General features: G+C 38.4%; 1 protein-coding gene across 3 annotated transcripts; it reads left to right on the top strand.

The window, feature by feature from the left end:
• Positions 1–30,110: 30,110 nt before the first annotated feature.
• Positions 30,111–92,590, top strand: SH2D4B (SH2 domain containing 4B; the record flags this gene model as incomplete). Of its 3 annotated transcripts, none has more annotated exons than XM_079311896.1 (8): positions 30,111–30,294; positions 41,921–42,080; positions 43,134–43,281; positions 51,146–51,290; positions 58,964–59,153; positions 60,132–60,292; positions 83,298–83,518; positions 86,675–92,590. In XM_079311896.1, the coding sequence occupies 8 exons, from the start codon at positions 30,111–30,113 to the stop codon at positions 86,765–86,767; spliced, it is 1,302 nt and encodes a 433-aa protein (XP_079168022.1). In that variant the 3' UTR covers positions 86,768–92,590. The 3 variants fall into 3 exon arrangements, with proteins under 3 accessions (XP_079168022.1, XP_079168024.1, XP_079168023.1); XM_079311898.1 differs by having other exon boundaries at positions 58,964–59,168; positions 60,165–60,292; XM_079311897.1 differs by having other exon boundaries at positions 58,964–59,174; positions 60,165–60,292.
• Between the last annotated feature and the right edge of the window lie 13,043 nt (positions 92,591–105,633).

Raw genomic sequence — 105,633 nt, 5'->3', positions numbered from 1 at the left:
CCATCTGCCTGGAGACTCAAATAATGCAGGTTTATGTCATTTTAGGAGAATGTGCAAAGGCTTTAGATACTTTTGTATAAATAGACTAGAAACTACTTTTAGAGTGCCTGACCTAGAGGATCACCCTAAATTAATCCTCAGAGTATGTAGTAAATAGAATATTAAACCTGAATTTTTTGTGGAGCTTTTGGTATTTTAGTGACCAGTAATTTTATCTAGTCACAGGTAATTTTGTGAGTTTTATACAGAGAGAAGAGAATGAAACAAAGCCTGAGGAAAGCTATAGTTCTAGCAGGAATCACTTCTTGTGATTATCACAATGAACTAAACCTAAAATGAATTCTTTTGAATTGTGCAAATGGTTTATTGGTGAGCCAGAGTGATACTTAACTATCTTCAGTAATAGCCAGGAGAATCCCATTCAAACTTTCAAGGATCTGATCTTCAGCTTCTGTGTCATCTCCACAAAGCCCAAGGTACTCCAGATGCTTACTCAGGGTTTCTAAACAGAATGGGATAGAAAACTTTGGTGAGCCAGCATGGAAAAGACTGAGTTTCTTGTGGTAGTTCTATTCAGTGTTAATATCTTATTATAAAATAATTTCCTGAAGAGTCAAGATCTAAACATGCTCATTTATTCCAAGAGCATCAGGAGGTCAGAGGCTTGGTCACTTCTCAGAGAGCACAGAGCTTTTGTTCTGGCATAAACACACAGGGATAGATTCTGACTAGAAACAGAAATTAACACACAATAACTGAGGCAGAGTTTGAGGTGGGGAGGAGAGAGGAATAATTACAGGACTCAAATCAAGCCTGTCGTTTCTAAATACCTGTTTATCATAAATAAAGACAGTACTTGCAGCTCAGCTAACTGAGTGTCCACTGTGGCAGTGGCCAGTGGCAGGCCCTGAAAGAGTGCAAGAACCAGATGAGGTAAAATGCTTCTCCCTTTGTTTCTGGCAACTTTGGCTTTTAGGAACATACTTAGTATTTAAAACAGTATCTATCTAATACATGTTGATCAACTTTTATAAGGAATTTTTTTCCTGTATAAGTTAATTCATAATTTTTATCTCCACATCACACAGTGACATTAAGTTCCACAGTTTCACAGTTGTAAGAGGAAGGTATTTCCCTTTGTTTTAAAATATTTACCAAAAAGGTCAAAGTTGATGGCTTTTGAGTTGCTGTACTAAGAAAAAGGAATTAACCTTCACTATTTGCTCTTCCATGTCTGTCATAACCAGATGGATTTTTATTATAGTCCTCCTTTGCATTCCTCTGCCAGTTTGCTTAGTATTTACAGAAACTTTGATGGCTTGCCTGATTATTTTTCCAGCTCACTTTTATTCTTTGTGAGGATCTAGAATTTGAAAGTGTTCTCAAGACTCAGCTGGACTGGGATTCAGACAGAGATTGTCATGTTTGGTTTTCTTTGTTAATTTTTTGTTTGTTTAAGAAAGTTTTTTGTGCAGTTCATCAAAATGATCTCTCATTTCTGGGCATTGGGAGTTAGCTTAAACCCCATCATCATTTATAATTTGGCCATCTTTTCCCCATGTAGGTGGTTTTGCATTTGCAGACACTGAGCTTGATGTGCCTCTTTATCCCAAGTCATCTTGTGTGACACAATTTTCCTGCAATTCTCTACAGTCAATTTTGAGTACTCCAAATAGTGAAAAAACTCCTTACCCTTCTGCTATTTCTAGGTCATTTATGAATATGTTGAATTACAAAGGTTCCAGCAAAGGTAATCTCTAATAATTTTGGCTTTCTATTGTAAAAGCAGCCTTTATCCAGCTTTTCAGACTTCATCAGATAATCATCTCTCATATCCCAAGATAACTGAGCTAAAGGTTATTGAAAGGTTTGTAGAAACTGAAATGCATTAAAAGTATCTCCTTTATTGACCTTCTTACCAGCTCCTAAAAATATGTTTAGAGACAGGTTGAGCATGACTTACTTCCACAAAAGTGGAGACAAGTGGAGACTATCCTTTTTCATGATGTCTGTTTAGTAACTGTGCTTTACTGTAATCCTACAATTTAACTATGCAGACATCAGACTTCTGCACTTTAATTTCCCACATTCCTTGCACCTGTTTTTGTAAACTCATCCCATTCCAACATTATTAATGCTGTTGCTGATCTCACTGATTTTCTGCATGTCACAGTGATTTATGAATCATCTTTTCACCTCTCTGTAGTACAGCATGCAGTCCTGACACTTGGCAGTCACTTATTTTATTGATTTGTTCAAAATATTCTGTCCTTTCAATATGAAGATTCCTCCATCTACTTTCTGAAAACAAAAAGACCTAATGTGGATGCAATTAATGTAAGAAATATTGCTGGAAAACTGATGTCTCAAGGAGTTATTGTTTATAGGATATAATGTAGGATTTACCAAAACTGTAATAAAATAACATTTCTTCTTTACAAATAGTTTCCTTGAAAATGCTGACTCATGAGTTGTGCCTCAGAAATTTTTTTTATGAGGATTAATAATTGATCACTTACTTTTCTTTGGTGAACTCACTTTATTCTCTTTCTCTAACTATCCATTAATTAATGTGAGTTTTTTTTTTTTTTTTTTTTTTTAATGAAAACACATGAATTTAGTACATACAGGAATTTACCTCTGAGGAACAAAAGTGTCTTGAACTGTTTTGAAAAGAGGATGAAGTAAAGGAAGTTGAACACAATTAAAAGCTGTTACTGCCTATTGAGAAGAAAAACTATTTGACTTAAAAAAATAAAAGCAGTTATTTAAAAGCAGTTTTGCTTTTGTGCTTTAAAGAAGCTATCTCTAGAGAAATGGCTGGATTCATCAGGTCCAGTTCTCCTGCCAACATTTGCTGAATAAATAATTTTGTGTAAATAAAGTACTGTAGAATGCAGCTTTTTTATATTAAAAAACCAGAAAATAAACCACCTGAGTAACCTGACAGTTGAATCAGGTTTGATCTTAAACAGAGATGTAGTGGGAGTGAGCAGAAGGCTACAACTGCTGATTGAGCAACATGAAATAAATTAGGAGCCTGTGAGATTAAATTGTCTGCTGCACTCTGCTTTCATCTTATCAAAACCCAAAATGTGTTGGCATTTGACTTCTAGTACTGTGCTCTCTAATCAGAGCAGCAGTGATGTTTGCAAATACACTTCTAGTATGTTTCTGGTTTAGGATCTATGAAGCTATGGAAAAACAGCTGGTTTCTTAAGATGGAGGAGGTTGTTTTACAAACAGCAGGGACAGTCTGCACTGGTCACTCATTTAATCTAGGGCTTTGCCATTTCTCCAGGGAACAGATCAGTAGAATAATACCACATGCATGATGACAGACAAAATCCTTGTAAAACACCCCTCTGGTTTCAGTCTGTAGTGTTTTGAAATTAGTATGAGCAGTAGCTGATGGAAGAGTTACTTACAAAAGCCTCACAGAAAGCAGCATTTAGCTATAATAGTGTTAAAATACTGAACCCCTTTCTCAGGGGCTCAGAATTTTATTATTCTTGTTATTCATAAAACCTTGATTAACTTAACCAGCTTGGGATTGGTTCCTCAATACTCCTTGTGTTTGAATCCATGCTTCTGCAGGGCCAGTGAAGCAGACACTGTTAAGACAGTTATTTATGTGAAAAAGCAGTAGAAGATACACAGATTGTGACTAAAAGTGACCAGAAAAATGTATTCATTTCTCTTCTGTGAAAAATTCTGGGGTGTTGGCATGTTGTTTCATCCTGTTCTGGATGGTTGTTGGCAGGGTGGAACTAGAGGCAGACCAGGAGGGTTTGTTTCAGGTGTTTTGCAGTGGTTATTTGCCAGGTTGGAGGGGTGCCAGCCCTCCTGCCTCTGAGGAGGCTTTTAGCAGAATAAACACCTTCCAAGGAATACTGCTGGTCCCCTTGAATCAGCATTTCTGTGGAATACTGCTCACCAGCTTTAGGAATTCACTGTAGAAGAGGGGGGAATGGGCACTCATTGCCTGCAGGGCCTGAGTTTAGTAATCCCTTGAGACTGAGGTACAAAAGGCTGATGGCATAGATTATTAATTCACACATCAATCTGTACATAAGACACTGAGTAAGAGGCATAGGAACCAGACTTTTGCTGTGGGGGTTGGTTTTTGATCATCCTAATTAGAGCAGAGACAGCAGTGCAGAAAATGGGCTGAAGCACAGAAATTTCATCTGGCTCCTGCAGGGGAAAGAGCCATGAGGAGGGAGCTCTTTGGATCCCTTGAGCCACTGCTGTGTCCATTCTCTGGGCTAGTTTTGACCTATAAAGTCCTCAGGGAGTCAGAGAATCCCACACATCTCCCTCTTTCAGCAGCTGATTGTGCCCCTTCCAAAACAGCAATGCTTCTGATTTTTTTCCTTTTTGTAGCCACTCACATGTCTTGAAGTTTTCTCTTTTTTTCTAGAGGAAGTATAGACTCTATCATTCAACACAAACACTGCTCTTGGTATTATTTATTGTTGTTTGGGTCCTGAGCAGTGTGAGTTCTGTATGAGCCAATTTGAGGGCTTGAAACAACTTAATCCACTTAAATGCTTTGCTGCCTCTTCCTTCAGTAATTTCACATACTGAACTTATTCTTCTGCCACTTACCTTTAGTATACTTTAGAAGGTTCTTCCATGGACTATTATCAACAGCATCATTTAAAGCAGACAAACAAGGTACTGTGTTTTTCCAGAGTGTAAAGATGTAGTTATTCACAATAGAGGTCTATTGAGCTTTGTCTAGTGTATCTGGTAATAAGTGATTAAAGAGCAGTAAAAGAACACTAAGTATCCTTTTCTAGGTATGCTATCTTAACTTCTAGTAATCAGCTTCTTATTGAAACTTTCTTTGCTGGAAGATTCATCCTGTTTAATTGTTTAAAATTCACTGAAGTATTTATGTTGGATTTGTTTGTAATTTAGCTAGCAGAACATGGACTAGAGAAAAGTGCCACCAAGTAACTTTGGACTGAGAGAGAGAATAACTCATTCTTATTTTTTTCTTATTGAAATTGTCATCTGGACTGCTCTTGACTGTAGTTTTCTGTAAATGTATTGTATCACCAGGGCAGGAAACACAAGTCTCTAATTTGACATATCCTGTAACAGCTGAGGGATGAGGGCTAGGGTTGAGCAGCTCCTAGAGTTCTGCAGGACAAGAGTAGCTGAAAAGCACAAGATATAGCCTGAAGAAACTAAAATTTCAACTCATAATACTGCAAAATAGCCATAGGGTCTGTTTAGCAGTGTAATTAAAAACAAAGCAAAAAGAAAAATTGACCTGCATTCATGTAAGTGTGTCAGCTTGCAAAATCATATAGCTGTCTCTTACTTTCTCACAGTATATTTTTTAATGCTCTTCCTTAAAATAGATAAAATAATTCCTGGTTTGTTGTGGCATGTCCTAAATAAACCCATGGTAATAAATGTACCTGTATGCTGAGTAGAAATATTATTGTATAGTAGCTGAAATAAAGCTCCAGGTCCCCTTGTCTGGGAATGTGATATTAAATTTGTTTCATATGAAACATAAAGGCATCACTTGGAGATGGAGAAGTCCAGGAGGGCTGGCAAGTGTATTTGTGTTAAGAGCAAATAAAGCCTGTAAGGTCAAATACATCCCTGCTGGCTGTGAGTGCTGCAGATACATGATGAGAGCACTTGGCTGTAACCAAGGGTAGCAGAAGCTGCTGCTTTTGATTTTGTTACCAGGGAAGGGAGGAGAAAGGTGCAATTCAATTCAAGGATATTTTTTTTTTTTTTTTTTTTTTTAATTTCTCAAGTGGTGAACTATTGTATTTCATCTCCAGAAAGTCATGCAACTGTTTTGGGACTGGGCTGACTTATATTCTCTCCAGTAGAACTATCTTATCTCAGTGCATGAAGTAAAGTATTGGAGGAACAGATTCTCCATCTCTTCAGACTTTCAAACCCGTGGCAAGAAAATTGTGCTGTAAATCAGATAAGCTATTATCTGTGTCTCCACGGAAAGCCACTTACAGCCATGTTAAAAGATACATTTTGTGTCTTTGTCACTGCACTCAGGGGCGATGAGAGGTAGGAGAAAAATCATGAGATTATAAAGGACCTGGGGAGAGAATTTAAAACTCATATCCTGAGGATGAAAGGGATATAATTATGAACAACTCCTGACCTGGCTGGTTTTTAACTCTTGTTCTTCTGCATCCTTCAGCAACTCTCTTTGAGGAGGAAAGGAGCAAGGATGTATAAGTATAGTTTTTCCTAGAAGACTGGAGCCCTGTCACTATCTGGGAATTGAAATATCTCCTTCCACCCACTTTCAGAATCTGAAAAGGCCCATATTTTATTTCCCCAATATTTTTTTCTCCTGGTCTAGACTATGTTTAATTATTCTCAGTGTTAATGGTCAAATACATAAGTGTGCACTAAAAATACCTCTTGCCTAGAACTGGAAAACAGAGGGAAGCCCACTGTGTTGTCCCCAAAATCAAGCCTTTGTTCATTGCTTTTGTAACCCTTCTGGACTGCATGGACCCATCCTGAGCTCCTTAAAGCACTCTCAATGCCTGTGATCCCATGGGATTGACCTTTGAATGTTTTACTATTCAAGGAACGTGAGAAAGCAGCAGGTTTTAAAGGAGATTTTTCACAATTTAGCCTGAGCCACAGGTGGAAGGGTTGATGAAGGCAGGAATTTAAGCCTGACTGGCTAGTACTTACATTAATGTTCTCTATAAATCACAAGGATTTAAAAAAAAAAAACAACTTTCTATAATCAATGTCTGAAATTCTCTCAATTGTCACAAATCAGGTAGGACAGCCAAAAATGCTCTTTGGTGGGGTGTCATGATGGGCAATTTATTTATTTATTTATTTATTTATTTATTTATTTATTTATTTTTAATGAGGTAAAGAAATCTCTTAGCAGTAAGGTAGAAAAAGAAACTGAGATGGACAGGAGAAGTTTTGAGAAAACTAGTAAAGAAATAGAGGCTCAGAAAAGGCCCTGGTAGAAAGAGATACTGATATTCTTGTGGTAGCCCAAACTGATATATTGTTATGGTGAGGAAAAATGGCAGTGGATTGTGAAATAGAGATTGTTTGGGAGGGGGAATATTTTTTTATAATTTTTGGCTTTGTTCTTGGGTAATTGAATTCCACCAAGAAGGGAGTAGAGGAAAAAATTGTGTGTGAGGAAAACTGTGGGTAGAAAGTAGATCCTATTGGCTTGTGGCTGATGTTATAATACCCTGTGGAGTCAACAAGAAAAATGGCTGCACAACCCTGACTGAAAACTGATAAGAGGAAAAATAGGAAAACCTAAATCAGGTCAGTGAGATAAGTCAAAATAAAGCCAGCCAAGTGCAGTAAGGGAGAACAAATGTGCCAAAGAGATGACCTATAGCATGAAAAGCTGCTTAATTGTATTCTGTTAAACTTACTCCTTTTTTTGAGGGATGCAGAATAGGGATAAAATTCACTTTAGTGTAAAGGTACCAAAATATTGTAAATTCATGCTTTACAACATGAGTACAAAACAATGCTGTAAATGTTGTGTACCAGGATGTGCTTTTTTCCATGCCTGCTAATTTCACTGACTTAGTGCTTAGGGAATAGGTCTGTTGGGCACACACCTACATTTCTAGGCTAATGCTGAGCCTGAGCCCCCAGGTGCTCCAATTCATTATGCAAGGTAAGGAAATTCTAGATCCAAAAGCTGGAAGTCATGCTTGCAGGAACAGCCACAAATGTCCTGTGCTCAAAAGAAATGAGTAAAGCACCATCAACACAATTTGTGTTTGGGTAATATTTTCAGAATATAGATAAAATTTGATTATATAAACCTATAAATAGGTTTTTTTTTTAGTAAACAAGGGGTCAGGAAACTTGATGGTTTAAATCAAAGTTAACGTCTTTCACAGTTGTTTGGTTCCAGGAGGTGTTGATTTCATCATGTATTGTGGAAGAGGAGTAAATTGTCAGTGCAGCAAAGCTCCTTGTGAGCAGATAAGCAATCAGACAAATTGTGACAGCTGGGGATAAATTGGTTTCATTTATGGAAATGAATGAAATTTCTGTCTTGCTTACTGGACATCTAGTTTTCTGCACTTCTTGAGTGATGTTGGTCTCTAAAGATACCTTTGATCATGCAGTTGATACACCTCTTAAGCTTTGCAGCATAAAGTGGATTAAAGGAGCCCTTCCCTATAGTTATCACGTGTGAATGGGAGTAAGCCATAGTCTCAGCCAAAGAGCATTCTGCCTAATTTTCCTGGCTCCCTACATTTAGCTTGAAGAGCTGTCAGTGGACACAAAACCAATTAGACTCCATGGCAGAGAAAACAGTGATTTCCTTTGGCTGACATCTCCTACAAGGGGAGTTTTAGCCAAGCAAGAGAGCAGCTGTGAAAGAAGGAGCCTTTGGCTGATCTGGAACAGCAGCCCAGCCCTGAGCCCAGTGGAGGGATGACAAATAACAAAGCAAATGCAATTATTGGCCTTTTGTGCCTTGACTCCACCTAAACAGGCACAGCACAAAGGTACCACTGACCAGATTAAAATTCCTGAACTTCTAGTGTTTAATTAACGATTGCTTCTATGCAGGTAAACCCATAGGCCTGAGCACTTATCTGTTCTGTTTGTGTGTGACAAATGTTGTTTGAAGAGCTCTAGTACAAAGATTTATTGTAGGACTGTATTCATTTCTCTTCTACAATCCCAAATTTCTCTGCTACAATGCCAAAAAAATAAGTAAATTTTGTCTGCAATTTGTCCTTCACCTGCACCTGTTTTGTTTTTGCTAATTGCTCATGTGACTCCACTCAAGATCTGGAAAAAGCCATTGAGAGAGGAGGATTTTGTTCCTGCACTGTTGAACAGAAGGGTATTGCATGACCTATGGAGTGAGGTACCTTATTAATCTTAGAGATCTCCAGAACAAAGTGGACAGTAGTGGGAATTTGCCTAAATTTTGTTAAATGCAAAATTTTTTTGTGTCACTGTCTGAAATTTTGTAGCAGTGAATATTATGATTTTGATACTGTTGTGTGTGTTTGACCCATTTTATAATGAGAGAGATGTGCAGAAGATCCTTGTAAGACAGTATTGAAGTTGCTTGCATAATGGAGGTGCCAGGAATATTTTTTCTTGCCTAGTATGTGTGTGTGTGTTTGGCTATTTTTATGCAGTACAAGAGACTTTGTACTGTAAAAAGAGATCATTCTCAATTCTGGCACACATTTTAAAAGCTGTGGCCTTATAAGATCTGTCAGTGCTTAATGCAAAGCAGCACACTGCTGTAAGATATGACCTACAATTCAGAGCTCTGCTCCAAACCCCAGTTGCTCAGCAGAATCTGCTTACTGGTGCATCACTTTATCAATACCTATAAGGTGTTACTTTTATGCTCAATCCCAGCAGAGCAAGAAAAATCAGATTTTAAATGTATGCAGATGGACACAGGTGCCTTAAGAATTTTGAAAATCCAATATATTTTTTGCTGGGTAATTTGTTGATTGTTTTAATTTGATTATGTTGACTTGGTTACCTGTGCTGTGTGAGTAGGTTTGAGCTCTACTGCACACGTGGGTTGGTGTTGCCTGGGCATTGAAGGCTGAAATAAGATTTTCCTGGACAAATTAATGTTTTCATAATGCTGTGCAAGCATTTTTACCATTACCTAGAGCTTTCAGGTTCAAGAATATTGGCAGGCTTCTCTCACTTTTATTTGTCCTATTATTCTACTTTTTGCAAAAATAAATTAAGGAATTATAGAATTTTTTGGATAAAATAGTTTTGGGGTGCTAGGTACTTCAACATCTGCATTGAACAACACTGATTCCAAATACTTCTGGTATTTCTTATAGTCCTAAAATATTCTCTAATTTTTAACATGAGCTAATTTCCTTTTAAATGGATATTTGTTTTTCCTGTCTGGAATTGGTGTTTTTGAAGGAGTTTCTGCAGATCTTTCAGTAAAGTTGAGCTGCTTTTACTCCCAAATGTTTTTAGACTGGACATGACATAGTTTCATACTCTTAACTACAAACAACCACAAAAATGTCCCCATTCCAGTTTATAAATAACAATATACTGTCACTGTCCTTCCCTGGCCTGGGCCCTGAATGAAGTACTTTTTCTGTATAGATTTAATTTCAATTGTATCTCCTTTAGAAAACAGCTCCCTCTGAAAACTGGATTTTGATATTAGAATAGTGAAAAGATAATTTAGCTTTTTCCAAGCAGCTGTATTTTATTTACTTAAATTAGTTTTTTTTAGTGCATGTGGAGGGATGCCAAAGCACAAGAGTGGTAGGTTTAGGTGAATGATTATTAAATTACTTGAATTTTCAGACCAATCTCATCCTTCCTCAAGTGCCAGAGCTCTGTTTGACAAAGCATGTCAGAAATGAGGCTGAGAGCCCTTGAGGAGCTGGTTCAAAACTGCTTTGGGGACCCTGTCTCCTCTCCTGCAGCCTGTACAGGTCAGGAAGGTTTTACTGGCTTGGGTGCAGTCTATTTCTAGCTCTGCAAAAAGAGTGGCTGAGTTTTCATTGGGTTCTAGACAGCAATAAGCTTTCTTGACTCTGATTTATTTGCGTGCATCTGATACAATGCTTTAAAAGCTAGGAGGAAAAACAACTTGAATTAAAAGCAGCAGCTGTGGGATTTCCCCTTGGTATTGGTGCATTATGGGTTTGTAATGCTGTTGAAGCAAATGGCAAGGTGCTGGGGAATGCTAAAACTGCACACACAGGGAATTGTTTTCCAGGCTGGCTTTAGTATTTCTTGTTGTAAGGAAGGTAACACAGCCTACATCAAAAATTGCCTGAATTGTTACATGATTTTATATGAATGAATTTTTTTTTTAAAGATGAGTTTGACAAACCTGTACTTAGAAATGTGTGGGTTTCTGTTTGTCATTTCTCATTATCTGGCCCAGAGTTTTGTACTTGGGCAGCAGAAACAGTGCTGTGGGAGCAAAAGCAGGCTGGAAAGAGCAGGAACAAAAGTGGCATAAAAACTTTGAGCCATGACCAGCAAATATATCAAAAGGATAAAGCCTTCTGAGCATTCAGAAAGTGGGTCAGGTACACATAAATGATGTGGGAGTAGAAGAAACAATCCACCAGGTTCAGCTGTCTCCACCTGAATTGCCATAGCAGGTCAGTCCTACAGAAATGACCAGCACAAATAGAGGTAGTTTGGCCAGAAGTAATACCTGTCCAATACTAGTTTAATCCACTTATGTTTTGTGCTCTTCTCTGTGACTGTTTAAAGTGCTTTTAAGTTAAATTGGACTTGCTTTTTTATCAGCACCCCAAAACTAGTGAGATGTTTACCTTTACTTGGACAATAATTTAATTGGCTAGTGAGGTAATTAGTCTAAATGGCAGCTCAGTTGTCATACTGCTCTTAAAGAGAGATTATTTCACCCTTAAACATATTGAGTATTGCTAAGATTAGTTCTGCTGATGTCACAAGGTCCAGCTGTGATGTGAGTTGCCATCATGTGAATGAAGATGGAAGGCTGAGCCCTTTGATCCAGTTAGCCAACACCTTGGAATGATCTGGAGACTAATGGAAATTCAAGTCTCAAAGGTGTATTTTAAATCCAGTATGAAAGGCATTCCTTTCACGTGGGAAGGTCATAGCTAAGAGCTTGTACTCAGTACCTGTGCTGAGGGCTGATCACAAAGCAGCATTTTCAAAGGCTGGACCACCCAAATGCAGCTCAGTCCTCCCAGTGGAGGCAGAGTGCAGTTTGCATGCAGAGGCACACGTGAGCAGATTGGCTTTGGTGGATGTTGTACTGTCACTAGAGAGGAATCAATTTCAGTTCCCTTTCAAATACTTAAATTTCATAAGAACTCATCATTTTCCAGTGCTTTAAGTTCCCTTTTCATTGCCATTCTCATAATTGGCTAGTTTTCTTTAAACCAGCTTTGATTTTCATGTGACTGTAAATGTTAAGTATTGTTTGAAATAGAAGACACAAGAATTTTAGGTCACCTATGGTATTGCATTTATCACAGAACTACACTTGTATATTTAAATGTTCCTAAATTAATTTTCTATTTCTGTCACATACATCTGCAATTTCTAGATGAGAGAAATTTAATCACACACTAGAGATTGTATCTATCTATAGTTGACAAGAGCTTTACTCACCCATAAAAGCTGTGGCTCTCCAGAATGGGACAATAAAGAACAGCTGATTTGTCCTGTGAGTCTGTGTCCTTTACAGCTACCACGCTGTGAATGAGGGGGAATATTTTACAGCTTCCAAGCTGATGAGCAGCCCACAGCATGCTCACTCTTTCCTCCTCCTGCCTTTTTCTGTGACCCTGCTCTTCAAATGCATCTAATACTCTGTAATTACTTAATCCTCCACCACTACTTTTGTTTCCAGTTCTTACATGTCATTAACAGAAATGGAAACATAGTAATTATCATGCTGGGAGAGATCCTTTCAGATCTTCAAAACAGTTTTTAGTGAATTTCCTTCTGCTGTCATTCAGAAGAGTGATTATTGAATCTAATAAGGGACAGATTTCCAAGAGAAATTAGATTAAGATTGGCATCTGTTTACAGCCAGATTTAAGAGTGCTCCTAGTGCTGCCAAATTTTATCCATACCTGGACCTCACCTGGCCAGGTGCAAAATGTTTGAGAAATACTCCAAGCCCTTCACACTCATCTTTCAAGTCTGTGGCTAAAATATAAAACAGTTGGGGGTTTTTTGGTTTTTTTGTTTTGTTTTTTTTTTTTTTTTTCTGTAAAGGAAACTTTAGAGCCTAAAGGTGCCATCTCTGACTTACTGTTTTTAATCAAGTAGAATGCTTTCTGAAATATTCTAAATTATTGATTTGTAAAGGTTAGACAAGAAAATGTGGATTTCAAATAAAATGGTTATCAGAAAAATTGCTGGTTTTGAAGCAATAGTTTGAAAATCATGTACAGGTTGTTTTATTTTTCTTTTTCCTGTTGCCTTTCTAAGCCCACTTTATGGGAGAGTTGAATCTCTAATAAATCAGAGCCAGTTTTAGGACAGCTTAGGAAGCATGTGCTGTGTTCTATTCAGGATGCATTACAACCCCCTAGTGTTGCTGCAGCCTGAGCTGGAGGAAATGCTGTCTGCCAGTTAATACTATTTAAAGATTGTTCCAGTAAGCAGATTGAGCCTCCCAGTGTGGTGCTGCTTGGTGGGGGCTGTGTGTTGCAGTCTGTGGTTTTAACAGTGGCTCCAAGTCTGTAGCATCCTAAAACTTCACAGCACCATGGAATTATAATCACTGTGGTGATTATAATGCTGGAGGGAGTTTAATTTGCTGACTCTTAAAAAGCAATCTGATAATGAGTTTGGAGCCTGAGGATCCTGTAAAGGAGGTGGAGATGTTTTACTGACTCTCTTGCTTGATAATTAAAAAGCCAATCCCTTTGGCTGGGCTTATGGAGAGGGAGGATGAGCTGAATCCTTTCTGGCATTATTTGTTTTTTCCAATTGAAATTACACATCCTGCAATGTTGCACACAAATTGGAAAATAAAAGTCCTAAGGTAAAGATTGCTACCTTACATACTGTCATGGGGAAAATTCTTGTGTGTTCTGCATTGTGTTTGCACTGTCACCTCCAGAAAGAAGTGCTTTTTACAGATGATGAAGTAGAACACATGTTTGACTGCTTGAAAGGGACCAAGATCAGTCATAGATTAAGCTGCATGTCACAAAATGATGAGACCTTCCTGCTGGTTCAGAGATTGACAAGATGAGCTGGCTTTTGGGTATCAAAGGTATTGCTGTTTTTTGAGGTCAGAGTGCAGACTGAGGCTTAGGCAGGATTGTCAGCATGGCCAGAGGTTGGGATATTTCTGAAATGCAAGCAAGGGGGGTAAATGTTAGCATTTTATTGGCAGAACTGGTAAAGTGTGAAGCCCCAAAAGAGACCAGAGAGGATGAGTAGGTGGTGGTAGTGCAGCATTAGGCATGCCAGACACTTTCACATTCCATAGGGACCAGTTCCAGTGTACTCTGAAGTCAGTAGGAATTCTCTCAAAGGAGCTGGATCAGGCTCATGGATATGTAGAAAATGGTAGTCATGGAAAAAAATAATTAACAGTTTTCCTAGGTAAAAGGCTGAAGACAATAAAGGAAACAAAATGGGATATATAGTAAATGGGTGAAAACAAGTAAGAAATCACATCAGATAAACACATCTTCAGTCATTCATCATTTTGCTGCAGTGAATACTAATGGGGGAACAGAGGTTCATAACACTGCACAAAGCACTGACAGCAGCCAGGTACAGAAATCCTGTGCCAAAAGGACTGTGATTTTATATGCAAACTAATCAATTTCAAAGACTATGACAAAATAAGATGATTTGGGAATCCAAATTTATAGAACAGCAATGTCAGGATAAAATGATTTTCTGTTTGCACATAATCCTGCCAGTCTGTTGTAAGAGACACTGCCCAAGGGTCTTACCAGCATCAGGTGCTGATTGTGCTGGGTGCTGTACAAATGCACAGGGAGCAAATTTTTCACTGGAAAAGTTTACAGCAAACTGAAAAAATCAAAAGAGATCTGATCATTAACCTGGTAGAGGGTCAGTGGCAGAGCAGTGAGAGGAGCCAGCAGTGTCCCTGCTCCTCAGGTGAGAGAGGACAATGTGCAGGGTCTTTGGCAAGCCCTGTCCCTCCACAGCTCCTGGGGTAAAGCTGGGCCTCCACCTGGGGAACCTCAGCTGCATTTCTGCCTCCTCCTCTAGGCACATCCCAGGACTGAGAGACAGGGAGAAACTATTTTCTCTGCAGATAGCAATGGAAAAACTTCCTTTCAGCAAAAGAAATTATCTAGAATAAATGGATGCATCTTTCCTCCTTTTTGAGTTGATGGATTGCTCCAAGTTAAGTTAATCCAATATTCTGCAGTGTGATGTATCTCTCATCTGAGGGTTAATTTGCTGCTTTAATTTTTTACAAGGTGGAAATGTGATTCATTTGATTGTGGCTTCAAGTAAACTGTCCTCTTCCCAGGAGGCAAAAGAAAAAAAAAAAAAAGTGGGCAGTATGTAACTGTGTTGATCTGAGCAGTAAAATATCAGAAAAAGATTGATTGGAAAGGACTTTCTGCAGTGGGAGACATATTCTTATTTCATCCACAGTACTGTTTATCTTCTCTGCCTTTGAATACTAGTAAAAAGTATTTTGGTCTGGTTCACAGGTCTGGTAGATGCAGTTATTTTGGGAAACATCAAAAGACTTTTAGAAAAGGAACTATCATTTTACTTGCTCAGCACGAAACTTCTGTAACTGTGATGAAAAGAAACCTAACAGAACAGAAGGGAGAGTGGAGGAGTCAGAGCAGAGGGTGAGCATATCTGAGAGGAGAAGCAAGCTGGAGCCTGTGGTCGTGCTTTGGGGGAAGAACTGGGAATAGGCTGATCTGCAGCAGCAAATTAAGATGCACAGAGTGCCATCCCTTTGATGGGGACACATCACACACAGGGAGCAGTGCCCAGCATCACAGAGCTCTGAGAGATGTGGCTGCACCCCCCCAGTGCTGCTCCAGCTGTGTGCAGGACATCCAAGATTCATTGTTCTCTGCAATTCAGATTACCCTGAAGTGCTTTGATGGGGAATCCATTACAGCAAATACCATTATTGAGTTTAGAGGAACACTTCTGATTTATTATAAACATCTTTATATTTTTTATAGGTTAAACTGTGTAATTACCACTACCAAAGTTCTGTCCAAGATTTCCTGAAAAGACCACAAGCATTTATTGTGCCCTGGATTTGCTCTACATGTTCCTGTGTGTGTTGAAGGTGCTCTGAGCATGCTGCTTGTACTGTATTTCTTGGTGTTTTATATTTCTCTTGTAAGTCCAGGCCTGAGTGGGCTACAGATATCACCAAATACAGGACAAATTGTCACTATGAATGTGTAGCACTCTGGTTCCTTTCTAGAGACAGAATTTATGCATATCCAGGGACCACATTTGGAGTTTTGGCAGTTTGGTCATTATTTTTTTTTTAATGGGGTATACCTAATGGTCATGTTCCCAAATTGAACATTCCCTGATGGTGAAAGAAGACTTTTGCAATAAGTGTATGAATTGCTACTGTCACTGTCCTTTCACTTTCAGACTGGCTTAGCTTGGTATTCCTAATTAATTTAAAGCAGCAACACATGTAGTGACAGTCAGTAGTACTTCAGGTGTCCTTTTCTATACATCCATATATCTAGATCCTGCAAATGTATTTATTTTTCAATAGTTTCAATAGATTTGTCTTTGCTCTCCCCTACTGCAATTTTTATGCACCACTTCTTGCTTTCTCTTTTGTGTGGTGCTGGTGCAGTAAAAATACATCCACAGATTTTTATGCTTTTTAGTACAGAATAAAAATACTAAATGCATCAGATGTCTTTCAGCCTGACTATATTCAACTGAGGAAAAAACTACCACCATATCCTGCCTTTCCCTTGATTCACATTTTGAAGAAGCTTGTCTGGAGATCCCTGTGATGGACAGAGACTTAATGGAATTGAAATCTGTGGCATTATAAACCAGAAAGAAACTACCCTTTCTAAGAAAAGGGGAAGGTGGAAGACATCAGTCATTTCAGTCCTAATTGCTAAGAGATGCTTCTGGAAAGCAAAGAAATGACTGACAGGGATAGATGTAATAGTTTGTGATCCTGGCAGAATTCAGCTTTAGTCTGGGAGTTTGTGTGTGAAGATTCAAGTTGTTGGTAGCACTGCAATGCTCTGGTTTCTACTTTGTGTGAGTCACTTTTATGACTCCCACATGCTAATGTTTCTCAGAGTTTTCAAAACACTATTCTTAATCTTGTTTGGTGCTGGAACAGTGTCAGAAAGAAGTTCAGGTTAGCTCCAAAGCATAAGCACCATTAGACTCAGGAGGATGACCAACTCACTTCGTGCTGAGGACTGAGAGTTGTGTGTGCAATGGATTTGGATTGCTGTCCTTCACTTCTGCAGCATTTTAAGGGGTGCTGTTGGGACAAATGGTTTCTGTGAGCTCAGTCCAGAAGGTCCCTCACTCTCTTGAGTTTCAGCTCTACTTTGCCAGCCTGGCTCTTCAGTCCTGGGACCAGCACAGCCTTTGCTGTGTGCTGATGTGGTGGGTTTGTGGCAGGCTGGGGCTTTGTGCAGATGCTGCTGGAAAGGCACAGACTTGCACAGCTGTGTCTGATTTATTTCTTTGCAGGTTTTTGTTAAAGGGGTTAAAGCAGGATTAATACTCCCCTTTCTCCCAGGAGTATGAGGCCCTTAGCAATTAGGTAGTGAGTCCTTGTAATGAATTAGAAATCTGTGAATTGCATTAAGGCAGTAAAGCCTAAGCAATCTCAGAGTTTGTTCCTGAGCTGTGCTCTGTGGGGCAGGAGCTGGAGATCTGTGTGACCAAAGGACAGAATAGTGACAAACCATTGCCACCCTCTTTTACCTGGGAATCCTTTGTTATCCTCAGTACAGGCCAGATTTCCATTCCTTGTTTCTCTGGGTGTAATCTTTAGAAATCCTAGACTGCCAGAGGTTTCAAACTCTAAAGGTTTGTTCATGTGAAAAAAAGAGAGAGAGAAGGGATAGTAACGTTTCTACAGCTTCCCTAGTTTTGTTGAGGCTTGGAGATGTCATGTCCTTTCATGTAAGTTACTTTTAAATACTTTTTTTTAATTTTATTTTTCCTCAGGACATTGGTAAGAAACTTTCTGAGAGAAAATTAATGGACTTTTTTAGAGACTAGCAATGGTTAAGGGAGTATCAATGATGATCTGGAGGACAACTGAGCAAATCCCTTGTTTAGGAGAATTGTTCTGCCATTATGCATTTGGAAAACATTTTAGGTATTGTGTGTAGCAGGCAGACTTTAAATTAGCTATAGATTTTTCATTCTTCCCATCTGGTTCAGTAAAAAGATAATTTGCTTCATAACATGTGCCACAATAGAGGCTGGCTACAAAACAGAAGCTTAGTTTCAGAAAAGTTTTTTGAGGTTTTGATGTTTCATTTTCTTCTACATTGGAGGATTTCAGCTTCATTTTAATGCTTCCACAATCAGATCCATACTGGGATAATTTCTGGGATTGAAACCTTGGTATTTCAATTAGAAGGCTGCAGAGATACCCAGCTAGGCTCATAAAGGTACATCCAAGATTTTTAGCATTAGGGTCAGAGCAATGAGAATGTCTCACTGGCATAGACAGTGGCATAGCCTCAACCAGCTTTTCTTAATGAAATGTTTATTGATGTATTTCCTAAATACTTGGGCTTTCACTGCACTTTTTGGAGCCAAAACATTTCTGATAAATGCTAATTATTTCCATCCATGTGTGGCAACATGTAGAGCACAAAAGGAAAGCTAGATCCTGCTTTCTGCAATTAGAACATTTATTGCTCAGGGAAAAGGCTTAGGAGCAGGTATTAGATTCAGTTATTTGTGCTTTGTCTCTGTCAGGCTCAGAGAACCCTTGTATTTGCAGAATTCAAGCAACACTGTAAGAACTGACATTAGTGAAATATTCAATATCTTCTATGCCACTTTTTAAGTGCCTATTGTTATATAAATCCTGCTGTTCTTTTTCAGTTTATAACAGAGATCAGAGGAACTTCACTGCTGAGATTAATTTTTGGTGTCAATTCTTTCTAAGGCCCTCTGAGCATTTGAGGGTTTGCTTCCAATGATTTTCATTAATAGCTGGAGGTTTTTTTAGGCTGGTTCTCCTTTAGTTGCACACACTGAGGCTCCTGAGACAGCTTCAAAGCCCAGTGAACTAATTCTGACTTGAGGTGCTCTATTTCCAGCTCTCTGTCTCCTGAGGCAGTGAAAATTGTAATATCAAGAGAAAGAAGCAGGTAGGTCCTGCAGCTCAGCTGTATGGAGAAGGGCTGGAGTCTTAGTTTGGGGACACTGGGACATCATTCCAGCTGATCTCTGGGGGGATTCTAGAAGATACAGAGAGCCCAGCCATGCTTGATCCTTGTGACAAACTCCTGAAAGGAAATACTCTTCATCATTTGAGTGGAGAATTGCTTACTCTGAAGAGCAGCAAAGCAATTCAGCACCTTCTTTGTTCAGAGAGAAGGGCTTGTGCATTTTGTTTATGGTGTTATAAAATTGCTTGGAAGATAAACAAAATTGCTTATTTAAATTTTTTTTTCCTTAAGTGAACCAGAAATGGTTGAAACTATCCAAACTTCTGACTTTGTAGGGTATAGAAAAGCCTGTAAAATCCACAAAAAAGACTTGTTCCTGATACACAAGAACTAAAAAAGAGAAATGGCAAGGGAAGGATATGTGCAGGTATTTATGATGCTCAGAACTGAGTGTGTTCTTCTGAGATTGTTGTGGATTTTCTCCACCTCATTCCACGTTTGTGATGACAATATATATAATTAGACATAAAAAGTTATTAAATCAGGGGGTTTGTTTGAGTGGAGTTTCATATATGATTTTTTACAATCCTTGTGTGATAGTGTATAAATACAGAAACATATCCTTAAACATGATTTTGCTTATTGACTATTTAGAAAAAAAAATCACAAAATATCTTTGCTCACTAGGAGATCACATATCATTTATGGTACAAACTGTTTTGTTGCTATATAAGAGCTGCAAGATGCAGGGATATACCAGTAGCAGAGAGCCACCTTTGTGTTCAACCTACTACTGAGTTTAAAAAAAAAGGGAATTTGTTCACAATGAAAAATAGATCATAGTAAGTCCAGAAGCTAATGAATTTCTGGGAGGCAAACATCATGGAAATCTAGACTTGGTTGCAATTTCATAATTTTCACCTGTCCAGAATTGCTTCTGATTGAAGATCTAGATTAAAAAGAAATATTAGTGGTTAAACTGTGGGCTCTTGCTTTACTGAAACAGTGTAGACTGTATATTTTATTTTTAGTTCATAACAGTTTTCCTTTCTCCTTCTTTTTTAAATTCAGCTCTGACCTTAAATTCAGCTGTGACCTTAAACTGACTTCCTGTATCAACCATCTGCATCCTCCTGCAGCTTGATTTTTTTTTCCTAGGCATTTAGTCCCTGTTCTGCATGCTGAATGTCTGCAGTACCCCTCCTGTAGCATGCAAATATTGACCATCTTGCTCTACAATGGATTTTATTCCCAGAAAGTTCCAATACAGCATTTTTGTAATGGAGTAACAACATCTGAAGAAATATGGTCTCTGAGTATTTCTGTAGAGTTACAGGAAGAGAGGCTAAGCAGAAAGGGAGAAAATGCAGTAAAATGCAATCTCCAGGGCCAGTTTTCTGTTTAGCTGAGCCAAACTCTGTGCATAGCTTTGGGGTCTGTGGGAAGAGCCTGGAGTGGAGCTGGGGCAGTTCAAACTCCTGTGCAGCCCAGAGAAGCCTCAAGGTTGTTGCAGTGCTCTCCCTTTATTTTATTTTTTTTTTAACCCAAAGGGTCCTGCTTGGCTTTTTCCCCCTGTGGCTTCCAAAGGGTTATTTCTGGGATAAGCATTTGGCCTGTATTACCCTATTCCCACACTTACCACAGTCCCTGGTAGTTACTGTGCTTTTTCAGGGAAAATGCAACATCTGATCCCAATGCTGCAGTGACCTACAAAGCTCTTTAATATTGCACAGCCTAGCTAATCACATTACTTTTACTGAAGTTGACTATACAGCATAGTTAAATGCTTGCTTCAGTCTATATTTCCTCTAACAGCTGGGCCAACAAAGTAGGTGTCTGCTGGTGACAAATCTACAGGCAATTCCAATAAAATTTAGAGAGGGATAGAAAACTCTCTTATTTTCCATGATAATTATGCTTACAAGGATTATTACTTTAAATAAATAAATTAAAGACTAAAAATAGAATTTTCACTAACTTAGTTCTCACTAACCTGTTTCATGTCAGTGTATGTCAGTGTATGACTCATCTCACTGAGAGACTGGTGATTATCAGTATAATTTAATCAAAGAAACTGCTTGTATCCATAAGATGCAACCTACTGGATGAGTGAGCTGAAACTCCTGACAGAATTAATGTAAAACTCCCACTTCTAATAAATAATCACATTTTACCATTCAAATCAGAGGGATTCCTCCCTTGTTCACACTTGGAGCCGCAGTGCAGTTTATGGTGACTGTGAGATGAGCTCCCTGATCCTCACCTTTACTCTCACAAGCTGCTCTCATGAGGAACAAATGACCTTTTCTGACAGAAGGCTGAGAGTTTAACCCTAAAGAAATCCTTTTAATGGTTTTGCTGTGTTATATAAATTGCTTTGCATTACATAGCTTTATTACAGTGGTTTTTTATTTATTTACAAAACAGCATTATTAGTTTTTTTAACAAGGCTATATTAGTAAACTTCACTTTTGGCTTGTTTTGAACTACAGGAGATTTTAAGTTTTGAAAGGTTTGATTGATTTCAAGGACATAAGTTAAATTTAATAGTAAGTGTAATTTTTTGATTCATTAAGTCTTTCTGAGAGTCTTGTACCTTTCCTATTTCCCCAGCTGAGGATAAAGACCAAAGTGTGTTTTGGAGCAGAGCAGAACTCCATGCTCCTGCAGAGTGGGGTGTGTGAGTGGAGCCCACCACAGGCATGGCTGTGGCTGGAGCACACTTTGCTGAATCTGGACCCTGCTCCAGATTTCAGCAGTTTGTCTCCAGTGCTTTGCAGGGAATGGAAGGGATCCCACTGCTGATGGTCCATATGGGTAGCAGTGAGAGAACAGAAAAATACAAAACAGTGGTAGTGGTAAACACCTGGTACATCACCTGCCCCCTGGGCAGCTCACTCAGTGCACCCTGGTAAAATAAGGAGGTACTCAGAGTTCTAAGATGAACACATGAAAATGATGCTTGTTTGGCAATTAGAAATACTAATTTTTTTTAACTGAGGACATGGAGTTGGCTTAAGATGACTTACTGATAAGATAGAAGGACCTGGAGCAATAGCCATAACCTGCTTGAGTCCACTGTCACTCAGAAGTGGCTGGAATATTTGCCCAATCCATGTAAAGTCTCTTTGCATGAACTAGATTGTATGGTACAGTGTCAGTTACACTAAAGCAAGAGTTTCTGTAGGAAGAAATTCCTCAATCAGCTTTGAGTATTTAATCATTTTGTGGTCAATGTATCATATATTTAATATAATGGAATTTATTGCCTCTGTGTATTTGGGTCATGGGGAATGTAGAGGGGCTCATCTTCCATTGGGAGAAGGGAAATTTGGGATGCCACAAAAACTCTGCAGTCCTCAGTTGCAATGAGAGGAGCTGGGAGGAAATTGCTAGAGCTGGTCATTCTTCTCAGGCAGGAGCTGCTGACAGTGGGCAGACAGTAGAAATACAAAAAGAAGAAACTTAGGAGAAAATAAAAGCCTGGAGCAGTGCAGTGCATGGCACTGCTGAAAGAGGAGGTGACCCTCATGACTGAGGATATGACAAGGGCAGAGAATGAAATAGAGCTGCTCTTACTTCATAGTCTGCCATAAGGGATTGATAGGGACACATTCCTATTGTGAAACTTTGATCTGTCATAATTTTGCAAATAGCTTTGAAGAGGGTATTTTCTGTCAGGTGAATGGAGCACAGACTTGAATGACAAAGATTCACAGGCTTGTATTGTGAAAATGAGCCAGTGGGTTTAATCCATGTTTTGTGATTTGAAACTCTGAAGATGATTAGAGTTAAAAAAAAAAAAAAAAAAAAAAAAAATCAAGTAAGTTTCAGGAATGTCCTGAGCTGCTCTTTGTTTCATGGTACGTGACAGCAGTGGAGAAGGTCTTATTAAGACTTCAAGTAAAAGGGAGGGATTTCCAAAATCCTTAAGGTACTGCTTTTTTAAACTTTTGAACAGCACCTCAGTGTCAAGGCAAGGAAAGTGCTGAATGTGCTTTGCAGCAGCAAGTTAGGCACTTGTTTGCAGCAGAGGTTTTGCTACCTTAGGAAGCAGCACAGTGAAACTGAAGCAAGTGAATCTGAAAATAAAAGAACAATATGATACCAAAAGTGTTTGTGGGTTTTTCCATCTGACCCTTGAAAATAAAGAAAAGGCTGGCTTCTTATGGTGAGTGAAATATTAAAATTAAAAAAAAAACCAAAACAAAAAAGAACAGCAGAACAAAAACCGACTCACAGAAACTACTTTTTTCTCACTGGATTCTGATTAGGTCTTGCAAACAGGAGTTTGATAGTCAAGAGAAATCCTTTATAGACAACGTTCAGTTTATGCTCTGCCTTTTGTAAATCTGTAGGATTATACTGCCAACAAAGATGACAAGAATATGAAGTGGCTTAAGTGAGCAAAAATGCTATAGCTTTGCTAAGTCACTTTGCATGGTGCCACTAAAGCAAGACATTCTGTATATAAAGCTGATGAGTCACTTAAATGATTAAAAATTTTCCTTTTGGTGCCCTTCAATTACACAAGTAATCAATTCAGCTGCCATAATGCAGTGTCTGATATGATGTGAAGTTGATATGCTATGACTGCTGCATTATGTATAATGCAGCTGAATGGTACCAGGGAGTATATTAAAGAAAATTAGCTCTTGTATGATATGTTCTGATGCACTTATGGTGAAATGGAAAAAAGTGAACATACTGAGGATTTTCATAAGTTAATATGTATCTGAGAGAAGAAACTTGCATAATGTAGAGTGTGATATCTCTTGGGTCACTTATTGTAATGAACTTCACTGAAAACATACCAAATGCTGGAATAATTTCATGTAGCAATTAGGTCATGGAATTCAAAGGTCTCTTTGGGCTTTGCTGATACACAAAGCAGGTCATTCATATGAAGGAGAATACTGAATTCCTGCTTGAAGATGAGTGTCCTGTTGCTATGCAGACAGCTGGATGTGGAAAGGTGTGTGCTGAGGGGCAGGGAAAAAGAGCAGAGCATAACAATATTCTTTAGGCAGCTGTCTGCACTTGGAGTTTCCTCCTTGGTTAACAGATCATTATAAAGATCAGACAGAGGTAAATCAATATAAAGAAAAGGTGTATAGACCCTTAAGAAAAGCCTATCACTGCAGAGTTGAAAGGCAGTAATTTCTGCTTTGAAGGGCCATGCATGGCCTCCTTCAGTCTCCAGTGGAGAATTCTGCTGAGAAACAGATGGGCTGAAGTGTTTTGTGCTCACCCAGCACAAAGCTCCCTGCAGTGTGCAGTGCAAGCTCAGGCTGTGCTTTGCACAGTGCAGTGTGACATCCTGATGTAAGCAAGGCAGTGTGAACAGGAGGGCAGGAGACAGAGCCTTCTGCATCTTTTTGAGCAAAGGAAGTCCTTGGAGGCAATAACCAGTGTGCCTTTTAGTCTGGTAAGGTTAGATCCCTACAGGCATTTAGTGAGCTGTAATTGTTTCCTAAGTAGAGCCTGCTGCCTGCCAACCAAGCACACCCCACTTGTAGCCGAGGGCCCAACCTGCAGAGCTTGATTCCTGTTTTGTGAATGAGATATATAGCCATTGAACTAGACATGCTACAAATGAGAAACAATGAGTCTTGATATTCAGCAAAATTTAGATTGATTTATTTTATACAGATGGAGCAAGCAGCACTGGAGAATGTGAGGGGTCACTGCCCACTCCACGCTCCATTGAACTTCCGTTTGCAGCTTTTTCTTATAGTATGATCTTTCACTGTAATTGATAATTTTTTAGTTTTTTGCTGTTATAATTTTGCCAAGTAAGCAGGGGTGGTTGAATACACATCCATAAAGTCTCTGGGCAGTAGTCAGCCTCACAGATAACCATCTGGCCTTGGCAGATAAAAAGCTGCAAAAATTGGGAAGTCTGGGCTTTGTAGATAGGCAGCATTGATCGTACAAAGACAGGAAGTCTGATTTTGCAAAATCTATCAGACTATTGGAAAGTCTGATTTTGCAAACTAGTAGTAGATACAACTTATTTAGAAAACATAATATTCATAACAGGAGGATTTAAAACCTTTTAATCATATATTGTCCTATCTAGTGTTCATACTTCACTTCCACTTCACACCTTAGCATTTTGGTTTATACAAACCCCAATACTTTTATGATTAACATGAATCTTTTATCACTTATCACAAACAGCACAATCCCAGGGAGAGGCTGGTGAACTACCAACCTCTGTTCTAGTTAACTGCAGTGTATGGGAGTGTTCTGTCATCATCTTTTTCCCTTCCTCTCCAAAGTGTCTCTCTTCAATGCCTACAACACTAGTTGTAGCCTTTTTACCATGTTTCCTCAGATGAACTCTGTCAAGGAACCTTGGCATTTTTTTCATTTTGGTTTATTTACTTTCACTCTGAATTGTTTTGATAGTGAATGCTTTATTCTCCATTTGAAAAATTATGATGGGACTTGACAGATCCTTCTTGTGCCTTGCTATTGTTAGTATATTAGTTAACAATAAAAATCAAGTATATGTTGTTCTACATACTCTCAGACCTTTGTAATGCAGGTCACAATGTGGAATATCTATTATCAACTTGAAGAAAAATCCAAGGGCTGCCCTTTCCACTCAGCTCCCCAAATCTCTAATAAGTTGTGCTGAACCTTGAAGGCACCACAGGCTCAGTGTAATTGTGTGTATGACAGCTGTGGCATGGAGTACAAAGGGATAGCCCTAAAGTAATCTTGCTGGGTAGGATTGCCACAGTGCCAGGCAAAAATAATCACTGATGGGACTACTTCTGAAGGGCAGGTAGAGTTGCAGAGTGCAGAACTAACCTTGGGAGACTGGAGTAATGACAGATGGCTCTGCTCTCTGCAGCCCTGGACTGCAGATGCTGCTTTCCCTGGGCCAGTTCCCATCCCTCTGCTTTCCCTACAGTCACTGCTCTCTAGATTTGTGATTGTCTGATTTCTGTGTGGGACTGAGGAATGACAGATTTAAATTAAAATAAAACCAAGCAAAACCCATCTATCTGATGAGACTCCTGCCACTGTAAATCTTCATTGCATCATTAAAATCCCAGTTAGCATCGTTTCACTTGCAGCTGTAGGACTGGCAGAATAAGACATATTTTCTCATGGATTGGTTTGTAGCTCTCTGGCTGCATTTCATTTCATTAAGATGTAGTTTTAATTTATCTATTTAATTCTTATTTTGCTATTCACGTCTCAATTGTTTTTACTTTTCTTTTCTTTGTAGCTAACACAGTGCCTCATAGAAATAGCAATCTTGAGCAAGTACAGAGAAGATGAGAAGCATGCAAAGCCTGCCCATGTTCCAAAACATGCTGCAGTCTGATTTACTGATGCTAGAGCTCTATGGAAAAGGAAGGTCTGGAAAAACACACCCTCATTTTGCTTTATGTGGTGCTTTGTAATGGAATAGCAGCTTCGGGGAAACAATCATTCTGAGGCAGCTGCAGGTTGTGCTGCTGAGAAAATCATTTCAGCCCTTAGAGGGAGCCACAGACCTGAGTATGGAAATGGAGTAAAACCAGGCAGGTCTTGTTGCACCCATCTGTGATAGAGGAGGTGGGGCAGGGATGGCTCTCAATCGGTTTTGGTTTTTTCTAGCTTTTAATTAACAGCAACTTGCGAATCAGACATAAGGCTAGTTCATGGCGAGTGCCAAAGCACATTTGCTTTGTAGTGACAGATTTGTAGGGCTTTGGAGACCTCAACCAAATGTTAATTTTACCTTTCCCCTTTTACATGGTCAGCTCCCTCCTGCACCATTCAGTTCCAGGCTCTACTGTTCTCCTTTTGGTGCTGACACAGCAGGACTTGAAAAATTAAGGTACTGCATACTGCTTCCTCTTAAAAAAAAAAAAAAAAAAAAAAGAAAAAAAGAAAAATATAAAGACACAAACCACAAGAAACTGATTAAGACCATGGAGTTCACAGTCTGGAAAACATGATTGCTGCATTTTTTCTTTACTGGGTTTTTTTCTTAATCATATCCTTTTCTTTAAGGAGAACGATGCATTACAGCCCTCTCTTCCCCTGCAATGTGTAGGTTATAGCACAATATTTTTATGTAAATTGCATGGCTAAAGTAGATTATATGGCTGTGTCATAAAATGCAAATGCTGTTCTCCTGGCTCAGCAATAATCAGCATTGCCAGTGAGCTGCTCAGTTCAGGGAATTGAAGATGCACATGCTCAGAAGAAAATGGATGAAGAGGTTTGCAGCCCTTAGCCAATAAAATACTTCCCCTTTCTTAAAAATTTAAATGAAAATGTTTTTCTGTACCTTTTCCTCTCCCTCCCCTTCCCCAGCAGATGGATTCTAGTGTTGAGGAGTGCTTAGCCAGAAAGATGCTCCACCAGGGGTGGGACAGTGTGTCTAGTCCCAGAAGTTGCCATTTAAGATTAAAGGAAACTCCAAGGTTAAATTTTAAAGAGCTCTGGGCTCCTTGCAGAGACTGCTACTAATTAGAGCATCAAGTTGTGTGGCAATTATTGTAAGGTAATGACTGCCAACAAAGTACTCCATTAATAGTCACTTTTATTTTGTATCTAGGCTGTTGAGTTGTAAAGTTTCTGTTGGAGCTGCAAAGCTCATCACTTTACAAAATATGAGCTAATCCTAGAAATAGCAAGAGTTATTATAGTAGGTTTGGTTTTTCTTCAAGGTTGTTTTGGACCTCATAGATTTGCTTAATTTTCTGAGCAGTCAGATCATGATAATTTCTTTGTGATAATTCCATCTATGTATTTGGAATATTTGTGGAAACATGAAATGCAATGAGCATCACTGTCTAATAGGTTAAAAATTTAATGGCAGAACTTCTGATGTTTGTTTCTACTTCTATTGGATGTTGGCTTACAGCAGTTGGGATGTTTCTTTATGTTCCTTACTTCTCCTTTGTATTTCCAGTTTTTTATTTTGGGATTGCTGTAACCCAAAGAGAATCTACGACAAAGAAATTGATCAGATTTGCTGCTGTGATTAAAAGATAGCACTTCCACATGTGACTTTTATTTTGTTAAAGAAAAGAAAAAATAATTCCCACACAGATTAATTCCACTCCATCATTTGGTTACTATCCTCAAGTATTTTTGGTGAACAGTCTTCAGGCAATGGGTTGTTTGTGAAGTGTCATTTCATCTCTTTGCTCCTGCTGTTTTTCTTGTGTGGCTGCTCAATGAACATTGCAAGTAGCTGCCTGAATATTTGTTTGAATTCTGTCTTGTATCTCCATCCTGAGCTGCTTCTGCAGCTGAATGCTGTTCAGAAATGGTGCTACTTACCATGCTCAAACACACATAATCCATGATGAAGAGTTTGTTCTTTGCACTGTGATAGCTTCTGATCAGGATTTAATTTCTGGTCTGTGAAGTGAAGCAAAATAAAATAAGAATGATGACAAATGAGTAAAACAGTGGAACTGTTTGCCCTGAAGCCTTTGCAGAGGCGAGTCTTTTTCAATTAGTGCCAAAATGTGGAGCCACAGCTCTGATATAATCAAATAGAGGTGGAGAAACAAAAGCCAACCCCCTCAGGGTCTCCCCTTTCTATACCTGTCTAAGTAAAATAGAGAAGCAAAATAAAATCTTTCTTACTCTAATTTTTTTTTTCCTTTCTAAGCTGTATTTCTTAAAAAATAGTAGTAATAATAATAAAGGCATTTGTTTTAGGAGTCAAAATCTGTACATAAGACTGATCCTGAGTTGCAGAGCAGCATGTGGACTACACTCATTACAGCCCATACATGATGGGTTCTGAAATCCTGTTTCAGCTGAAGGCATCATTCCAGCATCTTTGGCATTTTTGTGTTCCCAGGTGATAGAATGTCTTCACCAGAACTTTGGTTTGTGTCAGTTGGATTTTCCACCTAAATTGGGGCAAAAGAAGGACATATGAACAGGTACATTAGCAGGATGGTTTTGAATATGAGGTCATGGAGGATATAAGACATTGATAGCTCCTTATTAATAAAGAAGGTTCCTCATGAGGAAGCCTGCTCTGTCTCTTCCTCCTTGTGTAAAAGTCAAGCAGTGGGATGTGGTTCAGCCTGCAGATGTGATCTGTGTTTTGTTAAGCCTCTGAGTGGCTACACTTGGGTTTTTCTCACAAAATGGGCCCCTCTCCAGAGGAGCTGGCCCTGCTCAGTGAAAACAGGCTCCCAAATCCAGAGGGGTTGCTTTTTAGTGTGTTGGGCTTTGGTTTGGGGTTTTTACATAATTTAATTTACATAATTACATAATGTTGGCCCTAGTGTTGAAATACTATTTTTGCTGATTTTGATAAAACTGTTAGATTGTAAAGAGCCATAATCTCCTGAAGAGCAGCATTCTAACTTTCTCCAGTCATCAAGTGGAAAATGAATTAACGTCAGGGCTTGCATAGCCTGCGTGAATTGCTGAGAACTTAGCCTTGTTTAATTCATATTAATTTATTTATAAAGTGATAACAAGATTCTTGTGGCTATTGTAACATCTGCTTTTAATTTTAGAAGCATTTTAGTCAATTTACTGCATGACAGTATTTGTCAACACTGGGTAACTGTGACCTCTAACATGCCTTACTCTGCTGAGACTGGTGAGCAGGCTAGACTGAGAAATAATATGCAAACTCCTCTCTTATCAGGAGAGATCAGTTCCCAAAGTGACATGGATATTGTTGGTGTAGGTGATACCTTTAACCATGACATCACTTTAAACCCCTGGGCAACGCTCACGCCCTTGGGAGTGTTTTGCTGCTGAAGAGAACTGCTTGACCTGGAACTCAGACTCTCTATGTTGAATTTCCTTCTGCTCAAGGGAGCAAAGTTGCTGGGATCAATCAAGAATCCCTTATTTTTACTGGATTGCATTCAGGAGCACTTCTGCCAGCCTTTCCCATTTTATGGTTTTTTTTTTCCCTAGCTTTTTCTCTTCATTTTACTTACATTCACTGGACACCCTTCTCCACCTTTGGAGGATGAGATAAGCAAAGAACTCTGTCCCTGTCAAGACAAGGAGCAGAATATGCCTGCACAACAAGGGCCAGAGCAGGAATCAAACCTCTCCTGGGCAGGCAGGTGTGGGAGAGCTCCTTTGGTGCAATTTGCTTTCAGGAGTGCCATCAGTGGGCTTTTGTCTCTGTAGTGGTTACAACCTGAAGCAGGTTTCTTTCTCCCTTTTGTTTTTTCTTGTCTATTTAATTTTTATTTTTATTTTTTCGGAGCCATCATGCTGCAGCAAATTTTACGTGACATGTATATTGACCCTGAGCTCCTGGCAGAGCTGAACGAGGAGCAAAAGCAGATTTTGTTCTACAAGATGAGAGAAGAGCAGCTGAGGCGCTGGAGGGAAAGGGAAGAAAAAGCCCGGATGGAGGAGGCTGTGCTGAGAAAGGCAGCGAGGAGCAGCCACAGTAAGAGTGTGACCTCCTGTGCTTCAGAGCTGGGGTGGTGGGCTGGCAGCCACAGTAAGAGTGTGACCTCCCTCTGTGCTTTACAGCTGGGGTGGTGGGCTGGCAGCCAGCTGTGGTGCAGCAGGCATCTGGAAGAGATTGCAAGGAGGAGTGCCAGCTGTGCCCATGGCAAAATGAGTCTGAGACAGCAAAAGCACCACGTTCCTGCTCCTTGCATCTCCAGGCTGGTCCTTTCTTTTGGGAGTGTCTTAGTGATGGAGAAAGGGGAATTGTTTTGAAGTGCCTGTTCCAGTCAGGAGTCACTGCTGGTCTTCTCCTAAGGCTTTTTGTCCTTTCACCTGCCATCCTCACCCCCCACTCCAGATCAGGCTGTGCTGTTGTAGTTTCTTGACTTGACATTAAATATTTCCATCTGGCTGGAGTAGGAAATAATGTTATGAATTTGAGCTTGTTTTGAAGGGCTCTTCATGCATAAATGTAATACCAAAACAGCCATACCATATGGGACTGATTTTCCAACTGTATTAGTAGTCTCCAAGAGATTATATTTTGGGAATAGGATAATAGTGTGGCAAGTCAATGACCAAAACCAAAGAGAAGAAACCAGAAATGTGTTTGCATGCAATATGTAGTTAAAATATGGAGCTCCTCCCAGAGGCTGCTATGGATGCTGGGTGTGTGTGTTGACATGAAAAGCAAATAGGAGAATGATGGAAGAAACATCAGAAAACTTCTCCAAATGTGTTTTCCAACTGACTGGCCTTGGGTCCAAGTGGTTTCAAGTAAACAGAAATACTTAATTCCTTGCTCCTTTCTCTACGTGGCTTTCCCCCATTCATAGGATGAAGCTGTTAGGCTGATGTAAGACAGAAAACATTTTCATCTTGGAAATGTAACTGCAGTGATTCCTCACTCAACAAGGAGATGTCACAGAGATACGTTAAACACTCATTTCCTTGCCAAAGGTCTTATCCTATCTTCAAATCTATTAAAGCTTGAGTATTCAAAATTCCTGATAACTTTTGGTAGCTGATTTTGAGAAAGCTCTTTAATGGTTATGGGACTGCAATCAGCATTTCAAGTGCTGCTTATTTGAGCACACCCATGGTAGAAACACCCCAATGCAGAGACATTGTTGGATTCAGTTGTCAGACTTGAAATATCTGGAGCTTCTGAGCCTTACAAAGTGCCCCTTAGATAGTTATCAACTCAAGATTGTTATTAGAAATGTGCTTCAAAGCAAAACTTTGAATTTTCCAAGACTCACTTGAAGCACAGACCTGCATGAAATGACAGGGTTAACTTACAATGGAAGCCTTAAAATGAGGGGGGAATTTCCAGCATACCCTATCAGCCATAGGAGTTTAAAATGCCCCCTCACAGATGGCAAGGTGGATGTTGGAAAACCTCATTCTGTTCAATTTTTATTTTTTTCATGCTGGTGCTCTCACTGTGAGTGGCCCTCTGAGAGGGATGGCACAAGAAGAGCTCCTCTCATACAGTACTAAAGCCTTGTTCTTCTTGATTGATTTGTAGCTGAGAAAAAATTAAAAATGCAGTTCAGCTGCACATACCAAAGCAACATCATATCATTGAGATAATCTGTATCATGCTCATTCTTTGAGGGAGACAGATACAGACAACTCTAACTACAAAAATATTTATCTGATGAATTGTCACACTGTTGACACCTACATTTCCATGTATAAATTATACCTTAAACCTGTTCAGCTTCCTGCTACAGGAGACCATTTTATGGCTAATTAATTTTCTGATTTATAAGGAATTGGAGAAAGGACAGCAGCACAGTACCCTATAGATTATATTTGCTCTGACAAAGGTAGTTACAGATACACATTGAGTTAAATTTCACAAAAACCCATTTCCATTTTACCTTCTTAAATTGCCAATTAAAGGTATTGCTTAGGTTTGACTTTTGCCCACTGTTAGGGAATCTCTACTTTCTTCAGAACTGTAGTGAAGAACTATTGGAATCAGATTTGCAAGTCAGGTGGCTGGTTCTGCTGGAAATATTTTTTTACTTTCATGAACATCATGATGTGCACCAGTTTTGGAAAATATAACTTCTTTCAGGTGAGCTGGTCATTAACTGTACAGGTCCTTGTAATTGATTTCCATTGCACAGTTCCACAATGTGATGTTAAATGGTCTCTCAGTGAAGATGGTTTCATGTTTAAAACAGAAAAGATAAAAAAAGCCAGCTGCAAATTGTGGATATAAAATAGTAATTACTGTGCAATAGTCTTGCCTATAGACTCAAGGGGTCAGACTAGATGCCAATAATATTTTTTTATCTTAAAATATTTTTTTCCTAGAAGACAATTGACATCATCATTTTTTGGACCTCAAAGCTGTTTAATTTTCAGTTGCCCTTAATATATAAGTGAATTTCCAGACCTTCTGCCCCTGCAACACAGTGTAGAACATAGAGTGGTTTTATTCCTGTTTTAAATTAGTGGGTACTAAGAATTGCAATGCTACCACAATTACTTGTTCTTGAAACTGAAGGATTTGAGTTTTTTCATCTGTGGGTTTTGTTTTTGACTCTGCAACATGACATGTTTTATGTTTGTGCTGCTTTCTTTAGGCCAGGAGTTACTCTGAGGTTATAGACATCTTAGATATCTCTATAGATAGATATATAGACATAGATATAGATATAGATACAGATATATATCTTCTTAGCCTGAAAGAGTAGAGTAGATGTGAGACTTCAGTATCTCTAATGTTGTGCTGAGTTTCTGAAAGTTTATAGTTGACAGGAAAACATAGATGTTGTTTGTGCATACAACATGGCATTTGTATAAAATAATTTTATACTAATTTAACTGGAATTATCTTTATAGCATTGCTTTTCAAATCCTTCTGTTTTCCTCAATGTTTGAATAGCCATATATGAAAACTTTTCTCCACACCTCTTTGGGGTAGGATATGGTGAGATTGAACAAAAACTGATAATGATGATGGATACTTGTCTAAATAAAAGTGCTCTGGGAAGTGCCTTCTGCTTGATCTGGAGTTTTACACCCCAGCTGCTGCAATTCCCCATGGATTCAAGAGCTTAGCTACAGTGGGATGTGTGCACCCAGCAGAACAACAAAAGGCTTGGATGTTTCAAAGCAAAGCAGTGATGGTGAGATCAATTTGGTTTTCCTATGGTGACTTGAGGATGAAGTATTCTTGTGTTTTAAATGTGCTGTTCTATGGAAATTACAAATGTAGACCTGGGGACAAAAAGATTGGCACATGCAGGTCAGAAAGGCCTTGTGCTAGAATTAAAATCATCAACAGACTTAGGGAATGTGTTTTAGTTGTTTGGAAACTAACTGGCAGAGGCCCCAAATCTGCACTGAGTTTTAAAGCAGCCCCACAGAGTGCAGGCTTTTCATAAGTGTTCTATTCAGTACTATGAAATTTGCTGTTTAGAAAACAAACAAGTCTAACCATGAAATAAGATGTAAGTTGTGGAGAGTGTTTAGCAAGCCAAATAGTGGGCCCATCTGTGTAGTCTTATTCTTAATTTCTAAAGAAAATAATATTAGTCACCTGCAGTAAATGCTAAATGGTGCCTGCTTCTGTATTTGGATTGTTTGGCTCCATGTGTCTTCAGAAAAGGTTGAAATGAAATTAGTATCAGAATGAGTCGATGTTGAAGAAACTATTTCACTTTGGGGGTGAATGAAATGTGTTCAGATTATTCAACAGTTTTAATTTTTCTGCTATTTAAAACACCCAGATTGAAGTCTAAAGGGAAGGAATGTATAAAATTCACTTCAGAATGAAGTATTTCCTTTAGAAGAGATTGAATAAATTGTTCCCAATTTTTTGCTATTTGTACCTTGCCTAAAATTATCAGTAGAATTTGGGCATTGTGTGGGTTCTCCCAAAATGACAGCATTTAGTGAGCTTATTCAACATAAAGGAAATCTTTTGTAGCTTTAATTAATTTAAATAATGAGTGCTGGCTGGTGCTGGAATAGCATCATAGGTGAGCTGAGTTCTTTGAGGTCCATCTTCAGTTCCCTTACAAATTGCTCCTGGGCAGATGTTTCAGGAATGTTTCATTATCTTCATTGTAATAAAGCAGTTTTCTTGTTCCTTCTGTGCTAAAATCACTGAGAGAAGTATCCTCAAAATTTCAAGATGGCTTTGGGATTTTCTGAGAGCTGACTGACAGGCAGCATTGCAATTTGCAAAGGAACATATTTATGTGATTGGGCAGGAGCCCTTTAGCCACTACAGCTGAGCTGGGAGGAAGCAGAGGACCCTGCCAATTTGGGTTTTGACACTGATGCAGTACCCAGAACTGTCAGCATTCCCAAAATGAGATCTCAGAAACGATTGAGCATTATGTAGCTGAAGGACAGTCATGTGGGAGGGGAGACAATGCTGGTCTGCTGCTGCTGTTTCTGACATTTAGTCGTTGTGAACTGCATAGATGGGAGCAATTTGTAAATGCTCTTATTTACCTGTTCTTAACAGGAACAGGGGGAAAATAGGGTAGGCTTATCACAGCATGGCCAGAAAATGATTTATCTGTCTAAGTGACATTTGTGTTACAAAATCATTAGAGAATAGATGATGCTGTTTGGAAGCAAGTATTTCAAATATCCCAAGTGGATGGCTGAAGGATGCATCAGTGTCAGAGGAAGGCCAGTGAGTGGGCTTGTGTTTCAGTGGGTGGACCTGCAGTGACATTTTTTCAGACTTTGAACTTGGAAATCTATTCCTTATTTATGCTCAGACCTCTACAGACCCTGCTAATACTCAGCTAAGATTTTATCTCCTGTGGAGAAAATCTTCTGTCAGTGTTCAGTGACTCTTTCTCTGTATCACTGGATATGAATCTAAACAGAGACATCAGACCTCAGTATTTCTGAAATTTCTGGTATTATGTGGTCTTGAATTCTGTGGAGTCCTGTCCTTTGTTTCCAATTCAGATACAGATGGAAAAGCAACAAGAGAACATGAGCAAGAACATTAAAACAGTTTTTGTTGGGGGACTGAGATGTCTTATTGGAAGCCATTGGATAAGTTTTAATGCAGCACTCACAATGTAGAGCAGCTGGAGACATGCTGCTGCTTTGTCAGTGCTCTGTACTGGGCCAGATCTGAGCTGCTCAGGTGTGGTGTGGCTGAGTGCTGAGGGAGGGTTAGACAGCAGCTTCCAAACTCAGTCTCTGAGCCTGGGGCCATCAAGGGACCTCCAGCTGCTGGGTGACCTGGGTGAGCACCACGTGGAACAAACCCAGAGGGACTTCTCCCACCTCCTATGATCAGCCACAAGTCTGTGCTTTTTGGTTTGGTATCTTGTGCTGCAGCTGATTTCTCTGTTTGCAGAACAGTGACAGCAGAACACTGCTGCCCACCTGGGACCTTCTTCTGCCCACTGCACTCCTCAGTGCTCCTGCTCCCTGAGACCTCTGGCATCAGCCAGCTCTGGGACAGCCTGCTAATTTGGGAATTGCCCAAGATAATTCAATATCTTCTTGCTGATTTTGCCATTTTTTAACATAAATGGCTAAAACATTAAAGTACACAGGAAGCAGGCTTTGGGAGCAGGATTTGGGAGCTACAGGAAAACTCAATGTGTTTCAGTCAGCAGTGGATTTAGCCTGACACTGATGGTAGTTCAACAACCTTTGAGTCTACTTGTGTTCTGTGGTGCTAAAAAGCTTCACTGTGGGCTAAAGTTCTCCCTGCTTCCCTGGTCCTGAGTGCCTGGCCAAGGGAGTCAGTGCAGACCTGCCATGCTGCATTAGTCAGGAGAGCCTGGTGCAGAAAATGATCCCCAGCTCCCTGTTCATTCTGTGACACAGAGCCCTTATCCTCCTGCTCTGAGTTTCCAGCAGACCCTGGAGCAGCCATGCAGGCTTGGTTTCATTTTATTCTCAAAGGGAAAACCTGGGAGCTTTGTGATAGTCTGTGTGAGAAACCAAACCCTGTTTACAATATACAGTTTGGATGAAGAATCAGAAAATATGGTGCTATGTTCTTGATTTTTTTTTTTTTAATGAAGGAAAAAAATCTCAAATGAGTGATACTGATGGGAATGATTTTAAACCCTTCAATTTTCCTCTGATGTTTACCTATATTTTTATGCTTTTTACAGTGAAAGGACAGACATTTTTACATTAAAATGGACAGAGAAGAGGCTGTCTCTAGATTGTACAAGGAGTTGGAACAAAGCCTTTAAGAAAGAGTTTTAAATGTTATCTCCTGGTCGAAATTGGCCAATTACAAACTTGGTACATGTAAGGGTGTGCCTTGGCCAGGGAGCTACACAATAATTTGGAACATGGATAGATGCCACTTAAATGGTATTTAATTCTGTGTTTCTTTTTTCTTCCTCTTTGTGGTTTCTAGCATGCAAACTTCTGTGTATATGTTGCTTATATACACCATGTCCTAATGCAAACCCGTTTACCTTTGAGTGTTGTGTGCAGTTATCTCTGCTACATTTGTTAATTACCAGAGTCTTATCTGAGTAAGTGTTTCCTCCCTTAATATTTGCATTCTTCAGTCACTCTTCCTTTATTTGATCCTGCAGGGGTTTATTGCAGCATAATTATTTCCATGGTAACAGGCTGTAATTCCATAAACAGAAGATTGAGTTTTTTTATATGATCAGGAAGCAGCTGGAGAGCCATAAAAGGCTGATTTTTCAGCAATGCTGAAATCCTGCAACCCTTATTGATATATTAATGTAATCAGCTGAACTTCTTTCTCCCTTTGCAAATCTTCCCCTAAATAGAAAGGCACATAACACAGTGTTGAAATTCAAAGGTGCGTAAATTGAAATGTTAGAGGGCAGAATTTTCCCCCATTCTTCTTAAGAATTGAAATGAAAGGGTTTTTTGAATGTATTTGGGGAAGAGAGGGATTGTATTCTCCCATGACTATTAGCAGGGGCAGAGCCCAAATTAATTGTAGATCTTCAGTTTATTGTGGGATGTTATTTTCATTACTTTCCTCATTACCATCTAGTTATTCTCTGTATATTTTAATGGATTTACAGCAGTTAATGTTTTGAGAAGTACATTCTGTCATTTGAATAGTCTCCCAAAAACATTCACAGTAATTTCCTAGGTTTTCTCCTTAGAAAGAAGTGAAATTCTGTTTGTGTGTTTGTAACAAAAACAAAAAAAAAAGATAATTCAATACTTATGTTGGATAAGCTCAAGGAATTGAGAACAGCCTAAAGCTCTCATCCTCATTTTCATCCTAATCAATGCACTTCTAAGACGTCCTCTAGCTAATGAAACTCTGAATGGAACATCATCTACCCTGCAGACTAACAAAATTCAAGCCTCTGCTTTAAAGAAACCACAAAAATAATTTGCTTGGAAAACCAAGAAATCTCAAGTAAAGGACACTGTGCTTAGACCAGAGTATAGCAGATATTTGAATTGCAGAAGAACAAAACACAGCAAACTCCATGAGCTATGGTTTAGCTCTCCATGGCAAAAGAAGATCAGTTTTTAATGCACATGCAGCCTATTTCAAATGCATAATAAATTTCAGGAGTTTTTTTTCTAGCCCAGAGAGAGAAAAGAATAGAGTTGTTTTCTGCAGAAATCAAAAGACACTTGTGAGACTGCAAAGCTTCCCAGTGGGTGAGGAAGGATGGTCAATGGCTATTGCAGAGATCTGTAGCTTCCAAGCAGGAGAATTATGGTGGGGAGCCCAGAGAAACAAGGCTGCTCATGGAAATAGCAGAGCCTTTAGTACAACCTTCAGCAGGATTTGAATGCTGTCCCGTGGTTCTGAGATTATAAATCAGTGACCACATTATTTTTGATTCTGTGTTTTTATATGTACAAACTTGACTTGCTACTGGTCCTGGCTTTAGGTGTCCAAGAAAGTTTTTGCTGTGATCCCTTTGTGCTGCAAATTTGAGAGACTGATTTTGCATTTTCTGACCTGTTATTTGCCTGGAGCAAGGAGCCAGTTCACTGCTCTCAAAGCAGAGTGGGTGGAGGTTTAGAGAAGTTCCATGTGAGACGCTAATTCATGAATGAGCTTCAGGAAAAAGAACTACAAAAGTTCGTGTTGTCTTCTTCTGGTGCTACAAAGTTGTTTTAGGCGAAAAATGGTGGAATATTAAAGCTGATAAATCACTGATCTGAAGAGCAGGGATGGGGAAGACCTGGTAAATTATTCAGTAACTTTTCCTGATAAAGCAGAGCTTGTTTCTAAAATACTTCCATTTCTGTTCTCCAATCCAGACTAACTTTGACATCCACTGCTTCCTAAGGGTTATTATTTGCAGTCTGTCACAGTCTCTACAAGAAGAAAAAAGTCCTTTGTGGTTAAGGCACAAGACTGGGGCTCAAGAAGTTTAATTTTTGTTTCCTGACTCTGCATTAGGCTTTGTGACTGGGCTCAGCAGCCTGAAACATGAAGTTCTCTTGCCTCCTCATCTACATTTCAAATCTGTTTAGTCTGAACCTGTCTCTTCCTTTTGTATTTAGTTGAATTTTTCTTTTTTTGTTTTTTTTTTGTTTCTATTTAATTTGGAGATAAAATGTATTAACAAAACATCTTATTTTTCAGAAAAAAATTAATACTTGAGAGGCATTTTAAAGCAGGAATTATTTTTTTATAATCAGCCCTCAACAGTGGTAATTCTCTGCTTGCCAACACTAGTTTCCTACAAATATTAGGGAAAATAATTTTCTATACTTTCTTGATTTTGCCATAGGTTCTGTAGTTTAAAATATCATTAGCCTAGAAGAGCTGCCCCTCTCACTGTGAAAGTGATTCTGCAAGCTGCAGAGGCTTTTTGTATGGCAGAAATTCTGTTTTCACATTGCCAGATTTTCTCCCTGAGGTGCTATTATTTTTTTTCTGCACACTCATTTTTGATGTTATTTTGTGCTAAGAAACTACTGAGTTTTATGATCAGATTGTACAGTAAAGCCCAGCTGCAACTTTATGGGGCAGAGGTTTAAGGGAAGGTTTGCATGGGAGTAATTTCTTTAAGTAAATTCAGTGGTTGGATGTGAAAAGACCTTATTTTCTTCTAGAGAAAAATCTAAATTAAGTCATATGTGCTCAAGCTGAATTATTTTAAAATTATATATGGGGATTTATCTGTTTAATGCTGGAGGTTAAAACTGCCAGATAATTTAAACACAAATCTTTCAGCTTGAACTATATTTGGACATGTACTTTATGCATATACAGTAGAGTTCTGTGCTGTCTGTAGTGCTGAACCAACAATATGTTATACTGATGGTTTCAAAGGTGTTTATGCATCTATTGGCTAGAATTTATAAAAAAGATCCATTGTTTTAAAAGAAGAAAGAGAACAGCTTTTTGTTTTACCTGGCTGGGTTACAATGGGTAAGTTGTGCCTCTGAGAAACACATTTATAAACCTTTGGCACAGAAAACCTTGAGAGAAGTAAAGATAAAATTTGTCTGCTTACCTGGAAAGTTTTTTTTATTTTTTATTTTTCTGGTTCCCTCTGATAAGCTCATAAATGAACAGAAATAGTGAAATAGTCTCAGAACTGGAGTAGTATTTTGTATCCACCAGTTATGGTACTGTTCAGTCAATAGAAGGTGTGTTGTTTGCAATGTTTTCTTTGAAGTACTGAATAAAGGAGAGCAACTAGGATATTCAAATTCCTCAGAAGAAAGAAGACATGCTGTGCTTTTAAAACAAGATCTACCTTTGGTTATATGGAATCAGTACTCCTGGGAAATCATTCCATACTTCTCAAGACACTTTACCATGAAATGCAGTGGGTGAAAACCTTGCAGGCAAGTAGTGATGTGGCCAGTCAGGTCTCAGCAGATGGTATTCTAAAGCTGAGTCCAAAAAATACAATAGAAATGTTGTGTTGACAGGAACACAGAGATGTACAGAATGAGAACCACAAGGAAATACATTCACATTTATAGCCTGAGACATAATCTGGTAGACTGTAACAGAGCAAATGCTTTTGAGGGTTATTGAAGGAAAGCACTATTAGCTTAAATTTCCACCCCTCTTTGAAGCTAGCAGCGTTAGGCCAGCGCTGGGGTTGGTATGAATGACATTTTCCAATTTGATATAGAATATTGGCTTTCACAGTGACACCCGATCCCTGCCTTCAGTCTGGATTGTCAGCACCTGTGAGTGTGGGCAGGTGCTGACACTGCTGCTGTCAACAGCCCCACCCCACTGCCTCCTGCAGTCCCCTGCTCCACCTGGCACCTCAGGAGCACCTTATAGACTGGGCACTGGGAAACTCAATCCAGCTAAATGGGTACAAGCTCACTCAGAACAAGCCACAGCTGAAGGTGAGAGTGGCTCAGCTGATGATGAGAGATGGAGAAGTGGAAGCAAAACCTGCCTGATCAAATAGGACAGGTCTCTTTGAACTTTTATGGGAACACTGGAGAAAAACTACTCAGGAAAATGGTGCCCTGTCCATTTCTTTATGTTTTCAAATGAGACAAGATTCCTTTTGGAAGATATATTGTGATGCACAATTTTCTCATATCAATGTTTGGGCAAGAGGATGAAATCTAGGCTCCCCTAAATTATTCCCTGTAATATAGAGGGAATGATGCAAACTGCTGACCCTTTATGGCCTTGTAGCCTGAATTCTTTAAAATAAATCCAATGTCCATCTTGGCAATGGTCTTTGTGGCAGAATCTCCTTTTGTGGAGGATAGTTTGAAAAAATTTGCAAGAAATAAAACATAAAAAGATATGCATAAGTGGTATTTCTACAAATCCCTTATTATGAACACCTAAAATGCTTACAATATTTGACAGTTGTATGTATAAAAGCAGAAGGAAAAGATCAAACCACACTAAGGTAGTATAAGTAACTATTAAAATATATTTAAGTAGGCTCTAATCTAGTGCCCTTTGTAGTCCTGTAGTTGGTTCTTGTCCATGGTTCACCAAAGGCAGCCTGTTTTGTAAAGAGCTCTCAGGCTTTTCTTGGTGTTCTTAAAATCATTCTGTCAACACAGTAACCATAGGTTTTTGTGTAGTTTGAGTCATGAAAACTGAACCAGAAATTTAATCCCTTTCAATTGCCTGTGTGAGCAGAATAGGCTCTGCAGCACTGAGTGGTGTGCTCTGAGTATGCAGATTCCCTGAAACTCCTGCTTCTCACAGTGGGACCAGGAAGTTCCTGTATTCTTTGAAGATGTTCCCATGAAGTCTCTCTACCAGTTCCACACTCCACATTCTCTGTGCACAATTTTAGTCACATAATATCACTTGTTATTGGTTTTGCCCCATCTCTTTTTCCATGCTCTTCATTCATCCCTTGTTGAGTGGAGCAAGAAAATACAGCAGTTAAAAAGGGATTATAATACTTGAATTCTGTGAAATGCATGCCTGAATTACTAATTTTTATTTCTGTGGGAGGGTGAATCTTTAAAGATTGGGTAATCCACAGCATAAGAACCAGCATAAGAACGCTGTTTTGCTCCAGCGTTTGACCAGACTTGGTCCAATCTGATTTCGTTGGATCTCCGAGCAATTCTCATGAGATGTAACCTGCCAGGTTCATGTTTTCTGGGCAGATTGCCCAATCTTCTCCTGTGCCTGTGCAGGATCTGAGGCGCGTTTCTGTCCGGCTTTGCTGTTGCAGGTGGCGGCAAGCGCGTGCAGTGGCTGCGGGGCAAGGACGGCGAGGTGTGGGTGTGGGTGATGGGAGAGGCCCCGGGGGACAAACCCTACGAGCAGATCTCAGAGGAGCTGATGGCAGAGCGGGCCCGGCAGCAGGCACAGAGGGAGGCAGAGGAGCTGTGGTGAGCACGAACTGCACACTCCCAGCTCGGGGTGCGCTGCGCCCAACGGGAGGCGTCACCCTGCGCCAGGGGGATGCTGGCTGAAACTGTCTTGGCAATGTTTGCTGTCACTTGGTTCGTCAGGTTTTCAGCATGGGAAAAAAAGTCATTTTGCTTATGTTGAATATTGAAACCAAAAAACTCTCATTTGCAAAAAATGCTGTGCCAAATTTTTTCCTCTCTTGAGAATTTAGCTAAGCCGTTGACCAGCCTGTAAATAAAGAAAAATGAAGCGGTCTGGTTTTGAGGTGATTAAAGTTTGTTATATCACAGTTCTGAGCCCACAATGAGGGTTTGGTACATAAAATCCTTTTTGAATATGGTTTTATTTGCATTTGGCTCGTATTAATTCTTACTGCAGCAGTTCAGAAACTCATTATACCAAGTGCCATGCAGATGTCTCTAGTAGGGCCTTTTCCAGGTTTGGGGGAGATTCAAAAGTGTTTTGATGCTTGATATTGTCAGGAATTTGGCCACCTGCCTCACACACTTCCCTTTGTAGTGCAGCACTGAAAAGTAACTGTTTAAATATAGGTTATTCTATGTTATCCTTTTTCATATGAGATTATTCTTTCCTCAAGTGCTTGCATATTTAAGCAGGGATTGAAACCTTTAACCTGTGCTCTGAATTCCTTTTACATTGTCAGTAATAATAAACAATCTAGCTCAAGAATTTGGGAGACATCTGTACTGATATTTGAAAGGCAATAAATTCCCAACCATGCTGTGTCAGACTAATAGAAAAATATAAGATATGACTTCAAGACATCCAAGAAGTAAAGAAGTGCTATTTTAATTAGTAATTTGTCAAAAATTGTAAATTGTCTGCTTTCTGGGTGGTTTCTTCAAATATGACTTCTGGTAGGTCTCTTGTTAAGCACATTTTAATTCTTTCCTAACATCTTTCCATGAAATCTTATGGTAATTTTTTATTGCAACCATTGAGTAAGTAATTGATCCTTGATTTAAGAAAATCAGTGCATTAAATTTTTATTTTCACATCCTTTTCTGAAGGAGACAAAAGGAAGCTGAAATAACAAAGAAATTTCGTGATGCAATGGCTCAAGAAAAAGCCAGAATAGTGGCAGAAAAATGGAAAATAGAAATGGAAGATCGGAAAGCGGCCAAACTGGAGGAAGAAAAAATTCAGGAGGAACTGAAGGTTTGCATAGAGCAATTTAAGTTTTTTTTTAATAGTGTTTTCATGTAGATTCACAGTTCTTGTCACCTTCAGTGCATGCTTATTAATAAGCTTTAAAATCCAGAGTTGTAATTTCCATTCTGGAATATACAGATAGCTACATGGTGTGCAGCAGAACAGCTGGGTAAAGCTGAGAAAAAATTGCAGGTCTCATTCAGAAGTGCCAGAACAATCAAAGTGGTTATTCAGCTCTCACATTAGCAGAATTGTTCAGTCAGCTGTGCTGGGTGAATCATCCTGGGGAAAAAAAAAATGTACAATTGGGAAAGATGTCATTTTAAGTTAGTTTGCTTGAATGTACTCTGTGTATTTTGGATGAGTTTGTTCACATAATGAACTTCAAAATTGTGTCACTACTTCCTTCAAAATAATAAGGGGTGGATCCTTCCTCTACTCAACATATGGGAAAAGTCCATTTGGCTTTGCTGGGAGTTCATTTGCCTGATTTTTGTTGACTTCACAATGAACTTTTGATGAGTTCAATTACAGTACTTTAATATTTGTTGGAAAGAATTTTTTCTCACATTTTCTAGTCAAAAATAGCAATCTCAATGCTAAATAGGAAATGGCTTTGCCCACCCTTTTCATATTACTTAATAAAAACCTGTTTAAAAGCGAGAAAGTAAAATATGATGGGTTCAGTGTGCAGAGAAGTCATGACAGTCCTCTGAGGCTGGGATGTGCTTGCAGGGACTGCACACAGCTGGTGAGGCTGAGTTTCCATGGAGAAGGGCTGTAGAAAATCTGACTCTGAGGATCCAGTGCCTTCCATCCACACTCCTCTCCCCTGCTGACAGCTCTCTGTGTCTCTCCTTCCTTCCCTGGTGCAGTGATTTAAGGTGTGGAAAGCAGGGATAGACTTTTCCCATTGTCCCTTCCTTGTGACAAGGGGATTGCTTCAAACTCAGTGTTGGGTTTATGTGGTTGGATTGCAAACAGCAAATTTCTTGTCCCTCTGCAGACTGTGGGTCTGGGATCTGAGGTGGCTGTGGGGCACAAAGCCAGGGTGACTCCTGCACAGGAGGCTGCACAGAGCTGCTGATTTACCTTTGCACAATTAATTTGAATTCACAGGAGAGAATGGGGCCTTTGAAATTTGATGTCAGTGAGTAATGAAAGTATACCTTTCAAGTGCTTTATTAATGAATGAATAATGAGCAGAGCAACTAATTAAACACTCTTTCCTCTGCTCTCTGGAAAGCAAAGCCCTCTTGAACAAAGGCTGACAGTGTTCACTTATATTTCTGTGGCTGATTTACAGGACTGTAAAATTTCCCCTTTTTGATGGGGAAAATGTCCACCAGCTCACTGTTGCTGTTCTGTTTCAAACAGACTTTTTCAAAGGGCAGAGTGAGCAATTTGGACTTTCAGTGGCCAGTATTCATAGCTTTCTATTAAGGAAAACTAATTGTTCAGTTGTTGATATAATTGAAAGGAATGGCACCAAATTCTGCTCACTTTCATATTTGATGGAAAGGCAATGTCACAGTGATTTGTGTTTCCACTGTTTCCCTGGACATGAGCAGGTCCTGTCCAGCTGTGTGCCTGGTAGGAGCAAGGAGCACTGCTGGAAGTGGGATGAGATTATGGTTCAGTTTCTACTTTGAATTTCAAATACTTAACTTTGGCCAGGATTCTTTTATCTTTCTTCCCAAAGTTGCCAACATATTTATTCTGTTGAAGTGGAACCCCTTTCTTTCCCAATGGTTTCTCTTAAATCAAGCATTTGAAGACAGAATTTGCAAAAATTTAAAGAAGTGGACCAAAGTTTTCAAAACAAGACCCAGCAGAAAGGAATTCTTTGGCTTAAAAAATTAGTTTAGAAACAAGATATAATGCAGTGATTGTTTTTTTAAAATGCCCTTTATCAAGTGTTCTCCCAGCATTTCCTGTATTAATCCTACAACAGAGTCTATTTCCACATTCAGCATTGGCTCTTCAATTAGATCTATAATTTGAGATCTGTCAGGAGGGACTTGGGCTGACAGGGTTCTCAGCAGCAGAGATCCAAATGCAGGATTGGTTCCTGGTACTTTGACACCATTCTTCTGCTACTCAGAAAAGCAGCTTATCTGTTACCTGCTCTTGAAAGATCAGAGCTTTGTGCATGGTTTCTAGGCAGGAAAAGAAAGTTGTGTTTTTGGCATCCACATCCAACTACAAGAAGGGAATAGAACTAAAGTACAGGGAAAAAGGATGAATGAATGAATCTGCTGATGTATGACAGAAGTAATTGATAGAATGAATAAAAGGGTGTGGAATTTGATGCAGATCTGTAGGCAAGCAAGCTTCAACAGATTTAAAATATTTAATGCACTGGTAATCAGTAATCATCCTTCTGTGATGATGTCCAGACTGAGGTATGGGAAGTTCAGTCTCTGCTAATGCTTCATCCTCTTGAAGCAGTTTGACTTGGGAAATTGAAACTGTCTCCTTTCTGCTGGCATGTTTAATTTCTAACCATATGTGCCTCAAACACTCCTTTTAAAGATGCTTTTTTTCCTCTTGACCTATCACAGGACATTAAGGCTGTCTGCACTAGATAAATGATATCTTACATATCAAAGTGAATGATGATCCCTATTTCCTTTCCTAACACTATTTGAAAAGTATTGCTTTCCTTGGTGTTTCTTAAGCAGAATTGCCTTTAATTTATGATGCTAGAATATAAACGTTGACTACTCTGTTTTTGCTGTTTAAGGACAGTTATTTTTTATGCACTTATTGCAAAGGACAAATAAGAGACCCAATTACTATCATTAATCTTTTTGCTAACTCACAAAGGCTATGAGATCATAGGCATAATTTTCTATGGTTATCAGTAGCTGCCATTAAGAATCTGAACAATGTGCAGAGCTAAGGCAAATTAAAGATGTGAGTGTCATCCAGCCAGGGGTGGGTATCCTTCAGCTACACTTGGAAATAAAAGAGATCCTCTCTCAGTTCAATCTTCTTGTGGTCTACATAAAGCAAGAGAATATTAATAGGAAAATACTGTCCTTATGACAACATCAGATACCTGCCAAATTTAATAATATAAGCACAGTTGACAGCAGAGTTAGATTGCTTCTTAAAAATTCCCTGGGAAATGAAATGTGTCTCATCAAAGAAGAAAGGTTGAAAATCAACCTTCAGAGAACAGAACAATTAGTGCTTCTGTTCAGGAAATATCTAATTAACCTTATGCTCAGTAGAAAGAATACACTTTCTATTGAGCTTGGATGAGCACATGTCTGAAAGCTTTGCTGTGCCCCCAAGTGCTGTGGACCTGATTCCTCAGAAAATTGCTGCCAGATGTAGAGTTTAGGAATACAGTGAACTGCCACCATTGCCATTTGCAGTACTGTGGGCTTCCTACAACAGAGCAGTGAGCATCCTGTCTTGATCTGAAAAAAACTCTTGTCTCCAAGTCAACGTCAAGCACTTGAGTGGGACTGTTATCTCCAAGTGCAAATAAGCTGTAAGTTCAGCTCTGTGCTTTGCTGTGCCAAGAAAACACTGAACTCTTTCCCAAAGACAGCATATTTAGAATCTAGGAATATGGCAACAGCTTCTTGCTGGTGTTCAGCACCCAATTCATTCTAGAAGTGCCTTAGTTGGGTTATTTCGATGGCAATTACAACAATTCAGTAATACTTTATTTTGTTTCTTTTTGGGTGTCCACAGTTCAGTAATATTTTTTTTCCTATGCTGTCATTTCTTGAAAAATGTTGTAAATGAGGCAGATGTTAGTTTCGGTTGGGAACGGGGTCTTCAGGTTTTCTCTATCCTACTTGTAACTGATAGTGATTTTAAAGAAAAATCTCTTGCTCAGTGACATCAATGATCATTGCACTTGTGAAGCCACTGTCTTCAATCTGGATTGCTGGTAAAAACTAGCAAAGCTCAGGTGTTTTCCATGGGTAAATGGGAAAATCTGGGCCACTAATGAGAGTAGCTCATATGGTCAGAGTTCAAGGTGTGCAGAATCTCTAAGGTCCAGAGACAAATTTTAGGTAGATGGTCACTGGATCTGTGGCAAATTCCTCAAGCAGAGCCTCGTGCAGTAAATGTGAGATTTCTCCCAACCAGGAATGATCCTGAGCTTTGCTTTCCAGCTCATGGAACACAGGGTCTTTGTGAATCACAGTAAGATGGTACCTCCTTGTATGAGATATGAGAATAGCATGTCCTGGGACACATCCATGGCAGAAATCTCTTAGCTTCTGCATCAGGCATGAGTGTATTTCATACATTTGTCTCTGTGCAAGTACATGCACAGTGAAGCAATGCAAAGCTCATGTTCCTTTTGAGATGGTGGTAGTTGAGAAGAAAATAATGTCTCTGCAAACACTTTATTTTCTGGTGCAAGTGAATTTTCTCAGAAAAAAGCTGGGAAGAGTTGGACATATTTGTGCTGTTACTCAGAGATCTGTTGGCAGCTGTCAGGTGTGTCTGGAGAGCAGCTGATCTCTGAACTCAGGCTGTGCCTGCCTTGCTGAGAGCATCCTGTGCTGCAGCAGGGGCCCTGGGGTTATCAGATTTCCTTCCTCAGAGCAGGGAGTCCCTAAGGGCTCTCAGCTGTGTTTTGGGTGGCCTGAATGTGTTCCCTGGCCCAGGTGGCTGCTGAGAGGGCTCAGGGGGTTCTCTGCAGCTGCAGTGCAGCTGGCTGCAGCTTTCAGGGCTGACAGACACTTCCAGCCTGCAGCACTGAGAGGATCCCAGGCAGTATTTGCTTCAGAGAGGGCTGTTGTAATAAGCACACTTTATGGATTTTGCCCTGGGCATGATGATGGTCATTCAGCTGTCCTGCATCCCCTAAGACTCCCCAGAAAGACTCTAAGAACTGTGGCAGACAGAAGCCCAGTTTTCCTCTGTAAAAAACCCCATTGCTCTATTTTTCCCTTTTCCCCAGTGTATTTTTTAAATCTTTCTGCAGCAAAAACTAAATGATGACTTAATCTCCTTTCATCTGCCTTGGACTGCAACATTTACCATGGCTAATATTAAATATTATTTATATCTGCCCACAGTAAAGCTTTGAAACACAGGGAGACACACACAGACAGAAACAAGTTTGTGGTAAATTCTCAACTGCCAGAGGATAGATTAGATAATTTAGCATGTTCAAATTCTCCAGTGGAGAAAAGGATGGAGAGGATTACTGCTGCCTGTTGAATTGCCAGTGTGATTTATTTTGGCAACTTGGTGCTTCTCAACAATTTGCAACTCTGCACTGAATTATCACCTTCCTAATTATTTTGGCAGAGCTGAAAGGGTCAGGCAGATAGAACAATCTCTCTCAAGTGTCAGGCAGAAGATGGTGTTTGTAGGGATGACAGCTCTTCACTCCCAGCTCTGATGTGCAGGATTGGATTCCTGAGGAGAAGCAGAAAAACTGCTTGCTGTATTCTTCCAGTGGAGTAAATGTGAAAATTGTTCATTTTAAATGCAAACACACACTGTTGTACTTGGCAAAAGGGTGGCTGTTCTTTCCTGTGTCATACCAGCAAGGATTGTTTCTTCTCACACACACCTTGAAGGAGTTTGGCAATATATCTGCACATCTATGCACTAATTTAATCTAGAAGTTAAATCTCCTCTTTCTGTAAAAAAGGAAAAGTTTTGGTGAATTCACAATCAAGTGCTTGTGTTAAGTTTTTGTTGTCTCTGGTTTAAATCTCCCTCTCAGGTAAAAGGGTAGGATTTTCTTAGTTGGCAGTGTTGCCTTCCATTAAGTACTCAAATTCTGCCTGAATTCTAGTTTTTATGTGTGTGGGGGCTTTTTGTTAGTTTTTTTTAGACCCTTTCATCTTTTTTACTAGAAATGTTTCAACAACAACTACTTTAAAAAACAAGCCCAAACTTACAACAAAAGTCTGGTGTGATTCAGGGAAACTGCAATGAGATTGATTTTTCTCCCCTCCTCTATTTTAAGTTTACCTTGTGGTTTAAGATGTTGAATAGAAAATATTCTGATAACCCAGGATTGCTTCTGTGTCTGTCCATCTTCCTGAAGGACAGACTGGATATATTGAATTTTTTTAGGTAGTGAAACTAAGTGAATAAATATTCTTTTCATAAGAATAAAGAACAGTTGATCTCATATTTTTTTCCAGTAAGAGAATAAGTAAGATTGCAGCTAAAATGTGCAATCTCTAATTCTACAGAGATATTAAATATATATATTTATTTTTCCTGAACTGCTTGGCTTTGAAATTAACATTGTCTAAAAGCATTGACTTTTCAAAAATAAAGAACTGTCCACTCAGCTCATGTTTTTAGGAGCCAGGAAATAACAATGGAAGGATGATGTTAGAAATAATCCAAGATAGTAGCATTAGAATTGGCTGAAGAACAATACTAGGCTTTTCTTTCTCAGAAATAATAGGAACAGCCTAATGTATTGTTCATAGAATCATATAACATTAAGGGTTGGACCCTTAACCTTCACCCTGCAAATTTCATAGGACTAATATTTTGAAGCAAATCTGGGTTTCCTTTATAGATTTCCCTTACTTATAGTTTAGGTCAGGTAACTAGGCTAGTAATTTGAGGTGATTTTACTCAGGGATTTATAAAAAAGTTCTTACCTACAAGTCTGTTACTCATAAGGGTATAGTGTTGGTTCCATTCTAAAATTAAATAAAAACTGGTTATATTTGTAATTCAAGTTATTTCAATAATATGAATAAGAATTAATGAAGTTCAGTTTTGAGTTTATTTTGTGGGCTTCAATTAAACTATATGATTTAAACCTGTTTCTTCACCACCTAGGGGATTTGGGAAAATTCGTTGGAAAACAGATACAGATTCCTAGTTCAGCATTAATTGACATCAATAATAACATTAATAACATTAACAATAACATTAATAATAACATTAATTATTATAACATAATATCATAATTAATATTAACATTAAATTAACATAATATTAACATTGATATTAACATTAATATGTTAACATTGATAGCATTAATAGTAACATTAAATTAACATAATTAATTATAACATTAATAATAACATTAATTATTATAACATAATATCATAATTAATATTAACATTAAATTAACATAATAGTAACATTGATATTAACATTAATATGTTAACATTAATAACATTAATATTAACATTAGATTGACATAATTAATTATAACATTAATGATAACATTAATAACATTAATATGTTATCAATAATATGAGGGAGGCCAACTGCAGAAGAATCTTTCTCAGATTTCAACCTCTTTTAAGGCTTTCTTGGAAGTGAACTTTTTTGGCACATTTGGCTTGGCTACATTTTGCAGAGTGACTGTTGTGTGCTGAAGGACCTGCCTTTTCCTCCAGAATGCAGTGATCATAATTTTAGGAAAATACTATTCCCTGTGCTGGTTATGATGACAGACTGGGACACAGCCACTAAACCAAGAACAGCAATGGCTCAGTCCCTAACTCTGAGGCTCTGTGGATGGTGATGTGGTGCTTAGAGGCAGCAGCACATTCAGTAGGGGTGCACATGGGCTTAAGCCAAGCTTTGCTTACAGGCTGGAGGATAGCACAGGCTTTGGTGCCACGAGATGTTTTCTGTAGAGCTTTCAGATCTTAGATGCTTACATGTCCCTCATTCCTGTGATACCTGTGGTCTCAAAATGTACACCCCTCAGGAATTCCTAAGAGGTGGGAAAATTCAGGGATGAATTGTGAGAGGTGAGAAGCCCAAAATTAGAAGAGAGTGGTTTGTCCAAGGTAACACAACTTCTCTGTGACAGGAAGCAGCTGGAGCAGTGTCTCAACTTTTGGCACATTCTTCCTCTTTAGTCACTTGTGGCTTACTTGATTTTCTCTAGAAAAGAGAAGAAGAGGAGAGGCAGAAAGGTGAGGAGCTGATCAGGCAGCAGGAGGAGATCCGGGCCAAGGAGCTGTACCTGAGCCTGAAGCAAGCTCAGCAGCACAGCCAGCACAGCGACGACGACCAGGAGTGGGAAGAGCAGTGTGAGTAAACCCCCTCCCCAGCACAGGGCATCCCTGAGAGCAGGTAAAAGGAGCTGGCAGAGGGGAGAAGCAAAAAAAATCTCTTCTACCTGCAGCAATACGAAGTGCTGTATTATTTTGGTGGAAATTGCCAGCTTAAAATTACAAACAGAAGTTTTGGATTTCTTTCGGGGTCTGTGTCGGTGCCTTATAGAAAATCTTTTGTGTACAGTGACTGAGATCATTAAATTCTGTCTAATGTACTTAATTAACAGTTTTGGCTTAGTAGTAATAACTCAGGGCACAGTTATTTTGACAGCTTGTCCTCGGCTCTCTCTGAAGAGATAAAATCTGTCTTCATCAGTATTTTAATTGTTCCATATGGTAGTGGGGTGAAGCTATGGTGTCAATGCTGAAATTCACTTCATTCCAAAAGTTTACAGTAGATTATACCTAGATTGTTGCTCTAAAAAAGACACCTGATGATGATGATCTCACTCTATGGAAGTTCCTTTTTTGATAGCCTGAAATTCTTTATGAATATCATAATTGTGACTAATTTCAATTTTTGAGTGATTTTTAAAAGCCTACAAGGAACACAACAACTCTATTATTATAGAGATGTATACATTAATACTGTAGACAAGTAAAAGTCCACATTATGAATAAATTTAAAAATATACAATTAGTTTATGACTTTTGTCATCACTTCATTAATTCCTGAGGATTAATTAATGGAGTGCTATTACCTGGAATTGATCTGACAATGAATCATTCTCTACAAGATGAATTAAATCTATGAGATATACTGGTGCCATTTTCCAAGCTCATAAGAGGGTGTGTTAATTTTGATCAATAAAACCTCTGAATATTACACTGCCAATAAAGATAATTATTTTCTGGAGAATTATCTAAATCGAGGTGTACATGCTTGTATGGAAAGAAAAGCTAACTTTGTATATTTTCAGTATGTGAGTTGGGGAAAAAGTAGCCCCTTAGTTTTACAGAAAATCAGCATCAGCTGGCAACCCAGCATAAAGGATGGTATTATGTACTTTAGGATTTCTTTGGTGCTATATAAGGAAAGAAAATACATTTCAACCATGTTATTGAAAGAAAAAAATGAATCCAGGTTACCTTTACACTGAAATAAAACACTATAAACACTACTAAAACCAGGTATCATTTCCTTACTATTGCATTAATGAGGTAACTGATGTTTTAAGTTGTTGCCTCTGTGTTCCTGAGGAATGCTGTTTGTGCAGGGATAGGCACCAAAAAATGCAACAGAATGATTATGGGAGAAGGGAGGGAGAAAAAGGCATGGGCTAAGAAAGGTTTTGCCTGTGAGCTCTGTAATGGCATTTTTGGTCTGTTGAACTCTTGAGGCTGCATCACATGCTGGTGAGGATAGTCTGCCAGCAGTACTTTTCCTCGTGGGAGCTGTGGGGTGTTGTGTGTGCTCTGGAGGTTCTGTCCCCTGCAGTCCTGCAGCTCACCAGGCAGAGCAGCTCAGCACCTTCCCTCTGCTGCTGGGTTTGCAGCCCGCTGCAAATTCTGTGCTGCCACAGTTATGCTGTTAGCAGTAATTGATTTAGCATTAAACTAACTGCAAACTAATGACTGGAGTGTACCATATCCTTGTTTATCCTCCTGTGCTTATCTCAGTGTCTCAATTTATCCCTGTTCGTTTGAGGGCTCAGAGAACCGTGCTCCATTAGCAAATGGGTGTGACAACTGAAGATAGGAAGATGTTTAGTGCCTTATCTGAGACCAGGTGCTGGCTGGTTTAGACTGTGCTATCAAACTTTGCACTGAGTTTCCTCAGGCTTTTTAACATCTTCCATTTCCTTAACTTTACTGCAGGAGCCAAAATGTGCAACAGATAGTAACAAATATTTGGAAGTGGGAACATCTGAACTTGCTATGAAATTAATTAGTACCTCAGGTTCACCAGATTTTTCATTTGTTATTTCAGTTCCAGATATTTTTTTCTTTTTATGGTAATCCTTCCATTTTGTCTGCAAGTATTCCTGTGGGGCACTGAGAGGAAATTTAGTGAAGTTAGGGCAAAGCTTCCACGAGTCAGCTTTTCTAAGTAATAAATAAATGCATGAACGCATAAGAGAATTACAAGCAGATGTAATATTTACATTTTTTGCCACTACAAACCTGCAGTGGAGTGGCTATTAGGAACAAGATCAGGCTCCTTTGGGTTTTACCTCCTTGAGGTGAGCCCTGCACAGGGCTCAGTGCTGCAGGGGAGCAGTAGTGCTAGGGCAGGGACTGGGGAGACAAATGAAATGTAGAAATGATATTGATGACACTACTGATTTGTTTAGAAGATGGAATGCAGAATGTGATGGGGATTCATCTCATCACATAATCCCTCAGCTGTTTATTGCCAAGGCATTAAGCAGAGTGGTGCTAATATTAGTTTCTGTTGTTGGGTTCAGTTCTCTTCTGCTGTTTGCCAAAGAACAATAATGGCCCATAGAACTACTGTGTTAATTGAAATACATGATTTTAGAGCTTTTTAGTATACTAAATAACAAATGTAGAATAACTTGGGAAATCGGTGCTAAAAGGGGAAAATGATGCTGTGAGAGTAATTACACACTTTGATTTCATATAAAAGATATATATTGGGGTTATCTAGAGGGCAGCTGAAAGCTTGTAAGTTGAGCAGGGATATTCATTGGCAAGTGAAAATATGAATAGTGGAAGGCTTATTCAGAGAGTCTACTGTTCAAAACTCTTATTTTTGAAACTGAGAAGCAAAACTAAACTTGGATAGCAGAAGGCACATATTCTCATTAGTTTTGGACATTTCTGTGTGCTATCCCATTTTTAGGTTTTTAGCTTATTTAAGTGTGACCTCTCTTTGTGAAAGCAAAAAAAGGATCTGTGAAACATGATAGGAAAAGCTGTAGCCTCAATATTCATCTGACTGAATATTATAACAGGCATTCTGTTAATACACTTACAAATCCCTGCAAACTGAATCAGGCAGGGAAGTGCATAGATTCCATCTGACCAGCTCTATTCATCTCCAGAAAAAAATTATTTCAGCAAAAATGTAGACAGAGATGAGTGAGTTGATCTATTCTTTTGCCTTTCCCTGAGAAACTACTTTTGGTCTCTCTTGGAAGGAGGATACCAAGCTGACTCATTATAGCTTTTTTTTTAAATTGTTATATTTTTATGTTCTTCTACAAATGTGTCTATTAATTTATTTTTGCCTAATTTTAAAGGAATTCATTGGGTATTTATGTTCCCTAAAAATTCAAGTGAATTTACTGGCTGGAGCATTGATAAAATGCTGAATTTTAAAGTGAGTGCTCCCAGTTTAGCTATACATTAACTAATCTCAACCTTACATAAATGTGCCCTCTGAACTCCAGTAGGTCTCACAGTGCATTGTTCATTAGGAATGGGATTATTCAGATAAGAATGCTGAACTGAAGCCGTGTTGCAGAGTATTTGTGGGAAGTTATATTTTCCACTTAGGAAAGGGAAAAAACCACTGTGTGATTTGTATGTGCACTCAGAAAATCTGAAGATTGAATTTTATCTATTAGTTAGTCATTTTGAAGGGCTCATAAACAAGTTTCTAATGATTTTTAACAAGGAGAAAGGTAAAACAAAATAATGTGAAAATTACAATGCATATTCATAGCATATGTTTGGGGTTTTTTCAGCTTTCACATAAAGGACCTGGCTGTGGATCTTCCATGGGCTTGAGAAATTCCTAATTTTTCCATCTTGCCAGTCCTTACATTATTCCATGAAATAAAAGAAAGATGTAAGAGTATGTAAGTTATAATTTGTAGTAATTCTTTATGCTAGACATATGGATCTGTTATTGTGATTCAGAGCTTTTAGGGCTTTTTTTCCAGGTATACAATCTCCCCACTGAGAATACTGACTAACTACACTACTAGTGTTTTTCACAGGGGTCATGGCAGAAGTAAATTTACTGTAAAAGGACAACCAGCTAAGAAAAAGAATCTGTTTCTACTTTAGTCAGAACTAGAAGTCCCAACTACTTTTGCTTTCTTGTTACTGAAAAGGTTACAATGTGTCTTGAAATACAAGTAACATAGAATTTTGGCTTCTTCTATCTTAAAATATTTATGCTAGACTTGATCCAGAAATAAAGTTCTCCCTCCTAGTGAGATGGTTCAAAGCCATAGAGAGAAATATGAATAGTCATGAAATTCTTTTGAAAGAAAAACCTTCTACAAAATACATCCAGATTTGCCTTCAGACTTTGAGTGACTTTCTCAAGATAGATAAAGTTGTGGGAAGTGTCAGTATGGGAGGATGGTTCATGTGCTGTATATCATTTTGTCTGGAGTGTAGTGAAAAACCTTTCTGTAGATTCCTGACTGTGATGGCTTTATCCCCAATACTATTTCCACTCACCAAACATGGTTATTGATGCCAGTGGCTTTGATTATTTGCTCAAAAAGCCCCTTGACCACTCAGAGATTAAAAGAAACTTAATATAACCTAGGAACACAGGTCCACAGTTGAAGCTGTACTAGACAACTTCTAAAGGTAGAGGAAGGAGAAGGATTGTTTTTTTTTTTTAGTAACTTCAAGGAAGGGGATAGGGAGAATATCAGGAGACCAGTAATGAGAAAAAAAAAATGGATTAGGAGATCCAATGCATCCCTATGGTCAATGATATAATTCAGATACCTCCACTGGGAAATTTCAATAAAAATTCTCCATAATGGGAAAGAGATGATTCCGTAAATAAAATCTCAATATTTATATGCAGACACATACACACACCTATGGGTAACTACATTAATGTAAACACACAGACATATATGTGTGTATATGCATAGGGAGGGTTGCATGTCATAGTTTCAAAAGGTTTTGTGAATATTGGTATTTAACAGTGGCAAACTGTACCACTTCACCTCATGCTTTTGTGATAAGAAGCACTAAAGTTTGATAGTTTGGGAAAATGTAGTTCTGGGTCACTGACTTCTGATGGTACAGATTTGTTGGCTAGCAAAAATACAGTGGGAATGTCTATTGAAAAGTCTGCCTGCTATTGAGGAAAGTGGGACATGAAGGTAGCTTGCCTTTCTCATTGCCAGGCAGCCTGTACATCAGTAGAAAAGAGTCCCAAAAAGCTCCAGGCAAGGTGCCCTCAATCTGAATATTGTGGTGGTGACAAACAATTGAGGGTTTCTAGGTGTCTTGCAGAGTTGCATCACATTTATCTTCCTTGGAGTCTCTTCTCGTGCTGTAAAGCACAAAGTTCATTTTTAAAGTGACCATTACTGAGTGGCTTTATAAGGGATAAATCACAGAAATACTGGAGCCATTGAAGCAGTACATGTAAATGACATTATCTACCCTTAAAAATAATGACATATAAGATAAATTAAGTCTGTTATTTGTGTTTCCTGTGCTGTACATTTGTTTGTTACATTTGTGTTTAGCCAAAACTGCAGGGTGTGTAGTTAAGTGAAACTGAAATTCTGCCAGTTGTATACATATGAAGCATCTATGACTTGTTTATTATGCTGTCTTGATGAGCTTTTAGTCCTGCATATCTTTCTGCTTATGATAATATTATATAATTCTAAGCTTAAAGGTCTTTTCCCTTTCTCTCATTTGCCCACAAGGTTTTATTTAATTTCATTTGGCTTTGAGTGCTTTTATTTCTTGATTCCAGTAAACCTTCTTAGAATTTGGAAGTTAAATCCAGTTATACTTCTGCTTGCTTTAAATTGGGAGCATAAACCAGAGGGATGGAAGCAGACTAATGAAATGCAGCTGTCATGCATTCCTAGTCCCAGGTACAGTCCCAGGGGAGTAGGAAATGGAATGTTCACTTTATGAACTGGATATGATCTTAGCCAGGATAGTCATGGCAGGATTGATAATTGCTACTGGAGGCCATAGCTAGCTTCTTTCCTATTTGCTTCACTGCATGCTGAAAGTGGTTTTTTTTTTTTGCACTGGAATAATTTGCTTGCCTGCAGTTATTTGTGACTCAAAAACATCATCCAAATAGGGCTTGAGGCACCAGAAAACAGCCAATAGATGATGAATATTTGCAGTAGAATTCTTGGTGCATTTAAGTCATACCATGTCAAAGACAGGATTGTTGGGACATTAATTTTAAAATGAAGAAGCTTTAGTAAAAGATGTCTGAGCTGCAGTAGCCAGAGAAGCAGTCTCATTTCAAGTTACAGAAATGGGTATCTCCCTGGTCAGTGCCATTGTTAGGTGTGTATTAAATCTTCCAGTACAAATTCTGGTTCTCCATATACAATGTCAGAGACTGGAGTGTGAGGCAACCCCATCCATAGAATCAACATGCCCTTTTCAATGGCTATTAATTGATCCATTGTTACTGAAACCATTTTTAGACTGCAAATTTCAAATTGGAGATGGCTGTGGCTAAGTACCATGACAAAGACATCATATGCCTTTCAGAAAGCAAACAGCACTGACAAAGTGCAACCTGCATGTCAGTTTTTATAATGGTAGATTTTGGGAGTTTACCCTTCAATTCTAGTTATCTTCATAGTGGCAAAGAAAACTGTTAGATGCAGACTTAATTTTGAGCAGTAATTTACATCCTTTCTTGAAACATAGAACTTGGTGCACTTCCAGGGGAAAAGATGCCCTCAAACAGAATTTCTCTTATTACAGCCAAAAGAAGTGTCAGATTTAATCACAACATGTAGAGTCTCAGTTATTGCCAGTAGTGGTCAGATCATTGATAATTTGAGGCTTCTTCTAGAGGTGGGCCTGTGTTTGAAGCACCAGGGAAGTCATCCAGTTATCTGCCCTCAGTAATCTGTTGCTGTCCTGGTTTGAAGGACAGGTGTCTGCCAATAAAGGCAGGACCTTCTCTTTGAAATGGAGAGTGTAAACCCTCTCTCTCTAAATGTTTATGATTTTGAAATTAAGGGGCTCTCAGGCAAAGATATGGGAATTAGGAATAACAGTTCTTTGCTAGGAAAATTAAAATAGAAATACGGTATTACAAAGAACAATCCCAAAACACTGACACAGTCAGAATACAATGTGATATTCATCAGTCAGGGTGTTGGGAGCAGTCCCATTCAATGGTGGCTGCATCCTCCTGATGTGGTTCAGCTGGAGCAGTGCTCCTGTAGAAGGTGCAGTTTTCCTCTGAAGGTCCAGAAATGATGTGGAAAAATCCAGTTTTCCTCTGGAATCCAGTGGAAAGAAGGTACCTTGGTGTCCAAAATCTCAGTTTTTATCTGGGTAGGAAAGGCTTGGCTCCTCCCCTGGCTGGAGCATCTCCCAGTGGGATGATGTAATTTTATCAGTCACACAGTGGGACTGAATGGCCCAGCAGCAGATGATATCCTCCTGGAGGAGGATGGGGTGTGGAAAAGATAAAGAAGATTGCCCCAGCTGGTTTAAAGATGGCCCATTAGCAGATAATATGTGCCACAGAGATAAGGGTCACTGCCCCACCTGGCTTTAACAATGGTGACAGAATACACATTTCTGGACACATCCTGTACTGCAACCCAAGACGGTCGCGATTTATACATTCCCAAAATCAGCTCATATAAATAAATAATTATGTAAATCCTAAGGAATGAAGGCACCGGGCTGCTCTGTGAGCAGAGGGGCAGGCGGCTGTTGGTGTTTCTGAGTCTCTGCTCCTTTCCCCCGCGCAGTGCGCCGCTCCAAGGCTGCAGACGAGGAGAGGAGCCACCAGGCGCGCAGGGCGCGGGACGAGTACCGCCGGCAGTCCCTGCGAGCCATCCAGAAGGGGAGAGTGGCTGGCCTCAGCCACCTGTTCCAGGGGACAAACCTCAGCAACGACCAGGACATCAAGCTCAACAACAACACCGCGAGTGCTCTGCTGTCTGCCGCAGCAAAGTCCAGGTTGGTTTGGGTTGCAGCGGTTTTGAAATAGTTTTATCTTGCATTGCTCCCTCCTCCAATCCCCGCAGTTTCAACAAGCTGTTATTCAGGCTTTGGGAGTCCTCAGTCTTGCAATTTCCTGGTGATCAGAACAAAGGAATGTTTAAAGGAAAAGAAAAAGAGATTTAATGCAAACTAAATGCCATTTATCTTCAGGTGGATTTCTTAGAATTCACACAGAGATGACTCCTTGAAAAGAGAGTATGAGATCAGTATGTGAGACTGTGGTATAGGGGAGTCAAATGGACAAATTTGTAGGCAAGTCTCAAGCCCAAAACTGCCTGCTGCTTAACAGCTTTTTCTTTTCTCTCTCTCTTTTTTTTTTTTTTTTTTTTTTTTTTCCCTAGAATGCAATCCTAAGTTTTAGGGGCTTTTTGTTTTTTCTGCCTTTTTTTTCAGGCAAAACCAAATGTTGTGGGTATTTATTAGTCTTTCATTTGACTATGTAGAGAACACAATTAATTGCAGGAGAGGAGGAGAATCCAAACTGGAGTATGATTCCTACTAGCTAAAACACATAGAAAGTAGTAGAAAGAGTAAGGCAGGCTGTCAAGTAGAGAATGCTAAGGAAACATAAAAGTTTAAACAAAACATTTCCTCTACCGTGCTTGGTGGTTTCTGTTTGGAGACACAGTGCATTATAGCTGATACTGATTTAGAGTTTTTTGCCAGTAAAAAGGAATATACCCAAGAAAAAAAGATTTGCTTGTCAATATTTATATGGGAATAAAAATGATGTGGAAAAGGAAAGCTCACTGAAGCTTCCATTGTGGTAAATGTTTTTTTCAATGTAAGTTCTGTAGGAAAATGTTTAAAAAAAAAACCAAAACCACAAAGTAATTTCAACAGATGGTGAAAAGCTAAAGCGAGTTGCACCGGGCAGAGGCTCCGCTGACCATGTTGCAGGTGTGTGTTTAGTGAATGTGCTGGGCGTGTCCCTGTTTCCCTTAGCAGCGCCTGGGAGCGCCCTGCGCGGCCCGTGTCCCGCGATGTCATCGTGCGCTGGTTCAAGGAGGAGCAGCTGCCCCGGCGCGCCGGCTTCGAGAGGAACGCCAACAGGATCGCTCCCTGGTTCCACGGTAATTCCCTGCTCCATCCCCCCTGCACAGCACAGCCAGCCCCTGCGCCTCACAGCCTCCATCCCACAGCAAACCTGCTGGCGTGTTAAACCTCTGAAAACAACACTTCTGCATCTTCCATTAGCATGCCATTTTCCTGTTTTCTTTTTACTAACTAAGTAGATTAATTTTGGACTCATATCACCAAATTTTTTTCAGGAATATTTTGGCCAAAATATACTTGCAGCAAAATAGCAAGCCAAGCAAGAGTACTGGGACCAAGAGAGAGGGGGAAGTACCCCAAAATTAAGCGCAAAAATAGTGCAGTGATATGGTATGTGGATGACTGACATTCAGGTTTTTGATTTACCTGATTTGCTAGAATGACTTGAACTCATATCTTTTTAATCAGTGTTATACTTTATAAACTGGAGGAGCACTTTTATTTCCTGCTTTCTTTTGCAAACAACAATTATTAGCTTTTTTTTTTCTTTTTTTTTTCTTTTTTTTTTTTTTTTTTTTTCTCCAAAAAATTGAGGGTGTATAATATTAAGCAGTTTTCCTGAAATGGGAAATGTTCAGATCCAAAATTTGCTGTCTTATCTGCTGGAATTGCTAGCATCTCTGAGACTTTTGCTTTGTATAGCATTTGCAATGTAGCTGAACCATTGATATCAATTCTACAGGTAAGACATTTTATAAGTATTAGCAATGATCTTTATGTTCAATATACTGAGACATTAAAAAAAAAACAACAAAAAAAGAGCTCTGGCTTAATAGCTGACATAATTGAGGGGCCAGCAAGACTTTAAAGTTAAATCTCTTTTTTTTTCCATTGCTGCTTTTGATGAGTCTATTTTTTTGTTCAAAGCACTAAGCTGACCCTCACCTGATTCATCATTCTCTCAGCCTAAAATGAAGATGTGTGGGCGTTCTGAAGTGAACCAGGCAAGATTTCTGAATAAGTTTAATGTTTCAAATATTTCAGATTTGTTTTTATGATACACAAATCCTGATGTGTTAAAAGACATCAACAAGCAGCTATTTTCATTGGCTTAATTAGACAGAGACACTGAAGTCAGTCATGTATAGCTTGTAAATGCTAAATGCTTTCATTTCTTATGAACAATGATGCAGACAGTGTTGTTTGCTTTCTTAGAGAAGACATTTGGTGTGGTTCCTTTCTGAGAGACAAACTGATTAAAATTTCATTTGTGGACATTTGCCAAAAGTGCTCCCAACCAGGATCTTTCTGTATAATAAATGTTTTCCCTGTGTGTGGGAAGGTCACATCCATATCAATTGCTGTGAGGAGTTATGAACATAATTTATGCTTAAAGTTAAGGAGGTATCTGGGTTTGAGCCAATGCCTGTGTAGTTTTCTACTAATATTGGTGGCTTTTGGATTAGTCTGCTAATCACTGAAAAAACGGAGGCATTCATGATAATTCTTTAATTTCCCAGGTCATGCTCTTAATATCCTGAGAAACTGAATGCAATTGTTTATGAAAGTGAGAAAAGTACCTAATTTTTCCTTCTCTCACCCAAAGAGCCTGACAAAGATAATCAAGATACAAGTCCTAGCTTAAAGTTCAGTGGTTTTCTTTGCAGGGACCCCTGTGAATGCTGTTTTGGTATCTATTTGCTGCAAGAGTTGTTTTGGCTTCTGGAGCTCTGGTCAGATTGTTACAATTGTAAATTGTGAACAACTCAGCTGCCTTGCAACTCTTCTGCAGTGGTGGAATCTAAAGAGGTTGTTATTGTTGTGCAATAATTAGTGTTTGGTCGTGTTATCTGGTGTCTATGTTACAGTTTGTAATGGACACAAACTCAGAGGAAAACGAAACAATCAATCAGATTATGCCGAGTTGAGAGGGATCCACAAGGATTATTGAGTCCAACTCCTGGCCCTCCTGTTATTTTGTATTTTATTCAGGGAACCAGCATATTATGTATGATTTTTAATTTATTTTTGTCTATGAGCAAAACTACAGCAGAATATATTCGACTTGTAAAAGAAATTGTTAGTACAAATGAAAGCTGTTGTGCAAAGCCCAGAATTACAGCTGACAACTGAAGCCACTGGGGCACCTCAAGCATCTCTCACAGCAGGAATAATCAGGTCCTGCACATCTTTGAGCAACTTCTGTGTTTTCTTATACCTTAGTTTGGGGAGTTCAATATTCTGCTTCACATTAAGGGTTTTTTGAATGCAATGCACCAAGAGAGCTATTGCAACAGTACTGGAAAAGTAGATACCATAATTACAGAATTACATGTTTTTGGCAGGGCCAATAGAGCTTGGGTTGCCTGCTTGGACTGTCAGGCTGTTCAGCTTTTTAGCTGAAGTTAAGCATTAACTGATTCACTGTCTTCAAATTGTATGTGGATATATAACTTATTCTAGTTATGCAGAGATGAAGCCTTGAGACAGATGTGTGCAGCTAAAGTAGCAAATAATAATGCAAATGTCTTTATCCTCATATATTTGGCTTATTTCCCAGTTTAAGTCATCAAACCAATCTGGATTCCATTTAAAAATACACATTGTCTGGGGCATTTTCATGGTACATGAAACTGGGTAACATATGGCATGCTTAATGTTACCTGAAATTTTCCTTTTGTCTTCATTTGAAGAATCACTACAAAATGTTTCATTTGAACCAGGGTAGTAAAATCTGTAGTAACAAAAAGTCTTTCAAATCAGAACATTTCTTTCTTTATTCACAAAAAATTGCTTAAATGAACATCAGCTTTAGCTTAATCCATCTCTATTTGTCTCTTGAAATTATCATCAGTTATCTAAGTTCCAGCAGATGTTTTTAGCTCATTTGAAATAGACTTTATTATTTTCTTCATTAAAAAACTTGACATGTTAAAGACACAAACTCTAACATACAGCTGAATTCTGGATGTAAATTCAATTATTTTTTGCTCTGTTTGAATAGTAGGTCCCTGGAAAGACCCAGTTCATTTGCCCTTCCAATCTAGAATGACTTTTTAAATTTGCAAAGAAAAAAATTATGTATGTATTTTCAAATGTGTTTTATAAATTAAACCAAACTTTAATCCTGTCCTAAATCATAAAATTATGATATGATCTTCCTCCCCAAAGTATTTAACAAAATGTTGCTGGTGGCTGAAATGTGTATTATTTCCTTGTTTGCTCTTTTTTTTTGTCCTTTAACCTTTCTCTTGTGCTTGCAATCTGTTTCAGCACTTTTTCTCCCATTTCAACTAGTTTGTCAGCTGTTACTTCTGATGGCTGAGATATTTTTAACTTCAGATGTTAGACTGTTCACCCTCACATACTTTGTTCTGCATTTGGTTATTTTCCATTCAGAATATGGGACTGCTGGTCTTTGCAGAGGAAATATTTTCCCAGCTTAAGTTGAGAGCAATGTTTTATGATTGCTGCTGTTTATACAGAATCTAACAGGGATCTCTCAGGTGTGTGGTCAGCACAGTGCAGAATTTATTCATTGCCTGTCTCTGGTGGCTGTGTGCTTGTTTGCCAAGCATCTGCTGCAGCACTATCAGATCTCCACTTGCCTTCAGGTTGAAAGGAAAGTTCAGAGGCTGATATCACAGATCTGGAAACATGAGGTAGTTGCCCTAAAGGTTGTACCTCTAAAATGTAATTGCAGCAGTATGGGTGCTATGGTGGAGAGTCAGAGGGGGTGCAGTGCAGGGAGTGGGGAGCTGTGCAGGAGCTGATCAGAGCAGGCTGAAAGATGGACTGGAATAATTCTGAGAGATGCAGGAGCTCAATAATCTCTGAGGTCAGGGAAGCCAGGGAAGAAAATTTTCAGTTTAACAGGAAAGTGTTGCAAATGTTTACAGGTTAAGGTTTAACCTCAGATGGCTAATGCTTTTTTTAGAAAGAAATTTGTTTCCAAGGGGAAAATCTAGCACACTGAGAGTGATAGTGGTTCTGCAGATCAGGTGTTCTCAGTAAAGGAGATATTTCTTATTAATATTAATTATGAATCCTTGAACAGCAGTGAGGGCACTGGGCATATTCATATAGTTGAACTGTGGGAAATATAATATTACAATACTGTAATATTTTTTTAAAGGATACAGAAATGGCAGTGGCCTGTTTGAAAAACATCTAACAGGGAATGAAGTTTGCTGCTTTGAATACAAAAGCATGCTTTTTCTTCTGCACTTAAAGAGGAATCTTCCAGTTTTTCAATAAGTACTTGTTAGGAAGATATAAATCAAGTGTTGTAAATCCAGCAGAAGTACAGCCTTCTTGATATTAATGATCTATTTTCTTATTCACTGTTTTGTCATTATCTAGGTTTTACATCTCTTTGAGAAAGTGTATATAGATTATCTGCTGAAGTAAACTGAGCCCTAGAGGTCTGGGATATTTTTCTCTTCTAGAATTGTAGCTTATGATAAAAAGATATAAAGTTTGTTAAAAATCTCATGAATTCACTGAGAGCTTTTCACTGTCTTCCACTGGACTTAAAAGATGTGAAAAAAAAAAAGCAAGAAAAAGAAAAAGCTAGATGCAAGGTTTGGTATCTAAAGTGTTCTGTGGCTGGGAGACAGCTGGAATGGAATCAGAGAATTCCTGACTCCAATGAAAATTGTGAATATCAGTGTATCTGATGCACACATTTGCAGGACAGGTCCAGTTCTCTAATTTATGCAAGTAATGAAGAAGGGGAAGTGACATTAAAAAAAAAAAAAAAAGAGTTACAGAATGTCAGAATTTATTTTGAACTGTTGTCTAGGAAAGATTAAAAAGAAGGATACTTTCAAGATCATAGATTTAGAAGAGATTATGTCGTACTTCCTTTATTAAAAAGGTAGAGTTCTCTACTGTCTGCCAGTCAGTTCTCAGAGAGGATGGACAGAGTTGTGATCAGCAGTTCAAATATCTGAATATCTGCAGGCTCTGTGGCTTGTGGCTGCTGCAGGGTCACACAGGCTGCCAGACATTGCCACCTGGCTGATTTTGTGCAAAACAAGTAATGCCACACTGTAACCCATCCTGTGGTTACACAGAGCTCCCAAGGCTGCTGGGTGCTGTGCTTTGCCCCAGTGCTGAGCTGAGGCACAGAATGATGATATTCCTGCCTCTGGTGTGTTATCAGAGGGGCTGCTAAACCCTCCATGAGGCTGGAGATCTGTCTTGCTGAGGGATAGGCTCACACCGGGCTTGTACCATTGTAAATAACAATGCTATTGTAATTCTACTTTAAAATTGTTCTAAAGCACTAATTGTTATAACTTACACATAGAGGTTTTAATGCAGCACAAACATGAACCAGCTTGTCCTTGCAGTTTTGTAGATATTCTTTATAAGGGTGGATATAAGCATGAGAGCTGTTATTAGAGTCATGGGAATCTGTTTGCTTCCTGTGAGATGGAACATTATTTTACTCTATTTCCTGAACATATTCTTATCAAACCTTTACTGCAAGCTCTGATAGCATTTTTTCAAAGATCACACAGTATTTGAAGTTAAGTAATGAGGTCCTGTGGTGGATTCTGGTACTTGATTATTTTTGTCCTAAGCCAGACCCATAACATGAAAAAACCCAAATGCTTCCTCAGCTTCAATTCAACTGTCAGCTTCTTTTTCAAGAAGTGAGAGGTGTTTTCTGAGAAATAAGATGATCCTTCACACACTAATTCATTCCACTTAGGTCATAATGATGGTTTCAGTCTGTCAGTTCTTTTGAAGGCTTTGGAATTGTTTTTCTTACGCCATTAGAGTTCCAAAGTGTCTATGCAGACAGGTTATTAGCAAACAAAATAAATGTTTTAGACCCATGGCTCCTCTTGGAAGGGAGCAAAGTATCAAAGTGAGGTAATGTGAGCTGTAACACGCTGCTAGGAGAAAGGAAGCACAAAAGAACAGCAGGGAAATTGTAGAATGAGGCAGTTGAATAATTAATGTAAATAGGCTAATTGCTACTGTGAAATGAGCTTTCTTATTCTTTTACAATACATTGTCCTTCTTGACTGCCTTTTAACTGGAAGCTATACTCTAAAGATAAGGCATGTTCTGAAGATAGAAGGCAGCAATTTTTCTTTGCAGGTATGGTAATCATTTAAAATGAGAGATGATAAAGAAGAGGTGAGCACAGAGGGGAAACAGGTGTGGGGTGTTAGCAGTTCCATGGACACAAACAGGTCAGCTACAGAGCCCAGGCAGTGCAGGGTTAGTTAAAAATAATAATAATTAAAAAAAAATTTAAAATAATTTTCAAGTTTGTGTCAGGCAGTTCTTTGCATAAGTGAAGAATATTCAGCAACTTTTTCAGAGAGTTTGCTCCCAGGTGAATTTACTGAAAAAATATTGAAAATCAAATTCCTTTACCTTTGGAAGACATCTTCCCCTTTCCCTTTGAACACTTTTAAGGTTTTCTTCTCCATCTGCTATTATTAGAGCATACCATTATGAGCAATTATGATTTTGCTTAGAGAGCCAGCATGGTAGCTTTTAGTATTTACTGTAATTTTTCAGTACAGTTCTGTCTCCATTTTAAGCTGGTCTGTGTGTGTAGTACATTTCTCTATTACTGCAGCTCAGCTCCTTCAAGCTTTATTACATTGCATAAAACAAAAAGGAGAGGTGTGTCTGGACAGAAAGCTCTGCTGTTAGTGCTTAGATATGGAGAATCATTTATAAAAAACATGTGATATAAGAGCAAGAGTTATTTGAAAGAAATCATATATAAAGACATAAAAGTCACATTTTACACAAAATAAGGAGTGTTACACTCAAGCAAAAACCCCAGACATCTGCAAAGGTTGCTTACAGTAAGACTGGAAGGAATTATGATGATTTGATGATGACCAAAGCAAATGCAGAAGGCCTTATTCATCTGTCCAGCAGCCTGAATCTGAGCAGTGGTGCCCTTTTACATGTGCTGTAGTCTGGTCCTTACCTGCTGGACCATGCTTTCCCCTTCCAGTGGCACTGTGGATGTGTCAGCTGCAGTTTATCCATGCACAAGGCACTTTTAGATACCAGTTACTGCCAGCACAAGACATTCAGCTCATACTGTGCACTTTAAATGCTGTCTGTGTGCTTCCTGATCACCCCCTCTAGCACACCACAGGTATCCTGTGCAGAGCCTTGTTAGTCCTGGATGAATTGCTCATATCCTGCTTATTTTTAGTCTATATCTAAATGTTTATCAGCCATGCCTGCAGCTCTTCTTCCTTTGCCTGCACACTTATAAGAATGTGCTTTCTCTTTCACAGGCTTCTGTATATATTTTCATCAGCTTACAACAGACTGAGTTATATTTATTGTTTTTATCTATTTAAAGCCCAGCAAACACCTGCAGACCCGAGGTCAGTAAATTTCCCTGATTTCCCAGCAGCTGGACACCTTATTGGTCCTTCTTCTTGCTCTGCTAAGCATTGAACCTGCAGTCCTATTGATCCAGCCTCAGGGGAAAAGATCACAAGTTATTAGTTTGACAGCTCTGAAGTAATACCATTTTCCTGCTAAGCAAAGACAGCTCTCTCAAACAGGGTACCAGCAGCTATTGTGTGTAGTCGTGCAGGGGGGGAAAGTGTGGGACTGGGTGAAAATATGTTGCTGGTTTAGCTTAATTCCAGTTCACCCAGTTAGAAGCAGATCATGACACTTGAACTGCTTTCTCCACAGGAGGTAAACAGCAGGAGGTGGTGGAGAAATAAAGAGAAGAGATTTCTGTGACTGCAGGCAGCTAACCTGTGTGTGTCACTGCACCCTGTGCTGCTGGCATGCAGGTACAATGGGCTGGAGTGAGTGAGACAGAAATTTGCCTTTCCCTTGCAAACATTAAGGGAATGACAGCTTCCTTGCCTTTTCAATTTCAGAAAGGTCAGTTCTTCCTTCTTCCCCTGGCCTTTCAGTAAATGGGATTGTCAAATCACAAACTCACAACTCTTTTGGAGAGGTAAAGCTCCAAGAGCTTCACGTTGGCACACTGATTGGCATTGGCTCTGGCTGCTTCAAACCCTGGCTCTCTATCCAAGATGAACATTCAGAATAAAATACACAAGAGCTTTTAAAGCTTTTAATCCACAGTGGAGAGGACTGAGATCTAAATTACATGTATTTCCATGGACCATTCCGCCACTGTTGTTACCACTGCTTCTCACAATCAAACACAGCATGGACCTTCCATGAGTGCATGTGGCTATTATAAATGCATTTCAATATGCTTGACAAAAGCATCTTTTCAACTTGAAGTGTGCTATAAACATTTATAGATATTTAATCCAAAGTACAAGAAAGTAGTAGTTCATTAGTCATGAGATAGAAGTCCCTCTCCTATTTTTTTTTCTTTACCACACTACTATTTACAGGGTGGGGACAGAAGCTTTAACAATTAAGATGGTGGTAGGAACAAATTATTCTGCACAGTTGCTTCATGTGTTCAGCTCCTTTCATCATGTTTCTTTCATAAAATTTAGCATAAATGAAAGTCTCTTAATTCCAGACTTTGCATTCAAAAATGAAACAGAAATTTGTGCCTGCTTCTGTTTATAACTTTTTCGGAATTTGAGATGAAATTGGTTCCTCCATTGCAGCAATTTCTGTTTGTGAGTAGTGGCTTCAAACCCCTCATTCAGATTATCCTGCTGTGAGTTGGAGCCTAGCTGCTAACTCACTCACCTCAGTTCCACTGCTGCAGGAAATGAGTCAATTTAGAGCAGGTTTTTGGTGGCTCAGCTGAGAACTGTGTCAGACCCCAGGGGAAGTCCAGAACTGGGTCAATGTCAGAGCTGCACATGGTTATGCACTGCCACTCGTTAGGTGTGAAGTTTTTACTATCCCAGTGTTGCTCTCATTTGACTTTCAACAGTGCTTCAGTGTCTGCCTCACTCTATTGAGTGATTAAAGGTAACTCTTCCCCCTGAGGAACAGTACACGAAATCAATGTGCAAGAATGCTGCAAGCAGCTAGAAAGCACTGTAATTAACAAAGCTACCCTGAAGTTCCCAAATCCAGCCAAGTGTGTGAGAAGAAAAATTAGTTATCAATAGTATCCCTAAATTTACTTTTCTTTGAGCTAGATAAAGAAGTAAAGTTTCTTAAGTAGATACAGAAATTGCTTTGTAGAAATCTATCTGGAACTGCTGTTTTAATTTGAATATGGGAACTTACTCCAGATATACAATGATTTAAATTTGTATCCCTTTTAGCAATAAAAGTTCTGATAATTACTTGATAAAAAAACATGTAGAAAGATTCCTTATGAGCTCAGTGATGTCATCTGGAATCTTCTTACAGATAAAAATAGATTTCAGATTGCTAATATACCTAAAAAAAAAATGCATTCTTAAACTTTACACAAAGGGAATAATATTTAAGGAAATAACCATTTTCTTTCACCTGACAGAAAAGCACGAAGAGCGAAGAACAGTATATTTTCTGCCTAGTTATCTGTTGGAACACTCAGCTGTAAAATCTGAATTTTCCAGGGCTCCATGTCAACTGTGGCTTTTGTTTTTCTCCTCCTTTTGAGTGAGCTCTGCTGCCACTGTGATTTACTAGTACACTTGTCATTTAGGTTTATAGAAAATGTGTCTTGACAGCTTCTTCAACACCCATGAGATTATAGTGTTCTTGGTGAGCTGTAAGATATATGTGCTTTTAAAGACCATTGTGAGCATGTGTATGTGTTTATACAGTCAGAGTTTTGTACTTTTTTGATCTATTAATTTAATTATTGAAAGAAGAAAGGTTCATCACAATTTTTTATTGTGGGCTGTATTTTTTATTAAAAACTAAGGGCTTTCTTATTAGGTAAAAGCAAACTGAGAATGCATTCCACTGCTTTCCTTCTGCCTAATTCATGGCTAAGAATGCCATCAGTATAGGTCCTGGAAATTTTCTTGCTTTGTACTCACACACTGCAGTGGTGATTGCAGAGCCAGCTGCACTGTGTGACTGCCTTTATCAGCTGGTATCCACTCAGGGTTCTCATGAGAGGCTGTAAACTGTGAACCAGATCTGTGGCACCTGTCTAGGTTCTTCCTGAAATTAGGAGTTTCATTTGGGAGCATGCATCAACTCTCAGCTGGGTCACAAGGGAAACACAACACGTGGAGAAAGGGCTTGGGATGGAAAAGCCAACCCTGTCAAGCTGGAGGTCTAAAGAATCTTGCTGGATGCAATGAAGAATCAAAACCTAACCTCCATGCAGTCAGATAAAAAGCATAGATACATCAATACAAACCAGTTTCAATGTGTAAAGGCCAGTGGAAAACATTAGCTAATCAGCAACTTGTAGTGTAATATTCTGTTTACTACCATGTAACTCCATTATCTTCTAATTTCAGTGTCTGTTCATTGGGCAAATGCTTTTACTGTGACACCACTGAATTAATGAAGTTTTATTCATAATTCATTCCCAGTGTACTGAAAAACAAATCAATATGAGCATAAATAAAGCCATTTAAACTAGCAGTGTAGCAGGAAGGCTTCCAAAGAAGGCTCTAAACATTCAGAATGCTCAAAACATGACCAGTTTAGGCATCACCTCTCTGTTGGCAACCACTAGAATTACAAAGCCTTTCCTACCCAAGTGTGTATTTTGTGTTACACTATTCAAGACATTTGAATAAACCTTACTAAGTATGGGTGTTTGTGGAGAGCTTTGGGTTTCACTTTACATACAAGCAGATTTTGAATATCTAAGAGTCATTACTCATGTCAATACTTTAATTCACTCTTTCATTGAAGTTATTGTGAGGCTTGTTTGTTTTAGGTAGAACTGCAGATTATTTGTCTGTACGGAAAGTAATTTAAGTATTCATTCAGAGATGCATCATACAGAATATTATTGAATCCATCTGCTAGTCTAAAGCCAATGCAGTCATTCTCTTTTCTATAAACACTAACATGATAATTGTTCTTCAATTATGTTCTTCTAAAATGTGCTTTCTTTCAGTACATCTCATTTATTTTTAAAATATTTTTTCCTAAATAGGAGCAGGATATCTTTCCTGTTTGCCTGAAGCTATAGTCTGTATTTTGGTTGTGTTGGTACTTCCAAGTAAAACATGTGAAACCTCTAATAAAGAGACTGAGTTCAGTTTCTTAGTCCAAATTTGAAGTGCTGGGATTTATCTTAATTCAGCAAAATCACGAAAAACTGGAGTATGTATTGAAAATATTCTTAAACATTTTTTGTTTTTATAATGAAAACATTCTAGTGCTTTTATACAAGACATATTGAAAAGATTTACAACAATGTGAAGAAGGAAAGAATACCTGAGAATTACCTTTCCCTAAAATTCTTGTCCTATTTTTCTAGATGAGCTTGAAAAAGTGGCGTTGTTTTTCTCTTGAGTTTTAACCACTAAGAATTGCAGGCTTTTTATAATTGGCTCATAAATGAATGCACACTGTTTTTTCCCTCCAGGTTTTGATTGTTGGTTTTTTGTTATTACTTTTTGTGTGTGCTTGTGTGGGTGGGTTTTTGTTTTGTTTTGGTGGGGTTTTTTTTAATGGTATGTGGAGATGATCTGATAAAGGCAGGGACACCAATAAATGCAGTGTTATAGACACATCTGATTTGATTTTGTTTGCCTTTTTATGGTTTGTGTCATGCAGCCACCATGATTTCAAATATTCTTGTCCATTTTGCTGCTTTTCACTTGGCTTGATGAAATTTGCCAGTAGCTTCCTATTACCTAAGCAATTAATTCATTTTCTGCATTTGGTAAACACAGTTACTCTCTTTCCTATCCATTTACAGCTATGGCAATAGTGGCCCAGGGATTTACACTAGGATTTAATGTTGCTGTCTTATTAATTCTGATAGAAAATCAGAGCATGTTACAATCCTAAGCAATTTATTGCTATTATTACTAGAAACCTTTTTGGCAGCTGATTGTCTCAGTCCAGTCTGAGTGGACATGGGCCTGATTTTTTAATTCCTCTCTCTTTTCTGTACTTAATTACCTGATGGAAAATGGGTATAATGGGTCAAAACTGCCTCAGAATAAATGGCTGCACAATATACAAGGCTAAATTTAATCAGGCCCTAACTGTTTTGCCAGAGTTGATGCTGATTTATTATGTAATTTATTCAGTATAATATCAATCACAGTGTAGATATTATAAACCCATGGGCGCTGAATTAAATCTTGTTTTCCTCTACAAGTGGTATATCCATGATACAGCATGCAAATGGTGGGGTAATGTCCTGCTTTTGGCTGGGATGGACTTCATTTTTTCTTAGCCCACAGCAGCCTTTTGAAATGACTTTTCATTATTTACTATCTCTTCCATACATCTGTAAATGTGGCCATGTTTTTAAAACAGGTTACACAAAGGAGCCAGTCTGCATTGCAAACTTAAGTGTCTGTGTGCCTAAGCAGACACAATTCACAATTCAGAAGCATCAAAACTAATTTATGTATCAATACTGAAAAACTGTGAGTCAAAATATATATATTTGGTTTTGGTATATAATATTTTTCTTATGTCAAAATTATTTGAAGAGAAAAAGAAGCATCTTACTTATGAAGAAACATCAAAATATTAAATGTGCAGTGGAGAAGTAGAACCTGGTGCTAAAACAAGTAAATATATATGTATGTATATTAGCATTTCATTTTTAAAATAGTGATTGTGGATTTACATGTCCTGTAATGGTCATTTCACAGATAGTAAAATATGTAGCTGTTTTAAGAGACTGCACATTTCAAGTTTAGTACTTTACTTGTTTTTCTTGAGATTAACCAACTATAGATTTGCAAGTACAAGTATTTTTTCTGACACTGTTTTTAAAGGAAAATCCTGGTGGTTAAATGTGCATGTAGACTTGAGAGAAGGAAGATGCTGCAAGTAAATAAAAAATGTAAGGAGATTTTCTTTTTCCAAAACAACCCCTGAGACTGACAGCAGTTTTGACACTTGCAGTTTTTCACCCTTGTCTTCCAGTGGCAGGGAGTGGGAAATGGTAACATTTCCATCACTGGCTGAGCAGTGGGTCGAGTTCCAAATGCAGCTTGCACAGCAAGTCAGGGAACTGGCACCCAGTTCTGATTTGATGCCTTCAGGGGTGAAGTGTTCAGCAACAGCTGATTTTGGATTGCAAATAATTTCTGCTTTTATATATTTCTTTAAATTACTTTGTAAAGGGACCTTTGATTCCAGAAATAATTGCTCCCAGCTTCACAAACTTTCCTCAGCCTCTGTGTGTTCAGAGCTGTACCTCCTGCATCCCCTCAGCAGCTGCCCACCAGGCAGTGATGGGCTCTTGGAGATCTCTGCAGGAAGATCAGCCCAGCCCAGGCTGCTCATCAGCAGTGCTGGTCCATGCCCTGTTCTTGCCTCTGGTCCCTTGTTCCCCCTGCAGTGTCACCTGGCAGCATTGCCTTGGAATGAGCTGTACAAAGCCAGGAAGAGACTGCTTTCATTCTTCTTCTTTGCCTTTTTGCAGAAACCCAAGGGAAACAAGAATCTCGCTGTGGGCTTTGTTTTGTTTTGTGCAATTGGTTTGGTAAAAGCTCAGTCTTCCATGTTTGTTCATGCCTGTGTTTCCCTCAGAAGTATTTAGGAGAAACAAGAGCCTAATGATGGCTGGAGTTATGAAAACATAAAAAGATCTCAGGAGGGCTTTTCCTCTCTCCTCATTGCACATATCAGCTTTCTCATCTTTTTCCTTGATTTAGATCTAATTTGCATACTAGAAGGTTTTTCTCTCTCATTTTCAAATTCAGTAAAGTTTGAGAATTTAGATGAGCAGTAACAAGGTGAGTCATGTAAAAAAGTGAAACACCTGCAAAAGATGCCCACAAAATAGAATTTCCCATTTCTTGATTGCAAGACCAAGACTGAATTAATCCAAACATTTTGTCTGCCTGGAGAAAGGATGATGAACACTGCCCACTAACCTTCTAAAAAAGCTGTCACAGTTTTCAATTTGCATGCAAAACACAGTATCAGTGGCTATTGTACCAGGACAGAAGTGTTTTGGTTTGCTGAACCAGGATCAGAGCATAAATCTGTTTCTTTGCTCTGTGTTTATTACTCCACTGTGCAATTTCTAGCCCTGTCAGGCTTTAGTGAGATATTTCTGTGTGCTTTACTGATTAAGCAAATTTTCATGTTCCAGTAGATACAGCAAGGTCTTAATATCTACTACATGTGTCACATCATGCAGCCATCACAGAAGTTTATTGATGGTCTGTATAGCTTGCTATCTTTTTGGTACATAATAGAAATAAAAATTCAATCTCAGCTGTATTGTAAGGAGGTGAATGTATCCTACAGGACTAATATTTGCAACAAAATTCCCTACTTGGATTAGTTTATGGATATTTTCTCAAGTTTGAAGACATCCTCATGCATATATTTATTTGCCTGCTACTTGCAGGAAAAGTCAGGTATCTACAAAAGAATGTTGTTTTAGGCCTGGAAGTATTTACCGATTTAAAAACCCAACCAAACAAAAGCAAAACCAAAATCACAACCTTCCTGTTGTTCATCTTCCATTGAGTTACTAGAACATTGAGGCTTCTGACTTTGAAACACAACAGTGTTCCAATAATGAAAACAGTACAAAATGAAATATTCTTGACCCATAATTTCTGACAGTTTACTGATCATACATAGTAAGCCAAACACAGGAGTTTAGTTTGAGAAGCCACTGATAATTGAATGATTAACTTTTCCATCTTTTAACATAAGCTTCTTTTCAGCAGCTATTTAGACAAGAAGAGAAAACTCACAAAAAATAAAGGATAATAGCAGAGATTTAATGCAAGGATTTTACATCAGAAGAGCCTCTATCTAAAATATATATACATACACATGTATATATACATGTATAAATATACATATATATGAGATAAAAGTATTTTGTGCTATATTTTTTTCTTCTGATACATTACAGTAATATACAAAGAGGAGAGAGGTTAAATTGTTTTCCTTCCAGTTAATGGATTCTATAGGCTGTTCTGAAAAGAAGGAAGAAAAGAAACCAACACTAGGCTTTGAGGAGACATTAACAGAAAAATTTACAGCTCTATTGCACAGTGGTATATTCAGACAAGGAATGCCAACACCTATCTTTTATGTGCTGCACTGCTTGCTAGTGAATAAGGTGTAAATGTTTTGACAGTGGGTATAAAGGGTTTTTACAGTATTTGATAGCTGGATGTAGAATGAACGCTGAAGGAGGCAGTTAAGAGGTATATTTTCTGCAGAGTGCATAGGGAATTAGCTGTGAGCCACATGGGCAACAGTGGATGTAACACACCTGATTTTCTGTGAACCTGAAGTAAAATACCTGTTATTACTGCATTATTCATTTAGATGGGATTTTTGAGATTCCCAGGGGAGTAAGGCACCCATTCCTTTCAGAATTTCAGTAGGTTTTTAATTGCTTTGGAGAATCTTATTCTTAGGGAATTAATAAATCTTCTGAGGACTGAGTTTGCTTTACTCTAAGAACTGTTAAACGCTGACAAAAGAGAGAGCTGAATCCACATTAGAAAAAAGAAACCCCACCCAAACAAACCAGTCAAAAGTCCTATAAAGAAATCCTTCAAAACCTCCATCCAAACAAAATGAGGCCTATATATTTTTACCTGAGATATTTTCCTTGAATTTTTCTGTGTGTAGAGACTCAAAATACTCCTGTGCACCAAGTTATGTCTTCAAGGAGAGCACATTTAGGACATGATAGATTATCAACATGCCTCCTCCTTGCCTAAAGGGATCTCTTGCTATCAGAATACATTATTCCTCTGGGCCTTGGTTTCCTGTGCATCTCTGTGTGTAGCCCAGGGCACAGTTCCTACACTGAGCAAGGCACAGGGGAGATGGCTGAGTCTCACTGAGGTGCTGCTTCCCAATTCTGCATATGCTGAAATGTGCCAGGATGGTTACAGAGGAGAGGAATGGTGAAGAATGGCTAATGGGCTCCTGCTCACCATTCCCCAGCACAGATTTATCTCCATCTGAGGTAAGTTACTGCAGCTTGACTCCTGAAATTGTGCAGGAGAAGATGTGGTGAGAATGGAGCAAAGAAAACTTTCCCCAGAGCTCCCTGAGCTGTCTCACTTTGCTTTGCCTATGGAGCTCAGAGAAGGCTGGCCCCTTATCTTGGCCTCTGAGTACTGACATAACTCAGCTGTGAGTATATTTCAAATGTGTGTTTTACCTGTTGATTTCTAAATATAACCCATCATTTTTTCCCAGTGCAGTTCTATGGAGACAGGAAGGTTTTATTTACACATATTTTAGGTTTTGCTTTATGTGACCTACTACATATATTTTCTTTATTATCAATATCCATAAATATTGCTAGTTACTAGGACTTAGATTACCAACCTGCAGCACAGCATGAAATATCTGCATTCTTATTTGCTGTAAATAGCAAAAGCATTACATGGGAATTCAGGATCCCTTGGCTCTTGGGCTCTTGCCATGACACTTCTGGCCAGAGTTTGGAAAACAAACAAACAAACAAAACAACAAAAAACCACAATTCCCTCCAAACCCCCAATAAACCTACCAGTCACTGTGCTGGTTTTGTGTTTGGGTTTTTACTGAATTTCTGTTGTTTTGTTATTTGCTGGGTTTTTCTAAGCGTGGCCATTTATTTCAATGTCTAAATGGAAACAGAATTCTTTTGAAGATCTAGTCCCATGTGAGTTTGTTCTGCTTTAACAGCAGATGGTGAATAGCTTCAACAGCTTTGTTTCTATTACCAGATGTCTTTGATTTACTCCCTTGCTTTGCTTTTTAGCCTTTATTGCTTCTATTCTGAGAGAGCAGAGGCAGAGCTATTGTTACCTTTCAGCTACAGCTTTTCTCACACAGTAATATTGATCTCTTCTTTGTTTTGTGGCATTATTCAAAAAGGATTGTGACTAAAAGGAAGGAGAAGGTGCAACCTCTTTAATAGCAGTACACCGTTTGTATTGCTGCAAATATCTGTGCATGTATTTAATTGTGCATGCCACTTCTGCTGGAAACACCAAAAAAATGACAATGTAGGACTTTTATTTGTATATATTTATCATTAGAGGCTGAATTATCTTTTTATACAGACATGGCTATTATGTGTGGTACTTTAGACCTTTTGTTACTTTTTGACTATTTCGGTCGCAGCACAGTCCATAAACCACCATACTCATAACAGCATTCTTTAAATTCTGTGTGACAATGGCAGCCTCAAGGATGACATAAAGTATTCAGTCTAGAAATACCCTGCTGTAGATCAGTTGTGTCCTTCACAATGAACAACCAGAATTATGTTCAGTCAGTTTAAGAGTCCATGCATAGACTTGCAACCTGGAAAAGTTGACCTGAGGAAATTTGCTTTCTTTGAGTAATGCTTTTCCTTGACAGTATAAACCATAGCTGCTCTAGTTCTTCCACAGCAAGGAAGCCATTAATTAATTTCCCTGCTTTTATGTTCTTGGTCTTTCTGAGTGGCTGAAGGAGCTGCGTTTTTCACCTTCTCCCAGACCAGAGATTGTTTCTAGTGCCATGTTTGTCTCAAGCCTTTACCATCCCACCTTATTGTGGGATCTCAAAAAGGTCAGGTCTATTCTAAATTTTAGCTCCTCAGCTTCAGTTTTCCTCTTAGCTTGTATTGGCTCCTCCTGAGCATCTTCATCCTCTGTGGGCTCTGGAAGTTCTGTCCCTCCATGAGGTTCACAGAGTGCTCTCAGAAGCTGTTCTTGCTCCTTCCTCTGGCAGTGGCTTACATTAACACTGCCATGTGGCACAGCCTGTCAGCTCCTCTGCAACCAGGCTGGCCACACTTGGATCAAGCCCTTCTGAATTTCTGTTTACTTCTCTGATTATTTCTGTCAAAACTGCATTCAGATTTTCTCCCCTGTTAGGTTTGATCTTTACTTCCAACTGCATGATTTATTAAAATCATAATGAAGTAGGGAGAAAAACCTATGATGAATTTTCTTCTCACCAAACCAGAACTTTAGATTCAAAATGCCCAAAAACCTAAAATCTGTTCTACACATAGTTATTTTCAAACTTCAAGTGTTTTTCCCCCTGAAATTTGCTTCAATTTCAATTTTATTTTATTTTTTCCTTTCAATCCAACTTTTGGCTTTCAAATTACGTCTTGAAGAGAAGAAATTGATTTGAAAATTTTTGGAAATTTTTTTGGAAAATCTGCTCATTTGCCATTGAGAATTTTTTTTATTCTAAGTGCTGTATTTACAATAATATGTCTGCCCAGATCAGTTTTTCAGTTCAAAAAAATAGAAGGAATAGGCTGATGCTTGGCAAACTGCTCTTATGGTCATTTTACCACAATCTTTCAAAGTTCTGATTAGATCTGCCTCTATAATTGAAAAAATATAGTCCTTTACATTATTCAAGAGTTATCTGCTAATTCTTCATAATTCCTTGTGTTTACTTATTTATTTACTGTTTACACTTGCTCTCAGTGTAATGTGTTTTTATGACCTTTAGCATGTGAATCATGCAATGATTGCCAGGCATATTTGTATTCATTTGGGCTTTGATCTAATCCTGTTGAAAACAAAGGAGATGCTGGTCTTGGCTTCTCTCTGCTTTGGATCCTGATTAGAGATCTACATCACCCTGGTATTAAGCTGTATGAACAAGATGATCTCTTTCTTCTGCACTTAATACATATGAATATTCATAACTGTTCATCAAATCAATTTTGCACAAGATAGGAGGCTTTTCATAATGGCTGTGGAATCACTTCTGCCATGAATTGTTTCATTACATTGTTCTTATTTATTCATGCCAGTATTTGTAACACTTTTTCTGAATAAGACCTCCTGAACTGAAGTGTCTGAGGTCAAGCTAATGGAAAAATATGAAAAGAGAAAATATCAGCTGAGCAAATAACTTCTATTGCAGAATACTAAATGAAAGCTGTTTGTACCTCTAATCTTAGCTGGCCTCTTGGCATATCCAAATATAATAGACTTGTGTTAAGAAATATATACAATATTTATTTTATATAGGTGTGTGAGCATATATTAAAAATATATTGCCTTTTAAAGGCTGAATTATGTTTTTATATAGACATGACTATTATGTGTGGTACTTTAGACCCTTACAACAAAGGACAGGATGTAACTTTATCTGTATAATGATGAAAAAATAATTCTAGACTTCTAATACATAGTCTGCCTTGTTGGCAAAATTTATCAGCCTTGGATTCGTGCTTGGTGTGGCATTCTTGTGACAAATATATATGTATTTCATCTTGAGTTCCATTCAAGGATGTATGTAGGATAACCCTGGAAGTAGAGTGGGAAGCTGAGGTGTCATTGCAGAATATTGCAGAATAGCACTTCCTGCTGTTGAGGCTCCTGTAAACTTGGAAGGCAGCATTAGGAATTCTTAGCTGGGCTCACTAAATTAATAATGAACTCACCACTTTGCACATGAGCTTAATATATCCTAAATGCTAGGATGTTCTTTTTCCTGCTTGAAAGATGGGTGGCAGTAAAAAGAACATAATTACAACAAAAATGTTAAGACTTGCCTATCATCATCTACAAATTGTCATTACAGACCCTGTATTTTAAAAATGAAGTTGTTAGTTAGGAACATGTCAGTTGATGATGAATGTTCTATAATTTGAAATAACTATCTTAGAAAATGTCTTGCTAAGAATCCAAGCTGTTAATATCTATAAGCATTTCAAAACTGGACTGGTTTTCTCCCTTTTTTAACCTTTTTAAGAGATTAGCAAGAATGAGAGTGAGGAGAAATTAGTTTAAAATGCATCAGTGGTTTCTATTCAATATAATATTTATAATTAATATCCTAACTAGCACAAATAAGAGCATCTGTAATTCCATACCTCTTACTGGAGCCTCGGGAAACCAAAGTTTCTTGATTTTAGTTAAAACCAGTTTTCTATGTAGGGGTTTCACAGATGTTGTCTATCTCTCTACAGTCATCTCAGGAGAGAACTCTTTTTCCAATTGTCTTGAGAAGAGGATAATCTTTTTTAAAGGGTAGAGGGAGACTTTCGTTGCTGCAATAACCACCCTCTGAAGAATTGAACCAAAGAAAAATAAAATAACTGGGAGGCAAAGAGAGGGAGGAGATGGTGGGGAGAGATGGTTTCTTGTGAGCTATTAACAGAATCAGGAGAGTAAAAGGGAAGATAGTGGCTGGCTGATAATTTATTACACCATCTTTAGCAAGAAAGAGAATTAAAACAAGAAAAGATTTTGGCTGTGAATGATGTAGTGTTTCTCACCTACTCGATGATATAAAGTACCCAGAACAAAAATAAGGTCTGACAAAGAAGATGGCATCATGTGGGAGCTTCCAGTGATTCAGTTCCACTGATAGGAGTTGGGAGCAGGTGAACAGATTGTTTGCCATTAAACTAATTAATGCTAAAGGAATTTCATATTATATACCTGATAGTGATTCAAACCCTAGAAACATCCTAATAATGTTCACTGTATAATACAAGCACTCTTTTTTTACAGCTCTCTTTTACAAATCCTCTATATTCATTGATGCTGAATTATCCAGTCTAGCTCATTCCTTGTCAGGGCTGCATAACAGTTCTGGCACTGTTTGGAGAAGAACACCCAGTTGTTATCTCAAAAGCTATCAGCATGCCTTCAATCTAGAACTACAGTATAAATACTGATTGTTTTGTAATTAATGTAGTATTTGCTGCTAATGGCACCGTTTATCCTTTCCTGTCATTAAGTGCTCTGAGATTGGTAGTGTGGCTCATCTGTATTTATTTCCAGCAGAGATTTTTCAAGGAAGTAGCCATCATAATCACTAATAAAACCTTTCATGTATATTTTAGCTAGGTCAGTTGGAGAGAAGACTGGGTTACCAGATTTCAGAATAAGTTTTTGTGTAATTCTTCAGTAGCTGGTATTGGTATATGGTGGTACAGCTTCCCATAATAAACTGTATCATATGGGTTCATATTGGTACAATTTTTTTATTTGAATGGAGTTAAAAAAAAATTAATAATTCATCTTTGAATGCCTGCAAAAAAAGTATTTCTAATTTTGAAAAGTGCACAATTGACACTGTTGCTGAGCAGCTACTTGCTGTTTCTAAACAAAAGCTTATGTTTGCACTGCCTGTTTTCCATGTCTGGTGCGAAGATGTTGCAATGTCCTTCATAAAAGAGAAATGTGTGTCATGCAGAGACTGTATATGTGTATGCTTCTTCTTGGTACTCAGGGTATTCCCATGGGGCCCTCTGAGCCCCACTGAGATTGAGCCCTTCATCACTGCGCCAAGTAAAACTGTAAAAGAAATTCATATTCTCAAAGTAGACAAAAAATGAAAGAAGGAGATGATTTTCTACCTTTCCTAATATCACACAGTGCTTGCTTTTACTACCCAAACCTTCTCAGTCCCTTCCTTTGTCTCCCAGAGGCATAATTTTCCTTAAGGACTTAATTAGAGCATTCCAAACTTTCAGGTAAACTCTTCTCTGTACAAACAGATAATCCCTGAACTATGTTTATTATTCCACTAAAACAATGTGGCTTTTCAGTACTTGGACTCCATGGAACTCTCACCAGGACATGTGTAGGATTCTATGATGACAAGCAGGTCCACTAAATATTACATGCATTGTTTGGAGAAAGTTCTCCCCACAGAGAGTAACTTTGGAACACGTACATACATTATCTGCTGATGTATGTGCCATGTTCACATTCAGAATGGCCTAATTCAACATCTGCTCCTGATGAGAGTGAGCATCTGGTGTTTCACAGATAATTGAGACATGAGCTGACTGTCCTCTAGGCTGACCAGACAGACTGGAACCAGGCTCTCTGGGTGGATGGCATGCTCTGGTTCAGTGCCAGCTGCAATTCTGATCACACCTTCCTTGTGAGTTGGAATCAGAATAGGTTTTATCTGACACATCCTCTATGCAAGCAGAAGTACCAGCAACTTCAATTGTACCCCAGAATCAGAAGGAAGAAGAGAGATAAAGATTTTTTTCCAACACAAAAGAATAAAATGGGCAAGTTCAAGAAACTCTACTCCCATTAAACCTTTTCATCCAATTTACCTCAGTGGTGACGTCTCTGGACATATACTTGTAAGCTCATATTGAGGGTATTTGAAATAGAAGCAAAAGGAAGAATACTGATTTATGTACATGTTATTGTTTCCTATTGTTTCCTATTGTTTTGAACTGAAACAATGAAAATGAAGAAATAATCTTCTTTCTTCTGTCTACTGACATCTTGTTTTATATTAGCATCGTACTGTGTGTGTGCTGAAGTGGACTCTGTGGAAGTAAAATGCCTTTACAAGGCCTCAGCATACTTCAGGCCCCATATCCTATCTGATGTTGGTCTTTCTATGAAACTGAGTATTTTGCTAGGGTATTGAATAGGGCAACAGTAATGACTGACTGTGACCAACCTGCACAATATCTGAGTTGGAGAATTAGGCCACGGAAACCTCTACATCGTGTTTTAAATTCTGTGTGATGTTCTGTGACTGCTATAAAAAAAATCTAAGAAATCTGCTGTTACTGATGTGCCTTGCAGCCAAAGAGCTGGAGGCTTGGGAAATGTATGTGTGTGTATGTATAAAAGCAGAGAAATGCTTTTTCTCCTGGCACTTGCTTTACGATCCTTCTATAGGATTTATAAAGCAGTTATAAGTCAAAAGAGTCTGCAGGATTGCAATACAGCTGCAAATAGTAGCAATGTATTGCAAATCCAAACTGCAATGCCAAGCCATGCTAGTCTGCTTAAATGATGGCTTGTCCAGAATTTGCTGGTTTGATAGATCAATTGCATTTATGCATTTCCTTTGAAAAAGCAGTAAAGATGGGAAAAAGCAAGTCTTAGTCATCAAATTAAAAACATATCCCAGCAGACTCCATCAAAATTCTTACAGCTGTCCTTCAGAGGCAAACAGCACAAACATCTCCTGCTAGAAACATTCCAATTTTCAGAAATTACACCACTGTGATTTCACTTCTGTTCAGCACTTGCTGCATTTGATTGCCTCTGACAGACCTGTTACCCACATAACCATGGGTTTTTTTCCTGCCAGGCATTATCAGCCGCCAGGAAGCAGAGGAGCTGTTGATGAATAAATCTGAAGGCGCGTTCCTGGTGCGCGTCAGTGAGAAGATCTGGGGCTACGCGCTGTCCTATCGCCAGCAAAACGGCTTCAAGCACTTCCTGGTGGATGCCTCGGGGGATTTCTACAGCTTTCTGGGGGTAGATCCCAACCGACACCCAACGCTCACAGACCTGATTGATTTTCACAAGGTAACACTCGCTAGGTGGAGATCAATAGCTGGGTGGAATGGATTAATAATTTAAGGAGGAACCGTGTGTTTGAAACCACACTGGAAAATAGGAATGACCATAGTGGGAAAGAATATTGTGCACGAAGCCCAGCTGTAACATTCATACTTCTGTTGCAGGGAATCAGAAGGCTTTTCCCCTTTTTTCAAATGCTCCAATATGTACTTGTGTCCCCTTATACAGTGTGTACTCTCCTTGGCTACAAATGGCCTAATAAGGGCTGACAGATGTAACACTTTCTGAGCCTTTTTGCTGTGGAAAATTGGATTGGAAATACCATAGAAAGGTCTTTCAATGAAATTTCAGCATTTTTCTACCTTTGATGTGAAGGCTGTAATGTGCAAAAGCAAGAGACTGTGACCCTGCATTAAAGAAGGGAATGTGGAGGGGTTCTCTTTTAGGGATGTATTAAGGTCACTCCTTATTACCCAAAACAATCTCGCAAGAGAAATTTACTATTCGACTTTGGATGGGTTTGAATTACTTTACCTCTAGGTTCTGTTTCTTGTTGCCAGACTGTAACTGAACGGTAGCACTGGTTCTGAAAGCATAAATTGTTTTCATCTTGCATCTGTCCCTATTTCCATCAGTTTTAATTCTGTTTTTTTCTTAGCCACCCTTATAATTCCTTTCAACCCCCACTTTCTAGTTCCCCTTCCTATTCTATCCTTTTCTCACTCTTGTCTCAGAGTAATTCTGTAAATTTTTTGCTCCTCCTTTTCTTCACAGCTTTTAATTTTTTAGGTATTCAGTCTCAGGTTATTTTTCTCCCGAATTCCCTATCTTTTAAATCTTGCTTTTCTCTCACTTGTTTTGCAGCATCTGTTTAGCATGTCCTTAGTGCTCCCTCAGAGATCACTATGACATTAAATATCCACAAATTGTATTTCCACATGGGGAGATGGTAGGTTTCACATTTGACTAAAATATATGTCCTCTCCTAATTTAAATACATCCTTTCTCAATGGCCACCTTGGAAGCTCAAATCACTGACACCCTTCTTGGACAGAATGTCCTTTTGGCCAGCTTGGGTTAACCAACTGGGCTGTGTTCCCTTCTAGTTCACCCTTATTCCCAGCCTACTCTGCCAGCAGGGCAGGGAAAAAGAGAGGGAAAAAGCCTTTGTCATCTGGAAGCACTTATCATCAATAACCAAAAGTGTAGTGTGTTATCCACACTGTTTTAGCCACAAATTCAAAACACAGTGTCACAGCAGAGCACAGGCAGCTGTGAAGCTACATCCCAGCCAGTGCCAGGGCACCTGGAGAGTCTAGCCAAGGCTTTGAGAGGGAAAGAAAAGCATACATGCAACACCTCAAATGCAGATTATCAGCTGTTGGATGTAGAACCTCTGGCTAATGTAGTTTCCCCTCTGCTCCTGGTGATGGTGACAACCAATTCCAGCTATCTGTGCTCCAGCTATGTTCCTATATTTTCATCACAGCTCATGTTAGGCTACCATTGTGTTAGGAACACATCTATTTACAGACAGCATTAGAGCACTTGTCAGAAGCAGAATGGCTTTTAGTTTCTGCCATTTAAAAAAAGGAAAAACTTGCTTAGGTGTCCCATGATAAGAGTTAATAGCTGGCCCTGTAGTAAGCCTATCAGGGAAGCAGGTTCAGCTTTAATGCCAACATACAATTCTATTTTCCCTGTCTAGCTTATGGCTGTATTAAAACTGGTACCTTTGGCAATCATGTCAGGAGGCATTTTATCCTGTCCGTCACATGATTTTCTTAGAGGCTTTTCTGCCTGCCCTCTCTGGTGGGGCACACTGCTGTTGTCCCAAAGCCTCCTGGTAAACCCCCCAAGCAATCTGTATGTGACTGGTTGAGCTGCGGGCACATTTTCCCTTGCAGCCCTTGCTACATTTTTTTGAGAAGCTGCTGCTTTCCTCATGACTATTTCTGGCAAGACTATACTTCCTCACCCCAAAGGTTGCATGGACTTTTTTTTTGAGGGCATGAGGAAGGCTGGCATAACTAATTTTTTACTTGTTGACCCCTATTGACTTAATTTTAATTAAAAAACTGAGAGGTCACTCAAGAAACTCAGCTGGCAGACACAAGGGGGTGGTAACCATTAGTTGGAATAACAAACTTTACAAAATATGATGTGAGTACCCATCTTCTTTCATTATTTGCATTTAAATACTGTGTGGAAAGCAGCAACAACATATCTGAGATAATTGCTAAGTATTTGTATTTATTTCCTTACAACCCTCTTGTCTAGTTGACAAGGTGTTGATTGGCCAAAAGTTGAACCCAATGATCTTAGAGGTCTCTTCCAATCTAAATAATTCTGTGATTCTTTGATTTTGAAAATCATTTAGTTTGGGCAGAAACTTTCTGAACTGATTCTCAGTCTGGTATAGTGATTGGAAGTCAAAAATAACTGGGTGCCTGCATGTCTTCTGAGGAAATCAAGCACCAAATTTGCACTGAATTTCAACAGAAACTAGATAGGTTTTGAAAATACTAGGTCCATGTGTAGATCCATATCTTAGATCTAAACTTTCAGATGAAGGATTGCTATTTTAGTCAACATAATTCTGGATTCCAGCCCATTTTGGTGCATCTATCAGTCTTAAACTTCTACAGAAACCAAAATGAATTATCATTTCTGTGGGAACAGGGGCAAAGACCAAGTTCTCCACTTTTCCAGTAGGTGTCTTGGTAATCAGTCACTGGAATGACACATCTGGCACAGGACTATTTAATTAATGAGAGTAGGTGCTGTGAGTACAGACTGTATTTACCTAGCAAGGGCAATGTCTTTCACCTTGCTGTCATCAGTCAGAAAACTGTTACTGTTGTGTGTGAGCACTCAACATTGAGCTCTTGCTCATCTATCTGGAGGTAGCAGCATGGTAAGATTGGCTTCTGTCTGTTAAATTAATCCATGAGAATATCCTTTATAAGCAACTGTAGCTGACTTCCTAAGCATGAAGCAATTGATTAACCAATAAGATCCTTTTGTGGGTCTGTAATTATTTTATCAAGTGTTTATTCACAGTTGCTTGCCAGTTACAGTGGAGTGATGGGCTTCATTGCTATTCTTAGAAGGTAGGTGTGGCTTAGATCTTTGATATTTTAATTGGTTTTATCATTCCAGGAAGAAATCATCACGTCCTCAGGTGGGGAGCTACTCCTGGAGCCATGTGGACAGCAGAAGAATCCACCAGACTACAGCCCTTTATTTGAATAACTGATCCAGGACCAACAGGAATGCATTCTGGATAGCTGTAGTAATAGATAGTTACAAAAGTAAATAATGGAAGTAGTTGACTCACTTTCAAAGCCACTGGTCCTGTGGCCAAAAAGTATCCTCATTAGGAGGCCTAAAACATTTCTGTTTTGCATCTGAATTATCATCACCATTATTTATGTTGCTAGCACTTGAAAGGTGAGAAATTATCAGCAAATTGCAAAAGAGGATGACTTCCAAAAGATTTTCAAGGGTTTGTAGCCAATTACACTGAATGCTAAGTTCCTGTCCTAAATTTCTCACATTTTATACTGCAAGAAGTATGGGCAGGAGCTATTTATAGAGTACTGTATGAAGTATCAGGGTTGGTAAACAGATTCTGTGTTCCAAATCAAGGTTGGACAGTTTCTGTTGACAATTTCATTACCCAGTGGTGCACCTTGATAACAAGAGAAGCAGTCTCCAAACATCCCTGTGAATTTTGTGATTGCATTTATAGTTAGGTGCAGCTTGAAACTTGCCATTATGCTTTTGAATTCAAGCCTACAAAGTTCCCCACAGAGAGACAGAATAAGGTCATACACATTTTATTTACATTTTCATGAAGCCCAACAGTCTTGGGAGGACCACAGTAAGTGGTCAGTTTATTCTAACTGACTGATTTGCTGCAATTCTCTCACTGGCCTTGACACGCTTTCTACTTTTAGATGTGCAAGAGACACAGTGGATATTACTTTGCTATAGGACTGGGTATTATCCTCATCTGAGTTATGAGAGAGGGTGGGGCTGCTATATTTATCATCTTGCTATTTTATATGTAAAAACAAGATGCACACAATGTGTTCCTGATCCATTTGCTATAAATATTAACCCCATGAAAAGAGACTGGAAGCCTAGATCTGTGGAGCAATTGCTTGGTGCTTGGGCTAGAAAAATAATAAAATCTCATCACAGTACACGTAGGAAAGGCACACTGAGCATATTTCTATAAGCTACTGCTTTGAGCAGTCTCTGAGCCCTGTGGGGTTCTCTTCAAAATCCTGGTGTAGACCCCTCCTGAACCTCCTGTAAATCCCTTTCTCCTCAAGCAGTCATTTGACACTTGTCTCACTGTTGCCTTCTGTACTCTGACTGATCTAGATGGTAAAAGCAACCAGGAAAAGAAACTCGTCTTGTCCAAGCCAATAAGGCACACTAAACATTTAAGGTGCTAAAGCAGTAAATGTTTGTGGTAGTAATAGCAGTACTTTTTTATAATTAATTTTATGGCTAGCTCATATTAAAGTACAGATTTTTACACACAAGCTTCATTTTTGGTCAGGAACTTTCTCTTCTGTTAACACTGAGTTTTGTGTGATTTAATTCACTGATGTTTGTGACCCCTGAAAAGAGAATTCTATTGAACTTCCCACAGAGACAGCTGGGCAGCTTCTCTATTAATCACTTGGCACACTGGCTCAGGAGGTTTTAAATAGTTACTGTTAGCACCTCAGAACAAAGCAAGTCAGGACACAGCAAATAAGCAAAAGGCAAGAAACCAGCTGAGAAACCAGCTCTGCACTTTCTCCCTCCTTCAGAGGCATCTCAAGAACCACCTCAGCCTCAGGTTATTCACAGCTGCACAGTTTTTTCATGGAACAACTGGACCTCTACTTAAAGGAGAATGGAAAGGGACCTTTAAAATGATAAAAACTGTAAGTATCCACAGGCTTACCTCTGAGGTCAGAAAGTGATAGGTGACTGTATAGAATTTAATATTAGACACTTAGGTGTCTTTACAGACTGGCACTGAAGAAAACCCCCCAAAAAACCAAGAACAACAACAAAAACCCCCAAAAGGCAAAAAACAAAAAAAAAAAAAACCCAAACAAATAATTAAGTGCTATCTTTTCTCTGGAAAAGGTACTAGGCATGCTAGAAGACGTGCAAAGTCCAAAGTTTTTGGAAGATTACTCAACATAATGATGTGAATGTTTATAGACAGAATATTGAAGAACTTGTTCCACATGCAATTCACATTCAGAAGCTGATAATAATACAGCTATTTATTTCTAGTGACACAGTTCCCAGCAACTGCTTGTGTTTTGTTTAGCCATTAAGAAGGCCTGGAAATAATAGCTCTTTAGCTTATGTGGTCTCTTGAAATGTAATTAACATTATTTTCACTTTGGAGGTAATTTCCTAATCTAATTTTCTAATTCTTCTCTGAATTCCATCCATTTCTCACTTTAAATTTTACCTAGCTTTAAAACAAAGCCCTTGTAAGTTCCCCTGCAAATGATATTACTTGGAAAACTGCATTTTTTGATGAGAGTTTTACTATCCTAATAAATGGCATAATTCTCAGGTAAAGGAATTACTTGTTTTTTCTCCCCATAGCCCCACAGAAATAATGAAAAATAGCCAGCCAATTCACAGAGTTACCAAGAAAGGGATCTAAACAATATGTAACCAGAAGCAGCAGCAATGAAATATGGTGCACTTGGCTGAAGATAAGTTTTGAAGGAAACAAAAGGAGCTTGCAGAAACTATGAAGAACAGAAGCTTTCCTTGGTAGAGATGTGCAGCTGTTGCCAATATAATTCAGTGAAGTAGAAGCATGGAGATGTTTTCTATGTTAACAGGACCTTCTTGCTGCCTAAGGTGGCAACAAGAATAAGGGGACTATGAAAAGGTGGCCCAATTAGTAGGAAGAATAGAAGATAAAGCAGTGAAGGACTGAATACGGAAAATTAAGAAAAACAAAAAGGGCAAAATGTGCTTATATTGTTGTTTTGCCAGCATTTTGGATTTTTGATGCTCTGGGAGAAGAGGAGGCACTGCATCCTCTTTTTCTCTCTGCAAGTCTGGAAGATTTCAGCTTCGAGCTAAATCTGCCTTGGAGGTGGATTTGACCCTGTTGAATCTGAAAGGGCTGGTCTGGTCTGTGCTGCAGCCTTGAATGCTTCCCTCTGTCTGCCTCTCTATTAGTGCTGGCTGCAGCTGTTCCTCACTGGGTGAAAAAGTGGTTGTGGTGCTGCCATTTCCTTGGCTGCCAGGGATAGCTTTAGCTTCCAGTTGAGCTTCCAGTCTTGCTTCCTGACCTGTTTTTCTAGTGGTAGTTATTGGTGAATCACAAGAGAGGCGTGTTGTGCAATTTCCTTATAAGATTCCCTGTCAATATCTCTTGCTGATGAGACCACCAGTAATTCACTGAGAGGCCTGCTATGGTAATTGTGTTTCATAAAGAAAAATGCCACAGCAGTAAGGTAAACTTTAAAACTTTAAATGAATTTAACTTTTCTCATATCTGTTTCACACTAATAAAAGAAGGTGCACAAGGTCCTAAGCTTGTTTGCAGGTATCTTTCAAAAAAAGCATCTCTTGAGGATTCTTGCTTCTTCCTAGATCTACAGATCCATCTCTTCTTTTGAATTTTGTTTTGATCTCCAATTTAATACTGCCCTCTTCTCTAAAAAAGAACAAAAACCAAGAAGTGGAAAGCAATCATGGATGAAATTTCCAAGACTACTCAAAGAATGTAGATGCCAGTCTATTAACTCTTGTAATAAATGGAATGCTGATGTAATATGAGTTTTTCCATATTAGTTTTGTAAATTGATGTCCCAGATTATTCTTTTAAGTACTAGATCCCTATTGTTCTGAACAAATGCTAAGCTAAATAAGAAAGAGATACCTAAAACTTGTTTTTATAACAGAGATTTATTTTCAGGCTGAGTAGAAAGTTTCCAAAAAATAGATTCAGAGTGAGATTTTCCACTAGTTACTCTGAATCAAATTAAACAAACCTATTTCTTGGCTGAGATGAGGCAGTATTAATACACTGACTACAGTAAAATACTTTGGTTTTGTATGAACTAGGAACTCACTTCTGCTCGATCTTCCCTTGAAACACCAGAAACTTGAATATTGAGCATTAATGGAGCTACACCACATTTCACTGCAGTCTAAATTCTTCCATTTACCACAACACAAACCTGGTCTCAGGTAGACTGTGGTAGTTCACAGCGGGAGAAGGTTTTATCTATGAATAAATTTGTTTTCAAAATTTACAGATCAGAGCTTATTTTTCAATGATTTTAAAGGATTGGCTTCCTTTTCTGGCTTATTGTGGCTTTCCTTTCTCCCTTCCCAAGAGGATGGGGTAAGTGACCTCTGAGAAGTGAGTCCCTGCTCAGGCTATCAATTTCAGAATCAGGTGTTTGCACTTGACTAGATGCTTGCTTTGTGTTTCCTGAGATGAATATCCTGGATACATACTGTCAGATGATAATGATGCATAATTGATTTTTATAGCTAATTTCTTGCCATGCAAGTGCTGTGTGCAAAGCTTCTCTTCAAATATTTGTTTACTGCTAGTGATTAATCCTGTAGCTTGTATATTTACACGATGGCTTGTAGCTAATGCAAATTTTCTACTAGGCTGGAACCTTCAATGGGTTTGGTTTCTTCTCTCTTGCAATTTCTTCCAGTAGTTTTAAATGAAGGTAACATTTTATGGTATCTTTATCACACATCAATTAGTGACATTTCTTTAGAGAAAATCAGAGAAATAACTTCAAGAGACCGGACATTTAGTTTGGTCCTATTCTTGTCCTCATGGTGTGTGTACAAAGAAAACATTTGGCATGGTAATGTCTTCTTTGAAATTTAGCTACCATTTCTTCCCCATTCTCAGTTTTAATGAGAACTTTGGGTGGGAGAAGGGCATAAGATCACAAACCATGGAGACAAAAGAGAGGAGGCAGGACTGGTTTATTCCATAAAAATTTCCATATAACAGCAGGCAAAACTTGGATTAAGTATTTCCTGAGATGCACTGGTTTTCCTGCTTAGCATTCAAAGTAGTGTGGTCACTACTTTTCTCTCTCACAACAGCAACAGGAAGGAATTCCTAGTGGGTGAGAAAAAAGCCCAAAAGTTGTTCAGTAACATTACAGCACCCCAGGAATGATACAGAAGGAGTGTGGATCAAGAACACAGTAAAGACATATTTTGTGTATGGATGTGTAGACTGGGACTGATTCCAAATTCTTGTTTGGTAGGAGTTAATTCTTTTAATTGCATGATTGTTGTCATTAATGGTCAATGCATGTGATGACATGGCCAGTTGTGATGCACCTTCTATTCCACAAATTGGTAGTGCATGGATTGCCTGAAAGGAAAATCAGACATAGTTGTCTTAGACAAAAGTTACTAACTATTCTTGTAGGTTATTTGGAGCAGAAAATTGTAAAATATATAATGCATATCAGGATTTACAAATGTAGAAACTACACACTGCTTATCACATAAAGTATGATGAGTTTGTCAGTTTAATTTTTACAGCTCTGTGAAGAATAAAGTTATCCCTGGTTATTCTGCTCTCCTGTAGGAAATGTCAGCATTGTAAACAAGAAAATATCTTCTTATCCAGGAATGTAGTCTTAATAATGGACTACAGCAAGTCATTTCTGAGACCTGCACAGTGAACACTGCACTGCAATTAGTGAGATAGCCAGCCTGCTGCACTTATGTCTGTTCTTGACTCTCAAAGCCTTTCTGCTCATGATAGCCTGATGCTAATGTGCAATACCTTTTTAGGAAGTCATTCAAATCCAAGGGAATGAAGAAGTGTTAAGGTATATGTTTCGTTATCATTTTTACTGTTGACATTTTCTCTCAAGGACTCCTATAAAAAAAATTCTAACAGCAATGCATAAGTTCTGGCCTGCTTTCCAGAAAATATTTTTTACCTATTATGTGCTGTATTCACATCATGCTACTTCATTTATTTTTAATTTCAGTGGTCTATGTGCTATATTGCAATCTATCTGATTTTTTTTAAATATGAAAACAGTAGAGACAGATATATGCAAGCAGACTGTTCTGTGGGACAAAAAATGTTCACTGAATTCCAATGCTGAGCTCCCACAACATTTGCTGGAGTTCATGTGGCAATCCTTAGTTGATGAATATGAAAATTTTTTATTAGGGCTGCCTGTTAAAATCACTTTTCACTTTTCCCACAGCTCCTCTAAAATCTTCCATTGGTACTATTTAATGGAGAAATATTCAGTTTTCAAAATGCCAAGCTTCAGAAAATTGTTTCAATTCCTTAGAGGAAAAAAAATTAAAAAATAATAAAATTATCTAAGCACATTTTAAATTGCAGAAAATATGAAAGATGTGCTCATATCTAACACACAAAAAATTATATTTTTATTAATCTCTAAAAGAAAATGTGCTACATTGTGCTCTAAATTCAGTGCAGATATTCAATATTTTTGGCATTTCATTAGGTATCCATTCACTCCCTTAATGCTAGTTTCCTTTTAAGGGAGTAGGAAAATACCCAGGGAGCAGTTACTCAAAATGTCAAGCTCATTAAATATCTGATTTGATGACTGAAATAAATTCGTGAAGGTTTAAATAAGACCCCAGATAATTTTCTCTATAAAAAAATCAAGCTAGGAAAATTAGTTTAGAAAAAAAAGAATGGATGCATCTTGTCCACAATTTTGAATATATTGCGTTACATGCTTAGATCCTTAGAGTATGATTTACATTTATACACTGCTAAAAAGTCTGAGCATCAAAAAAAAAAAAAATTTAAATGAAATAATAAATAACATAAAGGAAATTAGACCTACTGTTCCAGTTTCTGTGAAAAAGGCTAATTCTATCAATGGTTATGTAAAAGACCAAGCCTGTTCCTGAACTTTTATAGAAAAAAAGGATCTCATTTTCCAAGTTGTCACTGTGATCAATCACAGTAGAAATCTCCTCCTGGATGAAGGTTTGTGATTAAGAAATATAAAGTTCAGACTACACATTCAAATACCAAATGGAAACATTTCAAATGTACCAGCTCCCACAGAACAGCTGTTGTGGTGTAGCAAAAAAGAGTAACTTGGATTCCAGTTGTTCTCTTTGGGCTGGACTAGAAACAGGGACTTCAGAGTTCCAGGTCAGTGTTGTGTGAGCTCCTCTGCCAAAGACCACTGATTATTTGAGGAGGCAGGATCAGGAGAGAGTGAGAAAACTTGTGGAACCTTGACATATTACTATCAAAGGTAAAAAACCCACCACTTCCCCTTCCCCACCCTAGACAGGGGTGAGTTTGTAGTGGGGAAGCAAGGAGGCATTGTGAAATTGTTTTCCTGTTGCTGAAGAGGCATGTGCACAATTTGTTGAAGTCAATGAGATGGAAGTGGTGAATAAGGATTTCACAGCCAGGTCGTTTTTTATCCATTCTGTTCTACAGCAGTGCACATACAGTCATGAAGTGCTTGGAGTGCTAACCCATCTGTTCTCAGGAGCAGCTCACATCCAGTGGACTAAAAATACTCAGTCTGCCAAGGAGACAGTCAAGGCACTTTCAAAAGGCTTGGATGTTTTTACTTTGGGCCACAGATAAAGGTGATAAATTAAGAGGCATCAGGGCTCTTTTTTTTTTCATCTCTCTTCCTCCCCTAGATCTATTAATAATGAAACAAATTCAAAACAACAAGGAGAAAACTGCCTGCTGGCTAATACTCTGTAATCCTGGGTCTGCACCTGCCCACAGCGCTGAAGTTCAATTCAAGTTACACTTCAGTAATTGATGATCACTTGCCATATCCCTTTATAAAGCTTTTTCATCAATATGTCTTGTGGTTCATTTTCTATCAGCAGCAAATCAACGAAATTTTAATGGAATGGAGAGCCTACTCGAGACTGAATTATGTTGCTTTCCCCGTTTAAATATCAAGTGAAGGTCTCAAAGGTTCAGCAGATAATAGTTTTACAGATTTTTTCTTTGATAACTTTGTTTCTGCAGAATGGTGGCATCTTTGTAATCAGCTGTAATAAAGATTGAAGGCATTGAATGAACTTGGTTTTACTGTGCTGTTAGAGATAATGGGAAAAGGTGGGGTTTGAAGCCGATAGCCAGATCCTTATAAAGGCTGCAGCGGTGTAGTAGGGAATGCATTAACTCCTGGATCTGGTGAATCAGGGAGAATGTGAAATGGTTTAAAAATCTCCAGGGTAATGCAGTAATTAAGCAGGCACAGGGAAGCACAAGGTCACGAACTGAGCTCCCTTGAAAGCTGCAGTGGGAGCTGTATTGTCAAAAGGGTTCACCCACCGCTCTGAGGGCAAAGCCGCCGCCGAGCCGCTCCGTGAGCGGGGATGGCAGCGCCGAGGCCGCCCCTCGGAGAATATTGGGGACAAGCGTCGTCAAACAGCACATCTCGCTTTTCCTGGGGTAAAGTTCACCTAACTGAGCTGAACCTACCGGCACCGAGCAGGATTCGATGCCGGCTTTGCTTTTTTTTTTTTTTTTTTTGCAGCCGCAGGGAGCGGCCCCGCACGGCCGGCGGTGCCCGGGCCATCGGGGCCCAGCCCCGCAGCTTCAGGAACCTTTACCGGCAGCTTTCCAAACCCTCCTGTATCCCGAGCCCTACCAAACCGGCTCCCGAAATACAGGCTTGGTAAAATCGTGCCCCATGGGTTGGTTCCCCTCAGGTGTAGCAGAGTAGGTAATTTACAGGGTGAAATTGGCAGGAAATGGATGAAGCCAGGCCAAACTGTCCTGGCTTTTGTCCTGCTTTAAGGACTCCAGCTCCTTGTAGCTGGACAACAGAAATGGGAAGGTTCCAGCTGCCCTTTCGTTCCCAAAAACAAGGGCAGGAGCTCTTTCCTCCAGGAATATTTACACGATGGAGTCAGACCAGTGGTAAGATGCATTTTTTTTTGTTTTAGTTTGGCTTAGCTTCCCTGAATTGCTGGTGTAACCGTGGTGGAATGCAGGAAAGGTACCAGCTGATGATTGAAATGCAAAATTCACCCACAGTGAGGTCAGCATTCACTGTCCCGATTTGTTACCCGAGTCCAAAGTTTGAATCTGATATAGAACAAATCTAAATGAAAAAATTTCCAACGTGTTTGCGTCTCCATGAATCACTCAACACAAATCATGTATTAGTTAAGTATTAAGTATTAATGCGTATTAAGGATGTTTACCAACCAATTTTTCCAGTTGGTCTTGGGTCAAGCCTTGAATGCAAAAGAAGATAAATCTGCCTTCTCACCTTCACAGTCACAGCTGGGGCACACATTATCAGGGCAGTGTGTGTTTCCCTGTTTCTGTTTAAGTAAAGTGTATCAGTCTCTGAAACTGTAAATTTAAATATTATCACTACCACCTTGCTCCAGATAGCACTAAACACAATTTCAGATGCAGGAGAGGAAGAGAAGACTTAAAAAAGTCAAAATAAGAAATGTCCAAAATAGGATTGTGCTAGAGAGTGACAATCAGCTATGTTCTGGTTGATTTGATGTACTTTGATACAGTAAATAAACTTTCAAAAACTATTTAACACATACTGAAATAATGCTCAGAAATGTAATGCAGTAAAGCTTTTGTTTAAAAGAAGTGTAAATGGCAGTCAAGGATGCAGTGTTGCCTGCTTTTCACAATGATATTATTCTGTTTTGATTTCTTTGTCTAAAATAATCTCTGTGCATCCTTTTATTACAGAACAAGCTAGAGAACATCTAAACAAAACTAATGCTTTCTCAAGTAGTTCAATGGAAATGGTTATGCTTATTTAATATTTTGTGAGTATTTTTCATGGTAGTTTAATTTTTAACAAACTGAGGATTCCAGCAGAGAAAATAAAATGTGGATTTAGGGAACTGTAATTGTAGTTGATGAGAAGCAACAAATAAAAGATGAAAACTCTCCTGCCCTCATTCTACACAGCACAAAACTCAGGTAAAGAACTGCTTTGTGATATGAAAGAAAGGAAGATGATTTTGACTCTGTGTGGATGAATTGTAAAATCTTGGAATGATTTGGGGCTTTAAAGGTCCTTTGAAAGTCAAGTTTGTACTAAAATTTTAAGATAGTATCTTCCATTTTTTTTGTGGAATTCACTTAATTTTCTTTAATCTTTTTTCCTTTTCTTTTATTTTTTTTCTTTTTTTTCTTGTTTTGGTTTATTTGCTTGTTTTGTTTTTTTGTGGGTTTTTTTTTTGTTTTAAGTTTTTTTTTAACTTTTAAACTACAATTTAGATATGCTGGACTTTGTTAAGTGTGAATATGGGCAAAAGTTCTATTGAAAAGGTTGAAAAATATTTTACATAAACCAACTGGAAATTCTTGCCCATGTTTTATTTTTGTACTATTCTTTGTGTATAGCCATAGAACAATGGGGGAGTTGTTGGTTTTGTTGAGGTTGTTATAATTTGTTTTGGTTTTGTTTTATTAAAGAAGTAGCTTTGTGGTGGGATATGAGAGGATTTGTTGAAGGCTTCATTAAGTTTCTTCTTTAAGCTTGATATTTTACAGGGATTGTTGTTGCTGCTGCATGGCTAATAAAATGGTGTTGCTCTGAGTTCTGTAACAACTATGGATGTGACTGAGGTGTTGGGAAGTGGTGTGTTCTTATATACTAAGAAAAAGAAAATGCAGCCCATTTCTAACCAAAGAATGCAAGGAAACAATTTGTCATTACTGACAGCAGGGAAATGAATAAATATTGCAGTAGATACATGAATAGCCAATGAATTTGTACCAGCATCTGAGTGATGTCCTGTCTCAGGAAGGCAGGCAGACCAGGGTTATTAACTTCCTTTATGGAGAGCTTTCTTTCAGGCAGGGAATTTGTAGTGGGAATCAACAACTTGTGTTGGTTTTCCTGTATTCTTTCTCTTGCTAAAGTACTATGCACATTATTACACAATACTGTGTAAAAACCACATTATTACACAATACTTTGTTAAAAAAAACCCCAAAAGGCTTAGTTGCCTGTCCAGAGCTAGGCTCCAAAATTCACCTTTTGGCACCACAGTAGAAACTTAGATGTCTCAAATGTTCAATGTAAATTTACATATACAATGCATGTTTAAAATATTAGAAAAATTGTGATTCAATATCAACACAAAAAACCAAATTTCTTAGCCTATGTTGAAGCACAGAAGATTCTGGCAGCTCCTGTCAATGTATTTAGACACATTATGAGTTCCTTATCAATATTATTCATAAGGCTATAAGAGGAAAGGATCATGTTTTCTAGGACAATCAACAGGTAATAATTGTAGCACAACTCAGCCTGTGAACTGCCTCACTATTTCTTCATTATTTGTACTTTATTTTTCTTGTTGCTCAGTTTTACAGGTCCAAGATCTTCTTCAGCCAGTTTGCTTCTTTCAGAGACATAGACATCATCCCCTTGTTGATTCCCACCTCCTCCCTTTTCTTTTCTCCTATTTTTTTTTTATTTGTTTGTTACCATCTAGTGTTTGCAGGTAAGTTGTCACTTCAGAGCACCATTAAACTGTGCTTAACACATTCCTTTGGCAAAGGTGCCAGAACAGTTATTGTAGAAATAGAAGGGAAGAAAACCTTGGATAAACAATTTAGTTAAAGAAAACAAAACAATTTCAGGCTAACGGAATTCATTCCAGTTTTATAGGTAACCATAACAGAACTCTCTTGAAGTTTAAGAATAGATCAGTGCCTCCACTTCCAGTCTCCCTTTAGGGCCTCATAAAGTTCCTGGTTCTTACCAGTTTTGATCTGAGTCTAAAAGGATGTTCTGTGAGTACCTGCCTGATCGAAAAGTCCTGAAACTCTATGTTGGTTTGCCTTTACCTTCCTTTTACAACTCGTTAAATGTCTGTTGCAAGAATCTATGTAAAGAATGGGAAGTTTCAAAAGACCACCTTGATGCATCCCAAAGACCTCAATTCCATGAAACCCTTTCTGGTAAGGGTCTGAACTCCTGTGCTTCATATAAAAGCATCTGAGATTTTTGAGAAGACCTACTCTCTAAAGAAAATGTCCTTATATATTTTTTAATCTATCCTGCTATTTTGGATAGTAAATCCTTTAAAAACCTTTCAGAATGCATCAAAATGTTATATTGTGATGAATTCCTACTTTTTCCCTCTGGACCTTGCTTAAAAATGGATGCTGTGGAATAGGAGATCATTTTGGATTACAGAACAACTTTTCAAAATGCCAGTTGTAAATAGTCAGGAAACCCTTATTATCAATAAAATGGCACTGATATGCAGCTAAAATGTGATTTGTAATACTTCAAAATCCATACCCTCACAAGCCTTTTATCTTGAAGCAGTCCCACCAGCACCAAGCAAAATACAGTTTAATGCAACAGGGATCTTTGGGGGTTTTGCATGCCTAATGAACTAAAGGTTTTAGAAACCCCTGCTGGACAAAGGACTTCAGTTTTAACAGTGTTTCAAATGAAACCTTTAAAGTCATCGTCTTGCATCACTGTAATTAATATAAAATCTTTTGGTATATGTTCAGATACCATGCATTTTCTGGATAAGAGTCATTATTGTTTATGAAACTGCATTGCTCACAATACAGGCTTCGATGTTGATTCATCTTTTTGAGGTTTTTGATCTCTGATTTCTGTTTAGCTACTTTATCCATTCACTCATATTCCTTAAAAGCCCTTTATAATGTGTGAAGTGAAAAACCACCCTCTCTAGTGTTACTTGTGTGGAAATTGTAACTCAATAGGCCTAAAGCCAGTATTTCTTCAATGTAGGTCAACTGTAAAAATCCCATTGACTTAATTAGCAGAAGAATTAGACCTGTATGAGAAGTAGAGGAAAAAACACAAGTCAGTGGAAAAATAGTATGAAAATTTTACACCATCAGAGAAAATACGGTGATGTTGAAGGCAAAAAGTGTGAGCACAGTGATAGGCATTGGTGTTGGATTGCAGAGTGCAAGCTTGTTTCACCACAGTGCTGGGTGTTCAGCACCATGTTACTGCAAATTCATCTTGTTTCTGTAGTTTTTATGGCTGAAATTTTACTCTGTACTTTTGACTTACCTGCTGAGGTTTTCTGACTGCTAATTAGGTAGCTGTTTACCCATTAATGCAACACTGCTCATCTTACATTAACATCTGTAAGTGAGCAGCCTGAACTGAGTTGTCCTTGAATAAATGGCTCCCAAGGGCAAGTCCAGGTATCTGGTTGCAAGCTGCTGGGCAGTCAAACACGTGTGAAGTTATTAGGATACTTGTAAAATATAATTAATATAAATTAAGAAAAAAAAAGTTTTACAGGAGATTAATGGATTTCTAAAATTTTTTGCTAAACGCATAACAAGGAAGGTAATCTTGTAAAATGCTTCTTTTACATATGGTTGCTTACCAGCAAACATGCTTTCAGTGCATGCAGTACAAGGTCTCCAAATATAGATGTTTTTGAAAGGAAAAAATTCTCAAATGTTTGAATAAAAACTGGCTAGATTTGACATCCAGAAATAATCCAGTCTGAGTAAAATAGTGCCACAAATGTGTGTGAGAAAAAGTTTTTCTCACCAATTTAGGGTGAATTCCACTGAAAGGCCTCCATAGCAATAAGGTAATAATGGAAGAACTTAAGGTCAAACACTAAATACTTTAATGCAAAATGTTAGGTACCAAATGTTTGCTTGCTGGGAAGGATATATTTAATGCTATGCAAACAGTTTGTGAAAAGGTATGTGCTGCTTAAGGAAGAAAAGTGCAATTAAAACCTCATTAAAACTTCTAAAGGGAAGGGCTTTGAAAAACTGACTCTCTCAGAGGTTCAGAATAACTAATTTCTTTCCTTTTGAACCTAGAGTACAGAATCTGAGAATGAGAATATAGTCTAAATACTGTTATTCACACAGATGGGAGTGAAATCTTTTGCTTTGCAGATTCCTGCTGCAGGCAGACATGGAAGTGTTCCTCTTGTGCTCAGAGATCTAAGTCAATGAGCACAGTGTTGAGGCAAGCTGCAAACTCCAAAGCTAGTGAGTGTGTATTAACTCAGATCTGAGAGTTTTTAAGCCCAGTTCAAAAGTTTGGGAGCTCCATTGAATAATCATCTATGACTCATAGAGCTGAAGTCAGGAGAATCCTGATGGGCCAAAGCTGCAGGAGGAAAGCCAGATCAATTTCTTTCCCATTTGCTCTAGGTATAATAGGAGATCTTTGAGTAACTGGTAACATCCCCTTGTACTTGGCTTTAAAAATATATGTTCTATATATATTTATGCTGGAATAGAACCTTTCTTCTTATAAGATAGGGAACCTCCTGCTGCAGTATTCTGCCAGGTTTTGACAAGGGTATATAACTCATCATATATGTATATGAGACTAGTTTTGACTGACATGGAGTCAAGTAGGTTGCATTCTGGTTTTGCTGGGCATTCACAATTAAGCCTTTCTCAGGGTTTGGCAGACACAGCCAATTAAAAGTCCAGATCACAGTATAAAATTGGAACAGGCATAAAATCCTCCTTAAGTAGTGTGTCCCTGTCACTGCAAAAGGCCTGAGTTCTGAAATGTCAGTGCATTCACTTTCTCTTCTACTTAGGAGACAAGCAGACAGCACCTTCTGTAAGAATAAATATTTTAATAGCATTTGGTTCTTTGGCTTGCATGTGGAGTTATGCCTTTAAAATTAAAGCCAGAGAGCAAGACAAAAAATTGACTTGTTTTGTAGAAAAAGTAGCCATTTATGGACCAGGATGATTTATTTATGACCAAGAAATAGAACAGACAGGGTTGGTCATTTTGGCAACACTCTGCAATTCATATATTTGTATCTCAGTTTTAAGCATAGACTTGATTGGGAACATACTACAGCCCAGCTTTTCAAACATGATGAATAATTTTTTATTGTCTTGTTGTGTAAGAGACATTTTTAGAAGGTTTTATATTTGCTAGTGCTCTGCAGAGCAATTCCTTCCAAATGAACTTGGGCAAAAAATGGGGGCATCCAAATCAGTCATTTTTGAACAACCTTTCTTTAAATGTTATTTGCCAAAATCCTTCTAAACTTGATTAGAAGTTCTTGATTAGAGCTTCTAAGAAAATTAAGGGTCTAGAATATGGTTATCTAGAAGAATGCTCAATTTCTGAATAGTTTCTATGTGTGTTAAATATAGTACACTGATGCAATGCCCAGCCTACTTAAGAGAGTGCTTGGGTCCTGTCTGTCCCACCACCATCTTTTTGAGAAGATATGGGGATGTGTTGCCAAAACACAAAGTGCTACTCCTGATCCAGTAATGTGAAGAGGAGTTTGCTTTTGCAGAACAGAAATGTGTTTGCCTTCTCTAAGAGCTGAAATGAGGGATGCAGGGCTTTAGGTGGCTCTTTGAAATGCTGTTTATTGAATTGAAATGATACAGCAATTCACAGGTCATGGGTGACAAGAGCCCAGCCCACAGCTTTTCCAGCCATAGCTGTGGGTTCATCTGAAGCCAACTTTAGTTCTGCTTACAATGTATTATATACTTTTTATCGAACAGCATCAAAAAATATGACAACTAATCAGTACTTTTACTATTGCTTATAGCCTGTCATAACTACTAACATTGCTATATTAGTGTTGTTATTTTTTAATTACAAAAAGTATGTAACAGTTTGTTAGAAGTTGTTTTTCAGTTTTTTTGCAGTGGAAAATTTTGAGATTTTTCATTTTATTGTGACACTGGCTTTCTTGTTTGTTTGTGAAAATTTTTTTGCTTGGTAAAAATGTCTTTTGTTTGAGGTACATTTATCCTTTGCTCAAAGTCATAAAAGCCTCTTCCAGCTTACATGCTAATATACTTTTAGTCTTTTTAGTTTTCCAGTAAGAATAACTCAGCAATTTTTTTTCTATGTCAAAACTTGCTATCATTTCTATTCTTTCTTCAAATTCTACATTTAAAGATATTTTTGTTATACATACATATCAGTAAGACCTTCCTGTCAAATCCTTATTCTTTCCAACAGCCTTCAAAGGAAAGAATACTAAGAAATGCTTCATCCCTTCTGGCTGCCTCAGCCTCAGGTGGATGTGGAGCAGCTGGAGGACTGCAGCTGCCCCTGGCCCTCAGGTGAGAGGGATGAGGAGTGAGTGCTCTTTTGCCCTACTGGTCCATTGGGATCTCCACTGGTTCATGTAAACTTAAGAATCTCCTCATTCTCTTTTCACTTTGATGGGAATGCATGGGAAACTTCAGTGCAAGATAAAAAAGCCTCACAGACTGAAAAGAAAATCAGTCCCTGCCAGCAAGAGGTTCCTAACAGAAAAACTTAGGTCATGAAGTTGATCATGGTGGTAAGTGGAAGATGATGGGCAATGGAGGGTGTTGGACTCAGTGAGCAGTTAGGAGAAGGCAGGTTTATATGTCTGTCTGCTTCTTTGCACAGCCTAATCAAATACTTGCAGAGACAGTAAGATTGTTAAGGAATCCTAAATTTTGGGAATATGCTTGTAGTACACCACAGCACTGCCAAGGCTAAATTGCAGATGTAATGGCTTTAAGAACATGGCATTATTCGTCACATTTACTAGTTAAAAAAATTGCAATGTTCCCCCTAAATATCATTGGAGAGAAATTATACAGTACGAACATTTCTCTGAGAAATCAGCATTAAAACTAGAGCTGTTCTCCTTATAATGCAAGTAATTAAATAAGGGAAAAACAGTAGCTGTTCCATGGGCTTCAGACATAATAGCAATGGATGTTGTGAACTGAGGTTTAAAAAAGGACATGTCTGCTCTGAATATTTCATATCTCTTTTACACAATTTGTCTACAAAACACTAGGCAGATTTAAAATATTTGTTTTGAATAGAGAAAATAACTTGGCTGTTACTCGAACTCTTTCAATGACTTGAAAATAAGCTTAAGAAATGAACAAGATGCTAACGGTGAAATTTTCTATTCAGAGGTAGCATACACATGAGCCTGGGAAAAGTTACTATTACCTATCATTCTTGCTGTAAAGCTGCATGAATGTGTGCAGTGCTCACAGCTTGAATGTGCAAAAGAATGTACTATGCAGAACAGGTGATGATCAATGCAATTTAAGCACTTCAGGGACCATCTGGGCTTTCAGTTATTTTAAGATAGAGAAAAAACAGCTTGACATGTTGACTGTGAAGCTGCAAATACCAGCACTCTACAATATTTTTCAGTATTTTGTTTTGTGTCTTTTGACAAAAGAATGCTTACAAGTCTTAGAAGTGTAGCACTAGAAAGGGACCTTTTTTTCCAGCTTGTCTCCTTTCAGTGAGATAGCATTAATGACACGTTTTGTCCATTACTGTCTTAGCAGTGACACAACTTCCCTGAACACTAATGATAGACACAGAAACACTGTGAATTAGAAATTTATTTCCCAGACTCCATCTGAAATCTCTTCAGCAGCCAAAGTTTGTTTCTCTTTTTCCTGCTCCCTGTGAGACTGGATAACTATTTATCATCATAGCACTTTTACCAGCTTTTATATCATAGAACTGTTTCATGTTACCTGTAAGATCTCTCTTCTCTGACTAACCCTGCTGAATTTGTGCAGCTTTCCCTTTTGGTTCACATTTTTAAACCTTTGACTCTTAATGTTCTTTTCAGGATTTGGTAATTTTCTTTTATCTGCCTTAACAGACAGGCCAAATTACAGTTGGGGTTCTAGCTGAGCTCTCACCAAGATGATGAAAACCAGAGTAATTTGCTCAATTTCAGATTTACAATATTTCTGTTAATACTGTTCAGAATAAGTTGACTCTTATTCAGGTTTTATCTTAACAACCAGAATTTTTCCCTGGTACAGTCTTATGGCTTGTTTAGCTTTTTTGTATTTATGCTCTTTATTTCTCCTTACTGTGGGCAGTGCTTTGCTCTGGTCCTAATTGAATTTATCTTACTGTTTTTGCCATTTTTCTGACTTACCTGTTATTCTAAGTTTTGATATTTTCCTTAAATATGCATTTAAAAGTGCAATGTGATGTGTGAATTTTCTGTGTTTATTCAATTCCTCAAATAATTTACAGGTATTGTGGCTTGAATAGTTAAAAAGTAATCACAGGGCAGACCTCTGGAAGATCTCACCTAAAGTCTCCTAGTATGATAACAAGTCATGAACTTCCAGTTTTTGAGATTATTTCACTGGTCTTCAGCAAATGTTTCCAGTTTGTTGTAATGTCAGTGTCAAATACTTGACTGAATCTGGGGCGTGGCCCAGCTATTGCTTAACCTGGTTCACTAAGCCAGCTTGGAGGAAATTCTCTTGCTCTAGTGAGATGTTATATTTAAATAATGGAGGAGATATCATTATTAGGATTAAAATATGCATAAATGAATGTTTGCAAAGATGAACATTAACACTGTAAAATGGGTGTGGTACTTGCCAAGGTTCCACGTTATACACAGATGTATGTGAAAAGTACTCAACAAATATTGGATAATTATTTTCTTTATTTCCACATCGTAAATTTATGAAATTAACAGAAGTGTCTTAGAAAAATGTGAGTTATGGCTCTGACTACCAGATTGCAGTGCTCCTTCCCTGCATTAGGTCATGGAGACTATATATTGAAAGCTCATAGTACAGGAAAACCATTGTCCCAGCCTGAATTATAGAAGGGTTTTCTTACTATTTAGCAAAACCAAGCCAGTTTGTATAAATTAATTTGGAATAGGAAACATACCCCACAATCTCCACAAGAATCAAAAATTGGCCTGTTCCATAATGGAGGGGTAGGGAGAGGGCAAGAGCACAGGCATGGCTGTATTTTTCTTAGTTATCACACATTGTATATGAATGTACTTTGATTGTAAGTTACAAGACAGTGGGTAAATAAAGATCTTTTTAGTGAAATATATGTTACAGGAAATCTCCAGTTGAATGAGGTAGTGGAAAATGGTAGCAAAATAATAAAGTATGAATGATGTAAGTTGCAAAAGCTGTCTTTGCTCCACAATTTTCAGATTAACAATGGATAAACACTGGGTGGTTATTTACTAGTGTTTATTTAAGAATTGAAACAATAGTGCCTGCACTGTTAGAGCCTGGATATTGTCACTGGACATGTGCAAGCAAATAAAGT

The sequence above is a fragment of the Erithacus rubecula genome, assembly GCF_903797595.1.
Source record: "Erithacus rubecula genome assembly, chromosome: 9".
Lineage (NCBI taxonomy): Eukaryota > Metazoa > Chordata > Aves > Passeriformes > Muscicapidae > Erithacus > Erithacus rubecula.
Note: the sequence above shows the minus strand (reverse complement) of the source record. Positions and strands in the feature narration are given on the sequence as shown.